Raw genomic sequence first — 144,179 nt, 5'->3', positions numbered from 1 at the left:
CCGAGTTTTTGTATACGCTGTATACACGCACAGTGTACGTCAATTTCTAATTGGGTGCCTGCTCGCGCCGTCGCATCTGGCCACGTCTTAAAAATCGTCAGAGCTTTAAGTTTGGTACGAGAGGAAAGCCCTTGAACATGGCAATCCTGTGGTGGTAAAACTTTGAAGATTGAGCAGGATACTGGGATCGAAATTACCCGTTGTACATTTTGTTTTTCTCTCCGACAGCTCTGTGCGCAAAACTCCCATAGTGGAGGCTGTTGAAATCGTTTCTGAGCAACCCCGCCTACTTGAGCTTTTTCCTATCAAGAAGTGTGCAATTCGCCCTAAACCTTTAAAAAATGGACGCAGGAATATGCCAGCATGACAAAGGTACAAACTGCATCTCCCTAGCATTTTTGGTTCCAGAGTTATTCCAGAGCGTAGCTGAAAGTTTTTAATTGTCCGGCCTATTGTTTCAATGACCCCCTTATTGTTGGGTGGAACCCTGACTGCGCCGTGTCTTTGTATACGCTGTATACACGCACAGTGTACGTCAATTTCTAATGGGTGCCTGCTCGCGCCGTCGCATCTGGCCCCGCCTTAAAAATCGTCAGAGCTTTAAGTTTGGTACGAGAGGAAAGCCCTTGAACATGGCAATCCTGTGGTGGTAAAATTTTGAAGATTGAGCAGGATACTGGGATCGAAATTACCCGTTGTACATTTTGTTTTTCTCTCCGACAGCTCTGTGCGCAAAACTCCCATAGTGGAGGCTGATGAAATCGTTTCTGAGCAACCCCGCCTACTTGAGCTTTTTCCTATCAAGAAGTGTGCAAGTCGCCCTTAACCTTTACAAAATGGACGCAGGAATATGCCAGCATGACTAAGGTACAAACTGCATCTCCCTAGCATTTTTGGTTCCAGAGTTATTCCAGAGCGTAGCTGAAAGTTTTTAATTGTCCGGCCTATTTTTTCAATGAGCCACCTTTCGGATGGTTGGAACCCTGACTGCGCCGTGTCTTTGTATACGCTGTATACACGCACAGTGTACGTCAATTTCTAATGGGTGTCTGCTCGCGCCGTCGCATCTGGCCCCGCCTTAAAAATCGTCAGAGCTTTAATTTTGGTACGAGAGGAAAGCCCTTGTACATGGCAATCCTGTGGTGGTAAAATTTGGAAGATTGAGCAGGATACTGGGATCGAAAGTACCCGTTGTACATTTTGTTTTTCTCTCCGACAGCTCTGTGCGCAAAACTCCCATAGTGGAGGCTGTTGAAATCGTTTCTGAGCAACCCCGCCTACTTGAGGTTTTTCCTATCAAGAAGTGTGCAAGTCGCCATGAACCTTTACAAAATGGACGCAGAAATATGCCAGCATGACTAAGGTACAAACTGCATCTCCCTAGCATTTTTGGTTCAAGAGTTATTCCAGAGCGTAGCTGAAAGTTTTTAAATGTCCGGCCTATTTTTTTAATGACCCCCTTATTGTTGGTTGGAACCCTGACTGCGCCGAGTTTTTGTATACGCTGTATACACGCACAGTGTACGTCAATTTCTAATTGGGTGCCTGCTCGCGCCGTCGCATCTGGCCACGTCTTAAAAATCGTCAGAGCTTTAAGTTTGGTACGAGAGGAAAGCCCTTGAACATGGCAATCCTGTGGTGGTAAAATTTTGAAGATTGAGCAGGATACTGGGATCGAAATTACCCGTTGTACATTTTGTTTTTCTCTCCGACAGCTCTGTGCGCAAAACTCCCATAGTGGAGGCTGTTGAAATCGTTTCTGAGCAACCCCGCCTACTTGAGCTTTTTCCTATCAAGAAGTGTGCAATTCGCCCTAAACCTTTAAAAAATGGACGCAGGAATATGCCAGCATGACAAAGGTACAAACTGCATCTCCCTAGCATTTTTGGTTCCAGAGTTATTCCAGAGCGTAGCTGAAAGTTTTTAATTGTCCGGCCTATTGTTTCAATGACCCCCTTATTGTTGGGTGGAACCCTGACTGCGCCGTGTCTTTGTATACGCTGTATACACGCACAGTGTACGTCAATTTCTAATGGGTGCCTGCTCGCGCCGTCGCATCTGGCCCCGCCTTAAAAATCGTCAGAGCTTTAAGTTTGGTACGAGAGGAAAGCCCTTGAACATGGCAATCCTGTGGTGGTAAAATTTTGAAGATTGAGCAGGATACTGGGATCGAAATTACCCGTTGAACATTTTGTTTTTCTCTCCGACAGCTCTGTGCGCAAAACTCCCATAGTGGAGGCTGATGAAATCGTTTCTGAGCAACCCCGCCTACTTGAGCTTTTTCCTATCAAGAAGTGTGCAAGTCGCCCTAAACCTTTACAAAATGGACGCAGGAATATGCCAGCATGACTAAGGTACAAACTGCATCTCCCTAGCATTTTTGGTTCCAGAGTTATTCCAGAGCGTAGCTGAAAGTTTTTAATTGTCCGGCCTATTTTTTCAATGAGCCACCTTTCGGATGGTTGGAACCCTGACTGCGCCGTGTCTTTGTATACGCTGTATACACGCACAGTGTACGTCAATTTCTAATGGGTGTCTGCTCGCGCCGTCGCATCTGGCCCCGCCTTAAAAATCGTCAGAGCTTTAATTTTGGTACGAGAGGAAAGCCCTTGTACATGGCAATCCTGTGGTGGTAAAATTTTGAAGATTGAGCAGGATACTGGGATCGAAAGTACCCGTTGTACATTTTGTTTTTCTCTCCGACAGCTCTGTGCGCAAAACTCCCATAGTGGAGGCTGTTGAAATCGTTTCTGAGCAACCCCGCCTACTTGAGCTTTTTCCTATCAAGAAGTGTGCAAGTCGCCATGAACCTTTACAAAATGGACGCAGAAATATGCCAGCATGACTAAGGTACAAACTGCATCTCCCTAGCATTTTTGGTTCAAGAGTTATTCCAGAGCGTAGCTGAAAGTTTTTAAATGTCCGGCCTATTTTTTTAATGACCCCCTTATTGTTGGTTGGAACCCTGACTGCGCCGAGTTTTTGTATACGCTGTATACACGCACAGTGTACGTCATTTTCTAATGGGTGCCTGCTCGCGCCGTCGCATCTGGCCACGTCTTAAAAATCGTCAGAGCTTTAAGTTTGGTACGAGAGGAAAGCCCTTGAACATGGCAATCCTGTGGTGGTAAAATTTTGAAGATTGAGCAGGATACTGGGATCGAAATTACCCGTTGTACATTTTGTTTTTCTCTCCGACAGCTCTGTGCGCAAAACTCCCATAGTGGAGGCTGTTGAAATCGTTTCTGAGCAACCCCGCCTACTTGAGCTTTTTCCTATCAAGAAGTGTGCAAGTCGCCATGAACCTTTACAAAATGGACGCAGAAATATGCCAGCATGACTAAGGTACAAACTGCATCTCCCTAGCATTTTTGGTTCAAGAGTTATTCCAGAGCGTAGCTGAAAGTTTTTAAATGTCCGGCCTATTTTTTTAATGACCCCCTTATTGTTGGTTGGAACCCTGACTGCGCCGAGTTTTTGTATACGCTGTATACACGCACAGTGTACGTCAATTTCTAATGGGTGCCTGCTCGCGCCGTCGCATCTGGCCACGTCTTAAAAATCGTCAGAGCTTTAAGTTTGGTACGAGAGGAAAGCCCTTGAACATGGCAATCCTGTGGTGGTAAAATTTTGAAGATTGAGCAGGATACTGGGATCGAAATTACCCGTTGTACATTTTGTTTTTCTCTCCGACAGCTCTGTGCGCAAAACTCCCATAGTGGAGGCTGTTGAAATCGTTTCTGAGCAACCCCGCCTACTTGAGCTTTTTCCTATCAAGAAGTGTGCAATTCGCCCTAAACCTTTAAAAAATGGACGCAGGAATATGCCAGCATGACAAAGGTACAAACTGCATCTCCCTAGCATTTTTGGTTCCAGAGTTATTCCAGAGCGTAGCTGAAAGTTTTTAATTGTCCGGCCTATTGTTTCAATGACCCCCTTATTGTTGGGTGGAACCCTGACTGCGCCGTGTCTTTGTATACGCTGTATACACGCACAGTGTACGTCAATTTCTAATGGGTGCCTGCTCGCGCCGTCGCATCTGGCCCCGCCTTAAAAATCGTCAGAGCTTTAAGTTTGGTACGAGAGGAAAGCCCTTGAACATGGCAATCCTGTGGTGGTAAAATTTTGAAGATTGAGCAGGATACTGGGATCGAAATTACCCGTTGTACATTTTGTTTTTCTCTCCGACAGCTCTGTGCGCAAAACTCCCATAGTGGAGGCTGATGAAATCGTTTCTGAGCAACCCCGCCTACTTGAGCTTTTTCCTATCAAGAAGTGTGCAAGTCGCCCTAAACCTTTACAAAATGGACGCAGGAATATGCCAGCATGACTAAGGTACAAACTGCATCTCCCTAGCATTTTTGGTTCCAGAGTTATTCCAGAGCGTAGCTGAAAGTTTTTAATTGTCCGGCCTATTTTTTCAATGAGCCACCTTTCGGATGGTTGGAACCCTGACTGCGCCGTGTCTTTGTATACGCTGTATACACGCACAGTGTACGTCAATTTCTAATGGGTGTCTGCTCGCGCCGTCGCATCTGGCCCCGCCTTAAAAATCGTCAGAGCTTTAATTTTGGTACGAGAGGAAAGCCCTTGTACATGGCAATCCTGTGGTGGTAAAATTTTGAAGATTGAGCAGGATACTGGGATCGAAAGTACCCGTTGTACATTTTGTTTTTCTCTCCGACAGCTCTGTGCGCAAAACCCCCATAGTGGAGGCTGTTGAAATCGTTTCTGAGCAACCCCGCCTACTTGAGCTTTTTCCTATCAAGAAGTGTGCAAGTCGCCATGAACCTTTACAAAATGGACGCAGAAATATGCCAGCATGACTAAGGTACAAACTGCATCTCCCTAGCATTTTTGGTTCAAGAGTTATTCCAGAGCGTAGCTGAAAGTTTTTAAATGTCCGGCCTATTTTTTTAATGACCCCCTTATTGTTGGTTGGAACCCTGACTGCGCCGAGTTTTTGTATACGCTGTATACACGCACAGTGTACGTCAATTTCTAATGGGTGCCTGCTCGCGCCGTCGCATCTGGCCACGTCTTAAAAATCGTCAGAGCTTTAAGTTTGGTACGAGAGGAAAGCCCTTGAACATGGCAATCCTGTGGTGGTAAAATTTTGAAGATTGAGCAGGATACTGGGATCGAAATTACCCGTTGTACATTTTGTTTTTCTCTCCGACAGCTCTGTGCGCAAAACTCCCATAGTGGAGGCTGTTGAAATCGTTTCTGAGCAACCCCGCCTACTTGAGCTTTTTCCGATCAAGAAGTGTGCAATTCGCCCTAAACCTTTAAAAAATGGACGCAGGAATATGCCAGCATGACAAAGGTACAAACTGCATCTCCCTAGCATTTTTGGTTCCAGAGTTATTCCAGAGCGTAGCTGAAAGTTTTTAATTGTCCGGCCTATTGTTTCAATGACCCCCTTATTGTTGGGTGGAACCCTGACTGCGCCGTGTCTTTGTATACGCTGTATACACGCACAGTGTACGTCAATTTCTAATGGGTGCCTGCTCGCGCCGTCGCATCTGGCCCCGCCTTAAAAATCGTCAGAGCTTTAAGTTTGGTACGAGAGGAAAGCCCTTGAACATGGCAATCCTGTGGTGGTAAAATTTTGAAGATTGAGCAGGATACTGGGATCGAAATTACCCGTTGTACATTTTGTTTTTCTCTCCGACAGCTCTGTGCGCAAAACTCCCATAGTGGAGGCTGATGAAATCGTTTCTGAGCAACCCCGCCTACTTGAGGTTTTTCCTATCAAGAAGTGTGCAAGTCGCCCTAAACCTTTACAAAATGGACGCAGGAATATGCCAGCATGACTAAGGTACAAACTGCATCTCCCTAGCATTTTTGGTTCCAGAGTTATTCCAGAGCGTAGCTGAAAGTTTTTAATTGTCCGGCCTATTTTTTCAATGAGCCACCTTTCGGATGGTTGGAACCCTGACTGCGCCGTGTCTTTGTATACGCTGTATACACGCACAGTGTACGTCAATTTCTAATGGGTGTCTGCTCGCGCCGTCGCATCTGGCCCCGCCTTAAAAATCGTCAGAGCTTTAATTTTGGTACGAGAGGAAAGCCCTTGTACATGGCAATCCTGTGGTGGTAAAATTTTGAAGATTGAGCAGGATACTGGGATCGAAAGTACCCGTTGTACATTTTGTTTTTCTCTCCGACAGCTCTGTGCGCAAAACTCCCATAGTGGAGGCTGTTGAAATCGTTTCTGAGCAACCCCGCCTACTTGAGCTTTTTCCTATCAAGAAGTGTGCAAGTCGCCATGAACTTTTACAAAATGGACGCAGAAATATGCCAGCATGACTAAGGTACAAACTGCATCTCCCTAGCATTTTTGGTTCAAGAGTTATTCCAGAGCGTAGCTGAAAGTTTTTAAATGTCCGGCCTATTTTTTTAATGACCCCCTTATTGTTGGTTGGAACCCTGACTGCGCCGAGTTTTTGTATACGCTGTATACACGCACAGTGTACGTCAATTTCTAATGGGTGCCTGCTCGCGCCGTCGCATCTGGCCACGTCTTAAAAATCGTCAGAGCTTTAAGTTTGGTACGAGAGGAAAGCCCTTGAACATGGCAATCCTGTGGTGGTAAAATTTTGAAGATTGAGCAGGATACTGGGATCGAAATTACCCGTTGTACATTTTGTTTTTCTCTCCGACAGCTCTGTGCGCAAAACTCCCATAGTGGAGGCTGTTGAAATCGTTTCTGAGCAACCCCGCCTACTTGAGCTTTTTCCTATCAAGAAGTGTGCAATTCGCCCTAAACCTTTAAAAAATGGACGCAGGAATATGCCAGCATGACAAAGGTACAAACTGCATCTCCCTAGCATTTTTGGTTCCAGAGTTATTCCAGAGCGTAGCTGAAAGTTTTTAATTGTCCGGCCTATTGTTTCAATGACCCCCTTATTGTTGGTTGGAACCCTGACTGCGCCGTGTCTTTGTATACGCTGTATACACGCACAGTGTACGTCAATTTCTAATGGGTGCCTGCTCGCGCCGTCGCATCTGGCCCCGCCTTAAAAATCGTCAGAGCTTTAAGTTCGGTACGAGAGGAAAGCCCTTGAACATGGCAATCCTGTGGTGGTAAAATTTTGAAGATTGAGCAGGATACTGGGATCGAAATTACCCGTTGTACATTTTGTTTTTCTCTCCGACAGCTCTGTGCGCAAAACTCCCATAGTGGAGGCTGTTGAAATCGTTTCTGAGCAACCCCGCCTACTTGAGCTTTTTCCTATCAAGAAGTGTGCAAGTCGCCCTAAACCTCTCAAAAATGGACGCAGGAATATGCCACCATGACTAAGGTACAAACTGCATCTCCCTAGCATTTTTGGTTCCAGAGTTATTCCAGAGCGTAGCTGAAAGTTTTAAATTGTCCGGCCTATTTTTTTTAATGACCCTCTCAGTATTGGTTGGAACCCTGACTGCGCCGTGTCTTTGTATACGCTGTATACACGCACAGTGTACGTCAATTTCTAATTGGGTGCCTGCTTGCGCCGTCGCACCTGGCCCCGCCTTAAAAATCGTCAGAGCTTTAAGTTTGGTACGAGAGGAAAGCTCTTGAACATGGCAATCCTGTGGTGGTAAAATGTTGAAGATTGAGCATGATACTGGGATCGAAATTACCCGTTGTATATTTTGTTTTTCTCTCCGACAGCTCTGTGCGCAAAACTCCCATAGTGGAGGCTGTTGAAATCGTTTCTGAGCAACCTGCCTCCTTGAGCTTTTTCCTATCAAGAAGTGTGCAAGTCGCCCTAAACCTTTACAAAATGGACGCAGGAATATGCCAGCATGACTAAGGTACAAACTGCATCTCCCTAGCATTTTTGGTTCCAGAGTTATTCCAGAGCGTAGCTGAAAGTTTTTAATTGTCCGGCCTATTTTTTCAATGAGCCACCTTTCGGATGGTTGGAACCCTGACTGCGCCGTGTCTTTGTATACGCTGTATACACGCACAGTGTACGTCAATTTCTAATGGGTGCCTGCTCGCGCCGTCGCATCTGGCCCCGCCTTAAAAATCGTCAGAGCTTTAAGTTTGGTACGAGAGGAAAGCCCTTGAACATGGCAATCCTGTGGTGGTAAAATTTTGATGATTGAGCAGGATACTGGGATCGAAATTACCCGTTGTACACTTTGTTTTTCTCTCCGACAGCTCTGTGCGCAAAACTCCCATAGTGGAGGCTGTTGAAATCGTTTCTGAGCAACCCCGCCTACTTGAGCTTTTTCCTATCAAGAAGTGTGCAAGTCGCCCTCAACCTTTAAAAAATGGACGCAGGAATATGCCACCATGACTAAGGTACAAACTGCATCTCCCTAGCATTTTTGGTTCAAGAGTTATTCCAGAGCGTAGCTGAAAGTTTTTAAATGTCCGGCCTATTTTTTAATGACCCCCTTATTGTTGGTTGGAACCCTGACTGCGCCGAGTTTTTGTATACGCTGTATACACGCACAGTGTACGTCAATTTCTAATGGGTGCCTGCTCGCGCCGTCGCATCTGGCCACGTCTTAAAAATCGTCAGAGCTTTAAGTTTGGTAACGAGAGGAAAGCCCTTGAACATGGCAATCCTGTGGTGGTAAAATTTTGAAGATTGAGCAGGATACTGGGATCGAAATTACCCGTTGTACATTTGTTTTTCTCTCCGACAGCTCTGTGCGCAAAACTCCCATAGTGGAGGCTGTTGAAATCGTTTCTGAGCAACCCCGCCTACTTGAGCTTTTTCCTATCAAGAAGTGTGCAATTCGCCCTAAACCTTTAAAAAATGGACGCAGGAATATGCCAGCATGACAAAGGTACAAACTGCATCTCCCTAGCATTTTTGGTTCCAGAGTTATTCCAGAGCGTAGCTGAAAGTTTTTAATTGTCCGGCCTATTGTTTCAATGACCCCCTTATTGTTGGTTGGAACCCTGACTGCGCCGTGTCTTTGTATACGCTGTATACACGCACAGTGTACGTCAATTTCTAATGGGTGCCTGCTCGCGCCGTCGCATCTGGCCCCGCCTTAAAAATCGTCAGAGCTTTAAGTTTGGTACGAGAGGAAAGCCTTGAACATGGCAATCCTGTGGTGGTAAAATTTTGAAGATTGAGCAGGATACTGGGATCGAAATTACCCGTTGTACATTTTGTTTTTCTCTCCGACAAGCTCTCTGTGCGCAAAACTCCCATAGTGGAGGCTGTTGAAATCGTTTCTGAGCAACCCCGCCTACTTGAGCTTTTTCCTATCAAGAAGTGTGCAAGTCGCCCTAAACCTCTCAAAAATGGACGCAGGAATATGCCACCATGACTAAGGTACAAACTGCATCTCCCTAGCATTTTTGGTTCCAGAGTTATTCCAGAGCGTAGCTGAAAGTTTAAAATTGTCCGGCCTATTTTTTTTAATGACCCTCTCAGTATTGGTTGGAACCCTGACTGCGCCGTGTCTTTGTATACGCTGTATACACGCACAGTGTACGTCAATTTCTAATTGGGTGCCTGCTTGCGCCGTCGCACCTGGCCCCGCCTTAAAAATCGTCAGAGCTTTAAGTTTGGTACGAGAGGAAAGCTCTTGAACATGGCAATCCTGTGGTGGTAAAATGTTGAAGATTGAGCATGATACTGGGATCGAAATTACCCGTTGTATATTTTGTTTTTCTCTCCGACAGCTCTGTGCGCAAAACTCCCATAGTGGAGGCTGTTGAAATCGTTTCTGAGCAACCTGCCTCCTTGAGCTTTTTCCTATCAAGAAGTGTGCAAGTCGCCCTAAACCTTTACAAAATGGACGCAGGAATATGCCAGCATGACTAAGGTACAAACTGCATCTCCCTAGCATTTTTGGTTCCAGAGTTATTCCAGAGCGTAGCTGAAAGTTTTTAATTGTCCGGCCTATTTTTTCAATGAGCCACCTTTCGGATGGTTGGAACCCTGACTGCGCCGTGTCTTTGTATACGCTGTATACACGCACAGTGTACGTCAATTTCTAATGGGTGCCTGCTCGCGCCGTCGCATCTGGCCCCGCCTTAAAAATCGTCAGAGCTTTAAGTTTGGTACGAGAGGAAAGCCCTTGAACATGGCAATCCTGTGGTGGTAAAATTTTGATGATTGAGCAGGATACTGGGATCGAAATTACCCGTTGTACACTTTGTTTTTCTCTCCGACAGCTCTGTGCGCAAAACTCCCATAGTGGAGGCTGTTGAAATCGTTTCTGAGCAACCCCGCCTACTTGAGCTTTTTCCTATCAAGAAGTGTGCAAGTCGCCCTCAACCTTTAAAAAATGGACGCAGGAATATGCCAGCATGACTAAGTACAAACTGCATTTCCCGAGCATTTTTGGTTCCAGAGTTATTCCAGAGCGTAGCTGAAAGTTTTTAAATGTCCGGCCTATTTTTTCAATGACCCCCTTATTGTTGGTTGGAACCCTGACTGCGCCGTGTCTTTGTATACGCTGTATACACGCACAGTGTACGTCAATTTCTAATGGGTGCCTGCTCGCGCCGTCGCATCTGGCCCCGCCTTAAAAATCGTCAGAGCTTTAAGTTTGGTACGAGAGGAAAGCCCTTGAACATGGCAATCCTGTGGTGGTAAAATTTTGAAGATTGAGCAGGATACTGGGATCGAAATTACCCGTTGTACATTTTGTTTTTCTCTCCGACAGCTCTGTGCGCAAAACTCCCATAGTGGAGGCTGATGAAATCGTTTCTGAGCAACCCCGCCTACTTGAGCTTTTTCCTATCAAGAAGTGTGCAAGTCGCCCTAAACCTTTACAAAATGGACGCAGGAATATGCCAGCATGACTAAGGTACAAACTGCATCTCCCTAGCATTTTTGGTTCCAGAGTTATTCCAGAGCGTAGCTGAAAGTTTTTAATTGTCCGGCCTATTTTTTCAATGAGCCACCTTTCGGATGGTTGGAACCCTGACTGCGCCGTGTCTTTGTATACGCTGTATACACGCACAGTGTACGTCAATTTCTAATGGGTGTCTGCTCGCGCCGTCGCATCTGGCCCCGCCTTAAAAATCGTCAGAGCTTTAATTTTGGTACGAGAGGAAAGCCCTTGTACATGGCAATCCTGTGGTGGTAAAATTTTGAAGATTGAGCAGGATACTGGGATCGAAAGTACCCGTTGTACATTTTGTTTTTCTCTCCGACAGCTCTGTGCGCAAAACTCCCATAGTGGAGGCTGTTGAAATCGTTTCTGAGCAACCCCGCCTACTTGAGCTTTTTCCTATCAAGAAGTGTGCAAGTCGCCATGAACCTTTACAAAATGGACGCAGAAATATGCCAGCATGACTAAGGTACAAACTGCATCTCCCTAGCATTTTTGGTTCAAGAGTTATTCCAGAGTGTAGCTGAAAGTTTTTAAATGTCCGGCCTATTTTTTTAATGACCCCCTTATTGTTGGTTGGAACCCTGACTGCGCCGAGTTTTTGTATACGCTGTATACACGCACAGTGTACGTCAATTTCTAATGGGTGCCTGCTCGCGCCGTCGCATCTGGCCACGTCTTAAAAATCGTCAGAGCTTTAAGTTTGGTACGAGAGGAAAGCCCTTGAACATGGCAATCCTGTGGTGGTAAAATTTTGAAGATTGAGCAGGATACTGGGATCGAAATTACCCGTTGTACATTTTGTTTTTCTCTCCGACAGCTCTGTGCGCAAAACTCCCATAGTGGAGGCTGTTGAAATCGTTTCTGAGCAACCCCGCCTACTTGAGCTTTTTCCTATCAAGAAGTGTGCAATTCGCCCTAAACCTTTAAAAAATGGACGCAGGAATATGCCAGCATGACAAAGGTACAAACTGCATCTCCCTAGCATTTTTGGTTCCAGAGTTATTCCAGAGCGTAGCTGAAAGTTTTTAATTGTCCGGCCTATTGTTTCAATGACCCCCTTATTGTTGGTTGGAACCCTGACTGCGCCGTGTCTTTGTATACGCTGTATACACGCACAGTGTACGTCAATTTCTAATGGGTGCCTGCTCGCGCCGTCGCATCTGGCCCCGCCTTAAAAATCGTCAGAGCTTTAAGTTTGGTACGAGAGGAAAGCCCTTGAACATGGCAATCCTGTGGTGGTAAAATTTTGAAGATTGAGCAGGATACTGGGATCGAAATTACCCGTTGTACATTTTGTTTTTCTCTCCGACAGCTCTGTGCGCAAAACTCCCATAGTGGAGGCTGTTGAAATCGTTTCTGAGCAACCCCGCCTACTTGAGCTTTTTCCTATCAAGAAGTGTGCAAGTCGCCCTAAACCTCTCAAAAATGGACGCAGGAATATGCCACCATGACTAAGGTACAAACTGCATCTCCCTAGCATTTTTGGTTCCAGAGTTATTCCAGAGCGTAGCTGAAAGTTTTAAATTGTCCGGCCTATTTTTTTTAATGACCCTCTCAGTATTGGTTGGAACCCTGACTGCGCCGTGTCTTTGTATACGCTGTATACACGCACAGTGTACGTCAATTTCTAATTGGGTGCCTGCTTGCGCCGTCGCACCTGGCCCCGCCTTAAAAATCGTCAGAGCTTTAAGTTTGGTACGAGAGGAAAGCTCTTGAACATGGCAATCCTGTGGTGGTAAAATGTTGAAGATTGAGCATGATACTGGGATCGAAATTACCCGTTGTATATTTTGTTTTTCTCTCCGACAGCTCTGTGCGCAAAACTCCCATAGTGGAGGCTGTTGAAATCGTTTCTGAGCAACCTGCCTACTTGAGCTTTTTCCTATCAAGAAGTGTGCAAGTCGCCCTAAACCTTTACAAAATGGACGCAGGAATATGCCAGCATGACTAAGGTACAAACTGCATCTCCCTAGCATTTTTGGTTCCAGAGTTATTCCAGAGCGTAGCTGAAAGTTTTTAATTGTCCGGCCTATTTTTTCAATGAGCCACCTTTCGGATGGTTGGAACCCTGACTGCGCCGTGTCTTTGTATACGCTGTATACACGCACAGTGTACGTCAATTTCTAATGGGTGCCTGCTCGCGCCGTCGCATCTGGCCCCGCCTTAAAAATCGTCAGAGCTTTAAGTTTGGTACGAGAGGAAAGCCCTTGAACATGGCAATCCTGTGGTGGTAAAATTTTGATGATTGAGCAAGATACTGGGATCGAAATTACCCGTTGTACATTTTGTTTTTCTCTCCGACAGCTCTGTGCGCAAAACTCCCATAGTGGAGGCTGTTGAAATCGTTTCTGAGCAACCCCGCCTACTTGAGCTTTTTCCTATCAAGAAGTGTGCAAGTCGCCCTCAACCTTTAAAAAATGGACGCAGGAATATGCCAGCATGACTAAGTACAAACTGCATTTCCCGAGCATTTTTGGTTCCAGAGTTATTCCAGAGCGTAGCTGAAAGTTTTTAAATGTCCGGCCTATTTTTTCAATGACCCCCTTATTGTTGGTTGGAACCCTGACTGCGCCGTGTCTTTGTATACGCTGTATACACGCACAGTGTACGTCAATTTCTAATGGGTGCCTGCTCGCGCCGTCGCATCTGGCCCCGCCTTAAAAATCGTCAGAGCTTTAAGTTTGGTACGAGAGGAAAGCCCTTGAACATGGCAATCCTGTGGTGGTAAAATTTTGAAGATTGAGCAGGATACTGGGATCGAAATTACCCGTTGTACATTTTGTTTTTCTCTCCGACAGCTCTGTGCGCAAAACTCCCATAGTGGAGGCTGTTGAAATCGTTTCTGAGCAACCTGCCTACTTGAGCTTTTTCCTATCAAGAAGTGTGCAAGTCGCCCTAAACCTTTAAAAAATGGACGCAGGAATATGCCAGCATGACAAAGGTACAAACTGCATCTCCCTAGCATTTTTGGTTCCAGAGTTATTCCAGAGCGTAGCTGAAAGTTTTTAATTGTCCGGCCTATTGTTTCAATGACCCCCTTATTGTTGGTTGGAACCCTGACTGCGCCGTGTCTTTGTATACGCTGTATACACGCACAGTGTACGTCAATTTCTAATGGGTGCCTGCTCGCGCCGTCGCATCTGGCCCCGCCTTAAAAATCGTCAGAGCTTTAAGTTTGGTACGAGAGGAAAGCCCTTGAACATGGCAATCCTGTGGTGGTAAAATTTTGAAGATTGAGCAGGATACTGGGATCGAAATTACCCGTTGTACATTTTGTTTTTCTCTCCGACAGCTCTGTGCGCAAAACTCCCATAGTGGAGGCTGTTGAAATCGTTTCTGAGCAACCCCGCCTACTTGAGCTTTTTCCTATCAAGAAGTGTGCAAGTCGCCCTAAACCTCTCAAAAATGGACGCAGGAATATGCCACCATGACTAAGGTACAAACTGCATCTCCCTAGCATTTTTGGTTCCAGAGTTATTCCAGAGCGTAGCTGAAAGTTTTAAATTGTCCGGCCTATTTTTTTTAATGACCCTCTCAGTATTGGTTGGAACCCTGACTGCGCCGTGTCTTTGTATACGCTGTATACACGCACAGTGTACGTCAATTTCTAATTGGGTGCCTGCTTGCGCCGTCGCACCTGGCCCCGCCTTAAAAATCGTCAGAGCTTTAAGTTTGGTACGAGAGGAAAGCTCTTGAACATGGCAATCCTGTGGTGGTAAAATGTTGAAGATTGAGCATGATACTGGGATCGAAATTACCCGTTGTATATTTTGTTTTTCTCTCCGACAGCTCTGTGCGCAAAACTCCCATAGTGGAGGCTGTTGAAATCGTTTCTGAGCAACCTGCCTACTTGAGCTTTTTCCTATCAAGAAGTGTGCAAGTCGCCCTAAACCTTTACAAAATGGACGCAGGAATATGCCAGCATGACTAAGGTACAAACTGCATCTCCCTAGCATTTTTGGTTCCAGAGTTATTCCAGAGCGTAGCTGAAAGTTTTTAATTGTCCGGCCTATTTTTTCAATGAGCCACCTTTCGGATGGTTGGAACCCTGACTGCGCCGTGTCTTTGTATACGCTGTATACACGCACAGTGTACGTCAATTTCTAATGGGTGCCTGCTCGCGCCGTCGCATCTGGCCCCGCCTTAAAAATCGTCAGAGCTTTAAGTTTGGTACGAGAGGAAAGCCCTTGAACATGGCAATCCTGTGGTGGTAAAATTTTGATGATTGAGCAAGATACTGGGATCGAAATTACCCGTTGTACATTTTGTTTTTCTCTCCGACAGCTCTGTGCGCAAAACTCCCATAGTGGAGGCTGTTGAAATCGTTTCTGAGCAACCCCGCCTACTTGAGCTTTTTCCTATCAAGAAGTGTGCAAGTCGCCCTCAACCTTTAAAAAATGGACGCAGGAATATGCCAGCATGACTAAGTACAAACTGCATTTCCCGAGCATTTTTGGTTCCAGAGTTATTCCAGAGCGTAGCTGAAAGTTTTTAAATGTCCGGCCTATTTTTTCAATGACCCCCTTATTGTTGGTTGGAACCCTGACTGCGCCGTGTCTTTGTATACGCTGTATACACGCACAGTGTACGTCAATTTCTAATGGGTGCCTGCTCGCGCCGTCGCATCTGGCCCCGCCTTAAAAATCGTCAGAGCTTTAAGTTTGGTACGAGAGGAAAGCCCTTGAACATGGCAATCCTGTGGTGGTAAAATTTTGAAGATTGAGCAGGATACTGGGATCGAAATTACCCGTTGTACATTTTGTTTTTCTCTCCGACAGCTCTGTGCGCAAAACTCCCATAGTGGAGGCTGTTGAAATCGTTCCTGAGCAACCCCGCCTACTTGAGCTTTTTCCTATCAAGAAGTGTGCAAGTCGCCCTAAACCTTTACAAAATGGACGCAGGAATATGCCAGCATGACTAAGGTACAAACTGCATCTCCCTAGCATTTTTGGTTCCAGAGTTATTCCAGAGCGTAGCTGAAAGTTTTTAATTGTCCGGCCTATTTTTTCAATGAGCCACCTTTCGGATGGTTGGAACCCTGACTGCGCCGTGTCTTTGTATACGCTGTATACACGCACAGTGTACGTCAATTTCTAATGGGTGTCTGCTCGCGCCGTCGCATCTGGCCCCGCCTTAAAAATCGTCAGAGCTTTAATTTTGGTACGAGAGGAAAGCCCTTGTACATGGCAATCCTGTGGTGGTAAAATTTTGAAGATTGAGCAGGATACTGGGATCGAAAGTACCCGTTGTACATTTTGTTTTTCTCTCCGACAGCTCTGTGCGCAAAACTCCCATAGTGGAGGCTGTTGAAATCGTTTCTGAGCAACCCCGCCTACTTGAGCTTTTTCCTATCAAGAAGTGTGCAAGTCGCCATGAACCTTTACAAAATGGACGCAGAAATATGCCAGCATGACTAAGGTACAAACTGCATCTCCCTAGCATTTTTGGTTCAAGAGTTATTCCAGAGCGTAGCTGAAAGTTTTTAAATGTCCGGCCTATTTTTTTAATGACCCCCTTATTGTTGGTTGGAACCTGACAGCACCGTGTCTTTGTACACGCTGTGTACACGCACAGTGTACGTCAATTTCTAATGGGTGCCTGCTCGCGCCGTCGCATCTGGCCCCGCCTTAAAAATCGTCAGAGCTTTAAGTTTGGTACGAGAGGAAAGCCCTTGAACATGGCAATCCTGTGGTGGTAAAATTTTGAAGATTGAGCAGGATACTGGGATCGAAATTACCCGTTGTACATTTTGTTTTTCTCTCCGACAGCTCTGTGCGCAAAACTCCCATAGTGGAGGCTGTTGAAATCGTTTCTGAGCAACCCCGCCTACTTGAGCTTTTTCCTATCAAGAAGTGTGCAATTCGCCCTAAACCTTTAAAAAATGGACGCAGGAATATGCCAGCATGACAAAGGTACAAACTGCATCTCCCTAGCATTTTTGGTTCCAGAGTTATTCCAGAGCGTAGCTGAAAGTTTTTAATTGTCCGGCCTATTGTTTCAATGACCCCCTTATTGTTGGTTGGAACCCTGACTGCGCCGTGTCTTTGTATACGCTGTATACACGCACAGTGTACGTCAATTTCTAATGGGTGCCTGCTCGCGCCGTCGCATCTGGCCCCGGCTTAAAAATCGTCAGAGCTTTAAGTTTGGTACGAGAGGAAAGCCCTTGAACATGGCAATCCTGTGGTGGTAAAATTCTGAAGATTGAGCAGGATACTGGGATCGAAATTACCCGTTGTACATTTTGTTTTTCTCTCCGACAGCTCTGTGCGCAAAACTCCCATAGTGGAGGCTGTTGAAATCGTTTCTGAGCAACCCCGCCTACTTGAGCGTTTTCCTATCAAGAAGTGTGCAAGTCCCCCTGAACCTTTAAAAAATGGACGCAGAAATATGCCAGCATGACTAAGGTACAAACTGCATCTCCCTAGCATTTTTGGTTCCAGAGTTATTCCAGAGGGTAGCTGAAAGTTTTTAATTGTCCGGCCTATTTTTCCAATGACCCCCTTATTGTTGGTTGGAACCCTGACTGCGCCGAGTTTTTTTATACGCTGTATACACGCACAGTGTACGTCAATTTCTAATGGGTGCCTGCTCGCGCCGTCGCATCTGGCCACGCCTTAAAAATCGTCAGAGCTTTAAGTTTGGTACGAGAGGAAAGCCCTTGAACATGGCAATCCTGTGGTGGTAAAATTTTGAAGATTGAGCAGGATACTGGGATCGAAATTACCCGTTGTACATTTCGTTTTTCTCTCCGACAGCTCTGTGCGCAAAACTCCCATAGTGGAGGCTGTTGAAATCGTTTCTGAGCAACCCCGCCTTCTTGAGCTTTTTCCTATCAAGAAGTGTGCAAGTCGCCCTGAACCTCTCGAAAATGGACGCAGGAATATGCCAGCATGACTAAGGTACAAACTGCATCTCCCTAGCATTTTTGGTTCCAGAGTTATTCCAGAGCGTAGCTGAAAGTTTTAAATTGTCCGAACTATTTTTTTCAATGACCCTCTCAGTATTGGTTGGAACCCTGACTGCGCCGTGTCTTTGTATACGCTGTATACACGCACAGTGTACGTCAATTTCTATTTGGGTGCCTGCTTGCGCCGTCGCACCTGGCCCCGCCTTAAAAATCGTCAGAGCTTTAAGTTTGGTACGAGAGGAAAGCCCTTGAACATGGCAATCCTGTGGTGGTAAAATGTTGAAGATTGAGCAGGATACTGGGATCGAAATTACCCGTTGTATATTTTGTTTTTCTCTCCGACAGCTCTGTGCGCAAAACTCCCATAGTGGAGGCTGTTGAAATCGTTTCTGAGCAACCCCGCCTACTTGAGCTTTTTCCTATCAAGAAGTGTGCAAGTCGCCCTAAGCCTTTACAAAATGGACGCAGGAATATGCCAGCATGACTAAGGTACAAACTGCATCTCCCTAGCATTTTTGGTTCCAGAGTTATTCCAGAGCGTAGCTGAAAGTTTTTAATTGTCCGGCCTATTTTTTCAATGAGCCACCTTTCGGATGGTTGGAACCCTGACTGCGCCGTGTCTTTGTATACGCTGTATACACGCACAGTGTACGTCAATTTCTAATGGGTGCCTGCTTGCGCCGTCGCATCTGGCCCCGCCTTAAAAATCGTCAGAGCTTTAAGTTTGGTACGAGAGGAAAGCCCTTGAACATGGCAATCCTGTGGTGGTAAAATTTTGATGATTGAGCAGGATACTGGGATCGAAATTACCCGTTGTACATTTTGTTTTTCTCTCCGACAGCTCTGTGCGCAAAACTCCCATAGTGGAGGCTGTTGAAATCGTTTCTGAGCAACCCCGCCTACTTGAGCTTTTTCCTGTCAAGAAGTGTGCAAGTCGCCCTCAACCTTTAAAAAATGGACGCAGGAATATGCCAGCATGACTAAGTACAAACTGCATTTCCCGAGCATTTTTGGTTCCAGAGTTATTCCAGAGCGTAGCTGAAAGTTTTTAAATGTCCGGCCTATTTTTTCAATGACCCCCTTATTGTTGGTTGGAACCCTGACTGCGCCGTGTCTTTGTATACGCTGTATACACGCACAGTGTACGTCAATTTCTAATGGGTGCCTGCTCGCGCCGTCGCATCTGGCCCCGCCTTAAAAATCGTCAGAGCTTTAAGTTTGGTACGAGAGGAAAGCCCTTGAACATGGCAATCCTGTGGTGGTAAAATTTTGAAGATTGAGCAGGATACTGGGATCGAAATTACCCGTTGTACATTTTGTTTTTCTCTCCGACAGCTCTGTGCGCAAAACTCCCATAGTGGAGGCTGTTGAAATCGTTCCTGAGCAACCCCGCCTACTTGAGCTTTTTCCTATCAAGAAGTGTGCAAGTCGCCCTAAACCTTTACAAAATGGACGCAGGAATATGCCAGCATGACTAAGGTACAAACTGCATCTCCCTAGCATTTTTGGTTCCAGAGTTATTCCAGAGCGTAGCTGAAAGTTTTTAATTGTCCGGCCTATTTTTTCAATGAGCCACCTTTCGGATGGTTGGAACCCTGACTGCGCCGTGTCTTTGTATACGCTGTATACACGCACAGTGTACGTCAATTTCTAATGGGTGTCTGCTCGCGCCGTCGCATCTGGCCCCGCCTTAAAAATCGTCAGAGCTTTAATTTTGGTACGAGAGGAAAGCCCTTGTACATGGCAATCCTGTGGTGGTAAAATTTTGAAGATTGAGCAGGATACTGGGATCGAAAGTACCCGTTGTACATTTTGTTTTTCTCTCCGACAGCTCTGTGCGCAAAACTCCCATAGTGGAGGCTGTTGAAATCGTTTCTGAGCAACCCCGCCTACTTGAGCTTTTTCCTATCAAGAAGTGTGCAAGTCGCCATGAACCTTTACAAAATGGACGCAGAAATATGCCAGCATGACTAAGGTACAAACTGCATCTCCCTAGCATTTTTGGTTCAAGAGTTATTCCAGAGCGTAGCTGAAAGTTTTTAAATGTCCGGCCTATTTTTTTAATGACCCCCTTATTGTTGGTTGGAACCTGACAGCACCGTGTCTTTGTACACGCTGTGTACACGCACAGTGTACGTCAATTTCTAATGGGTGCCTGCTCGCGCCGTCGCATCTGGCCCCGCCTTAAAAATCGTCAGAGCTTTAAGTTTGGTACGAGAGGAAAGCCCTTGAACATGGCAATCCTGTGGTGGTAAAATTTTGAAGATTGAGCAGGATACTGGGATCGAAATTACCCGTTGTACATTTTGTTTTTCTCTCCGACAGCTCTGTGCGCAAAACTCCCATAGTGGAGGCTGTTGAAATCGTTTCTGAGCAACCCCGCCTACTTGAGCGTTTTCCTATCAAGAAGTGTGCAAGTCCCCCTGAACCTTTAAAAAATGGACGCAGAAATATGCCAGCATGACTAAGGTACAAACTGCATCTCCCTAGCATTTTTGGTTCCAGAGTTATTCCAGAGGGTAGCTGAAAGTTTTTAATTGTCCGGCCTATTTTTCCAATGACCCCCTTATTGTTGGTTGGAACCCTGACTGCGCCGAGTTTTTTTATACGCTGTATACACGCACAGTGTACGTCAATTTTTAATGGGTGCCTGCTCGCGCCGTCGCATGTGGCCCCGCCTTAATAATCGTGATAGCTTTAAGTTTGATACGAGAGGAAAGCCCTTGAACATGGCAATCCTGTGGTGGTAAAATTTTGAAGATTGAGCAGGATACTGGGATCGAAATTACCCGTTGTACATTTTGTTTTTCTCTCCGACAGCTCTGTGCGCAAAACTCCCATAGTGGAGGCTGTTGAAATCGTTTCTGAGCAACCCCGCCTACTTGAGCTTTTTCCTATCAAGAAGTGTGCAATTCGCCCTAAACCTTTAAAAAATGGACGCAGGAATATGCCAGCATGACAAAGGTACAAACTGCATCTCCCTAGCATTTTTGGTTCCAGAGTTATTCCAGAGCGTAGCTGAAAGTTTTTAATTGTCCGGCCTATTGTTTCAATGACCCCCTTATTGTTGGTTGGAACCCTGACTGCGCCGTGTCTTTGTATACGCTGTATACACGCACAGTGTACGTCAATTTCTAATGGGTGCCTGCTCGCGCCGTCGCATCTGGCCCCGGCTTAAAAATCGTCAGAGCTTTAAGTTTGGTACGAGAGGAAAGCCCTTGAACATGGCAATCCTGTGGTGGTAAAATTCTGAAGATTGAGCAGGATACTGGGATCGAAATTACCCGTTGTACATTTTGTTTTTCTCTCCGACAGCTCTGTGCGCAAAACTCCCATAGTGGAGGCTGTTGAAATCGTTTCTGAGCAACCCCGCCTACTTGAGCGTTTTCCTATCAAGAAGTGTGCAAGTCCCCCTGAACCTTTAAAAAATGGACGCAGAAATATGCCAGCATGACTAAGGTACAAACTGCATCTCCCTAGCATTTTTGGTTCCAGAGTTATTCCAGAGGGTAGCTGAAAGTTTTTAATTGTCCGGCCTATTTTTCCAATGACCCCCTTATTGTTGGTTGGAACCCTGACTGCGCCGAGTTTTTTTATACGCTGTATACACGCACAGTGTACGTCAATTTCTAATGGGTGCCTGCTCGCGCCGTCGCATCTGGCCACGCCTTAAAAATCGTCAGAGCTTTAAGTTTGGTACGAGAGGAAAGCCCTTGAACATGGCAATCCTGTGGTGGTAAAATTTTGAAGATTGAGCAGGATACTGGGATCGAAATTACCCGTTGTACATTTCGTTTTTCTCTCCGACAGCTCTGTGCGCAAAACTCCCATAGTGGAGGCTGTTGAAATCGTTTCTGAGCAACCCCGCCTTCTTGAGCTTTTTCCTATCAAGAAGTGTGCAAGTCGCCCTGAACCTCTCGAAAATGGACGCAGGAATATGCCAGCATGACTAAGGTACAAACTGCATCTCCCTAGCATTTTTGGTTCCAGAGTTATTCCAGAGCGTAGCTGAAAGTTTTAAATTGTCCGAACTATTTTTTTCAATGACCCTCTCAGTATTGGTTGGAACCCTGACTGCGCCGTGTCTTTGTATACGCTGTATACACGCACAGTGTACGTCAATTTCTATTTGGGTGCCTGCTTGCGCCGTCGCACCTGGCCCCGCCCTTAAAAATCGTCAGAGCTTTAAGTTTGGTACGAGAGGAAAGCCCTTGAACATGGCAATCCTGTGGTGGTAAAATGTTGAAGATTGAGCAGGATACTGGGATCGAAATTACCCGTTGTATATTTTGTTTTTCTCTCCGACAGCTCTGTGCGCAAAACTCCCATAGTGGAGGCTGTTGAAATCGTTTCTGAGCAACCCCGCCTACTTGAGCTTTTTCCTATCAAGAAGTGTGCAAGTCGCCCTAAGCCTTTACAAACTGGACGCAGGAATATGCCAGCATGACTAAGGTACAAACTGCATCTCCTAGCATTTTTGGTTCCAGAGTTATTCCAGAGCGTAGCTGAAAGTTTTTAATTGTCCGGCCTATTTTTTCAATGAGCCACCTTTCGGATGGTTGGAACCCTGACTGCGCCGTGTCTTTGTATACGCTGTATACACGCACAGTGTACGTCAATTTCTAATGGGTGCCTGCTTGCGCCGTCGCATCTGGCCCCGCCTTAAAAAATCGTCAGAGCTTTAAGTTTGGTACGAGAGGAAAGCCCTTGAACATGGCAATCCTGTGGTGGTAAAATTTTGATGATTGAGCAGGATACTGGGATCGAAATTACCCGTTGTACATTTTGTTTTTCCTCTCCGACAGCTCTGTGCGCAAAACTCCCATAGTGGAGGCTGTTGAAATCGTTTCTAGCAACCCCGCCTACTTGAGCTTTTTCCTGTCAAGAAGTGTGCAAGTCGCCCTCAACCTTTAAAAAATGGACGCAGGAATATGCCAGCATGACTAAGTACAAACTGCATTTCCCGAGCATTTTTGGTTCCAGAGTTATTCCAGAGCGTAGCTGAAAGTTTTTAAATGTCCGGCCTATTTTTTCAATGACCCCCTTATTGTTGGTTGGAACCCTGACTGCGCCGTGTCTTTGTATACGCTGTATACACGCACAGTGTACGTCAATTTCTAATGGGTGCCTGCTCGCGCCGTCGCATCTGGCCCCGCCTTAAAAATCGTCAGAGCTTTAAGTTTGGTACGAGAGGAAAGCCCTTGAACATGGCAATCCTGTGGTGGTAAAATTTTGAAGATTGAGCAGGATACTGGGATCGAAATTACCCGTTGTACATTTTGTTTTTCTCTCCGACAGCTCTGTGCGCAAAACTCCCATAGTGGAGGCTGTTGAAATCGTTCCTGAGCAACCCCGCCTACTTGAGCTTTTTCCTATCAAGAAGTGTGCAAGTCGCCCTAAACCTTTACAAAATGGACGCAGGAATATGCCAGCATGACTAAGGTACAAACTGCATCTCCCTAGCATTTTTGGTTCCAGAGTTATTCCAGAGCGTAGCTGAAAGTTTTTAATTGTCCGGCCTATTTTTTCAATGAGCCACCTTTCGGATGGTTGGAACCCTGACTGCGCCGTGTCTTTGTATACGCTGTATACACGCACAGTGTACGTCAATTTCTAATGGGTGTCTGCTCGCGCCGTCGCATCTGGCCCCGCCTTAAAAATCGTCAGAGCTTTAATTTTGGTACGAGAGGAAAGCCCTTGTACATGGCAATCCTGTGGTGGTAAAATTTTGAAGATTGAGCAGGATACTGGGATCGAAAGTACCCGTTGTACATTTTGTTTTTCTCTCCGACAGCTCTGTGCGCAAAACTCCCATAGTGGAGGCTGTTGAAATCGTTTCTGAGCAACCCCGCCTACTTGAGCTTTTTCCTATCAAGAAGTGTGCAAGTCGCCATGAACCTTTACAAAATGGACGCAGAAATATGCCAGCATGACTAAGGTACAAACTGCATCTCCCTAGCATTTTTGGTTCAAGAGTTATTCCAGAGCGTAGCTGAAAGTTTTTAAATGTCCGGCCTATTTTTTTAATGACCCCCTTATTGTTGGTTGGAACCTGACAGCACCGTGTCTTTGTACACGCTGTGTACACGCACAGTGTACGTCAATTTCTAATGGGTGCCTGCTCGCGCCGTCGCATCTGGCCCCGCCTTAAAAATCGTCAGAGCTTTAAGTTTGGTACGAGAGGAAAGCCCTTGAACATGGCAATCCTGTGGTGGTAAAATTTTGAAGATTGAGCAGGATACTGGGATCGAAATTACCCGTTGTACATTTTGTTTTTCTCTCCGACAGCTCTGTGCGCAAAACTCCCATAGTGGAGGCTGTTGAAATCGTTTCTGAGCAACCCCGCCTACTTGAGCGTTTTCCTATCAAGAAGTGTGCAAGTCCCCCTGAACCTTTAAAAAATGGACGCAGAAATATGCCAGCATGACTAAGGTACAAACTGCATCTCCCTAGCATTTTTGGTTCCAGAGTTATTCCAGAGGGTAGCTGAAAGTTTTTAATTGTCCGGCCTATTTTTCCAATGACCCCCTTATTGTTGGTTGGAACCCTGACTGCGCCGAGTTTTTTTATACGCTGTATACACGCACAGTGTACGTCAATTTCTAATGGGTGCCTGCTCGCGCCGTCGCATCTGGCCACGCCTTAAAAATCGTCAGAGCTTTAAGTTTGGTACGAGAGGAAAGCCCTTGAACATGGCAATCCTGTGGTGGTAAAATTTTGAAGATTGAGCAGGATACTGGGATCGAAATTACCCGTTGTACATTTCGTTTTTCTCTCCGACAGCTCTGTGCGCAAAACTCCCATAGTGGAGGCTGTTGAAATCGTTTCTGAGCAACCCCGCCTACTTGAGCTTTTTCCTATCAAGAAGTGTGCAAGTCGCCCTGAACCTCTCGAAAATGGACGCAGGAATATGCCAGCATGACTAAGGTACAAACTGCATCTCCCTAGCATTTTTGGTTCCAGAGTTATTCCAGAGCGTAGCTGAAAGTTTTAAATTGTCCGAACTATTTTTTTCAATGACCCTCTCAGTATTGGTTGGAACCCTGACTGCGCCGTGTCTTTGTATACGCTGTATACACGCACAGTGTACGTCAATTTCTAATTGGGTGCCTGCTTGCGCCGTCGCACCTGGCCCCGCCTTAAAAATCGTCAGAGCTTTAAGTTTGGTACGAGAGGAAAGCCCTTGAACATGGCAATCCTGTGGTGGTAAAATGTTGAAGATTGAGCAGGATACTGGGATCGAAATTACCCGTTGTATATTTTGTTTTTCTCTCCGACAGCTCTGTGCGCAAAACTCCCATAGTGGAGGCTGTTGAAATCGTTTCTGAGCAACCCCGCCTACTTGAGCTTTTTCCTATCAAGAAGTGTGCAAGTCGCCCTAAGCCTTTACAAAATGGACGCAGGAATATGCCAGCATGACTAAGGTACAAACTGCATCTCCCTAGCATTTTTGGTTCCAGAGTTATTCCAGAGCGTAGCTGAAAGTTTTTAATTGTCCGGCCTATTTTTTCAATGAGCCACCTTTCGGATGGTTGGAACCCTGACTGCGCCGTGTCTTTGTATACGCTGTATACACGCACAGTGTACGTCAATTTCTAATGGGTGCCTGCTTGCGCCGTCGCATCTGGCCCCGCCTTAAAAATCGTCAGAGCTTTAAGTTTGGTACGAGAGGAAAGCCCTTGAACATGGCAATCCTGTGGTGGTAAAATTTTGAAGATTGAGCAGGATACTGGGATCGAAATTACCCGTTGTACATTTTGTTTTTCTCTCCGACAGCTCTGTGCGCAAAACTCCCATAGTGGAGGCTGTTGAAATCGTTTCTGAGCAACCCCGCCTACTTGAGCGTTTTCCTATCAAGAAGTGTGCAAGTCCCCCTGAACCTTTAAAAAATGGACGCAGAAATATGCCAGCATGACTAAGGTACAAACTGCATCTCCCTAGCATTTTTGGTTCCAGAGTTATTCCAGAGCGTAGCTGAAAGTTTTTAATTGTCCGGCCTATTTTTCCAATGACCCCCTTATTGTTGGTTGGAACCCTGACTGCGCCGAGTTTTTGTACACGCTGTATACACGCACAGTGTACGTCAATTTCTAATGGGTGCCTGCTCGCGCCGTCGCATCTGGCCACGCCTTAAAAATCGTCAGAGCTTTAAGTTTGGTACGAGAGGAAAGCCCTTGAACATGGCAATCCTGTGGTGGTAAAATTTTGAAGATTGAGCAGGATACTGGGATCGAAATTACCCGTTGTACATTTTGTTTTTCTCTCCGACAGCTCTGTGCGCAAAACTCCCATAGTGGAGGCTGTTGAAATCGTTTCTGAGCAACCCCGCCTACTTGAGCTTTTTCCTATCAAGAAGTGTGCAAGTCGCCCTAAGCCTTTACAAAATGGACGCAGGAATATGCCAGCATGACTAAGGTACAAACTGCATCTCCCTAGCATTTTTGGTTCCAGAGTTATTCCAGAGCGTAGCTGAAAGTTTTTAATTGTCCGGCCTATTTTTTCAATGAGCCACCTTTCGGATGGTTGGAACCCTGACTGCGCCGTGTCTTTGTATACGCTGTATACACGCACAGTGTACGTCAATTTCTAATGGGTGCCTGCTTGCGCCGTCGCATCTGGCCCCGCCTTAAAAATCGTCAGAGCTTTAAGTTTGGTACGAGAGGAAAGCCCTTGAACATGGCAATCCTGTGGTGGTAAAATTTTGAAGATTGAGCAGGATACTGGGATCGAAATTACCCGTTGTACATTTTGTTTTTCTCTCCGACAGCTCTGTGCGCAAAACTCCCATAGTGGAGGCTGTTGAAATCGTTTCTGAGCAACCCCGCCTACTTGAGCTTTTTCCTATCAAGAAGTGTGCAAGTCGCCCTAAACCTTTAAAAAATGGACGCAGGAATATGCCAGCATGACTAAGTACAAACTGCATTTCCCGAGCATTTTTGGTTCCAGAGTTATTCCAGAGCGTAGCTGAAAGTTTTTAATTGTCCGCCCTATTTTTTCAATGACCCCCTTATTGTTGGTTGGAACCCTGACTGCGCCGTGTCTTTGTATACGCTGTATACACGCACAGTGTACGTCAATTTCTAATGGGTGCCTGCTCGCGCCGTCGCATCTGGCCCCGGCTTAAAAATCGTCAGAGCTTTAAGTTTGGTACGAGAGGAAAGCCCTTGAACATGGCAATCCTGTGGTGGTAAAATTCTGAAGATTGAGCAGGATACTGGGATCGAAATTACCCGTTGTACATTTTGTTTTTCTCTCCGACAGCTCTGTGCGCAAAACTCCCATAGTGGAGGCTGTTGAAATCGTTTCTGAGCAACCCCGCCTACTTGAGCTTTTTCCTATCAAGAAGTGTGCAAGTCGCCGTAAACCTTTAAAAAATTGACGCAGGAATATGCCAGCATGACTAAGGTACAAACTGCATCTCCCTAGCATTTTTGGTTCCAGAGTTATTCCAGAGCGTAGCTGAAAGTTTTTAATTGTCCGGCCTATTTTTTTCAATGACCCCCTTATTGTTGGTTGAAACCCTGACTGCGCCGTGTCTTTGTAAACGCTGTATACACGCACAGTGTACGTCAATTTCTAATGGGTGCCTGCTCGCGCCGTCGCATCTGGCCCCGCCTTAAAAATCGTCAGAGCTTTAAGTTTGGTACGAGAGGAAAGCCCTTGAACATGGCAATCCTGTGGTGGTACAATTTTGAAGATTGAGCAGGATACTTGATCGAAATTACCCGTTGTACATTTTGTTTTTCTCTCCGACAGCTCTGTGCGCAAAACTCCCATAGTGGAGGCTGTTGAAATCGTTTCTGAGCAACCCCGCCTACTTGAGCTTTTTCCTATCAAGAAGTGTGCAATTCGCCCTAAACCTTTAAAAAATGGACGCAGGAATATGCCAGCATGACTAAGGTACAAACTGCATCTCCCTAGCATTTTTGGTTCCAGAGTTATTCCAGAGCGTAGCTGAAAGGTTTTAATTGTCCGTCATGTTTTTTTTAATGACCCCCTTATTGTTGGTTGGAACCCTGACTGCGCCGTGTCTTTGTATACGCTGTATACACGCACAGTGTACGTCAATTTCTAATGGGTGCCTGCTCGCGCCGTCGCATCTGGCCCCGCCTTAAAAATCGTCAGAGCTTTAAGTTTGGTACGAGAGGAAAGCCCTTGAACATGGCAATCCTGTGGTGGTAAAATTTTGAAGATTGAGCAGGATACTGGGATCGAAGTTACCCGTTGTACGTTTTTTTTTTCTCTCCAACAGCTCTGTGCACAAAACTCCCATAGTGGAGGCTGTTGAAATCGTTTCTGAGCAACCCCGCCTACTTGAGCTTTTTCCTATCAAGAAGTGTGCAATTCGCCCTAAACCTTTAAAAAATGGACGCAGGAATATGCCAGCATGACTAAGGTACAAACTGCATCTCCCTAGCATTTTTGGTTCCAGAGTTATTCCAGAGCGTAGCTGAAAGTTTTTAATTGTCCGGCCTATTTTTTCAATGACCCCCTTATTTTTGGTTGGAACCCAGACTGCGCCGAGTCTTTGTATACGCTGTATACACGCACAGTGTACGTCAATTTCTAATGGGTGCCTGCTCGCGCCGTCGCATCTGGCCCTGCTTTAAAAATCGTCAGAGCTTTAGGTTTGGTACGAGAGGAAAGCCCTTGAACATGGCAATCCTTTGGTGGTAAAATTTTGAAGATTGAGCAGGATACTGGGATCGAAATTACCTGTTGTACATTTTGTTTTTCTCTCCGACAGCTCTGTGCGCAAAACTCCCATAGTGGAGGCTGTTGAAATCGTTTCCGAGCAACCCCGCCTACTTGAGCTTTTTCCTATCAAGAAGTGTGCAAGTCGCCCTAAACCTTTAAAAAATGGACGCAGGAATATGCCAGCATGACTAAGATACAAACTGCATCTCCCTAGCATTTTTGGTTCCAGAGTTATTCCAGAGCGTAGCTGAAAGTTTTTAATTGTCCGGCCTATTTTTTCAAAGACCCCCTTTCGGATGGTTGGAACCCTGACTGCGCCGTGTCTTTGTATACGCTGTATACACGCACAGTGTACGTCAATTTCTAATGGGTGCCTGCTCGCGCCGTCGCATCTGGCCCCGCCTTAAAAATCATCAGAGCTTTAAGTTTAGTACGAGAGGAAAGCCCTTGAACATGGCAATCCTGTGGTGGTGAAATTTTGAAGATTGAGCAGGATACTGGGATCGAAATTACCCGTTGTACATTTTGTTTTTCTCTCCGACAACCCTGTGCGCAAAACTCCAATAGTGGAGGTTGTTGAAATCGTTTCTGAGCAACCCCGCTTACTTGAGCGTTTTCCTATCAAGAAGTTTGCAAGTCGCCCTGAACCTTTAAAAAATGGACGCAGGAATATGCCAGAATGACTATAGGTACAAACTGAATCTCCCTAGCATTTTTGGTTCCAGAGTTATTCCAGAGCGTAGCTGAAAGTTTTTAATTGTCCGGCCTATTTTTTTCAATGACCCCCTTATTGTTGGTTGAAACCCTGACTGCGCCGTGTCTTTGTAAACGCTGTATACACGCACAGTGTACGTCAATTTCTAATGGGTGCCTGCTCGCGCCGTCGCATCTGGCCCCGCCTTAAAAATCGTCAGAGCTTTAAGTTTGGTACGAGAGGAAAGCCCTTGAACATGGCAATCCTGTGGTGGTACAATTTTGAAGATTGAGCAGGATACTTGATCGAAATTACCCGTTGTACATTTTGTTTTTCTCTCCGACAGCTCTGTGCGCAAAACTCCCATAGTGGAGGCTGTTGAAATCGTTTCTGAGCAACCCCGCCTACTTGAGCTTTTTCCTATCAAGAAGTGTGCAATTCGCCCTAAACCTTTAAAAAATGGACGCAGGAATATGCCAGCATGACTAAGGTACAAACTGCATCTCCCTAGCATTTTTGGTTCCAGAGTTATTCCAGAGCGTAGCTGAAAGGTTTTAATTGTCCGTCATTTTTTTTTTAATGACCCCCTTATTGTTGGTTGGAACCCTGACTGCGCCGTGTCTTTGTATACGCTGTATACACGCACAGTGTACGTCAATTTCTAATGGGTGCCTGCTCGCGCCGTCGCATCTGGCCCCGCCTTAAAAATCGTCAGAGCTTTAAGTTTGGTACGAGAGGAAAGCCCTTGAACATGGCAATCCTGTGGTGGTAAAATTTTGAAGATTGAGCAGGATACTGGGATCGAAGTTACCCGTTGTACGTTTTTTTTTTCTCTCCAACAGCTCTGTGCACAAAACTCCCATAGTGGAGGCTGTTGAAATCGTTTCTGAGCAACCCCGCCTACTTGAGCTTTTTCCTATCAAGAAGTGTGCAATTCGCCCTAAACCTTTAAAAAATGGACGCAGGAATATGCCAGCATGACTAAGGTACAAACTGCATCTCCCTAGCATTTTTGGTTCCAGAGTTATTCCAGAGCGTAGCTGAAAGTTTTTAATTGTCCGGCCTATTTTTTCAATGACCCCCTTATTTTTGGTTGGAACCCAGACTGCGCCGAGTCTTTGTATACGCTGTATACACGCACAGTGTACGTCAATTTCTAATGGGTGCCTGCTCGCGCCGTCGCATCTGGCCCTGCTTTAAAAATCGTCAGAGCTTTAGGTTTGGTACGAGAGGAAAGCCCTTGAACATGGCAATCCTTTGGTGGTAAAATTTTGAAGATTGAGCAGGATACTGGGATCGAAATTACCTGTTGTACATTTTGTTTTTCTCTCCGACAGCTCTGTGCGCAAAACTCCCATAGTGGAGGCTGTTGAAATCGTTTCCGAGCAACCCCGCCTACTTGAGCTTTTTCCTATCAAGAAGTGTGCAAGTCGCCCTAAACCTTTAAAAAATGGACGCAGGAATATGCCAGCATGACTAAGATACAAACTGCATCTCCCTAGCATTTTTGGTTCCAGAGTTATTCCAGAGCGTAGCTGAAAGTTTTTAATTGTCCGGCCTATTTTTTCAAAGACCCCCTTTCGGATGGTTGGAACCCTGACTGCGCCGTGTCTTTGTATACGCTGTATACACGCACAGTGTACGTCAATTTCTAATGGGTGCCTGCTCGCGCCGTCGCATCTGGCCCCGCCTTAAAAATCATCAGAGCTTTAAGTTTAGTACGAGAGGAAAGCCCTTGAACATGGCAATCCTGTGGTGGTGAAATTTTGAAGATTGAGCAGGATACTGGGATCGAAATTACCCGTTGTACATTTTGTTTTTCTCTCCGACAACCCTGTGCGCAAAACTCCAATAGTGGAGGTTGTTGAAATCGTTTCTGAGCAACCCCGCTTACTTGAGCGTTTTCCTATCAAGAAGTTTGCAAGTCGCCCTGAACCTTTAAAAAATGGACGCAGGAATATGCCAGAATGACTATAGGTACAAACTGAATCTCCCTAGCATTTTTGGTTCCAGAGTTATTCCAGAGCGTAGCTGAAAGTTTTTAATTGTCCGGCCTATTTTTTTCAATGACCCCCTTATTGTTGGTTGGAACCTGACAGCACCGTGTCTTTGTACACGCTGTGTACACGCACAGTGTACGTCAATTTCTAATGGGTGCCTGCTCGCGCCGTCGCATCTGGCCCCGCCTTAAAAATCGTCAGAGCTTTAAGTTTGGTACGAGAGGAAAGCCCTTGAACATGGCAATCCTGTGGTGGTAAAATTTGGAAGATTGAGCAGGATACTGGGATCGAAATTACCCGTTGTACATTTTGTTTTTCTCTCCGACAACAATGTGCGCAAACTCCCATAGTGGAGGCTGTTGAAATCGTTTCTGAGCAACCCCGCCTACTTGAGCGTTTTCCTATCAAGAAGTGTGCAAGTCGCCCTGAACCTTTAAAAAATGGACGCAGGAATATGCCACAATGACTAAGGTACAAACTGCATCTCCCTAGCATTTTTGGTTCCAGAGTTATTCCAGAGCGTAGCTGAAAGTTTTTAATTGTCCGGCCTATTTTTTTCAATGACCCCCTTATTGTTGATTGGAACCTGACAGCACCGTGTCTTTGTATACGCTGTGTACACGCACAGTGTACGTCAATTTCTAATGGGTGCCTGCTCGCGCCGTCGCATCTGGCCCCGCCTTAAAAATCGTCAGAGCTTTAAGTTTGGTACGAGAGGAAAGCCCTTGAACATGGCAGTCCTGTGGTGGTAAAATTTGGAAGATTGAGCAGGATACTGGGATCGAAATTACCCGTTGTACATTTTGTTTTTCTCTCCGACACCTCTGTGCGCAAAACTCCCATAGTGGAGGCTGTTGAAATCGTTTCTGAGCAACCCCGCCTACTTGAGCTTTTTCCTATCAAGAAGTGTGCAAGTCGCCCTAAACCTTTAAAAAATTGACGCAGGAATATGCCAGCATGACTAAGGTACAAACTGCATCTCCCTAGCATTTTTGGTTCCAGAGTTATTCCAGAGCGTAGCTGAAAGTTTGTAATTGTCCGGCCTATTTTTTCAATGACCCCCTTAATGTTGGTTGGAACCCTGACTGCGCCGTGTCTTTGTATACGCTGTATACACGCACAGTGTACGTCAATTTCTAATGGGTGCCTGCTCGCGCCGTCGCATCTGGCCCTGCCTTAAAAATCGTCAGAGCTTTAAGTTTGGTACGAGAGGAAAGCCCTTGAACATGGCAATCCTGTGGTGGTAGAATGTTGAAGATTGAGCAGGATACTGGGATCGAAATTACCCGTTGTACATTTTGTTTTTCTCTCCGACAGCTCTGTGCGCAAAACTCCCATAGTGGAGGCTGTTGAAATCGTTTCTGAGCAACCCCGCCTACTTGAGCTTTTTCCTATCAAGAAGTGAACAAGTCGCCTTAAACATTTACAAAATGGACGCAGGAATATGCCAGCATGACTAAGGTACAAACTGCATCTCCCTAGCATTTTTGGTTCCAGAGTTATTCCAGAGCGTAGCTGAAAGTTTTTAATTGTCCGGCCTATTTTTTCAATGACCCCCTTGTTGTTGGTTGGAGCCCTGACTGCGCCGTGTCTTGGTATACGCTGTATACACGCACAGTGTACGTCAATTTCCAATGGGTGCCTGCTCGCGCCGTCGCATCTGGCCCTGCCTTAAAAATCGTCAGAGCTTTAAGTTTGGTACGAGAGGAAAGCCCTTGAAAATGGCAATCCTGTGGTGGTAAAATTTTGAAGATTGAGCAGGATACTGGGATCGAAGTTACCCGTTGTACGTTTTTTTTTGCTCTCCAACAGCTCTGTGCACAAAACTCCCATAGTGGAGGCTGTTGAAATCGTTTCTGAGCAACCCCGCCTACTTGAGCTTTTTCCTATCAAGAAGTGTGCAATTCGCCCTAAACCTTTAAAAAATGGACGCAGGAATATGCCAGCATGACTAAGGTACAAACTGCATCTCCCTAGCATTTTTGGTTCCAGAGTTATTCCAGAGCGTAGCTGAAAGTTTTTAATTGTCCGGCCTATTTTTTCAATGACCCCCTTATTTTTGGTTGGAACCCAGACTGCGCCGAGTCTTTGTATACGCTGTTTACACGCACAGTGTACGTCAATTTCTAATGGGTGCCTGCTCGCGCCGTCGCATCTGGCCCTGCTTTAAAAATCGTCAGAGCTTTAGGTTTGGTACGAGAGGAAAGCCCTTGAACATGGCAATCCTTTGGTGGTAAAATTTTGAAGATTGAGCAGGATACTGGGATCGAAATTACCTGTTGTACATTTTGTTTTTCTCTCCGACAGCTCTGTGCGCAAAACTCCCATAGTGGAGGCTGTTGAAATCGTTTCTGAGCAACCCCGCCTACTTGAGCTTTTTCCTATCAAGAAGTGTGCAAGTCGCCCTAAACCTTTAAAAAATGGACGCAGGAATATGCCAGCATGACTAAGATACAAACTGCATCTCCCTAGCATTTTTGGTTCCAGAGTTATTCCAGAGCGTAGCTGAAAGTTTTTAATTGTCCGGCCTATTTTTTCAAAGACCCCCTTTCGGATGGTTGGAACCCTGACTGCGCCGTGTCTTTGTATACGCTGTATACACGCACAGTGTACGTCAATTTCTAATGGGTGCCTGCTCGCGCCGTCGCATCTGGCCCCGCCTTAAAAATCATCAGAGCTTTAAGTTTAGTACGAGAGGAAAGCCCTTGAACATGGCAATCCTGTGGTGGTGAAATTTTGAAGATTGAGCAGGATACTGGGATCGAAATTACCCGTTGTACATTTTGTTTTTCTCTCCGACAGCTCTGTGCGCAAAACTCCAATAGTGGAGGTTGTTGAAATCGTTTCTGAGCAACCCCGCTTACTTGAGCGTTTTCCTATCAAGAAGTTTGCAAGTCGCCCTGAACCTTTAAAAAATGGACGCAGGAATATGCCAGAATGACTAAGGTACAAACTGAATCTCCCTAGCATTTTTGGTTCCAGAGTTATTCCAGAGCGTAGCTGAAAGTTTTTAATTGTCCGGCCTATTTTTTTCAATGACCCCCTTATTGTTGGTTGGAACCTGACAGCACCGTGTCTTTGTACACGCTGTGTACACGCACAGTGTACGTCAATTTCTAATGGGTGCCTGCTCGCGCCGTCGCATCTGGCCCCGCCTTAAAAATCGTCAGAGCTTTAAGTTTGGTACGAGAGGAAAGCCCTTGAACATGGCAATCCTGTGGTGGTAAAATTTGGAAGATTGAGCAGGATACTGGGATCGAAATTACCCGTTGTACATTTTGTTTTTCTCTCCGACAACTCTGTGCGCAAACTCCCATAGTGGAGGCTGTTGAAATCGTTTCTGAGCAACCCCGCCTACTTGAGCGTTTTCCTATCAAGAAGTGTGCAAGTCGCCCTGAACCTTTAAAAAATGGACGCAGGAATATGCCACAATGACTAAGGTACAAACTGCATCTCCCTAGCATTTTTGGTTCCAGAGTTATTCCAGAGCGTAGCTGAAAGTTTTTAATTGTCCGGCCTATTTTTTTCAATGACCCCCTTATTGTTGATTGGAACCTGACAGCACCGTGTCTTTGTATACGCTGTGTACACGCACAGTGTACGTCAATTTCTAATGGGTGCCTGCTCGCGCCGTCGCATCTGGCCCCGCCTTAAAAATCGTCAGAGCTTTAAGTTTGGTACGAGAGGAAAGCCCTTGAACATGGCAGTCCTGTGGTGGTAAAATTTGGAAGATTGAGCAGGATACTGGGATCGAAATTACCCGTTGTACATTTTGTTTTTCTCTCCGACACCTCTGTGCGCAAAACTCCCATAGTGGAGGCTGTTGAAATCGTTTCTGAGCAACCCCGCCTACTTGAGCTTTTTCCTATCAAGAAGTGTGCAAGTCGCCCTAAACCTTTAAAAAATTGACGCAGGAATATGCCAGCATGACTAAGGTACAAACTGCATCTCCCTAGCATTTTTGGTTCCAGAGTTATTCCAGAGCGTAGCTGAAAGTTTGTAATTGTCCGGCCTATTTTTTCAATGACCCCCTTAATGTTGGTTGGAACCCTGACTGCGCCGTGTCTTTGTATACGCTGTATACACGCACAGTGTACGTCAATTTCTAATGGGTGCCTGCTCGCGCCGTCGCATCTGGCCCTGCCTTAAAAATCGTCAGAGCTTTAAGTTTGGTACGAGAGGAAAGCCCTTGAACATGGCAATCCTGTGGTGGTAGAATGTTGAAGATTCAGCTGGATACTGGGATCGAAATTACCCGTTGTACATTTTGTTTTTCTCTCCGACAGCTCTGTGCGCAAAACTCCCATAGTGGAGGCTGTTGAAATCGTTTCTGAGCAACCCCGCCTACTTGAGCTTTTTCCTATCAAGAAGTGAACAAGTCGCCCTAAACATTTACAAAATGGACGCAGGAATATGCCAGCATGACTAAGGTACAAACTGCATCTCCCTAGCATTTTTGGTTCCAGAGTTATTCCAGAGCGTAGCTGAAAGTTTTTAATTGTCCGGCCTATTTTTTCAATGACCCCCTTGTTGTTGGTTGGAGCCCTGACTGCGCCGTGTCTTGGTATACGCTGTATACACGCACAGTGTACGTCAATTTCTAATGGGTGCCTGCTCGCGCCGTCGCATCTGGCCCCGCCTTAAAAATCGTCAGAACTTTAAGTTTGGTACGAGAGGAAAGCCCTTGAACATGACAATCCTGTGGTGGTAAAATTTTGAAGATTAAGCAGGATACTGGGATCGAAATTACCCGTTGTACCTTTTGTTTTTCTCTCCGACAGCTCTGTGCGCAAAACTCCCATAGTGGAGGCTGTTGAAATCGTTTCTGAGCAATCCCGCCTGCTCTAGTTTTTTCCTATCAAGAAGTGTGCAAGTCGCCCTGAACCTTTAAAAAATGGACGCAGGAATATGCCAGCATGACTAAGGTACAAACTGCGTCTCCCTAGCATTTTTGGTTCCAGAGTTATTCCAGAGCGTAGCTGAAAGTTTTTAATTGTCCGGCCTATTTTTTTCAATGACCCCCTTATTGTTGATTGGAACCTGACAGCACCGTGTCTTTGTATACGCTGTGTACACGCACAGTGTACGTCAATTTCTAATGGGTGCCTGCTCGCGCCGTCGCATCTGGCCCCGCCTTAAAAATCGTCAGAGCTTTAAGTTTGGTACGAGAGGAAAGCCCTTGAACATGGCAGTCCTGTGGTGGTAAAATTTGGAAGATTGAGCAGGATACTGGGATCGAAATTACCCGTTGTACATTTTGTTTTTCTCTCCGACACCTCTGTGCGCAAAACTCCCATAGTGGAGGCTGTTGAAATCGTTTCTGAGCAACCCCGCCTACTTGAGCTTTTTCCTATCAAGAAGTGTGCAAGTCGCCCTAAACCTTTAAAAAATTGACGCAGGAATATGCCAGCATGACTAAGGTACAAACTGCATCTCCCTAGCATTTTTGGTTCCAGAGTTATTCCAGAGCGTAGCTGAAAGTTTGTAATTGTCCGGCCTATTTTTTCAATGACCCCCTTAATGTTGGTTGGAACCCTGACTGCGCCGTGTCTTTGTATACGCTGTATACACGCACAGTGTACGTCAATTTCTAATGGGTGCCTGCTCGCGCCGTCGCATCTGGCCCTGCCTTAAAAATCGTCAGAGCTTTAAGTTTGGTACGAGAGGAAAGCCCTTGAACATGGCAATCCTGTGGTGGTAGAATGTTGAAGATTCAGCAGGATACTGGGATCGAAATTACCCGTTGTACATTTTGTTTTTCTCTCCGACAGCTCTGTGCGCAAAACTCCCATAGTGGAGGCTGTTGAAATCGTTTCTGAGCAACCCCGCCTACTTGAGCTTTTTCCTATCAAGAAGTGAACAAGTCGCCCTAAACATTTACAAAATGGACGCAGGAATATGCCAGCATGACTAAGGTACAAACTGCATCTCCCTAGCATTTTTGGTTCCAGAGTTATTCCAGAGCGTAGCTGAAAGTTTTTAATTGTCCGGCCTATTTTTTCAATGACCCCCTTGTTGTTGGTTGGAGCCCTGACTGCGCCGTGTCTTGGTATACGCTGTATACACGCACAGTGTACGTCAATTTCTAATGGGTGCCTGCTCGCGCCGTCGCATCTGGCCCCGCCTTAAAAATCGTCAGAACTTTAAGTTTGGTACGAGAGGAAAGCCCTTGAACATGACAATCCTGTGGTGGTAAAATTTTGAAGATTGAGCAGGATACTGGGATCGAAATTACCCGTTGTACCTTTTGTTTTTCTCTCCGACAGCTCTGTGCGCAAAACTCCCATAGTGGAGGCTGTTGAAATCGTTTCTGAGCAATCCCGCCTGCTCTAGTTTTTTCCTATCAAGAAGTGTGCAAGTCGCCCTGAACCTTTAAAAAATGGACGCAGGAATATGCCAGCATGACTAAGGTACAAACTGCGTCTCCCTAGCATTTTTGGTTCCAGAGTTATTCCAGAGCGTAGCTGAAAGTTTTTAATTGTCCGGCCTATTTTTTCAATTTCAATGACCCCCTTATTGTTGGTTGGAACCCTGACTGCGCCGTGTCTTTGTATACGCTGTATACACGCACAGTGTACGTCAATTTCCAATGGGTGCCTGCTCGCGCCGTCGCATCTGGCCCTGCCTTAAAAATCGTCAGAGCTTTAAGTTTGGTACGAGAGGAAAGCCCTTGAAAATGGCAATCCTGTGGTGGTAAAATTTTGAAGATTGAGCAGGATACTGGGATCGAAATTACCAGTTGTACATTTTGTTTTTCTCTCCGACAGCTCTGTGCGCAAAACTCCCATAGTGGAGGATGTTGAAATCGTTTCTGAGCAACCCCGCCTACTTGAGTTTTTTCCTATCAAGAAGTGTGCAAGTCGCCCTAAATCTTTAAAAAATGGACGCAGGAATATGCCAGCATGACTAAGGTACAAACTGCATCTCCCTAGCATTTTTGGTTCCAGAGTTATTCCAGAGCGTAGCTGAAAGTTTTTAATTGTCCGGCCTATTTTTTCAATGACCCCCTTATTGTTGGTTGGAACCCTGACTGCGCCGTTTCTTTGTATACGCTGTATACACGCACAGTGTACGTCAATTTCTAATGGGTGCCTGCTCGCGCCGTCGCATCTGGCCCCGCCTTAAAAATCGTCAGAACTTTAAGTTTGGTACGAGAGGAAAGCCCTTGAACATGGCAATCCTGTGATGGTAAAATTTTGAAGATTGAGCAGGATACTGGGATCGAAATTACCAGTTGTACATTTTGTTTTTCTCTCCGACAGCTCTGTGCGCAAAACTCCCATAGTGGAGGCTGTTGAAATCGTTTCTGAGCAACCCCGCCTACTTGAGCTTTTTCCTATCAAGAAGTGTGCAAGTCGCCCTAAATCTTTAAAAAATGGACGCAGGAATATGCCAGCGTGACTAAGGTACAAACTGCATCTCCCTAGCATTTTTGGTTTCAGAGTTATTCCAGAGCGTAGCTGAAAGTTTTTAATTGTCCGGCCTATTTTTTCAATGACCCCCTTATTGTTGGTTGGAACCCTGACTGCGCCGTGTCTTTGTATATGCTGTATAAACGCACAGTGTACGTCAATTTCTAATGGGTGCCTGCTCGCGCCGTCGCATCTGGCCCCGCCTTAAAAATCGTCGTCGTACACGCACAGGCACAGTGTACGTCAATTTTTTGAATGGGTGCCTGCTCGCGCCGTCGCGTCTGGCCCCGCCTTAAAAATCGTCAGAGCTTTAAGTTTGGTACGAGAGGAAAGCCCTTGAACATGGCAATCCTGTGGTGGTAAAAGTTTGAAGATTGAGCAGGATACTGGGATCGAAATTACCCGTTGTACATTTTGTTTTTCTCTCCGACACCTCTGTGCGCACAACTCCCATAGTGGAGGCTGTTGAAATCGTTTCTGAACATCCCCGCCTACTTGAGCTTTTTCCTATCAAGTAGTGTGCAAGTCGCCCTAAACCTTTAAAAAATGGACGCAGGAATATGCCAGCATGACTAAGGTACAAACTGCATCTCCCTAGCATTTTTGGTTCCAGAGTTATTCCAGAGCGTAGCTGAAAGTTTTTAATTGTCCGGCCTATTTTTTCAATGACCCCCTTATTTTTGGTTGGAACCCAGACTGCGCCGAGTCTTTGTATACGCTGTATACACGCACAGTGTACGTCAATTTCTAATGGGTGCCTGCTCGCGCCGTCGCATCTGGCCCTGCTTTAAAAATCGTCAGAGCTTTAGGTTTGGTACGAGAGGAAAGCCCTTGAACATGGCAATCCTTTGGTGGTAAAATTTTGAAGATTGAGCAGGATACTGGGATCGAAATTACCTGTTGTACATTTTGTTTTTTTCTCCGACAGCTCTGTGCGCAAAACTCCCATAGTGGAGGCTGTTGAAATCGTTTCTGAGCAACCCCGCCTACTTGAGTTTTTTTCTATCAAGAAGTGTACAAGTCGCCCTAAACCTTTAAAAAATGGACGCAGGAATATGCCAGCATGACTAAGATACAAACTGCATCTCCCTAGCATTTTTGGTTCCAGAGTTATTCCAGAGCGTAGCTGAAAGTTTTTAATTGTCCGGCCTATTTTTTCAAAGACCCCCTTTCGGATGGTTGGAACCCTGACTGCGCCGTGTCTTTGTATACGCTGTATACACGCACAGTGTACGTCAATTTCTAATGGGTGCCTGCTCGCGCCGTCGCATCTGGCCCCGCCTTAAGAATCGTCAGAGCTTTAAGTTTGGTACGAGAGGAAAGCCCTTGAACATGGCAATCCTGTGGTGGTAAAATTGTGAAGATTGAGCAGGATACTGGGATCGAAATTACCCGTTGTACGTTTTGTTTTTCTCTCCGACAGCTCTGTGCGCAAAACTCCCATAGTGGAGGCTGTTGAAATCGTTTCTGAGCAACCCCGCCTACTTGAGCTTTTTCCTATCAAGAAGTGTGCAAGTCGCCCTGAACTTTAAAAAAAAGGACGCACGAATATGCCAGCATGACTAAGGTACAAACTGCATCTCCCTAGCATTTTTGGTTTCAGAGTTATTCCAGAGCGTAGCTGAAAGTTTTTAATTGTCCGGCCTATTTTTTCAATGACCCCCTTATTGTTGGTTGGAACCCTGACTGCGCCGTGTCTTTGTATATGCTGTATAAACGCACAGTGTACGTCAATTTCTAATGGGTGCCTGCTCGCGCCGTCGCATCTGGCCCCGCCTTAAAAATCGTCGTCGTACACGCACAGGCACAGTGTACGTCAATTTTTTGAATGGGTGCCTGCTCGCGCCGTCGCGTCTGGCCCCGCCTTAAAAATCGTCAGAGCTTTAAGTTTGGTACGAGAGGAATGCCCTTGAACATGGCAATCCTGTGGTGGTAAAAGTTTGAAGATTGAGCAGGATACTGGGATCGAAATTACCCGTTGTACATTTTGTTTTTCTCTCCGACACCTCTGTGCGCACAACTCCCATAGTGGAGGCTGTTGAAATCGTTTCTGAACATCCCCGCCTACTTGAGCTTTTTCCTATCAAGTAGTGTGCAAGTCGCCCTAAACCTTTAAAAAATGTACGCAGGAATATGCCAGCATGACTAAGGTACAAACTGCATCTCCCTAGCATTTTTGGTTCCAGAGTTATTCCAGAGCGTAGCTGAAAGTTTTTAATTGTCCGGCCTATTTTTTCAATGACCCCCTTATTTTTGGTTGGAACCCAGACTGCGCCGAGTCTTTGTATACGCTGTATACACGCACAGTGTACGTCAATTTCTAATGGGTGCCTGCTCGCGCCGTCGCATCTGGCCCTGCTTTAAAAATCGTCAGAGCTTTAGGTTTGGTACGAGAGGAAAGCCCTTGAACATGGCAATCCTTTGGTGGTAAAATTTTGAAGATTGAGCAGGATACTGGGATCGAAATTACCTGTTGTACATTTTGTTTTTCTCTCCGACAGCTCTGTGCGCAAAACTCCCATAGTGGAGGCTGTTGAAATCGTTTCTGAGCAACCCCGCCTACTTGAGCTTTTTCCTATCAAGAAGTGTGCAAGTCGCCCTAAACCTTTAAAAAATGGACGCAGGAATATGCCAGCATGACTAAGATACAAACTGCATCTCCCTAGCATTTTTGGTTCCAGAGTTATTTCAGAGCTTAGCTGAAAGTTTTTAATTGTCCGGCCTATTTTTTCAAAGACCCCCTTTCGGATGGTTGGAACCCTGACTGCGCCGTGTCTTTGTATACGCTGTATACACGCACAGTGTACGTCAATTTCTAATGGGTGCCTGCTCGCGCCGTCGCATCTGGCCCCGCCTTAAAAATCATCAGAGCTTTAAGTTTGGTACGAGAGGAAAGCCCTTGAACATGGCAATCCTGTGGTGGTGAAATTTTGAAGATTGAGCAGGATACTGGGATCGAAATTACCCGTTGTACATTTTGTTTTTCTCTCCGACAGCTCTGTGCGCAAAACTCCAATAGTGGAGGTTGTTGAAATCGTTTCTGAGCAACCCCGCTTACTTGAGCGTTTTCCTATCAAGAAGTGTGCAAGTCGCCCTGAACCTTTAAAAAATGGACGCAGGAATATGCCAGAATGACTAAGGTACAAACTGAATCTCCCTAGCATTTTTGGTTCCAGAGTTATTCCAGAGCGTAGCTGAAAGTTTTTAATTGTCCGGCCTATTTTTTTCAATGACCCCCTTATTGTTGGTTGGAACCTGACAGCACCGTGTCTTTGTACACGCTGTGTACACGCACAGTGTACGTCAATTTCTAATGGGTGCCTGCTCGCGCCGTCGCATCTGGCCCCGCCTTAAAAATCGTCAGAGCTTTAAGTTTGGTACGAGAGGAAAGCCCTTGAACATGGCAATCCTGTGGTGGTAAAATTTGGAAGATTGAGCAGGATACTGGGATCGAAATTACCCGTTGTACATTTTGTTTTTCTCTCCGACAACTCTGTGCGCAAACTCCCATAGTGGAGGCTGTTGAAATCGTTTCTGAGCAACCCCGCCTACTTGAGCGTTTTCCTATCAAGAAGTGTGCAAGTCGCCCTGAACCTTTAAAAAATGGACGCAGGAATATGCCACAATGACTAAGGTACAAACTGCATCTCCCTAGCATTTTTGGTTCCAGAGTTATTCCAGAGCGTAGCTGAAAGTTTTTAATTGTCCGGCCTATTTTTTTCAATGACCCCCTTACTGTTGATTGGAACCTGACAGCACCGTGTCTTTGTATACGCTGTGTACACGCACAGTGTACGTCAATTTCTAATGGGTGCCTGCTCGCGCCGTCGCATCTGGCCCCGCCTTAAAAATCGTCAGAGCTTTAAGTTTGGTACGAGAGGAAAGCCCTTGAACATGGCAGTCCTGTGGTGGTAAAATTTGGAAGATTGAGCAGGATACTGGGATCGAAATTACCCGTTGTACATTTTGTTTTTCTCTCCGACACCTCTGTGCGCAAAACTCCCATAGTGGAGGCTGTTGAAATCGTTTCTGAGCAATCCCGCCTGCTCTAGTTTTTTCCTATCAAGAAGTGTGCAAGTCGCCCTGAACCTTTAAAAAATGGACGCAGGAATATGCCAGCATGACTAAGGTACAAACTGCATCTCCCTAGCATTTTTGGTTCCAGAGTTATTCCAGAGCGTAGCTGAAAGTTTTTAATTGTCCGGCCTATTTTTTCAATGACCCCCTTATTGTTGGTTGGAACCCTGACTGCGCCGTGTCTTTGTATACGCTGTATACACGCACAGTGTACGTCAATTTCCAATGGGTGCCTGCTCGCGCCGTCGCATCTGGCCCTGCCTTAAAAATCGTCAGAGCTTTAAGTTTGGTACGAGAGGAAAGCCCTTGAAAATGGCAATCCTGTGGTGGTAAAATTTTGAAGATTGAGCAGGATACTGGGATCGAAATTACCAGTTGTACATTTTGTTTTTCTCTCCGACAGCTCTGTGCGCAAAACTCCCATAGTGGAGGCCGTTGAAATCGTTTCTGAGCAACCCCGCCTACTTGAGCTTTTTCCTATCAAGAAGTGTGCAAGTCGCCCTAAATCTTTAAAAAATGGACGCAGGAATATGCCAGCGTGACTAAGGTACAAACTGCATCTCCCTAGCATTTTTGATTCCAGAGTTATTCCAGATCGTGGCTGAAAGTTTTTTATTGTCTGGCCTTTTTTTTTCAATGACCCCCTTATTGTTGGTTGGAACCCTGACAGCACCGTGTCTTTGTATACGCTGTATACACGCACAGTGTACGTCAATTTCTAATGGGTGCCTGCTCGCGCCGTCGCATCTGGCCCCGCCTTAAAAATCGTCAGAGCTTTAAGTTTGGTACGAGAGGAAAGCCCTTGAACATGGCAGTCCTGTGGTGGTAAAATTTGGAAGATTGAGCAGGATACTGGGATCGAAATTACCCGTTGTACATTTTGTTTTTCTCTCCGACACCTCTGTGCGCAAAACTCCCATAGTGGAGGCTGTTGAAATCGTTTCTGAGCAACCCCGCCTACTTGAGCTTTTTCCTATCAAGAAGTGTGCAAGTCGCCCTAAACCTTTAAAAAATTGACGCAGGAATATGCCAGCATGACTAAGGTACAAACTGCATCTCCCTAGCATTTTGGGTTCCAGAGTTATTCCAGAGCGTAGCTGAAAGTTTGTAATTGTCCGGCCTATTTATCAATGACCCCCTTAATGTTGGTTGGAACCCTGACTGCGCCGTGTCTTTGTATACGCTGTATACACGCACAGTGTACGTCAATTTCTAATGGGTGCCTGCTCGCGCCGTCGCATCTGGCCCTGCCTTAAAAATCGTCAGAGCTTTAAGTTTGGTACGAGAGGAAAGCCCTTGAACATGGCAATCCTGTGGTGGTAGAATGTTGAAGATTCAGCAGGATACTGGGATCGAAATTACCCGTTGTACATTTTGTTTTTCTCTCCGACAGCTCTGTGCGCAAAACTCCCATAGTGGAGGCTGTTGAAATCGTTTCTGAGCAACCCCGCCTACTTGAGCTTTTTCCTATCAAGAAGTGTGCAAGTCGCCCTAAACCTTTAAAAAATGGACGCAGGAATATGCCAGCATGACTAAGGTACAAACTGCATCTCCCTAGCATTTTTGGTTCCAGAGTTATTCCAGAGCGTAGCTGAAAGTTTTTAATTGTCCGGCCTATTTTTTCAATGACCCCCTTATTGTTGGTTGAAACCCTGACTGCGCCGTGTCTTTGTATACGCTGTATACACGCACAGTGTACGTCAATTTCTAATGGGTGCCTTTTCGCGTCGTCGCATGTGGCCCCGCCTTAATAATCGTCAGAGCTTTAAGTTTGATACGAGAGGAGAGCCTTGAACATGGCAATCCTGTGGTGGTAAAATGTTGAAGATTGAGCAGGATACTGGGATCGAAATTACCCGTTGTACATTTTGTTTTTCTCTCCGACAGCTCTGTGCGCAAAACTCCCATAGTGGAGGCTGTTGAAATCGTTTCTGAGCAACCCCGCCTACTTGAACTTTTTCCTATCAAGAAGTGAACAAGTCGCCCTAAACATTTAAAAAATGGACGCAAGAATATGCCAGCATGACTAAGGTACAAACTGCATCTCCCTAGCATTTTTGGTTCCAGAGTTATTCCAGAGCGTAGCTGAAAGTTTTTAATTGTCCGGCCTATTTTTTCAATGACCCCCCTTATTGTTGGTTGGAACCCTGACTGCGCCGTGTCTTTGTATAAGCTGTATACACGCACAGTGTACGTCAATTTCTAATGGGTGCCTGCTCGCGCCGTCGCATGTGGCCCCGCCTTAATAATCGTCAGAGCTTTAAGTTTGATACGAGAGGAAAGCCCTTGAACATGGCAATCCTGTGGTGGTAAACTTTTGAAGATTGAGCAGGATACTGGGATCGAAATTACCCGTTGTACATTTTGTTTTTCTCTCCGACAGCTCTGTGCGCAAAAATTCCTTAGTGGAGGCTGTTGAAATCGTTTCTGAGCAACCCCGCCTACTTGAGCTTTTTCCTATCAAGAAGTGTTCAAGTCGCCCTAAACCTTTTCAAAATGGACGCAGGAATATGCCAGTATGACTAAGGTACAAACTGCATCTCCCTAGCATTTTTGGTTCCAGAGTTATTCCAGAGCATAGCTGAAAGTATTTAATTGTCTGGCCTATTTTTTCAATGACCCCTTTATTGTTGGTTGGAACCCTGACTGCGCCGTGTCTTTGTATACGCTGTGTATACGCACAGTGTACGTCAATTTCTGATGGGTGCCTGCTTGCGCCGTCGCATCTGGCCCCGCCTTAAAAATCGTAAGAGCTTTAAGTTTGGTACGAGAGGAAAGCCCTTGAACATGACAATCCTGTGGTGGTAAAACTTTGAAGATTGAGCAGGATACTGGTATCGAAATTACCCGTTGTACATTTTGTTTTTCTCCGACAGCTCTGTGCACAAAACTCCCTTAGTGGAGGCTGTTGAAATCGTTTCTGAGCAACCCCGCCTACTTGAGCTTTTTCCTATCAAGAAGTGTACAAGTCGCCCTAAACCTTTTACAAAATGGACGCAGGAATATGCCAGCATGACTAAGGTACAAACTGCATCTCCCTAGCATTTTTGGTTCCAGAGTTATTCCAGAGCGTAGCTGAAAGTTTTTAATTGTCCGGCCTATTTTTTCAATGACCCCCTTATTGTTGGTTGAAACCCTGACTGCGCCGTGTCTTTGTATACGCTGTATACACGCACAGTGTACGTCAATTTTTAATGGGTGCCTGCCCGCGCCGTCGCATCTGGCCCCGTCTTAAAAATCGTCAGAGCTTTAAGTTTGATACGAGAGGAAAGCCCTTGAACATGGCAATCCTGTGGTGGTAAAATTTTGAAGATTGAGCAGGATACTGGGATCGAAATTACCCGTTGTACATTTTGTTTTTCTCTCCGACAGCTCTGTGCGCAAAAATTCCTTAGTGGAGGCTGTTGAAATCGTTTCTGAGCAACCCCGCCTACTTGAGCTTTTTCCTATCAAGAAGTGTGCAAGTCGCCCTAAACCTTTTCAAAATGGACGCAGGAATATGCCAGCATGACTAAGGTACAAACTGCATCTCCCTAGCATTTTTGGTTCCAGAGTTATTCCAGAGCGTAGCTGAAAGTATTTAATTGTCTGGCCTATTTTTTCAATGACCCCTTTATTGTTGGTTGGAACCCTGACTGCGCCGTGTCTTTGTATACGCTGTATACACGCACAGTGTACGTCAATTTCTGATGGGTGCCTGCTTGCGCCGTCGCATCTGGCCCCGCCTTAAAAATCGTAAGAGCTTTAAGTTTGGTACGAGAGGAAAGCCCTTGAACATGACAATCCTGTGGTGGTAAAACTTTGAAGATTGAGCAGGATACTGGTATTGAAATTACCCGTTGTACATTTTGTTTTTCTCCGACAGCTCTGTGCACAAAACTCCCTTAGTGGAGGCTGTTGAAATCGTTTCTGAGCAACCCCGCCTACTTGAGCTTTTTCCTATCAGAAGTGTTCAAGTCGCCCTAAACCTTTTCAAAATGGACGCAGGAATATGCCAGCATGACTAAGGTACAAACTGCATCTCCCTAGCATTTTTGGTTCCAGAGTTATTCCAGAGCGTAGCTGAAAGTATTTAATTGTCTGGCCTATTTTTTCAATGACCCCTTTATTGTTGGTTGGAACCCTGACTGCGCCGTGTCTTTGTATACGCTGTGTATACGCACAGTGTACGTCAATTTCTGATGGGTGCCTGCTCGCGCCGTCGCATCTGGCCCCGCCTTAAAAATCGTAAGAGCTTTAAGTTTGGTACGAGAGGAAAGCCCTTGAACATGACAATCCTGTGGTGGTAAAACTTTGAAGATTGAGCAGGATACTGGTATCGAAATTACCCGTTGTACATTTTGTTTTTCTCCGACAGCTCTGTGCACAAAACTCCCTTAGTGGAGGCTGTTGAAATCGTTTCTGAGCAACCCCGCCTACTTGAGCTTTTTCCTATCAAGAAGTGTACAAGTCGCCCTAAACCTTTTACAAAATGGACGCAGGAATATGCCAGCATGACTAAGGTACAAACTGCATCTCCCTAGCATTTTTGGTTCCAGAGTTATTCCAGAGCGTAGCTGAAAGTTTTTAATTGTCCGGCCTATTTTTTCAATGACCCCCTTATTGTTGGTTGAAACCCTGACTGCGCCGTGTCTTTGTATACGCTGTATACACGCACAGTGTACGTCAATTTCTAATGGGTGCCTTTTCGCGCCGTCGCATGTGGCCCCGCCTTAATAGTCGTCAGAGCTTTAAGTTTGATACGAGAGGAAAGCCCTTGAACATGGCAATCCTGTGGTGGTAAAATGTTGAAGATTGAGCAGGATACTGGGATCGAAATTACCCGTTGTACATTTTGTTTTTCTCTCCGACAGCTCTGTGCGCAAAACTCCCATAGTGGAGGCTGTTGAAATCGTTTCTGAGCAACCCCGCCTACTTGAACTTTTTCCTATCAAGAAGTGAACAAGTCGCCCTAAACATTTAAAAAATGGACGCAAGAATGTGCCAGCATGACTAAGGTACAAACTGCATCTCCCTAGCATTTTTGGTTCCAGAGTTGTTCCAGAGCGTAGCTGAAAGTTTTTTAATTGTCCGGCCTATTTTTTCAATGACCCCCTTATTGTTGGTTGGAACCCTGACTGCGCCGTGTCTTTGTATACGCTGTATACACGCACAGTGTACGTCAATTTCTAATGGGTGCCTGCTCGCGCCGTCGCATGTGGCCCCGCCTTAATAATCGTCAGAGCTTTAAGTTTGATACGAGAGGAGAGCCTTGAACATGGCAATCCTGTGGTGGTAAAATGTTGAAGATTGAGCAGGATACTGGGATCGAAATTACCCGTTGTACATTTTGTTTTTCTCTCCGACAGCTCTGTGCGCAAAACTCCCATAGTGGAGGCTGTTGAAATCGTTTCTGAGCAACCCCGCCTACTTGAACTTTTTCCTATCAAGAAGTGAACAAGTCGCCCTAAACATTTAAAAAATGGACGCAAGAATATGCCAGCATGACTAAGGTACAAACTGCATCTCCCTAGCATTTTTGGTTCCAGAGTTATTCCAGAGCGTAGCTGAAAGTTTTTAATTGTCCGGCCTATTTTTTCAATGACCCCCCTTATTGTTGGTTGGAACCCTGACTGCGCCGTGTCTTTGTATACGCTGTATACACGCACAGTGTACGTCAATTTCTAATGGGTGCCTGCTCGCGCCGTCGCATGTGGCCCCGCCTTAATAATCGTCAGAGCTTTAAGTTTGATACGAGAGGAAAGCCCTTGAACATGGCAATCCTGTGGTGGTAAAATTTTGAAGATTAAGCAGGATACTGGGATCGAAATTACCCGTTGTACATTTTGTTTTTCTCTCCGACAGCTCTGTGCGCAAAACTCCCATAGTGGAGGCTGTTGAAATCGTTTCTGGGCAACCCCGCCTACTTGAACTTTTTCCTATCAAGAAGTGAACAAGTCGCCCTAAACATTTAAAAAATGGACGCAAGAATGTGCCAGCATGACTAAGGTACAAACTGCATCTCCCTAGCATTTTTGGTTCCAGAGTTATTCCAGAGCGTAGATGAAAGTTTTTAATTGTCCGTCCTATTTTTTCAATGACCCCCTTATTGTTGGTTGGAACCCTGACTGCGCCGTGTCTTTGTATACGCTGTATACACGCACAGTGTACGTCAATTTCTAATGGGTGCCTGCTCGCGCCGTCGCATGTGGCCCCGCCTTAATAATCGTGATAGCTTTAAGTTTGATACGAGAGGAAAGCCCTTGAACATGGCAATCCTGTGGTGGTAAAATTTTGAAGATTGAGCAGGATACTGGGATCGAAATTACCCGTTGTACATTTTGTTTTTCTCTCCGACAGCTCTGTGCGCAAAACTCCCATAGTGGAGGCTGTTGAAATCGTTTCTGAGCAACCCCGCCTACTTGAGCTTTTTCCTATCAAGAAGTGAACAAGTCGCCCTAAACATTTAAAAAATGGACGCAGGAATATGCCAGCATGACTAAGGTACAAACTGCATCTCCCTAGCATTTTTGGTTCCAGAGTTATTCCAGAGCGTAGCTGAAAGTTTTTAATTGTCCGGCCTATTTTTTCAATGACCCCCCTTATTGTTGGTTGGAACCCTGACTGCGCCGTGTCTTTGTATACGCTGTATACACGCACAGTGTACGTCAATTTCTAATGGGTGCCTGCCCGCGCCGTCGCATCTGGCCCCGCCTTAATAATCGTCAGAGATTTAAGTTTGGTACGAGATGAAAGCCCTTGAACATGGCAATCCTGTTGTGGTAAAATTTTGAAGATTGAGCAGGATACTAGGATCGAAATTACCCGTTGTACATTTTGTTTTTCTCTCCGACAGCTCTGTGCGCAAAACTCCCATAGTGGAGGCTGTTGAAATCGTTTCTGAGCAACCCCGCCTACTTGAATTTTTTCCTATCAAGAAGTGTGCATGTCGCCCTAAACCTTTAAGAAATGGACGCAGGAATATGCCAGCATGACTAAGGTACAAACTGCATCTCCCTAGCATTTTTGGTTCCAGAGTTATTCCAGAGCGTAGCTGAAAGTTTTTAAATTGTCCGGCCTATTTTTTCAATGACCCCCTTATTGTTGGTTGGAACCCTGACTGCGCCGTGTCTTTTTACACGCTGTATACACGCACAGTGTACGTCAATTTTTAATGGGTGCCTGCTCGCGCCGTCGCATGTGGCCCCGCCTTAATAATCGTGATAGCTTTAAGTTTGATACGAGAGGAAAGCCCTTGAACATGGCAATCCTGTGGTGGTAAAATTTTGAAGATTGAGCAGGATACTGGGATCGAAATTACCCGTTGTACATTTTGTTTTTCTCTCCGACAGCTCTGTGCGCAAAACTCCCATAGTGGAGGCTGTTGAAATCGTTTCTGAGCAACCCCGCCTACTTGAGCTTTTTCCTATCAAGAAGTGAACAAGTCGCCCTAAACATTTAAAAAATGGACGCAGGAATATGCCAGCATGACTAAGGTACAAACTGCATCTCCCTAGCATTTTTGGTTCCAGAGTTATTCCAGAGCGTAGCTGAAAGTTTTTAATTGTCCGGCCTATTTTTTCAATGACCCCCTTATTGTTGGTTGGAACCCTGACTGCGCCGTGTCTTTGTATACGCTGTATACACGCACAGTGTACGTCAATTTCTAATGGGTGCCTGCCCGCGCCGTCGCATCTGGCCCCGCCTTAATAATCGTCAGAGATTTAAGTTTGGTACGAGATGAAAGCCCTTGAACATGGCAATCCTGTGGTGGTAAAATTTTGAAGATTGAGCAGGATACTAGGATCGAAATTACCCGTTGTACATTTTGTTTTTCTCTCCGACAGCTCTGTGCGCAAAACTCCCATAGTGGAGGCTGTTGAAATCGTTTCTGAGCAACCCCGCCTACTTGAATTTTTTCCTATCAAGAAGTGTGCATGTCGCCCTAAACCTTTAAGAAATGGACGCAGGAATATGCCAGCATGACTAAGGTACAAACTGCATCTCCCTAGCATTTTTGGTTCCAGAGTTATTCCAGAGCGTAGCTGAAAGTTTTCAATTGTCCGGCCTATTTTATCAATGACCCCCTTATTGTTGGTTGGAACCCTGACTGCGCCGTGTCTTTGTATACGCTGTATACACGCACAGTGTACGTCAATTTCTAATGGGTGCCTGCTCGCGCCGTCGCATCTGTCTCCGCCTTAAAAATCGTCAGAGCTTTAAGTTTGGTACGAGAGGAAAGCCCTTGAACATGGCAATCCTGTGGTGGTAAAATTTTGAAGATTGAGCAGGATACTGGGATCGAAATTACCCGTTGTACATTTTGTTTTTCTCTCCGACAGCTCTGTACGCAAAACTCCCATAGTGGAGGCTGTTGAATTCGTTTCTGAGCAACCCCGCCTACTTGAGCTTTTTCCTATCAAGAAGTGTGCAAGTCGCCCTAAACCTTTAAAAAATGGACGCAAGAATATGCCAGCACGACTAAGGTACAAACTGCATCTCCCTAGCATTTTTGGTTTCAGAGTTATTCCAGAGCGTAGCTGAAAGTTTTTAATTGTCCGGCCTATTTTTACAATGACCCCCTTATTGTTGGTTGGAACCCTGACTGCGCCGTGTCTTTGTATACGCTGTATACACGCACAGTGTACGTCAATTTATAATGGGTGCCTGCCCGCGCCGTCGCATCTGGCCCCGCTTTAAACAATCGTCAGAGCTTTAAGTTTGGTACGAGAGGAAAGCCCTTGAACATGGCAATCCTGTGGTGGTAAAATTTTGAAGATTGAGCAGGATACTGGGATCGAAATTACCCGTTGTACATTTTGTTTTTTCTCTCCGACAGCTCTGTGCGCACAACTCCCATAGTGGAGGCTGTTGAAATCGTTTCTGAGCATCCCCGCCTACTTGAGCTTTTTCCTATCAAGTAGTGTGCAAGTCGCCCTAAACCTTTAAAAAATGAACGCAGGAATATGCCAGCATGACTAAGGTACAAACTGCATCTCCCTAGCATTTTTGGTTCCAGAGTTATTCCAGAGCGTAGCTGAAAGTTTTTAATTGTCCGGCCTATTTTTTCAATGACCCCCTTATTGTTGGTTGGAACCCTGACTGCGCCGTGTGTTTGTATATGCTGTATACACGCACAGTGTACGTCAATTTCTAATGGGTGCCTGCTCGCGCCGTCGCATCTGGCCCCGCCTTAAAAATCGTCAGAGCTTTAAGTTTGGTACGAGAGGAAAGCCCTTGAACATGGCAATCCTGTGGTGGTAAAATTTTGAAGATTGAGCAGGATACTGGGATCGAAATTACCCGTTGTACATTTTGTTTTTCTCTCCGACAGCTCTGTGCGCAAAACTCCCATAGTGGAGGCTGTTGAAATCGTTTCTGAGCAACCCCGCCTACTTGAGCTGTTTCCTATCAAGAAGTGTGCAAGTCGCCCTAAACATTTAAAAAATGGACGCAGGAATATGCCAGCATGACTAAGGTACAAACTGCATCTCCCTAGCATTTTTGGTTCCAGAGTTATTCCAGAGCGTAGCTGAAAGTTTTTAATTGTCCGGCCTATTTTTTCAATGACCCCCTTATTGTTGGTTGGAACCCTGACTGCGCCGTGTCTTTGTATACGCTGTATACACGCACAGTGTACGTCAATTTCTAATGGGTGCCTGCCCGCGCCGTCGCATCTGGCCCCGCCTTAATAATCGTCAGAGATTTAAGTTTGGTACGAGATGAAAGCCCTTGAACATGGCAATCCTGTGGTGGTAAAATTTTGAAGATTGAGCAGGATACTAGGATCGAAATTACCCGTTGTACATTTTGTTTTTCTCTCCGACAGCTCTGTGCGCAAAACTCCCATAGTGGAGGCTGTTGAAATCGTTTCTGAGCAACCCCGCCTACTTGAATTTTTTCCTATCAAGAAGTGTGCATGTCGCCCTAAACCTTTAAGAAATGGACGCAGGAATATGCCAGCATGACTAAGGTACAAACTGCATCTCCCTAGCATTTTTGGTTCCAGAGTTATTCCAGAGCGTAGCTGAAAGTTTTCAATTGTCCGGCCTATTTTATCAATGACCCCCTTATTGTTGGTTGGAACCCTGACTGCGCCGTGTCTTTGTATACGCTGTATACACGCACAGTGTACGTCAATTTCTAATGGGTGCCTGCTCGCGCCGTCGCATCTGTCTCCGCCTTAAAAATCGTCAGAGCTTTAAGTTTGGTACGAGAGGAAAGCCCTTGAACATGGCAATCCTGTGGTGGTAAAATTTTGAAGATTGAGCAGGATACTGGGATCGAAATTACCCGTTGTACATTTTGTTTTTCTCTCCGACAGCTCTGTACGCAAAACTCCCATAGTGGAGGCTGCTGAAATCGTTTCTGAGCAACCCCGCCTACTTGAGCTTTTTCCTATCAAGAAGTGTGCAAGTCGCCCTAAACCTTTTCAAAATGGACGCAGGAATATGCCAGCATGACTAAGGTACAAACTGCATCTCCCTAGCATTTTTGGTTTCAGAGTTATTCCAGAGCGTAGCTGAAAGTTTTTAATTGTCCGGCGTATTATTTTAATGACCCCCTTATTGTTGGTTGGAACCCTGACTGCGCCGTGTCTTTGTATACGCTGTAAACACGCACAGTGTACGTCAATTTCTAATGGGTGCCTGCTCGCGCCGTCGCATCTGGCCCCGCCTTAAAAATCGTCGTCGTACACGCACAGGCACAGTGTACGTCAACTTTTTTAATGGGTGCCTGCTCGCGCCGTCGCGTCTGGCCCCGCCTTAAAAATCGTCAGAGCTTTAAGTTTGGTACGAGAGGAAAGCCCTTGAACATGGCAATCCTGTGGTGGTAAAAGTTTGAAGATTGAGCAGGATACTGGGATCGAAATTACCCGTTGTACATTTTGTTTTTCTCTCCGACACCTCTGTGCGCAAAACTCCCATAGTGGAGGCTGCTGAAATCGTTTCTGAGCAACCCCGCCTACTTGAGCTTTTTCCTATCAAGAAGTGTGCAAGTCGCCCTAAACCTTTTCAAAATGGACGCAGGAATATGCCAGCATGACTAAGGTACAAACTGCATCTCCCTAGCATTTTTGGTTCCAGAGTTATTCCAGAGCGTAGCTGAAAGTTTTTAATTGTCCGGCCTATTTTTACAATGACCCCCTTATTGTTGGTTGGAACCCTGACTGCGCTGTGTCTTTGTATACGCTGTATACACGCACAGTGTACGTCAATTTATAATGGGTGCCTGCCCGCGCCGTCGCATCTGGCCCCGCTTTAAACAATCGTCAGAGCTTTAAGTTTGGTACGAGAGGAAAGCCCTTGAACATGGCAATCCTGTGGTGGTAAAATTTTGAAGATTGAGCAGGATACTGGGATCGAAATTACCCGTTGTACATTTTGTTTTTTCTCTCCGACAGCTCTGTGCGCACAACTCCCATAGTGGAGGCTGTTGAAATCGTTTCTGAGCATCCCCGCCTACTTGAGCTTTTTCCTATCAAGTAGTGTGCAAGTCGCCCTAAACCTTTAAAAAATGAACGCAGGAATATGCCAGCATGACTAAGGTACAAACTGCATCTCCCTAGCATTTTTGGTTCCAGAGTTATTCCAGAGCGTAGCTGAAAGTTTTTAATTGTCCGGCCTATTTTTTCAATGACCCCCTTATTGTTGGTTGGAACCCTGACTGCGCCGTGTCTTTGTATATGCTGTATACACGCACAGTGTACGTCAATTTCTAATGGGTGCCTGCTCGCGCCGTCGCATCTGGCCCCGCCTTAAAAATCGTCAGAGCTTTAAGTTTGGTACGAGAGGAAAGCCCTTGAACATGGCAATCCTGTGGTGGTAAAACTTTGAAGATTGAGCAGGATACTGGGATCGAAATTACCCGTTGTACATTTTGTTTTTCTCTCCGACAGCTCTGTGCGCAAAACTCCCATAGTGGAGGCGGTTGAAATCGTTTCTGAGCAACCCCGCCTACTTGAGCTGTTTCCTATCAAGAAGTGTGCAAGTCGCCCTAAACCTTTAACAAATGGACGCAGGAATATGCCAGCATGACTAAGGTACAAACTGCATCTCCCTAGCATTTTTGGTTCCAGAGTTATTCCAGAGCGTAGCTGAAAGTTTTTAATTGTCCGGCCTATTTTTTCAATGACCCCCTTAGTGTTGGTTGGAACCCTGACTGCGCCGTGTCTTTGTACACGCTGTATACACGCACAGTGTACGTCAATTTCTAATGGGTGCCTGCTCGCGCCGTCGCATCTGGCCCGCCTTAAAAATCGTCAGAGCCTTAAGTTTGGTACGAGAGGAAAGCCCTTGAACATGGCAATCCTGTGGTGGTAAAATTCTGAAGATTGAGCAGGATACTGGGATCGAAATTACCCGTTGTACATTTTGTTTTTCTCTCCGACAGCTCTGTGCGCAAAACTCCCATAGTGGAGGCTGTTGAAATCGTTTCTGAGCAACCCCGCCTACTTGAGCTTTTTCCTATCAAGAAGTGTGCAAGTCGCCCTAAACCTTTAAAAAATGGACGCAGGAATATGCCAGCATGACTAAGGTACAAACTGCATCTCCCTAGCATTTTTGGTTCCAGAGTTATTCCAGAGCGTAGCTGAAAGTTTTTAATTGTCCGGCCTATTTTTTCAATGACCCCCTTAGTGTTGGTTGAAACCCTGACTGCGCCGTGTCTTTGTACACGCTGTATACACGCACAGTGTACGTCAATTTCTAATGGGTGCCTGCTCGCGCCGTCGCATCTGGCCCGCCTTAAAAATCGTCAGAGCCTTAAGTTTGGTACGAGAGGAAAGCCCTTGAACATGGCAATCCTGTGGTGGTAAAATTCTGAAGATTGAGCAGGATACTGGGATCGAAATTACCCGTTGTACATTTTGTTTTTCTCTCCGACAGCTGTGTGCGCAAAACTCCCATAGTGGAGGCTGTTGAAATCGTTTCTGAGCAACCCCGCCTACTTGAGCTTTTTCCTATCAAGAAGTGTGCATGTCGCCCTAAACCTTTAAGAAATGGACGCAGGAATATGCCAGCATGACTAAGGTACAAACTGCATCTCCCTAGCATTTTTGGTTCCAGAGTTATTCCAGAGCGTAGCTGAAATTTTCAATTGTCCGGCCTATTTTTTCAATGACCCCCTTATTGTTGGTTGGAACCCTGACTGCGCCGTGTCTTTGTATACGCTGTATACACGCACAGTGTACGTCTATTTCTAATGGGTGCCTGCTCGCGCCGTCGCATCTGGCCCCGCCTTAAAAATCGTCAGAGCTTTAAGTTTGGTACGAGAGGAAAGCCCTTGAACATGGCAATCCTGTGGTGGTAAAAATTTGAAGATTGAGCAGGATACTGGGATCGAAATTACCCGTTGTACATTTTGTTTTTCTCTCCGACAGCTCTGTGCGCAAAACTCCCATAGTGGAGGCTGTTGAAATCGTTTCTGAGCAACCCCGCCTACTTGAGCTTTTTCCTATCAAGAAGTGTGCAAGTCGCCCTAAACCTTTAAAAAATGGACGCAGGAATATGCCAGCATGACTAAGGTACAAACTGCATCTCCCTAGCATTTTTGGTTCCAGAGTTATTCCAGAGCGTAGCTGAAAGTTTTTAATTGTCCGGCCTATTTTTTCAATGACCCCCTTAGTGTTGGTTGAAACCCTGACTGCGCCGTGTCTTTGTACACGCTGTATACACGCACAGTGTACGTCAATTTCTAATGGGTGCCTGCTCGCGCCGTCGCATCTGGCCCGCCTTAAAAATCGTCAGAGCCTTAAGTTTGGTACGAGAGGAAAGCCCTTGAACATGGCAATCCTGTGGTGGTAAAATTCTGAAGATTGAGCAGGATACTGGGATCGAAATTACCCGTTGTACATTTTGTTTTTCTCTCCGACAGCTGTGTGCGCAAAACTCCCATAGTGGAGGCTGTTGAAATCGTTTCTGAGCAACCCCGCCTACTTGAGCTTTTTCCTATCAAGAAGTGTGCAAGTCGCCCTAAACCTTTAAGAAATGGACGCAGGAATATGCCAGCATGACTAAGGTACAAACTGCATCTCCCCAGCATTTTTGGTTCCAGAGTTATTCCAGAGCGTAGCTGAAATTTTCAATTGTCCGGCCTATTTTTTCAATGACCCCCTTATTGTTGGTTGGAACCCTGACTGCGCCGTGTCTTTGTATACGCTGTATACACGCACAGTGTACGTCTATTTCTAATGGGTGCCTGCTCGCGCCGTCGCATCTGGCCCCGCCTTAAAAATCGTCAGAGCTTTAAGTTTGGTACGAGAGGAAAGCCCTTGAACATGGCAATCCTGTGGTGGTAAAAATTTGAAGATTGAGCAGGATACTGGGATCGAAATTACCCGTTGTACATTTTGTTTTTCTCTCCGACAGCTCTGTGCGCAAAACTCCCATAGTGGAGGCTGTTGAAATCGTTTCTGAGCAACCCCGCCTACTTGAGCTTTTTCCTATCAAGAAGTGTGCAAGTCACCCTAAACCTTTTCAAAATTGACGCAGGAACATGCCAGCATGACTAAGGTACAAACTGCATCTCCCTAGCATTTGTGGTTCCAGAGTTATTCCAGAACGTAGCTGAAAGTTTTTAAATGTCCGGCCTATTTTTCCAATGACCCCCTTATTGTTGGTTGGAACCCTGACTGCGCCGTGTCTTTTTACACGCTGTATACACGCACAGTGTACGTCAATTTTTAATGGGTGCCTGCTCGCGCCGTCGCATCTGGCCCCGCCTTAAAAATCGTCAGAGCTTTAAGTTTGGTACGAGAGGAAAGCCCTTGAACATGGCAATCCTGTGGTGGTAAAATTCTGAAGATTGAGCAGGATACTGGGATCGAAATTACCCGTTGTACATTTTGTTTTTCTCTCCGACAGCTGTGTGCGCAAAACTCCAGTAGTGGAGGCTGTTGAAATCGTTTCTGAGCAACCCCGCCTACTTGAGCTTTGTCCTATCAAGTAGTGTGCAAATCGCCCTAAACCTTTAAATAATGGACGCAGGAATATGCCAGCATGACTAAGGTACAAACTGCATCTCCCAAGCATTTTTGGTTCCAGAGTTATTCCAGAGCGTAGCTGAAAGTTTTCAATTGTCCGGCCTATTTTATCAATGACCCCCTTATTGTTGGTTGGAACCCTGACTGCGCCGTGTCTTTGTATACGCTGTGTATACGCACAGTGTTCGTCAATTTCTAATGGGTGCCTGCTCGCGCCGTCGCATCTGGCTCCGCCTTAAAATTCGTCAGAGCTTTAAGTTTGGTACGAGAGGAAAGCCCTTGAACATGGCAATCCTGGGGTGGTAAAATTTTGAAGATTGAGCAGGATACTGGGATCGAAATTACCCGTTGTACATTTTGTTTTTCTCTCCGACAGCTCTGTGCGCAAAACTCCCATAGTGGAGGCTGTTGAAATCGTTTCTGAGCAACCCCGCCTACTTGAGCTTTTTCCTATCAAGAAGTGTGCAAGTCGCCCTAAACCTTTAAGAGATGGACGCAGGAATATGCCAGCATGACTAAGGTACAAACTGCATCTCCCTAGCATTTTTGGTTCCAGAGTTATTCCAGAGCGTAGCTGAAAGTTTTTAATTGTCCGGCCTATTTTTTCAATGACCCCCTGATTGTTGGTTGGAACCCTGACTGCGCCGTGTCTTTGTATACGCTGTATACACGCACAGTGTACGTCAATTTCTAATGGGTGCCTGCTCGCGCCGTCGCATCTGGCCCCGCTTTAAAAATCGTCAGAGCATTAAGTTTGGTACGAGAGGAAAGCCCTTGAACATGGCAATCCTTTGGTGGTAAAACTTTGAAGATTGAGCAGGATACTGGGATCGAAATTACCCGTTGTACCTTTTGTTTTTCTCTCCGTCAGCTCTGTACGCAAAACTCCCATAGTGGAGGCTGTTGAAATCGTTTCTGAGCAACCCCGCCTACTTGAGCTTTTTCCTATCAAGAAGTGTACAAGTCGCCCTAAACTTTTAAAAAATGGACGCAGGAATATGCCAGCATGACTAAGGTACAAACTGCATCTCCCTACCTAGCATTTTTGGTTACAGAGTTATTCCAGAGCGTAGCTGAAAGTTTTTAATTGTCCGGCCTATTTTTTCAATGACCCCTCTTATTGTTGGTTGGAACCCTGACTGCGCCTTGTCTTTGTATACGCTGTATACACGCACAGTGTACGTCAATTTCTAATGGGTGCCTGCCCGCGCCGTCGCATCTGGCCCCGCCTTAAAAATCGTCAGAGCTTTAAGTTTGGTACGAGAGGAAAGCCCTTTAACATGGCAATCCTGTGGTGGTAACATTTTGAAGATTGAGCAGGATACTGGGATCGAAATTACCCGTTGTACATTTTGTTTTTCTCTCCGACAGCTCTGTGCGCAAAACTCCCATAGTGGAGGCTGTTGAAATCGTTTCTGAGCAACCCCGCCTACTTGAGCTTTTTCCTATCAAGAAGTTTGCAAGTCGCCCTTAACCTTTAACAAATGGACGCAGGAATATGCCAGCATGATTAAGGTACAAACTGTATCTCCCTAGCATTTTTGGTTCCAGAGTTATTCCAGAGCGTAGCTGAAAGTTATTAATTTTCCGGCCTATTTTTTCAATGACCCCCTAATTGTTGGTTGGAACCCTGACTGCGCCGTGTCTTTGTATACGCTGTATACACGCACAGTGTACGTCAATTTCTAATGGGTGCCTGCTCGCGCCGTCGCATCTGGCCCCGCTTTAAAAATCGTCAGAGCATTAAGTTTGGTACGAGAGGAAAGCCCTTGAACATGGCAATCCTGTGGTGGTAAAATTTTGAAGATTGAGCAGGATACTGGGATCGAAATTACCCGTTGTACATTTTGTTTTTCTGTCCGACAGCTCTGTGCGCAAAACTCCCATAGTGGAGGCTGTTGAAATCGTTTCTGAGCAACCCCGCCTACTTGAGCTTTTTTCTATCAAGAAGTGTGCAAGTCGCACTAAACCTTTAAAAAATGGACGCAGGAATATGCCAGCATGACTAAGGTACAAACTGCATCTCCCTAGCGTTTTTGGTTCCAGAGGTATTCCAGAGCGAAGCTGTAAGTTTTTAATTGTCCGGCCTATTTTTTCAATGACCCCCTTATTGTTGATTGGAACCCTGACTGCGCCGTGTCGTTGTATACGCTGTATACACGCACAGTGTACGTCAACTTCTAATTGGTGCCTGCTCGCGCCGTCGCATCTGGCCCCGTCTTAAATATCGTCAGAGCTTTAACTTTGGTACGAGAGGAAAGCCCTTTAACATGGCAATCCTGTGGTGGTAACATTTTGAAGATTGAGCAGGATACTGGGATCGAAATTACCCGTTGTACATTTTGTTTTTCTCTCCGACAGCTCTGTGCGCAAAACTCCCATAGTGGAGGCTGTTGAAATCGTTTCTGAGCAACCCCGCCTACTTGAGCTTTTTCCTATCAAGGAGTTTGCAAGTCGCCCTAAACCTTTAACAAATGGACGCAGGAATATGCCAGCATGATTAAGGTACAAACTGTATCTCCCTAGCATTTTTGGTTCCAGAGTTATTCCAGAGCGTAGCTGAAAGTTATTAATTTTCCGGCCTATTTTTTCAATGACCCCCTAATTGTTGGTTGGAACCCTGACTGCGCCGTGTCTTTGTATACGCTGTATACACGCACAGTGTACGTCAATTTCTAATGGGTGCCTGCTCGCGCCGTCGCATCTGGCCCCGCTTTAAAAATCGTCAGAGCATTAAGTTTGGTACGAGAGGAAAGCCCTTGAACATGGCAATCCTTTGGTGGTAAAACTTTGAAGATTGAGCAGGATACTGGGATCGAAATTACCCGTTGTACCTTTTGTTTTTCTCTCCGTCAGCTCTGTGCGCAAAACTCCCATAGTGGAGGCTGTTGAAATCGTTTCTGAGCAACCCCGCCTACTTGAGCTTTTACCCATCAAGAAGTGTGCAAGTCGCCCTAAACCTTTAAAAAATGGACGCAGGAATATGGCAGCATGACTAAGGTACAAACTGCATCTCCCTAGCATTTTTGGTTCCAGAGTTATTCCAGAGCGTAGCTGAAAGTTGTTAATTGTCCGGCCTATTTTTTCAATGACCCCCCTTATTGTTGGTTGGAACCCTGACTGCGCCGTGTCTTTGTATACGCTGTATACACGCACAGTGTACGTCAACTTCTAATTGGTGCCTGCTCGCGCCGTCGCATCTGGCCCCGTCTTAAAAATCGTCAGAGCTTTAAGTTTGGTACGAGAGGAAAGCCCTTTAACATGGCAATCCTGTGGTGGTAACATTTTGAAGATTGAGCAGGATACTGGGATCGAAATTACCCGTTGTACATTTTGTTTTTCTCTCCGACAGCTCTGTGCGCAAAACTCCCATAGTGGAGGCTGTTGAAATCGTTTCTGAGCAACCCCGCCTACTTGAGCTTTTTCCTATCAAGGAGTTTGCAAGTCGCCCTAAACCTTTAACAAATGGACGCAGGAATATGCCAGCATGATTAAGGTACAAACTGTATCTCCCTAGCATTTTTGGTTCCAGAGTTATTCCAGAGCGTAGCTGAAAGTTATTAATTTTCCGGCCTATTTTTTCAATGACCCCCTAATTGTTGGTTGGAACCCTGACTGCGCCGTGTCTTTGTATACGCTGTATACACGCACAGTGTACGTCAATTTCTAATGGGTGCCTGCTCGCGCCGTCGCATCTGGCCCCGCTTTAAAAATCGTCAGAGCATTAAGTTTGGTACGAGAGGAAAGCCCTTGAACATGGCAATCCTTTGGTGGTAAAACTTTGAAGATTGAGCAGGATACTGGGATCGAAATTACCCGTTGTACCTTTTGTTTTTCTCTCCGTCAGCTCTGTGCGCAAAACTCCCATAGTGGAGGCTGTTGAAATCGTTTCTGAGCAACCCCGCCTACTTGAGCTTTTACCCATCAAGAAGTGTGCAAGTCGCCCTAAACCTTTAAAAAATGGACGCAGGAATATGGCAGCATGACTAAGGTACAAACTGCATCTCCCTAGCATTTTTGGTTCCAGAGTTATTCCAGAGCGTAGCTGAAAGTTGTTAATTGTCCGGCCTATTTTTTCAATGACCCCCCTTATTGTTGGTTGGAACCCTGACTGCGCCGTGTCTTTGTATACGCTGTATACACGCACAGTGTACGTCAACTTCTAATTGGTGCCTGCTCGCGCCGTCGCATCTGGCCCCGTCTTAAAAATCGTCAGAGCTTTAAGTTTGGTACGAGAGGAAAGCCCTTGAACATGGCAATCCTGTGGTGGTAAATTTTTGAAGATTGAGCAGGATACTGGGATCGAAATTACCCGTTGTACATTTTGTTTTTCTCTCCGACAGCTCTGTGCGCAAAACTCCCATAGTGGAGGCTGTTGAAATCGTTTCTGAGCAACCCCGCCTACTTGAGCTTTTTTCTATCAAGAAGTGTGCAAGTCGCACTAAACCTTTAAAAAATGGACGCAGGAATATGCCAGCATGACTAAGGTACAAACTGCATCTCCCTAGCGTTTTTGGTTCCAGAGGTATTCCAGAGCGAAGCTGTAAGTTTTTAATTGTCCGGCCTATTTTTTCAATGACCCCCTTATTGTTGATTGGAACCCTGACTGCGCCGTGTCGTTGTATACGCTGTATACACGCACAGTGTACGTCAACTTCTAATTGGTGCCTGCTCGCGCCGTCGCATCTGGCCCCGTCTTAAATATCGTCAGAGCTTTAACTTTGGTACGAGAGGAAAGCCCTTGAACATGGCAATCCTGTGGTGGTAAAATTTTGAAGATTGAGCAGGATACTGGGATCGAAATTACCCGTTGTACATTTTGTTTTTCTCTCCGACAGCTCTGTACGCAAAACTCCCATAGTGGAGGCTGTTGAAATCGTTTCTGAGCAACCCCGCCTACTTGAGCTTTTTCCTATCAAGAAGTGTACAAGTCGCCCTAAACTTTTAAAAAATGGACGCAGGAATATGCCAGCATGACTAAGGTACAAACTGCATCTCCCTACCTAGCATTTTTGGTTACAGAGTTATTCCAGAGCGTAGCTGAAAGTTTTTAATTGTCCGGCCTATTTTTTCAATGACCCCTCTTATTGTTGGTTGGAACCCTGACTGCGCCTTGTCTTTGTATACGCTGTATACACGCACAGTGTACGTCAATTTCTAATGGGTGCCTGCCCGCGCCGTCGCATCTGGCCCCGCCTTAAAAATCGTCAGAGCTTTAAGTTTGGTACGAGAGGAAAGCCCTTTAACATGGCAATCCTGTGGTGGTAACATTTTGAAGATTGAGCAGGATACTGGGATCGAAATTACCCGTTGTACATTTTGTTTTTCTCTCCGACAGCTCTGTGCGCAAAACTCCCATAGTGGAGGCTGTTGAAATCGTTTCTGAGCAACCCCGCCTACTTGAGCTTTTTCCTATCAAGAAGTGTGCAAGTCGCCCTAAACCTTTAAGAGATGGACGCAGGAATATGCCAGCATGACTAAGGTACAAACTGCGTCTCCCTAGCATTTTTGGTTCCAGAGTTATTCCAGAGCGTAGCTGAAAGTTTTTAATTGTCCGGCCTATTTTTTCAATGACCCCCTGATTGTTGGCTGGAACCCTGACTGCGCCGTGTATTTGTATACGCTGTATCCACGCACAGTGTACGTCAATTTCTAATGGGTGCCTGCTCGCGCCGTTGCATCTGGCCCCGCCTTAAAAATTGTCAGAGCTTTTAGTTTGGTACGAGAGGAAAGCCCTTGAACATGGCAATCCTGTGGTGGTAAAATTGTGAAGATTGAGCAGGATACTGGGATCGAAATTACCCGTTGAACATTTTGTTTTTCTCTCCGACAGCTCTGTGCGCAAAACTCCCATAGTGGAGGCTGTTGAAATCGTTTCTGACCAGCCCCGCCTACTTGAGCTTTTTCCTATCAAGAAGTGTACAAGTCGCCCTAAACTTTTGAAAAATGGACGCAGGAATATGCCAGCATGACTAAGGTACAAACTGCATCTCCCTACCATTTTTGGTTCCAGAGTTATTCCAGAGCGTAGCTGAAAGTTTTTAATTGTCCGGCCTATTTTTTCAATGACCCCCCTTATTGTTGGTTGGAACCCTGACTGCGCCGTGTCTTTGTATACGCTGTATACACGCACAGTGTACGTCAATTTCTAATGGGTGCCTGCTCGCGCCGTTGCATCTGGCCCCGCCTTAAAAATTGTCAGAGCTTTTAGTTTGGTACGAGAGGAAAGCCCTTGAACATGGCAATCCTGTGGTGGTAAAATTTTGAAGATTGAGCAGGATACTGGGATCGAAATTACCCGTTGAACATTTTGTTTTTCTCTCCGACAGCTCTGTGCGCAAAACTCCCATAGTGGAGGCTGTTGAAATCGTTTCTGAGCAACCCCGCCTACTTGAGCTTTTTCCTTTCAAGAAGTGTGCAAGTCGCCCTAAACCTTTAAAAAATGGACGCAGGAATATGCAAGCATCACTAAGGTACAAACTGCATCTCCCTAGCATTTTTGGTTCCAGACTAATTCCAGAGCGTAGCTGAAAGTTTTTAATTGTCCGGCCTATTTTTTCAAGGACCCCCTTATTGTTGGCTGGAACCCTGACTGCGCCGTGTCTTTGTATACGCTGTATACACGCACAGTGTACGTCAATTTCTAATGAGTGCCTGCTCGCGCCGTCGCATCTGGCCCCGCCTTAAAAATCGTCAGAGCTTTCAGTTTGGTACGAGAGGAAAGCCCTTGAACATGGCAATCCTGTGGTGGTAAAATTTTGAAGATTGAGCAGGATACTGGGATCGAAATTACCCGTTGTACATTTTGTTTTTCTCTCCGACAGCTCTGTACGCAAAACTCCCATAGTGGAGGCTGTTGAAATCGTTTCTGAGCAACCCTGCCTACTTGAGCTTTTTCCTATCAAGAAGTGTACAAGTCGCCCTAAACCTTTAACAAATGGACGCAGGAATATGCAAGCATCACTAAGGTACAAACTGCATCTCTCTAGCATTTTTGGTTACAGAGTTATTCCAGAGCGTAGCTGAAAGTTTTTAATTGTCCGGCCTATTTTTTCAATGACCCCCTTATTGTTGGCTGGAACCCTGACTGCGCCGTGTATTTGTACACGCTGTATACACGCACAGTGTGCGTCAATTTCTATTGGGTGCCTGCTCGCGCCGTCGCATCTGGCCCCGCCTTAAAAATCGTCAGAGCTTTAAGTATGGTACGAGAGGAAAGCCCTTGAACATGGCAATCCTGTGGTGGTAAAATTTTGAAGATTGAGCAGGATACTGGGATCGAAATTACCCGTTGTACATTTTGTTTTTCTCTCCGACAGCTCTGTGCGCAAAACTCCCATAGTAGAGGCTGTTGAAATCGTTTCTGACCAACCCCGCCTACTTGAGCTTTTTCCTATCAAGAAGTGTACAAGTCGCCCTAAACTTTTGAAAAATGGACGCAGGAATATGCCAGCATGACTAAGGTACAAACTGCATCTCCCTACCATTTTTGGTTCCAGAGTTATTCCAGAGCGTAGCTGAAAGTTTTTAATTGAGCAACCCCGCCTACTTGAGCTTTTTCCTATCAAGAAGTGTGCAAGTCGCCCTAAACCTTTAAAAAATGGACGCAGGAATATGCCAGCATGACTAAGGTACAAACTGTATCTCCCTAGCATTTTTGGTTCCAGAGTTATTCCAGAGCGTAGCTGAAAGTTGTTAATTTTCCGGCCTATTTTTTCAATGACTCCCTTATTGTTGGTTGGAACCCTGACTGCGCCGTGTCTTTGTATACGCTGTATACACGCACAGTGTACGTCAATTTCTAATGGGTGCCTGCTCGCGCCGTCGCATCTGGCCCCGTTTTAAAAATCGTCAGAGCTTTAAGTTTGGTACGAGAGGAAAGCCCTTGAACATGGCAATCCTGTGGTGGTAAAATTTTGAAGATTGAGCAGGATACTGGGATCGAAATTACCCGTTGTACATTTTGTTTTTTTCTCCGACAGCTCTGTGCGCAAAACTCCCATAGTGGAGGCTGTTGAAATCGTTTCTGAGCAACCCCGCCTACTTGAGCTTTTTCCTATCAAGAAGTGTGCAAGTCGCCCTAAACCTTTAAAAAATGGACGCAGGATTATGCCAGCATGACTAAGGTACAAACTGTATCTCCCTAGCATTTTTGGTTCCAGAGTTATTCCAGAGCGTAGCTGAAAGTTATTAATTTTCCGGCCTATTTTTTCAATGACTCCCTTATTGTTGGTTGGAACCCTGACTGCGCCGTGTCTTTGGTTACGCTGTATACACGCACAGTGTACGTCAACTTCTAATTGGTGCCTGCTCGCGCCGTCGCATCTGGTCCCGCCTTAAAAATCATCAGAGCTTTAAGTTTGGTACGAGAGGAAAGCCCTTGAACATGGCAATCCTGTGGTGGTAAAATTGTGAAGATTGAGCAGGATACTGGGATCGAAATTACCCATTGTACATTTTGTTTTTCTCTCCGACAGCTCTGTGCGCAAAACTCCCATAGTGGAGGCTGTTGAAATCGTTTCTGAGCAACCCCGCCTACTTGAGCTTTTTCCTATCAAGAAGTGTGCAAGTCGCTTTAAACCTTTCAAAAATGGACGCAGGAATATGCCACCATGACTAAGGTACAAACTGCATCTCCCTAGCATTTTTGGTTCCAGAGTTATTCCAGAGCGTAGCTGAAAGTTTTTAATTGTCCGGCCTATTTTTTCAATGACCCCCTCATTGTTGGTTGGAACCCTGACTGCGCCGTGTCCTTGTATACGCTGTATACACGCACAGTGTACGTCAATTTCTAATGGGTGCCTGCTCGCGCCGTCGCATCTGGCCCCGCCTTTAAAATCGTCAGAGCTTTAAGTTTGGTACGAGAAGAAAGCCCTTGAACATGGCAATCCTGTGGTGGTAAAATTTTGAAGATTGAGCAGGATACTGGGATCGCAATTACCCGTTGTACATTTTGTTTTTCTCTCCGACAGCTCTGTGCGCAAAACTCCCATAGTGGAGGCTGTTGAAATCGTTTCTGAGCAACCCCGCCTACTTGAGCTTTTTCCTATCAAGAAGTGTGCAAGTCGCCCTAAACCTTTAACAAATGGACGCAGGAATATGCCAGCATGACTAAGGTACAAATTGTATCTCCCTAGCATTTTTGGTTCCAAAGTTATTCCAGAGCGTAGCTGAAAGTTTTTAATTTTCCGGCCTATTTTTTCAATTACCCCCTTATTGTTGGTTGGAACCCTGACTGCGCCGTGTCCTTGTATGCGCTGTATACACGCACAGTGTACGTCAATTTCTAATGGGTGCCTGCTCGCGCCGTCGCATCTGGCCCCGTTTTAAAAATCGTCAGAGCTTTAAGTTTGGTACGAGAGGAAAGCCCTTGAACATGGCAATCCTGTGGTGGTAAAATTTTGAAGATTGAGCAGGATACTGGGATCGAAATTACCCGTTGTACATTTTGTTTTTCTCTCCGACAGCTCTGTGCGCAAAACTCCCATAGTGGAGGCTGTTGAAATCGTTTCTGAGCAACCCCGCCTACTTGGGCTTTTTCCTATCAAGAAGTGTGCAAGTCGCCCTAAACCTTTAAAAAATGGACGCAGGAATATGCAAGCATCACTTAGGTACAAACTGCATCTCCCCAGCTTTTTTGGTTCCAGAGTTATTCCAGAGCGTAGCTGAAAGTTTTTAATTGTCCGGCCTATTTTTTCAATGACCCCCTTATTGTTGGTTGGAACCCTGACTGCGCCGTGTCTTTGTATACGCTGTATCCAGCACAGTGTACGTTAACTCTAAATGGGTGCCTGCTCGCGCCGTCGCACCTGGCCCCGTCTTAAAAATCGTCCGAGCTTTAAGTTTGGTACGAGAGGAAAGCCCTTGAACATGGCAATCCTGTGGTGGTAAAAATTTGAAGATTGAGCAGGATACTGGGATCGAAATTACCCGTTGTACATTTTGTTTTTCTCTCCGACAGCTCTGTGCGCAAAACTCCCATAGTGGAGGCTGTTGAAATCGTTTCTGAGCAACCCCGCCTACTTGAGCTTTTTCCTATCAAGAAGTGTGCAAGTCGCCCTAAACCTTTAAAAAATGGACGCAGGAATATGCCAGCATGACTAAGGTACAAACTGCATCTCCCTAGCATTTTTGGTTCCAGAGTTATTCCAGAGCGTAGCTGAAAGTTTTTAATTGTCCGGCCTATTTTTTCAATGACCCTCTTATTGTTGGTTGGAACCCTGACTGCGCCGTGTCTTTGTATACGCTGTATACACGCACAGTGTACGTCAATTTCTAATGGGTGCCTGCTCGCGCCGTCGCATCTGGCCCCGCCTTAAAAATCGTCAGAGCTTCAAGTTTGGTACGAGAGGAAAGCCCTTGAACATGGCAATCCTGTCGTGGTAAAATTTTGAAGATTGAGCAAGATACTGGGATCGAAATTACCCGTTGTACATTTTGTTTTTCTCTCCGACAGCTCTGTGCGCAAAACTCCCATAGTGGAGGCTGTTGAAATCGTTTCTGAGCAACCCCGCCTACTTGAGCTTTTTCCTATCAAGAAGTGTGCAAGCCGCCCTAAACCTTTAAAAAATGGACGCAGGAATATGCCAGCATGACTAAGGTACAAACTGTATCTCCCTGGCATTTTTGGTTCCAGAGTTATTCCAGAGCGTAGCTGAAAGTTATTAATTTTCCGGCCTATTTTTTCAATGACTCCCTTATTGTTGGTTGGAACCCTGACTGCGCCGTGTCTTTGTATACGCTGTATACACGCACAGTGTACGTCAATTTCTAATGGGTGCCTGCTCGCGCCGTCGCATCTGGCCCCGTTTTAAAAATCGTCAGAGCTTTAAGTTTGGTACGAGAGGAAAGCCCTTGAACATGGCAATCCTGTGGTGGTAAAATTTTGAAGATTGAGCAGGATACTGGGATCGAAATTACCCGTTGTACATTTTGTTTTTTTCTCCGACAGCTCTGTGCGCAAAACTCCCATAGTGGAGGCTGTTGAAATCGTTTCTGAGCAACCCCGCCTACTTGAGCTTTTACCTATCAAGAAGTGTGCAAGTCGCCCTAAACCTTTAAAAAATAGACGCAGGAATATGCCAGCATGACTAAGGTACAAACTGCATCTCCCTAGCATTTTTGGTTTTAGAGTTATTCCAGAGCGTAGCTGAAAGTTGTTAATTGTCCGGCCTATTTTTTCAATGACCCCCCTTATTGTTGGTTGGAACCCTGACTGCGCCGTGTCTTTGGTTACGCTGTATACACGCACAATGTACGTCAACTTCTAATTGGTGCCTGCTCGCGCCGTCGCATCTGGCCCCGCCTTAAAAATCATCAGAGCTTTAAGTTTGGTACGAGAGGAAAGCCCTCGAACGTGGCAATCCTGTGGTGGTAAAATTGTGAAGATTGAGCAAGATACTGGGATCGAAATTACCCATTGTACATTTTGTTTTTCTGTCCGACAGCTCTGTGCGCAAAACTCCCATAGTGGAGGCTGTTGAAATCGTTTCTGAGCAACCCCGCCTACTTGAGCTTTTTCCTATCAAGAAGTGTGCAAGTCGCCCTAAACCTTTAAAAAATGGACGCAGGAATATGCCAGCATGACTAAGGTACAAACTGCATCTCCCTAGCATTTTTGGTTCCAGAGTTATTCCAGAGCGTAGCTGAAAGTTTTTAATTGTCCGGCCTATTTTTTCAATGACCCTCTTATTGTTGGTTGGAACCCTGACTGCGCCGTGTCTTTGTATACGCTGTATACACGCACAGTGTACGTCAATTTCTAATGGGTGCCTGCTCGCGCCGTCGCATCTGGCCCCGCCTTAAAAATCGTCAGAGCTTCAAGTTTGGTACGAGAGGAAAGCCCTTGAACATGGCAATCCTGTCGTGGTAAAATTTTGAAGATTGAGCAAGATACTGGGATCGAAATTACCCGTTGTACATTTTGTTTTTCTCTCCGACAGCTCTGTGCGCAAAACTCCCATAGTGGAGGCTGTTGAAATCGTTTCTGAGCAACCCCGCCTACTTGAGCTTTTTCCTATCAAGAAGTGTGCAAGCCGCCCTAAACCTTTAAAAAATGGACGCAGGAATATGCCAGCATGACTAAGGTACAAACTGTATCTCCCTGGCATTTTTGGTTCCAGAGTTATTCCAGAGCGTAGCTGAAAGTTATTAATTTTCCGGCCTATTTTTTCAATGACTCCCTTATTGTTGGTTGGAACCCTGACTGCGCCGTGTCTTTGTATACGCTGTATACACGCACAGTGTACGTCAATTTCTAATGGGTGCCTGCTCGCGCCGTCGCATCTGGCCCCGTTTTAAAAATCGTCAGAGCTTTAAGTTTGGTACGAGAGGAAAGCCCTTGAACATGGCAATCCTGTGGTGGTAAAATTTTGAAGATTGAGCAGGATACTGGGATCGAAATTACCCGTTGTACATTTTGTTTTTTTCTCCGACAGCTCTGTGCGCAAAACTCCCATAGTGGAGGCTGTTGAAATCGTTTCTGAGCAACCCCGCCTACTTGAGCTTTTACCTATCAAGAAGTGTGCAAGTCGCCCTAAACCTTTAAAAAATAGACGCAGGAATATGCCAGCATGACTAAGGTACAAACTGCATCTCCCTAGCATTTTTGGTTTTAGAGTTATTCCAGAGCGTAGCTGAAAGTTGTTAATTGTCCGGCCTATTTTTTCAATGACCCCCCTTATTGTTGGTTGGAACCCTGACTGCGCCGTGTCTTTGGTTACGCTGTATACACGCACAATGTACGTCAACTTCTAATTGGTGCCTGCTCGCGCCGTCGCATCTGGCCCCGCCTTAAAAATCATCAGAGCTTTAAGTTTGGTACGAGAGGAAAGCCCTCGAACGTGGCAATCCTGTGGTGGTAAAATTGTGAAGATTGAGCAAGATACTGGGATCGAAATTACCCATTGTACATTTTGTTTTTCTGTCCGACAGCTCTGTGCGCAAAACTCCCATAGTGGAGGCTGTTGAAATCGTTTCTGAGCAACCCCGCCTACTTGAGCTTTTTCCTATCAAGAAGTGTGCAAGTCGCCCTAAACCTCTCAAAAATGGACGCAGGAATATGCCAGCATGACTAAGGTACAAACTGCATCTCCCTAGCATTTTTGGTTCCAGAGTTATTCCAGAGCGTAGCTGTAAGTTTTTAATTGTCCGGCCTATTTTTTCAATGACCCCCTTATTGTTGGTTGGAACCCTGACTGCGCCGTGTCCTTGTATACGCTGTATACACGCACAGTGTACGTCAATTTCTAATGGGTGCCTGCTCGCGCCGTCGCATCTGGCCCCGCCTTAAAAATCGTCAGAGCTTTAAGTTTGGTACGAGAGGAAAGCCCTTGAACATGGCAATCCTGTGGTGGTAAAATTTTGAAGATTGAGCAGGATACTGGGATCGAAATTACCCGTTGTACATTTTGTTTTTCTCTCCGACAGCTCTGTGCGCAAAACTCCCATAGTGGAGGCTGTTGAAAACGTTTCTGAGCAACCCCGCCTACTTGAGCTTTTTCCTATCAAGAAGGGTGCAAGTCGCCCTAAACCTTTACAAAATGGACGCAGGAATATGCCAGCATGACTAAGGTACAAACTGCATCTCCCCAGCATTTTTGGTTCCAGAGTTATTCCAGAGCGTAGCTGAAAGTTTTTAATTGTCCGGCCTATTTTTTCAATTACCCCCTTATTGTTGGTTGGAACCCTGACTGCGCCGTGTCTTTGTATACGCTGTATACACGCACAGTGTACGTCAATTTCTAATGGGTGCCTGCTCGCGCCGTCGCATCTGGCCCCGCCTTAAAAATCGTCAGAGCTTTAAGTTTGGTACGAGAGGAAAGCCCTTGAACATGGCAATCCTGTGGTGGTACAATTTTGAAGATTGAGCAAGATACTGGGATCGAAATTACCCGTTGTACATTTTGTTTTTCTCTCCGACAGCTCTGTGCGCAAAACTCCCATAGTGGAGGCTGTTGAAATCGTTTCTGAGCAACCCCGCCTACTTGAGCTTTTTCCTATCAAGAAGTGTGCAAGTCGCCCTAAACCTTTAAGAAATGGACGCAGGAATATGCCAGCATGACTAAGGTACAAACTGCATCTCCCTAGCATTTTTGGTTCCAGAGTTATTCCAGAGCGTAGCTGAAAGTTATTAATTTTCCGGCCTATTTTTTCAATGACTCCCTTATTGTTGGTTGGAACCCTGACTGCGCCGTGTCTTTGTATACGCTGTATACACGCACAGTGTACGTCAATTTCTAATGGGTGCCTGCTCGCGCCGTCGCATCTGGCCCCGTTTTAAAAATCGTCAGAGCTTTAAGTTTGGTACGAGAGGAAAGCCCTTGAACATGGCAATCCTGTGGTGGTAAAATTGTGAAGATTGAGCAGGATACTGGGATCGAAATTACCCGTTGTACATTTTGTTTTTCTCTCCGACAGCTCTGTGCGCAAAACTCCCATAGTGGAGGCTGTTGAAATCGTTTCTGAGCAACCCCGCCTACTTGAGCTTTTACCTATCAAGAAGTGTGCAAGTCGCCCTAAACCTTTAAGAAATGGACGCAGGAATATGCCAGCATGACTAAGGTACAAACTGCATCTCCCTAGCATTTTTGGTTCCAGAGTTATTCCAGAGCGCAGCTGAAAGTTGTTAATTGTCCGGCCTATTTTTTCAATGACCCCCCTTATTGTTGGTTGGAACCCTGACTGCGCCGTGTCTTTGGTTATGCTGTATACACGCACAGTGTACGTCAACTTCTAATTGGTGCCTGCTCGCGCCGTCGCATCTGGCCCCGCCTTAAAAATCATCAGAGCTTTAAGTTTGGTACGAGAGGAAAGCCCTTGAACATGGCAATCCTGTGGTGGTAAAATTTTGAAGATTGAGCAGGATACTGGGATCGAAATTACCCGTTGTACATTTTATTTTTCTCTCCGACAGCTCTGTGCGCAAAACTCCCTTAGTGGAGGCTGTTGAAATCGTTTCTGAGCAACCCCGCCTACTTGAGCTTTTTCCTATCAAGAAGTGTGCAAGTCGCCCTAAACCTTTATAAAATGGACGCAGGAATATGCCAGCATGACTAAGGTACAAACTGCATCTCCCCAGCATTTTTGGTTCCAGAGTTATTCCAGAGCGTAGCTGAAAGTTTTTAATTGTCCGGCCTATTTTTTCAATGACCCCCTTATTGTTGGTTGGAACCCTGACTGCGCCGTGTCTTTGTATACGCTGTATACACGCACAGTGTACGTCAATTTCTAATGGGTGCCTGCTCGCGCCGTCGCATCTGGCCCCGCCTTAAAAATCGTCAGAGCTTTAAGTTTGGTACGAGAGGAAAGCCCTTGAACATGGCAATCCTGTGGTGGTAAAATTGTGAAGATTGTGCAGGATACTGGGATCGAAATTACCCATTGTACATTTTGTTTTTCTCTCTGACAGCTCTGTGCGCAAAACCCCCATAGTGGAGGCTGTTGAAATCGTTTCTGAGCAACCCCGCCTACTTGAGCTTTTTCCGGTCAAGAAGTGTGCAAGTCGCCCTAAACCTCTCAAAAATGGACGCAGGAATATGCCAGCATGACTAAGGTACAAACTGCATCTCCCTAGCATTTTTGGTTCCAGAGTTATTCCAGAGCGTAGCTGAAAGTTTTTAATTGTCCGGCCTATTTTTTCAATGACCCCCTTATTGTTGGTTGGAACCCTGACTGCGCCGTGTCCTTGTATACGCTGTATACACACACAGTGTACGTCAATTTCTAATGGGTGCCTGCTCGCGCCGTCGCATCTGGCCCCGCCTTAAAAATCGTCAGAGCTTTAAGTTTGGTACGAGAGGAAAGCCCTTGAACATGGCAATCCTGTGGTGGTAACATTTTGAAGATTGAGCAGGATACTGGGATCGAAATTACCCGTTGTACATTTTGTTTTTCTCTCCGTCAGCTCTGTGCGCAAAACTCCCATAGTGGAGGCTGTTGAAATCGTTTCTGAGCAACCCCGCCTACTTGAGCTTTTTCCTATCAAGAAGTGTGCAAGTCGCCCTAAACCTTTACAAAATGGACGCAGGAATATGCCAGCATGACTAAGGTACAAACTGCATCTCCCCAGCATTTTTGGTTCCAGAGTTATTCCAGAGCGTAGCTGAAAGTTTTTAATTGTCCGGCCTATGTTTTCAATGACCCCCTTATTGTTGGTTGGAACCCCGACTGCGCCGTGTCTTTGTATACGCTGTATACACGCACAGTGTACGTCAATTTCTAATGGGTGCCTGCTCGCGCCGTCGCATCTGGCCCCGCCTTAAAAATCGTCAGAGCTTTAAGTTTGATACGAGAGGAAAGCCCTTGAACATGGCAATCCTGTGGTGGTAAAATTTTGATGATTGAGCAAGATACTGGGATCGAAATTACCCGTTGTACATTTTGTTTTTCTCTCCGACAGCTCTGTGCACAAAACTCCCATAGTGGAGGCTGTTGAAATCGTTTCTGAGCAACCCCGCCTACTTGAGCTTTTTCCTATCAAGAAGTGTGCAAGTCGCCCTAAACCTTTAACAAATGGACGCAGGAATATGCCAGCATGACTAAGGTACAAACTGTATCTCCCTAGCATTTTTGGTTCCAGAGTTATTCCAGAGCGTAGCTGAAAGTTATTAATTTTCCGGCCTATTTTTTCAATGACCCCCTTATTGTTGGTTGGAACCCTGACTGCGCCGTGTCTTTGGTTATGCTGTATACACGCACAATGTACGTCAACTTCTAATTGGTGCCTGCTCGCGCCGTCGCATCTGGCCCCGCCTTAAAAATCATCAGAGCTTTAAGTTTGGTACGAGAGGAAAGCCCTTGAACATGGCAATCCTGTGGTGGTAAAATTGTGAAGATTGAGCAGGATACTGGGATCGAAATTACCCATTGTACATTTTGTTTTTCTCTCCGACAGCTCTGTGCGCAAAACTCCCATAGTGGAGGCTGTTGAAATCGTTTCTGAGCAACCCCGCCTACTTGAGCTTTTTCCTATCAAGAAGTGTGCAAGTCGCCCTAAACCTTTAACAAATGCACGCAGGAATATGCCAGCATGACTAAGGTACAAACTGTATCTCCCTAGCATTTTTGGTTCCAGAGTTATTCCAGAGCGTAGCTGAAAGTTTTTAATTGTCCGGCCTATTTTTTTCAATGACCCCCTTATTGTTGGTTGGAACCCTGACTGCGCCGTGTCTTTGTAAACGCTGTATACACGCACAGTGTACGTCAATTTCTAATGGGTGCCTGCTCGCGCCGTCGCATCTGGCCCCGCCTTAAAAATCGTCAGAGCTTTAAGATTGGTACGAGAGGAAAGCCCTTGAACATGGCAATCCTGTGGTGGTAAAATTTTGAAGATTGAGCAGGATACTGGGATCGAAATTACCCGTTGTACATTTTGTTTTTCTTTCCGACGACAGCTCTGTGCGCAAAACTCCCATAGTGGAGGCTGTTGAAATCGTTTCTGAGCAACCCCGCCTACTTGAGCTTTTTCCTATCAAGAAGTGTGCAAGTCGCCATAAACCTTTACAAAATGGACACAGGAATATGCCAGCATGACTAAGGTACAAACTGCATCTCCCTATCATTTTTGGTTCCAGAGTTATTCCAGAGCGTAGCTGAAAGTTTTTAATTGTCCGGCCTATTTTTTCCAATGACCCCCTTATTGTTGGTTGGAACCCTGACTGCGCCGTGTCTTTGTATACGCTGTATACACGCACAGTGTACGTCAATTTCTAATGGGTGCCTGCTCGCGCCGTCGCATCTGGCCCCGCCTTAAAAATCGTCAGAGCTTTAAGTTTGGTACGAGAGGAAAGCCCTTGAACATGGCAATCCTGTGGTGGTAAAATTTTGATGATTGAGCAGGATACTGGGATCGAAATTACCCGTTGTACCTTTTGTTTTTCTCTCCGACAGCTCTGTGCGCAAAACTCCCACAGTGGAGGCTGTTGAAATCGTTTCTGAGCAACCCCGCCTACTTGAGCTTTTTCCTATCAAGAAGTGTGCAAGTCGCCATAAACCTTTACAAAATGGACGCAGGAATATGCCAGCATGACTAAGGTACAAACTGCATCTCCCTAGCATTTTTGGTTCCAGAGTTATTCCAGAGCGTAGCTGAAAGTTTTTAATTGTCCGGCCTATTTTTTTCAATGACCCCCTTATTGTTGGTTGGAACCCTGACTGCGCCGTGTCTTTGTATACGCTGTATACACGCACAGTGTACGTCAATTTCTAATGGGTGCCTGCTCGCGCCGTCGCATCTGGCCCCGCCTTAAAAATCGTCAGAGCTTTAAGTTTGGTACGAGAGGAAAGCCCTTGAACATGGCAATCCTGTGGTGGTAAAATTGTGAAGATTGAGCAGGATACTGGGATCGAAATTACCCGTTGTACCTTTTGTTTTTCTCTCCGACAGCTCTGTGCGCAAAACTCCCATAGTGGAGGCTGTTGAAATCGTTTCTGAGCAACCCCGCCTACTTGAGCTTTTTCCTGTCAAGAAGTGTGCAAGTCGCCATAAACCTTTACAAAATGGACGCAGGAATATGCCAGCATGACAAAGGTACAAACTGCATCTCCCTATCATTTTTGGTTCCAGAGTTATTCCAGAGCGTAGCTGAAAGTTTTTAATTGTCCGGCCTATTTTTTCCAATGACCCCCTTATTGTTGGTTGGAACCCTGACTGCGCCGTGTCTTTGTATACGCTGTATACACGCACAGTGTACGTCAATTTCTAATGGGTGCCTGCTCGCGTCGTCGCATCTGGCCCCGCCTTAAAAATCGTCAGAGCTTTAAGTTTGGTACGAGAGGAAAACCCTTGAACATGGCAATCCTGTGGTGGTAAAATTGTGAAGATTGAGCAGGATACTGGGATCGAAATTACCCGTTGTACATTTTGTTTTTCTCTCCGACAGCTCTGTGCGCAAAACTCCCATAGTGGAGGCTATTGAAATCGTTTCTGAGCAACCCCGCCTACTTGAGCTTTTTCCTATCAAGAAGTGTGCAAGTCGCCCTAAACCTCTCAAAAATGGACGCAGGAATATGCCAGCATGATTAAGGTACAAACTGTATCTCCCTAGCATTTTTGGTTCCAGAGTTATTCCAGAGCGTAGCTGAAAGTTTTTAATTGTCCGGCCTATTTTTTTCAATGACCCCCTTATTGTTGGTTGGAACCCTGACTGCGCCGTGTCTTTGTATACGCTGTATACACGCACAGTGTACGTCAATTTCTAATGGGTGCCTGCTCGCGCCGTCGCATCTGGCCCCGCCTGAAAAATCGTCAGAGCTTTAAGTTTGGTACGAGAGGAAAGCCCTTGAACATGGCAATCCTGTGGTGGTAAAATTGTGAAGATTGAGCAGGATACTGGGATCGAAATTACCCGTTGTACCTTTTGTTTTTCTCTCCGACAGCTCTGTGCGCAAAACTCCCATAGTGGAGGCTGTTGAAATCGTTTCTGAGCAACCCCGCCTACTTGAGCTTTTTCCTATCAAGAAGTGTGCAAGTCGCCATAAACCTTTACAAAATGGACGCAGACATATGCCAGCATGACTAAGGTACAAACTGCATCTCCCTATCATTTTTGGTTCCAGAGTTATTCCAGAGCGTAGCTGAAAGTTTTTAATTGTCCGGCCTATTTTTTCCAATGACCCCCTTATTGTTGGTTGGAACCCTGACTGCGCCGTGTCTTTGTATACGCTGTATACACGCACAGTGTACGTCAATTTCTAATGGGTGCCTGCTCGCGCCGTCGCATCTGGCCCCGCCTTAAAAATCGTCAGAGCTTTAAGTTTGGTACGAGAGGAAAGCCCTTGAACATGGCAATCCTGTGGTGGTAAAATTGTGAAGATTGAGCAGGATACTGGGATCGAAATTACCCGTTGTACCTTTTGTTTTTCTCTCCGACAGCTCTGTGCGCAAAACTCCCATAGTGGAGGCTGTTGAAATCGTTTCTGAGCAACCCCGCCTACTTGAGCTTTTTCCTATCAAGAAGTGTGCAAGTCGCCCTAAACCTTTAAAAAATGGACGCAGTAATATGCCAGCATGACTAAGGTACAAACTGCATCTCCCTATCATTTTTGGTTCCAGAGTTATTCCAGAGCGTAGCTGAAAGTTTTTAATTGTCCGGCCTATTTTTTTCAATGACCCCCTTATTGTTGGTTTGAACCCTGACTGCGCCGTGTCTTTGTATACGCTGTATACACGCACAGTGTACGTCAATTTCTAATGGGTGCCTGCTCGCGCCGTCGCATCTGGCCCCGCCTTAAAAATCGTCAGAGCTTTAAGTTTGGTACGAGAGGAAAGCCCTTGAACATGGCAATCCTGTGGTGGTAAAATTTTGAAGATTGAGCAGGATACTGGGATCGAAATTACCCGTTGTACATTTTGTTTTTCTCTCCGACAGCTCTGTGCGCAAAACTCCCATAGTGGAGGCTGTTGAAATCGTTTCTGAGCAACCCCGCCTACTTGAGCTTTTTCCTATCAAGAAGTGTGCAAGTCGCCCTAAACCTTTAAAAAATGGACGCAGTAATATGCCAGCATGACTAAGGTACAAACTGCATCTCCCTAGCATTTCTGGTTCCAGAGTTATTCCAGAGCGTAGCTGAAAGTTTTTAAATGTCCGGCCTATTTTTTCAATGACCCCCTTATTGTTGGTTGGAACCCTGACTGCGCCGTGTCTTTGTATACGCTGTATACATGCACAGTGTACGTCAATTTCTAATGGGTGCCTGCTCGCGCCGTCGCATCTGGCCCCGCCTTAAAAATCGTCAGAGCTTTAAGTTTGGTACGAGAGGAAAGCCCTTGAACATGGCAATCCTGTGGTGGTAAAATTTTGATGATTGAGCAGGATACTGGGATCGAAATTACCCGTTGTACCTTTTGTTTTTCTCTCCGACAGCTCTGTGCGCAAAACTCCCATAGTGGAGGCTGTTGAAATCGTTTCTGAGCAACCCCGCCTACTTGAGCTTTTTCCTATCAAGAAGTGTGCAAGTCGCCATAAACCTTTACAAAATAGACGCAGGAATATGCCAGCATGACTAAGGTACAAACTGCATCTCCCTATCATTTTTGGTTCCAGAGTTATTCCAGAGCGTAGCTGAAAGTTTTTAATTGTCCGGCCTATTTTTTTCAATGACCCCCTTATTTTTGGTTGGAACCCTGACTGCGCCGTGTCTTTGTATACGCTGTATACACGCACAGTGTACGTCAATTTCTAATGGGTGCCTGCTCGCGCCGTCGCATCTGGCCCCGCCTTAAAAATCGTCAGAGCTTTAAGTTTGGTACGAGAGGAAAGCCCTTGAACATGGCAATCCTGTGGTGGTAAAATTGTGAAGATTGAGCAGGATACTGGGATCGAAATTACCCGTTGTACCTTTTGTTTTTCTCTCCGACAGCTCTGTGCGCAAAACTCCCATAGTGGAGGCTGTTGAAATCGTTTCTGAGCAACCCCGCCTACTTGAGCTTTTTCCTGTCAAGAAGTGTGCAAGTCGCCATAAACCTTTACAAAATGGACGCAGGAATATGCCAGCATGACTAAGGTACAAACTGCATCTCCCTATCATTTTTGGTTCCAGAGTTATTCCAGAGCGTAGCTGAAAGTTTTTAATTGTCCGGCCTATTTTTTCCAATGACCCCCTTATTGTTGGTTGGAACCCTGACTGCGCCGTGTCTTTGTATACGCTGTATACACGCACAGTGTACGTCAATTTCTAATGGGTGCCTGCTCGCGTCGTCGCATCTGGCCCCGCCTTAAAAATCGTCAGAGCTTTAAGTTTGGTACGAGAGGAAAACCCTTGAACATGGCAATCCTGTGGTGGTAAAATTGTGAAGATTGAGCCTGATACTGGGATCGAAATTACCCGTTGTACATTTTGTTTTTCTCTCCGACAGCTCTGTGCGCAAAACTCCCATAGTGGAGGCTGTTGAAATCGTTTCTGAGCAACCCCGCCTACTTGAGCTTTTTCCTGTCAAGAAGTGTGCAAGTCGCCATAAACCTTTACAAAATGGACGCAGGAATATGCCAGCATGACTAAGGTACAAACTGCATCTCCCTATCATTTTTGGTTCCAGAGTTATTCCAGAGCGTAGCTGAAAGTTTTTAATTGTCCGGCCTATTTTTTCCAATGACCCCCTTATTGTTGGTTGGAACCCTGACTGCGCCGTGTCTTTGTATACGCTGTATACACGCACAGTGTACGTCAATTTCTAATGGGTGCCTGCTCGCGTCGTCGCATCTGGCCCCGCCTTAAAAATCGTCAGAGCTTTAAGTTTGGTACGAGAGGAAAACCCTTGAACATGGCAATCCTGTGGTGGTAAAATTGTGAAGATTGAGCCTGATACTGGGATCGAAATTACCCGTTGTACATTTTGTTTTTCTCTCCGACAGCTCTGTGCGCAAAACTCCCATAGTGGAGGCTATTGAAATCGTTTCTGAGCAACCCCGCCTACTTGAGCTTTTTCCTATCAAGAAATTTGCAAGTCGCCCTAAACCTTTAAAAAATGGACGCAGGAATATGCCAGCATGATTAAGGTACAAACTGTATCTCCCTAGCATTTTTGGTTCCAGAGTTATTCCAGAGCGTAGCTGAAAGTTTTTAATTGTCCGGCCTATTTTTTCCAATGACCCCCTTATTGTTGGTTGGAACCCTGACTGCGCCGTGTCTTTGTATACGCTGTATACACGCACAGTGTACGTCAATTTCTAATGGGTGCCTGCTCGCGTCGTCGCATCTGGCCCCGCCTTAAAAATCGTCAGAGCTTTAAGTTTGGTACGAGAGGAAAACCCTTGAACATGGCAATCCTGTGGTGGTAAAATTGTGAAGATTGAGCCTGATACTGGGATCGAAATTACCCGTTGTACATTTTGTTTTTCTCTCCGACAGCTCTGTGCGCAAAACTCCCATAGTGGAGGCTATTGAAATCGTTTCTGAGCAACCCCGCCTACTTGAGCTTTTTCCTATCAAGAAGTTTGCAAGTCGCCCTAAACCTTTAAAAAATGGACGCAGGAATATGCCAGCATGATTAAGGTACAAACTGTATCTCCCTAGCATTTTTGGTTCCAGAGTTATTCCAGAGCGTAGCTGAAAGTTTTTAATTGTCCGGCCTATTTTTTTCAATGACCCCCTTATTGTTGGTTGGAACCCTGACTGCGCCGTGTCTTTGTATACGCTGTATACACGCACAGTGTACGTCAATTTCTAATGGGTGCCTGCTCGCGCCGTCGCATCTGGCCCCGCCTTAAAAATCGTCAGAGCTTTAAGTTTGGTACGAGAGGAAAGCCCTTGAACATGGCAATCCTGTGGTGGTAAAATTTGAGCTTTTTCCTGTATTACCTTCATTGTCTCTATCAATATCCATGACTTCAAGATCCAATTTGTGAGAAGTGAGTATTGCTACCCCCCGTGATTGGCGATTCCCGTGATTAAAATACATTTTACCTTCCCACTGAGTACTCCATAATAATTCATCTGCTTCTTCGCTATGAGTTTCTTGTAAAAGAATTACACTATATTTATGACGTAGAAAAAATTCAAAAATAACTTCACGTTTATGATCACTTCTCAGACCGTTAACATTCAATCATGCAATTGACAAAAATGACATACAGAGAATAAGTATAGTAAAAACCACCATTTTAGTCGAGTTAGTTGATGGTTGGCCGACCTCGTCCTCTACCCCTTCGGCTTTGAGTTTTTGTAGTCTCTTGTTGACTTGAGTCCTCATTTTGTGTCTCTGATTTATCACCTCTCTTCCGTGATTCACGTTTTTTCCTGGATCGTTGTACCCCATTACGAGCATAGTCGTGATCAATATGTTCTTGGCCGTGTTCTCCCTCGAAATCAGATTCGTCATTTACAAGCTCCATTGAGTCAGCACTTGAGTTTGCTCGATCTTCCTTTTGTTGCTTGCTTCCGGGTTCTTCTTCACCATCACTTGATTTTCGTTTCCTTGATTCCACAGTTTTCTTGAGCGTCTGCTTTTTGGTTTTAGTTCCGGAGAATCCAGCTTTGCAAGCCTCATCCCAAAATGAGACGGGTGTCGTTGTCTTTCTCTTCTCGCTTGATTGTTCTTTGGGATCCTTTTTGTTTTTAGGTTGTGAGGTGACTTCAGCAAAGGACTTTTTCTTTATGGCTGACTCCTTTGGTTGCGCTTCAGGTTCATGGTGTGATTTGTCGTTACTTGATTCGCCGATCGGCTCCGTATCTTTGGTTGCTGTCGACTTGTTAGGGTTGTCGTGGTCATCGGCATTTTCTTCACTTTCTTTGCTGTCATCGCTGTCATCATCATATTGAGTAGGTGGTTTATCAGTGATATCTTCATTTTGGCTTTCATTTTCATGATCAAAATCATCATCATGATCAGTATCACTGTCATATCTCTGGTTGGTTCTCCTGTCCGTATGTACAAAGACAATAGGGGTTTGGGTCGCTTCCTGTTCTTCGTTGTCATCGTGCCATGATGCTCTATGTTGGTCGCTGTTGCAAATGAAGCATCGGCCCCTTCTTGGGCAATCTCGGGCAAAGTGACCGGGCTCATTGCAAACCTTGCAAGTCTTCTGCTGTCCACGATATCTCACCGGAAGCGTGAATCCACCTATCTTTAAGTAGCTAGGAATGGGTCGCTTAAGGTTCTTTATTAAGCAACTTCTCACCCCAGTTTCGATGTTTTCGTCAAAGTCATGAATCTGCCTGCGAATGTTGGTGACAGTGCCGTAGTATGTCAGGGTCGTGACTATCACGTTATCAGCCATTTCATAGGGAGCCTTGATGTATGCGACAGCAGAATTCTGCACATTCGCCCTCTCACACTGAATCAAAGATTTCTTCAGAAACATACCCTGCACATAACATACCGTGTCTTTGTACACGCTGTGTACACGCACAGTGTACGTCAATTTCTAATGGGTGCCTGCTCGCGCCGTCGCATCTGGCCCCGCCTTAAAAATCGTCAGAGCTTTAAGTTTGATAAGAGAGGAAAGCCCTTGAACATGGCAATCTTGTGGTGGTAAAATTTTGAAGATTGAGCAGGATACTGGGATCGAAATTACCCGTTGTACATTTTGTTTTTCTCTCCGACAGCTCTGTGCGCAAAACTCCCATAGTGGAGGCTGTTGAAATCGTTTCTGAGCAACCCCGCCTACTTGAGCTTTTTCCTATCAAGAAGTGTGCAAGTCGCCCTAAACCTCTCAAAAATGGACGCAGGAATATGCCAGCATGACTAAGGTACAAACTGCATCTCCCTAGCATTTTTGGTTCCAGAGTTATTCCAGAGCGTAGCTGAAAGTTTTTAATTGTCCGGCCTATTTTTTGAAAGACCCCCTTATTGTTGGTTGGAACCCTGACTGCGCCGTGTCTTTGTATACGCTGTATACACGCACAGTGTACGTCAATTTCTAAAGGGTGCCTGCTCGCGCCGTCGCATCTGGCCCCGCCTTAAAAATCGTCAGAGCTTTAAGTTTGGTACGAGAGGAAAGCCCTTGAACATGGCAATCTTGTGGTGGTAAAATTGTGAAGATTGAGCAGGATACTGGGATCGAAATTACCCGTTGTACATTTTGTTTTTCTCTCCGACAGCTCTGTGCGCAAAACTCCCATAGTGGAGGCTGTTGAAATCGTTTCTGAGCAACCCCGCCTACTTGAGCTTTTTCCTATCAAGAAGTGTGCAAGTCGCCCTAAACCTTTAAAAAATGGACGCAGTAATATGCCAGCATGACTAAGGTACAAACTGCATCTCCCTAGCATTTTTGGTTCCAGAGTTATTTCAGAGCGTACCTGAAAGTTTTTGATTGTCCGGCCTATTTTTTCAATGACCCCCTTATTGTTGGTTGGAACCCTGACTGCGCCGTGTCTTTGTACACGCTGTATACACGCACAGTGTACGTCAATTTTTATCGGGTGCCTGCTCGCGCCGTCGCGTCTGGCCCCGCCTTTAAAATCGTCAGAGCTTTAAGTTTGGTACGAGAGGAAAGCCCTTGAACATGGCAATCCTGTGGTGGTAAATTTTTAAAGACTGAGCAGGAAACTGGGATCGAAATTACCCGTTGTACATTTTGTTTTTCTCTCCGACAGCTCTGTGCTCAAAACTCCCATAGTGGAGGCTGTTGAAATCGTTTCTGAGCAACCCCGCCTACTTGAGCTTTTTCCTATCAAGAAGTGTGCAAGTCGCCCTAAACCTTTAAAAAATGGTTGCAAGAATATGCCAGCATGACTAAGGTACAAACTGCATCTCCCTAGCATTTTTGGTTCCAGAGTTATTCCAGAGCGTAGCTGAAAGTTTTTAATTGTCTGGCCTATTTTTTCAATGACCCCCTTATTGTTGGTTGGAACCCTGACTGCGCCGTGTCTTTGTACACGCTGTATACACGCACAGTGTACGTCAATTTCTAATGGGTGCCTGCTCGCGCCGTCGCATCTGGCCCACCTTAAAAATCGTCAGAGCATTAAGTTTGGTAGGTGAGGAAAGCCCTTGAACATGGCAATCCTGTGGTGGTAAAATTTTGAAGATTGAGCTGGTAACTGGGATCGAAATTACCCGTTGTACATTTTGTTTTTCTCTCCGACAGCTCTGTGCGCAAAACTCCCATAGTGGAGGCTGTTGAAATCGTTTCTGAGCAACCCCGCCTACTTGAGCTTTTTTCTATCAAGAAGTGTGCAAGTCGCACTAAACCTTTAAAAAATGGACGCAGGAATATGCCAGCATGTATAAGGTACAAACTGCATCTCCCTAGCATTTTTGGTTCCAGAGTTATTCCAGAGCGTAGCTGTAAGTTTTTAATTGTCCGGCCTATTTTTTCAATGACCCCCTTATTGTTGGTTGGAACCCTGATTGCGCCGTGTCGTTGTATACGCTGTATACACGCACAGTGTACGTCAATTTCTATTGGGTGCCTGCTCGCGCCGTCGCATCTGGCCCCGCCTTAAAAATCGTCAGAGCTTTAAGTTTGGTACGAGAGGAAAGCCCTTGAACATGGCCATCCTGTGGTGGTAAAATTTTGAAGATTGAGCAGGATACTGGGATCGAAATTACCCGTTGTACATTTTGTTTTTCTGTCCGACAGCTCTTTGCGCAAAACTCCCATAGTGGAGGCTGTTGAAATCGTTTCTGAGCAACCCCGCCTACTTGAGCTTTTTTCTATCAAGAAGTGTGCAAGTCGCACTAAACCTTTAAAAAATGGACGCAGGAATATGCCAGCATGACTAAGGTACAAACTGCATCTCCCTAGCATTTTTGGTTCCAGAGTTATTCCAGAGCGTAGCTGTAAGTTTTTAATTGTCCGGCCTATTTTTTCAATGACCCCCTTATTGTTGGTTGGAACCCTGACTGCGCCGCGTCGTTGTATACGCTGTATACACGCACAGTGTACGTCAATTTCTAATGGGTGCCTGCTCGCGCCGTCGCATCTGGCCCCGCCTTAAAAATCGTCAGAGCTTTAAGTTTGGTACGAGAGGAAAGCCCTTGAACATGGCAATCCTGTGGTGGTAAAATTCTGAAGACTGAGCAGGATACTGGGATCGAAATTACCCGTTGTACATTTTGTTTTTCTCTCCGACAGCTCTGTGCGCAAAACTCCCATAGTGGAGGCTGTTGAAATCGTTTCTGAGCAACCCCGCCTACTTGAGCTTTTTCCTATCAAGAAGTGTGCAAGTCGCCCTCAACCTTTAAAAATGGACGCAGGAATATGCCAGCATGACTAAGGTACAAACTGCATCTCCCTAGCATTTTTGGTTCCAGAGTTATTCCAGAGCGTAGCTGAAAGTTTTTAATTGTCCGGCTTATTTTTTCAATGACCCCCTTATTGTTGGTTGGAACCCTGACTGCGCCGTGTCTTTGTATACGCTGTATACACGCACAGTGTACGTCAATTTCTAATGGGTGCCTGCTCGCGCCATCGCATCTGGCCCCGCTTTAAAAATCGTCAGAGCTTTAAGTTTGGTACGAGAGGAAAGCCCTTGAACATGGCAATCCTGTGGTGGTAAAATTTTGAAGATTGAGCAGGATACTGGGATCGAAATTACCCGTTGTACATTTTGTTTTTCTGTCCGACAGCTCTGTGCGCAAAACTCCCATAGTGGAGGCTGTTGAAATCGTTTCTGAGCAACCCCGCCTACTTGAGCTTTTTTCTATCAAGAAGTGTGCAAGTCGCCCTAAACCTTTAAAAAATGGACGCAGGAATATGCCAGCATGACTAAGGTACAAACTGCATCTCCCTAGCGTTTTTGGTTCCAGAGGTATTCCAGAGCGAAGCTGTAAGTTTTTAATTGTCCGGCCTATTTTTTCAATGACCCCCTTATTGTTGATTGGAACCCTGACTGCGCCGTGTCGTTGTATACGCTGTATACACGCACAGTGTACGTCAATTTCTAATGGGTGCCTGCTCGCGCCGTCGCATCTGGCCCCGCCTTAAAAATCGTCAGAGCTTTAAGTTTGGTACGAGAGGAAAGCCCTTGAACATGGCAATCCTGTGGTGGTAAAACTTGGAAGATTGAGCAGGATACTGGGATCGAAATTACCCGTTGTACCTTTTGTTTTTCTCTCCGTCAGCTCTGTGCGCAAAACTCCCATAGTGGAGGCTGTTGAAATCGTTTCTTAGCAACCCCGCCTACTTGAGCTTTTACCTATCAAGAAGTGTGCAAGTCGCCATAAACCTTTACAAAATGGACACAGGAATATGCCAGCATGACTAAGGTACAAACCGCATCTCCCTATCATTTTTGGTTCTAGAGTTATTCCAGAGCGTAGCTGAAAGTTTTTAATTGTCCGGCCTATTTTTTCAATGACCCCCTTATTGTTGGTTGGAACCCTGACTGCGCCGTGTCTTTGTATACGCTGTATACACGCACAGTGTACGTTAACTTCAAATGGGTGCCTCTTCGCGTCGTCGCATCTGGCCCCTCTTAAATATCGTCAGAGCTTTAAGTTTGGTACGAGAGGAAAGCCCTTGAACATGGCAATCCTGTGGTGGTAAAATTGTGAAGATTGAGCAGGATACTGGGATCGAAATTACCCGTTGTACATTTTGTTTTTCTCTCCGACAGCTCTGTGCGCAAAACTCCCATAGTGGAGGCTGTTGAAATCGTTTCTGAGCAACCCCGCCTACTTGAGCTTTTTCCTATCAAGAAGTGTGCAAGTCGCCCTAAACCTTTAAAAAATGGACGCAGGAATATGCCAGCATGATTAAGGTACAAACTGTATCTCCCTAGCATTTTTGGTTCCAGAGTTATTCCAGAGCGTAGCTGAAAGTTATTAATTTTCCGGCCTATTTTTTCAATGACCCCCTAATTGTTGGTTGGAACCCTGACTGCGCCGTGTCTTTGTATACGCTGTATACACGCACAGTGTACGTCAATTTCTAATGGGTGCCTGCTCGCGCCGTCGCATCTGGCCCCGCTTTAAAAATCGTCAGAGCATTAAGTTTGGTACGAGAGGAAAGCCCTTGAACATGGCAATCCTTTGGTGGTAAAACTTTGAAGATTGAGCAGGATACTGGGATCGAAATTACCCGTTGTACCTTTTGTTTTTCTCTCCGTCAGCTCTGTGCGCAAAACTCCCATAGTGGAGGCTGTTGAAATCGTTTCTGAGCAACCCCGCCTACTTGAGCTTTTACCCATCAAGAAGTGTGCAAGTCGCCCTAAACCTTTAAAAAATGGACGCAGGAATATGGCAGCATGACTAAGGTACAAACTGCATCTCCCTAGCATTTTTGGTTCCAGAGTTATTCCAGAGCGTAGCTGAAAGTTGTTAATTGTCCGGCCTATTTTTTCAATGACCCCCCTTATTGTTGGTTGGAACCCTGACTGCGCCGTGTCTTTGTATACGCTGTATACACGCACAGTGTACGTCAATTTTTATCGGGTGCCTGCTCGCGCCGTCGCGTCTGGCCCCGCCTTTAAAATCGTCAGAGCTTTAAGTTTGGTACGAGAGGAAAGCCCTTGAACATGGCAATCCTGTGGTGGTAAATTTTTAAAGACTGAGCAGGAAACTGGGATCGAAATTACCCGTTGTACATTTTGTTTTTCTCTCCGACAGCTCTGTGCTCAAAACTCCCATAGTGGAGGCTGTTGAAATCGTTTCTGAGCAACCCCGCCTACTTGAGCTTTTTTCTATCAAGAAGTGTGCAAGTCGCACTAAACCTTTAAAAAATGGACGCAGGAATATGCCAGCATGTATAAGGTACAAACTGCATCTCCCTAGCATTTTTGGTTCCAGAGTTATTCCAGAGCGTAGCTGTAAGTTTTTAATTGTCCGGCCTATTTTTTCAATGACCCCCTTATTGTTGGTTGGAACCCTGACTGCGCCGTGTCGTTGTATACGCTGTATACACGCACAGTGTACGTCAATTTCTAATGGGTGCCTGCTCGCGCCGTCGCATCTGGCCCCGCCTTAAAAATCGTCAGAGCTTTAAGTTTGGTACGAGAGGAAAGCCCTTGAACATGGCAATCCTGTGGTGGTAAAATTCTGAAGATTGAGCAGGATACTGGGATCGAAATTACCCGTTGTACATTTTGTTTTTCTCTCCGACAGCTCTGTGCGCAAAACTCCCATAGTGGAGGCTGTTGAAATCGTTTCTGAGCAACCCCGCCTACTTGAGCTTTTTCCTATCAAGAAGTGTGCAAGTCGCCCTCAACCTTTAAAAATGGACGCAGGAATATGCCAGCATGACTAAGGTACAAACTGCATCTCCCTAGCATTTTTGGTTCCAGAGTTATTCCAGAGCGTAGCTGAAAGTTTTTAATTGTCCGGCTTATTTTTTCAATGACCCCCTTATTGTTGGTTGGAACCCTGACTGCGCCGTGTCTTTGTATACGCTGTATACACGCACAGTGTACGTCAATTTCTAATGGGTGCCTGCTCGCGCCGTCGCATCTGGCCCCGCTTTAAAAATCGTCAGAGCTTTAAGTTTGGTACGAGAGGAAAGCCCTTGAACATGGCAATCCTGTGGTGGTAAAATTGTGAAGATTGAGCAGGATACTGGGATCGAAATTACCCGTTGTACATTTTGTTTTTCTGTCCGACAGCTCTGTGCGCAAAACTCCCTTAGTGGAGGCTGTTGAAATCGTTTCTGAGCAACCCCGCCTACTTGAGCTTTTTTCTATCAAGAAGTGTGCAAGTCGCACTAAACCTTTAAAAAATGGACGCAGGAATATGCCAGCATGACTAAGGTACAAACTGCATCTCCCTAGCGTTTTTGGTTCCAGAGGTATTCCAGAGCGAAGCTGTAAGTTTTTAATTGTCCGGCCTATTTTTTCAATGACCCCCTTATTGTTGATTGGAACCCTGACTGCGCCGTGTCGTTGTATACGCTGTATACACGCACAGTGTACGTCAATTTCTAATGGGTGCCTGCTCGCGCCGTCGCATCTGGCCCCGCCTTAAAAATCGTCAGAGCTTTAGGTTTGGTACGAGAGGAAAGCCCTTGAACATGGCAATCCTGTGGTGGTAAAACTTGGAAGATTGAGCAGGATACTGGGATCGAAATTACCCGTTGTACCTTTTGTTTTTCTCTCCGTCAGCTCTGTGCGCAAAACTCCCATAGTGGAGGCTGTTGAAATCGTTTCTTAGCAACCCCGCCTACTTGAGCTTTTACCTATCAAGAAGTGTGCAAGTCGCCATAAACCTTTACAAAATGGACACAGGAATATGCCAGCATGACTAAGGTACAAACCGCATCTCCCTATCATTTTTGGTTCCAGAGTTATTCCAGAGCGTAGCTGAAAGTTTTTAATTGTCCGGCCTATTTTTTCAATGACCCCCTTATTGTTGGTTGGAACCCTGACTGCGCCGTGTCTTTGTATACGCTGTATACACGCACAGTGTACGTTAACTTCAAATGGTGCCTCTTCGCGTCGTCGCATCTGGCCCCTCTTAAATATCGTCAGAGCTTTAACTTTGGTACGAGAGGAAAGCCCTTGAACATGGCAATCCTGTGGTGGTAAAATTGTGAAGATTGAGCAGGATACTGGGATCGAAATTACCCGTTGTACATTTTGTTTTTCTCTCCGACAGCTCTGTGCGCAAAACTCCCATAGTGGAGGCTGTTGAAATCGTTTCTGAGCAACCCCGCCTACTTGAGCTTTTTCCTATCAAGAAGTTTGCAAGTCGCCCTAAACCTTTAAAAAATGGACGCAGGAATATGCCAGCATGATTAAGGTACAAACTGTATCTCCCTAGCATTTTTGGTTCCAGAGTTATTCCAGAGCGTAGCTGAAAGTTATTAATTTTCCGGCCTATTTTTTCAATGACCCCCTAATTGTTGGTTGGAACCCTGACTGCGCCGTGTCTTTGTATACGCTGTATACACGCACAGTGTACGTCAATTTCTAATGGGTGCCTGCTCGCGCCGTCGCATCTGGCCCCGCTTTAAAAATCGTCAGAGCATTAAGTTTGGTACGAGAGGAAAGCCCTTGAACATGGCAATCCTTTGGTGGTAAAACTTTGAAGATTGAGCAGGATACTGGGATCGAAATTACCCGTTGTACCTTTTGTTTTTCTCTCCGTCAGCTCTGTGCGCAAAACTCCCATAGTGGAGGCTGTTGAAATCGTTTCTGAGCAACCCCGCCTACTTGAGCTTTTACCCATCAAGAAGTGTGCAAGTCGCCCTAAACCTTTAAAAAATGGACGCAGGAATATGGCAGCATGACTAAGGTACAAACTGCATCTCCCTAGCATTTTTGGTTCCAGAGTTATTCCAGAGCGTAGCTGAAAGTTGTTAATTGTCCGGCCTATTTTTTCAATGACCCCCCTTATTGTTGGTTGGAACCCTGACTGCGCCGTGTCTTTGTATACGCTGTATACACGCACAGTGTACGTCAACTTCTAATTGGTGCCTGCTCGCGCCGTCGCATCTGGCCCCGTCTTAAAAATCGTCAGAGCTTTAAGTTTGGTACGAGAGGAAAGCCCTTGAACATGGCAATCCTGTGGTGGTAAAATTTTGAAGATTGAGCAGGATACTGGGATCGAAATTACCCGTTGTACATTTTGTTTTTCTGTCCGACAGCTCTGTGCGCAAAACTCCCATAGTGGAGGCTGTTGAAATCGTTTCTGAGCAACCCCCGCCTACTTGAGCTTTTTTCTATCAAGAAGTGTGCAAGTCGCACTAAACCTTTAAAAAATGGACGCAGGAATATGCCAGCATGACTTAGGTACAAACTGCATCTCCCTAGCGTTTTTGGTTCCAGAGGTATTCCAGAGCGAAGCTGTAAGTTTTTAATTGTCCGGCCTATTTTTTCAATGACCCCCTTATTGTTGATTGGAACCCTGACTGCGCCGTGTCGTTGTATACGCTGTATACACGCACAGTGTACGTCAATTTCTAATGGGTGCCTGCTCGCGCCGTCGCATCTGGCCCCGCCTTAAAAATCGTCAGAGCTTTAAGTTTGGTACGAGAGGAAAGCCCTTGAACATGGCAATCCTGTGGTGGTAAAATTTTGAAGATTGAGCAGGATACTGGGATCGAAATTACCCGTTGTACATTTTGTTTTTCTGTCCGACAGCTCTGTGCGCAAAACTCCCATAGTGGAGGCTGTTGAAATCGTTTCTGAGCAACCCCGCCTACTTGAGCTTTTTTCTATCAAGAAGTGTGCAAGTCGCACTAAACCTTTAAAAAATGGACGCAGGAATATGCCAGCATGACTTAGGTACAAACTGCATCTCCCTAGCGTTTTTGGTTCCAGAGGTATTCCAGAGCGAAGCTGTAAGTTTTTAATTGTCCGGCCTATTTTTTCAATGACCCCCTTATTGTTGATTGGAACCCTGACTGCGCCGTGTCGTTGTATACGCTGTATACACGCACAGTGTACGTCAATTTCTAATGGGTGCCTGCTCGCGCCGTCGCATCTGGCACCGCCTTAAAAATCGTCAGAGCTTTAAGTTTGGTACGAGAGGAAAGCCCTTGAACATGGCAATCCTGTGGTGGTAAAACTTGGAAGATTGAGCAGGATACTGGGATCGAAATTACCCGTTGTACCTTTTGTTTTTCTCTCCGTCAGCTCTGTGCGCAAAACTCCCATAGTGGAGGCTGTTGAAATCGTTTCTTAGCAACCTCGCCTACTTGAGCTTTTTCCTATCAAGAAGTGTGCAAGTCGCCATAAACCTTTACAAAATGGACACAGGAATATGCCAGCATGACTAAGGTACAAACCGCATCTCCCTATCATTTTTGGTTCCAGAGTTATTCCAGAGCGTAGCTGAAAGTTTTTAATTGTCCGGCCTATTTTTTCAATGACCCCCTTATTGTTGGTTGGAACCCTGACTGCGCCGTGTCTTTGTATACGCTGTATACACGCACAGTGTACGTTAACTTCAAATGGGTGCCTCTTCGCGTCGTCGCATCTAGCCCCTCTTAAATATCGTCAGAGCTTTAACTTTGGTACGAGAGGAAAGCCCTTGAACATGGCAATCCTGTGGTGGTAAAATTGTGAAGATTGAGCAGGATACTGGGATCGAAATTACCCGTTGTACATTTTGTTTTTCTCTCCGACAGCTCTGTGCGCAAAACTCCCATAGTGGAGGCTGTTGAAATCGTTTCTGAGCAACCCCGCCTACTTGAGCTTTTTCCTATCAAGAAGTTTGCAAGTCGCCCTAAACCTTTCAAAAATGGACGCAGGAATATGCCAGAACACATGCTAAGCATGATTAAGGTACAAACTGTATCTCCCTAGCATTTTTGGTTCCAGAGTTATTCCAGAGCGTAGCTGAAAGTTATTAATTTTCCGGCCTATTTTTTCAATGACCCCCTAATTGTTGGTTGGAACCCTGACTGCGCCGTGTCTTTGTATACGCTGTATACACGCACAGTGTACGTCAATTTCTAATGGGTGCCTGCTCGCGCCGTCGCATCTGGCCCCGCTTTAAAAATCGTCAGAGCATTAAGTTTGGTACGAGAGGAAAGCCCTTGAACATGGCAATCCTTTGGTGGTAAAACTTTGAAGATTGAGCAGGATACTGGGATCGAAATTACCCGTTGTACCTTTGTTTTTCTCTCCGTCAGCTCTGTGCGCAAAACTCCCATAGTGGAGGCTGTTGAAAATCGTTTCTGAGCAACCCCGCCTACTTGAGCTTTTACCCATCAAGAAGTGTGCAAGTCGCCCTAAACCTTTAACAAATGGACGCAGGAATATGGCAGCAAGACATTAACACATAGCAGTACAAACTGCATCTCCCTAGCATTTTTGGTTCCAGAGTTATCCAGAGCGTCGCTGAAAGTTGTTAATTGTCCGGCCTATTTTTTCAATGACCCCCCTTATTGTTGGTTGGAACCCTGACTGCGCCGTGTCTTTGTATACGCTGTATACACGCACAGTGTACGTCAACCTTCTAAATGGTGCCTGCTCGCGCCGTCGCATCTGGCCCCGTCTTAAAAATCGTCAGAGCTTTAAGTTTGGTACGAGAGGAAAGCCCTTGAACATGGCAATCCTGTGGTGGTAAAATTTTGAAGATTGAGCAGGATACTGGGATCGAAATTACCCGTTGTACATTTTGTTTTTCTGTCCGACAGCTCTGTGCGCAAAACTCCCATAGTGGAGGCTGTAGAAATCGTTTCTGAGCAACCCCGCCTACTTGAGCTTTTTTCTATCAAGAAGTGTGCAAGTCGCACTAAACCTTTAAAAAATGGACGCAGGAATATGCCAGCATGACTAAGGTACAAACTGCATCTCCCTAGCGTTTTTGGTTCCAGAGGTATTCCAGAGCGAAGCTGTAAGTTTTTAATTGTCCGGCCTATTTTTTCAATGACCCCCTTATTGTTGATTGGAACCCTGACTGCGCCGTGTCGTTGTATACGCTGTATACACGCACAGTGTACGTCAATTTCTAATGGGTGCCTGCTCGCGCCGTCGCATCTGGCCCCGCCTTAAAAATCGTCAGAGCTTTAAGTTTGGTACGAGAGGAAAGCCCTTGAACATGGCAATCCTGTGGTGGTAAAACTTGGAAGATTGAGCAGGATACTGGGATCGAAATTACCCGTTGTACCTTTTGTTTTTCTCTCCGTCAGCTCTGTGCGCAAAACTCCCATAGTGGAGGCTGTTGAAATCGTTTCTTAGCAACCTCGCCTACTTGAGCTTTTTCCTATCAAGAAGTGTGCAAGTCGCCATAAACCTTTACAAAATGGACACAGGAATATGCCAGCATGACTAAGGTACAAACCGCATCTCCCTATCATTTTTGGTTCCAGAGTTATTCCAGAGCGTAGCTGAAAGTTTTTAATTGTCCGGCCTATTTTTTCAGTGACCCCCTTATTGTTGGTTGGAACCCAGACTGCGCCGTGTCTTTGTATACGCTGTATACACGCACAGTGTACGTTAACTTCAAATGGGTGCCTCTTCGCGTCGTCGCATCTAGCCCCTCTTAAATATCGTCAGAGCTTTAACTTTGGTACGAGAGGAAAGCCCTTGAACATGGCAATCCTGTGGTGGTAAAATTGTGAAGATTGAGCAGGATACTGGGATCGAAATTACCCGTTGTACATTTTGTTTTTCTCTCCGACAGCTCTGTGCGCAAAACTCCCATAGTGGAGGCTGTTGAAATCGTTTCTGAGCAACCCCGCCTACTTGAGCTTTTTCCTATCAAGAAGTTTGCAAGTCGCCCTAAACCTTTAAAAAATGGACGCAGGAATATGCCAGCATGATTAAGGTACAAACTGTATCTCCCTAGCATTTTTGGTTCCAGAGTTATTCCAGAGCGTAGCTGAAAGTTATTAATTTTCCGGCCTATTTTTTCAATGACCCCCTAATTGTTGGTTGGAACCCTGACTGCGCCGTGTCTTTGTATACGCTGTATACACGCACAGTGTACGTCAATTTCTAATGGGTGCCTGCTCGCGCCGTCGCATCTGGCCCCGCTTTAAAAATCGTCAGAGCATTAAGTTTGGTACGAGAGGAAAGCCCTTGAACATGGCAATCCTTTGGTGGTAAAACTTTGAAGATTGAGCAGGATACTGGGATCGAAATTACCCGTTGTACCTTTTGTTTTTCTCTCCGTCAGCTCTGTGCGCAAAACTCCCATAGTGGAGGCTGTTGAAATCGTTTCTGAGCAACCCCGCCTACTTGAGCTTTTACCCATCAAGAAGTGTGCAAGTCGCCCTAAACCTTTAAAAAATGGACGCAGGAATATGGCAGCATGACTAAGGTACAAACTGCATCTCCCTAGCATTTTTGGTTCCAGAGTTATTCCAGAGCGTAGCTGAAAGTTGTTAATTGTCCGGCCTATTTTTTCAATGACCCCCCTTATTGTTGGTTGGAACCCTGACTGCGCCGTGTCTTTGTATACGCTGTATACACGCACAGTGTACGTCAACTTCTAATTGGTGCCTGCTCGCGCCGTCGCATCTGGCCCCGTCTTAAAAATCGTCAGAGCTTTAAGTTTGGTACGAGAGGAAAGCCCTTGAACATGGCAATCCTGTGGTGGTAAAATTTTGAACATTGAGCAGGATACTGGGATCGAAATTACCCGTTGTACATTTTGTTTTTCTGTCCGACAGCTCTGTGCGCAAAACTCCCATAGTGGAGGCTGTTGAAATCGTTTCTGAGCAACCCCGCCTACTTGAGCTTTTTTCTATCAAGAAGTGTGCAAGTCGCACTAAACCTTTAAAAAATGGACGCAGGAATATGCCAGCATGACTAAGGTACAAACTGCATCTCCCTAGCGTTTTTGGTTCCAGAGGTATTCCAGAGCGAAGCTGTAAGTTTTTAATTGTCCGGCGTATTTTTTCAATGACCCCCTTATTGTTGATTGGAACCCTGACTGCGCCATGTCGTTGTATACGCTGTATACACGCACAGTGTACGTCAATTTCTAATGGGTGCCTGCTCGCGCCGTCGCATCTGGCCCCGCCTTAAAAATCGTCAGAGCTTTAAGTTTGGTACGAGAGGAAAGCCCTTGAACATGGCAATCCTGTGGTGGTAAAATTTTGAAGATTGAGCAGGATACTGGGATCGAAATTACCCGTTGTACATTTTGTTTTTCTCTCCAACAGCTCTGTGCGCAAAACTCCCATAGTGGAGGCTGTTGAAATCGTTTCTGAGCAACCCCGCCTACTTGAGCTTTTTCCTATCAAGAAGTGTGCAAGTCGCCCTAAACCTCTCAAAAATGGTCGCAGGAATATGCCAGCATGACTAAGGTACAAACTGCATCTCCCTAGCATTTTTGGTTCCAGAGTTATTCCAGAGCGTAGCTGAAAGTTTTTAATTGTCCGGCCTATTTTTTGAAAGACCCCCTTATTTTTGGTTGGAACCCTGACTGCGCCGTGTCTTTGTATACGCTGTATACACGCACAGTGTACGTCAATTTCTAAAGGGTGCCTGCTCGCGCCGTCGCATCTGGCCCCGCCTTAAAAATCGTCAGAGCTTTAAGTTTGGTACGAGAGGAAAGCCCTTGAACATGGCAATCTTGTGGTGGTAAAATTGTGAAGATTGAGCAGGATACTGGAATCGAAATTACCCGTTGTACATTTTGTTTTTCTCTCCGACAGCTCTGTGCGCAAAACTCCCATAGTGGAGGCTGTTGAAATCGTTTCTGAGCAACCCCGCCTACTTGAGCTTTTTCCTATCAAGAAGTGTGCAAGTCGCCCTAAACCTTTAAAAAATGGACGCAGTAATATGCCAGCATGACTAAGGTACAAACTGCATCTCCCTAGCATTTCTGGTTCCAGAGTTATTCCAGAGCGTAGCTGAAAGTTTTTAAATGTCTGGCCTATTTTTTCAATGACCCCCTTATTGTTGGTTGGAACCCTGACTGCGCCGTGTCTTTGTATACGCTGTATACACGCACAGTAGACGTCAATTTCTAATGGGTGCCTGCTCGCGCCGTCGCATCTGGCCATGCCTTAAAAATCGTCAGAGCTTTAAGTTTGGTACGAGAGGAAAGCCCTTGGACATGGCAATCCTGTGGTGGTAAAATATTGAATATTGAGCAGGATACTGGAATCGAAATTACCCGTTGTACATTTTGTTTTCCCCTCCGACAGCTCTGTGCGCAAAACTCCCGTAGTGGAGGCTGTTGAAATCGTTTCTGAGCAACCCCGCCTACTTGAGCTTTTTCCTACCAAGAAGTGTGCAAGTCGCCCTAAACCTTTAAAAAATGGACGCAGGAATATGCCAGCATGACTAAGGTACAAACTGCATCTCCCTAGCATTTTTGGTTCCAGAGTTTGTTCCAGAGCGTAGCTGAAAGTTTTTAATTGTCCGGCCTATTTTTTCAATGACCCCCTTATTGTTGGTTGGAACCCTGACTGCGCCGTGTCTTTGTATACGCTGTATACACGCACAGTGTACGTCAATTTCTAATGGGTGCCTGCTCGCGCCGTCGCATCTGGCCCCGCCTTAAAAATCGTCAGAGCTTTAAGTTTGGTACGAGAGGAAAGCCCTTGAACATGGCAATCCTGTGGTGGTAAAATTTTGAAGATTGAGCAGGATACTGGGATTGAAATTACCCGTTGTACATTTTGTTTTTCTCTCCGACAGACTGTGCGCAAAGCTCCCATAGTGGAAGCTGTTGAAATCGTTTCTGAGCAACCCCGCTTACTTGAGCTTTTTTCTATCAAGAAGTGTGCAAGTCGCCCTGAACCTTTAAAAAATGGACGCAGAAATATGCCAGCATGACTAAGGTACAAACTGAATCTCCCTAGCATTTTTGGTTCCAGAGTTATTCCAGAGCGTAGCTGAAAGTTTTTAATTGTCCGGCCTATTTTTTCAATGACCCCCTTATTGTTGGTTGGAACCCTGACTGCGCCGTGTCTTTGTATACGCTGTATACACGCACAGTGTACGTCAATTTCTAATGGGTGCCTGCTCGCGCCGTCGCATCTGGCCCCGCCTTAAAAATCGTCAGATCTTTAAGTTTGGTACGAGAGGAAAGCCCTTGAACATGGCAATCCTGTGGTGGTAAAACTTTGAAGATTGAGCAGGATACTGGGATCGAAATTACCCGTTGTACATTTTGTTTTTCTCTCCGACAGCTCTGTGCGCAAAACTCCCTTAGTGGAGGCTGTTGAAATCGTTTCTGAGCAACCCCGCCTACTTGAGCTTTTTCCTATCAAGAAGTGTGCAAGTCGCCCTAAACCTCTCAAAAATGGACGCAGGAATATGCCAGCATGACTAAGGTACAAACTGCATCTCCCTAGCATTTTTGGTTCCAGAGTTATTCCAGAGCATAGCTGAAAGTTTTTAATTGTCCGGCCTAATTTTTCAATGACCCCCTTATTGTTGGTTGGAACCCTGACTGCGCCGTGTCTTTGTATACGCTGTATACACGCACAGTGTACGTCAATTTCTAATGGGTGCCTGCTCGCGCCGTCGCATCTGGCCCCGCTTTAAAAATCGTCAGAGCTTTAAGTTTGGTACGAGAGGAAAGCCCTTGAACATGGCAATCCTGTGGTGGTAAAATTTTGAAGATTGAGCAGGATACTGGGATCGAAATTACCCGTTGTACATTTTGTTTTTCTCTCCGACAGCTCTGTGCGCAAAACTCCCATAGTGGAGGCTGTTGAAATCGTTTCTGAGCAACCCCGCCTACTTGAGCTTTTTTCTATCAAGAAGTGTGCAAGTCGCCCTCAACCTTTCAAAAATGGACGCAGGAATATGCCAGCATATCTAAGGTACAAACTGCATCTCCCTAGCATTTTTGGTTCCAGAGTTATTCCAGAGCATAGCTGAAAGTTTTTAATTGTCCGGCCTATTTTTTCAATGACCCCCTTATTGTTGGTTGGAACCCTGACTGCGCCGTGTCTTTGTATACGCTGTATACACGCACAGTGTACGTCAATTTCTAATGGGTGCCTGCTTGCGCCGTCGCACCTGGCCCCGCCTTAAAAATCGTCAGAGCTTTAAGTTTGGTACGAGAGGAAAGCTCTTGAACATGGCAATCCTGTGGTGGTAAAATGTTGAAGATTGAGCATGATACTGGGATCGAAATTACCCGTTGTATATTTTGTTTTTCTCTCCGACAGCTCTGTGCGCAAAACTCCCATAGTGGAGGCTGTTGAAATCGTTTCTGAGCAACCTGCCTACTTGAGCTTTTTCCTATCAAGAAGTGTGCAAGTCGCCCTAAACCTTTACAAAATGGACGCAGGAATATGCCAGCATGACTAAGGTACAAACTGCATCTCCCTAGCATTTTTGGTTCCAGAGTTATTCCAGAGCGTAGCTGAAAGTTTTTAATTGTCCGGCCTATTTTTTCAATGAGCCACCTTTCGGATGGTTGGAACCCTGACTGCGCCGTGTCTTTGTATACGCTGTATACACGCACAGTGTACGTCAATTTCTAATGGGTGCCTGCTCGCGCCGTCGCATCTGGCCCCGCTTTAAAAATCGTCAGAGCTTTAAGTTTGGTACGAGAGGAAAGCCCTTGAACATGGCAATTCTATGGTGGTAAAACTTTGAAGATTGAGCAGGATACTGGGATCGAAATTACCCGTTGTACATTTTGTTTTTCTCTCCGACAGCTCTGTGCGCAAAACTCCCTTAGTGGAGGCTGTTGAAATCGTTTCTGAGCAACCCCGCCTACTTGAGCTTTTTCCTATCAAGAAGTGTGCAAGTCGCCCTAAACCTCTCAAAAATGGACGCAGGAATATGCCAGCATGACTAAGGTACAAACTGCATCTCCCTAGCATTTTGGGTTCCAGAGTTATTCCAGAGCATAGCTGAAAGTTTTTAATTGTCCGGCCTAATTTTTCAATGACCCCCTTATTGTTGGTTGGAACCCTGACTGCGCCGTGTCTTTGTATACGCTGTATACACGCACAGTGTACGTCAATTTCTAATGGGTGCCTGCTCGCGCCGTCGCATCTGGCCCCGCTTTAAAAATCGTCAGAGCTTTAAGTTTGGTACGAGAGGAAAGCCCTTGAACATGGCAATCCTGTGGTGGTAAAATTTTGAAGATTGAGCAGGATACTGGGATCGAAATTACCCGTTGTACATTTTGTTTTTCTCTCCGACAGCTCTGTGCGCAAAACTCCCATAGTGGAGGCTGTTGAAATCGTTTCTGAGCAACCCCGCCTACTTGAGCTTTTTTCTATCAAGAAGTGTGCAAGTCGCCCTCAACCTTTCAAAAATGGACGCAGGAATATGCCAGCATGTCTAAGGTACAAACTGCATCTCCCTAGCATTTTTGGTTCCAGAGTTATTCCAGAGCATAGCTGAAAGTTTTTAATTGTCCGGCCTATTTTTTCAATGACCCCCTTATTGTTGGTTGGAACCCTGACTGCGCCGTGTCTTTGTATACGCTGTATACACGCACAGTGTACGTCAATTTCTAATGGGTGCCTGCTTGCGCCGTCGCACCTGGCCCCGCCTTAAAAATCGTCAGAGCTTTAAGTTTGGTACGAGAGGAAAGCTCTTGAACATGGCAATCCTGTGGTGGTAAAATGTTGAAGATTGAGCATGATACTGGGATCGAAATTACCCGTTGTATATTTTGTTTTTCTCTCCGACAGCTCTGTGCGCAAAACTCCCATAGTGGAGGCTGTTGAAATCGTTTCTGAGCAACCTGCCTACTTGAGCTTTTTCCTATCAAGAAGTGTGCAAGTCGCCCTAAACCTTTACAAAATGGACGCAGGAATATGCCAGCATGACTAAGGTACAAACTGCATCTCCCTAGCATTTTTGGTTCCAGAGTTATTCCAGAGCGTAGCTGAAAGTTTTTAATTGTCCGGCCTATTTTTTCAATGAGCCACCTTTCGGATGGTTGGAACCCTGACTGCGCCGTGTCTTTGTATACGCTGTATACACGCACAGTGTACGTCAATTTCTAATGGGTGCCTGCTCGCGCCGTCGCATCTGGCCCCGCCTTAAAAATCGTCAGAGCTTTAAGTTTGGTACGAGAGGAAAGCCCTTGAACATGGCAATCCTGTGGTGGTAAAATTTTGAAGATTGAGCAGGATACTGGGATTGAAATTACCCGTTGTACATTTTGTTTTTCTCTCCGACAGACTGTGCGCAAAGCTCCCATAGTGGAAGCTGTTGAAATCGTTTCTGAGCAACCCCGCTTACTTGAGCTTTTTTCTATCAAGAAGTGTGCAAGTCGCCCTGAACCTTTAAAAAATGGACGCAGAAATATGCCAGCATGACTAAGGTACAAACTGAATCTCCCTAGCATTTTTGGTTCCAGAGTTATTCCAGAGCGTAGCTGAAAGTTTTTAATTGTCCGGCCTATTTTTTCAATGACCCCCTTATTGTTGGTTGGAACCCTGACTGCGCCGTGTCTTTGTATACGCTGTATACACGCACAGTGTACGTCAATTTCTAATGGGTGCCTGCTCGCGCCGTCGCATCTGGCCCCGCCTTAAAAATCGTCAGATCTTTAAGTTTGGTACGAGAGGAAAGCCCTTGAACATGGCAATCCTGTGGTGGTAAAACTTTGAAGATTGAGCAGGATACTGGGATCGAAATTACCCGTTGTACATTTTGTTTTTCTCTCCGACAGCTCTGTGCGCAAAACTCCCTTAGTGGAGGCTGTTGAAATCGTTTCTGAGCAACCCCGCCTACTTGAGCTTTTTCCTATCAAGAAGTGTGCAAGTCGCCCTAAACCTCTCAAAAATGGACGCAGGAATATGCCAGCATGACTAAGGTACAAACTGCATCTCCCTAGCATTTTTGGTTCCAGAGTTATTCCAGAGCATAGCTGAAAGTTTTTAATTGTCCGGCCTAATTTTTCAATGACCCCCTTATTGTTGGTTGGAACCCTGACTGCGCCGTGTCTTTGTATACGCTGTATACACGCACAGTGTACGTCAATTTCTAATGGGTGCCTGCTCGCGCCGTCGCATCTGGCCCCGCTTTAAAAATCGTCAGAGCTTTAAGTTTGGTACGAGAGGAAAGCCCTTGAACATGGCAATCCTGTGGTGGTAAAATTTTGAAGATTGAGCAGGATACTGGGATCGAAATTACCCGTTGTACATTTTGTTTTTCTCTCCGACAGCTCTGTGCGCAAAACTCCCATAGTGGAGGCTGTTGAAATCGTTTCTGAGCAACCCCGCCTACTTGAGCTTTTTTCTATCAAGAAGTGTGCAAGTCGCCCTCAACCTTTCAAAAATGGACGCAGGAATATGCCAGCATATCTAAGGTACAAACTGCATCTCCCTAGCATTTTTGGTTCCAGAGTTATTCCAGAGCATAGCTGAAAGGTTTTAATTGTCCGGCCTATTTTTTCAATGACCCCCTTATTGTTGGTTGGAACCCTGACTGCGCCGTGTCTTTGTATACGCTGTATACACGCACAGTGTACGTCAATTTCTAATGGGTGCCTGCTTGCGCCGTCGCACCTGGCCCCGCCTTAAAAATCGTCAGAGCTTTAAGTTTGGTACGAGAGGAAAGCTCTTGAACATGGCAATCCTGTGGTGGTAAAATGTTGAAGATTGAGCATGATACTGGGATCGAAATTACCCGTTGTATATTTTGTTTTTCTCTCCGACAGCTCTGTGCGCAAAACTCCCATAGTGGAGGCTGTTGAAATCGTTTCTGAGCAACCTGCCTACTTGAGCTTTTTCCTATCAAGAAGTGTGCAAGTCGCCCTAAACCTTTACAAAATGGACGCAGGAATATGCCAGCATGACTAAGGTACAAACTGCATCTCCCTAGCATTTTTGGTTCCAGAGTTATTCCAGAGCGTAGCTGAAAGTTTTTAATTGTCCGGCCTATTTTTTCAATGAGCCACCTTTCGGATGGTTGGAACCCTGACTGCGCCGTGTCTTTGTATACGCTGTATACACGCACAGTGTACGTCAATTTCTAATGGGTGCCTGCTCGCGCCGTCGCATCTGGCCCCGCCTTAAAAATCGTCAGAGCTTTAAGTTTGGTACGAGAGGAAAGCCCTTGAACATGGCAATCCTATGGTGGTAAAACTTTGAAGATTGAGCAGGATACTGGGATCGAAATTACCCGTTGTACATTTTGTTTTTCTCTCCGACAGCTCTGTGCGCAAAACTCCCTTAGTGGAGGCTGTTGAAATCGTTTCTGAGCAACCCCGCCTACTTGAGCTTTTTCCTATCAAGAAGTGTGCAAGTCGCCCTAAACCTCTCAAAAATGGACGCAGGAATATGCCAGCATGACTAAGGTACAAACTGCATCTCCCTAGCATTTTGGGTTCCAGAGTTATTCCAGAGCATAGCTGAAAGTTTTTAATTGTCCGGCCTAATTTTTCAATGACCCCCTTATTGTTGGTTGGAACCCTGACTGCGCCGTGTCTTTGTATACGCTGTATACACGCACAGTGTACGTCAATTTCTAATGGGTGCCTGCTCGCGCCGTCGCATCTGGCCCCGCTTTAAAAATCGTCAGAGCTTTAAGTTTGGTACGAGAGGAAAGCCCTTGAACATGGCAATCCTGTGGTGGTAAAATTTTGAAGATTGAGCAGGATACTGGGATCGAAATTACCCGTTGTACATTTTGTTTTTCTCTCCGACAGCTCTGTGCGCAAAACTCCCATAGTGGAGGCTGTTGAAATCGTTTCTGAGCAACCCCGCCTACTTGAGCTTTTTTCTATCAAGAAGTGTGCAAGTCGCCCTCAACCTTTCAAAAATGGACGCAGGAATATGCCAGCATGTCTAAGGTACAAACTGCATCTCCCTAGCATTTTTGGTTCCAGAGTTATTCCAGAGCATAGCTGAAAGTTTTTAATTGTCCGGCCTATTTTTTCAATGACCCCCTTATTGTTGGTTGGAACCCTGACTGCGCCGTGTCTTTGTATACGCTGTATACACGCACAGTGTACGTCAATTTCTAATGGGTGCCTGCTTGCGCCGTCGCACCTGGCCCCGCCTTAAAAATCGTCAGAGCTTTAAGTTTGGTACGAGAGGAAAGCTCTTGAACATGGCAATCCTGTGGTGGTAAAATGTTGAAGATTGAGCATGATACTGGGATCGAAATTACCCGTTGTATATTTTGTTTTTCTCTCCGACAGCTCTGTGCGCAAAACTCCCATAGTGGAGGCTGTTGAAATCGTTTCTGAGCAACCTGCCTACTTGAGCTTTTTCCTATCAAGAAGTGTGCAAGTCGCCCTAAACCTTTACAAAATGGACGCAGGAATATGCCAGCATGACTAAGGTACAAACTGCATCTCCCTAGCATTTTTGGTTCCAGAGTTATTCCAGAGCGTAGCTGAAAGTTTTTAATTGTCCGGCCTATTTTTTCAATGAGCCACCTTTCGGATGGTTGGAACCCTGACTGCGCCGTGTCTTTGTATACGCTGTATACACGCACAGTGTACGTCAATTTCTAATGGGTGCCTGCTCGCGCCGTCGCATCTGGCCCCGCCTTAAAAATCGTCAGAGCTTTAAGTTTGGTACGAGAGGAAAGCCCTTGAACATGGCAATCCTGTGGTGGTAAAATTTTGAAGATTGAGCAGGATACTGGAATCGAAATTACCCGTTGTACATTTTGTTTTTCTCTCCGACAGCTCTGTGCGCAAAACTCCCATAGTGGAGGCTGTTGAAATCGTTTCTGAGCAACCCCGCCTACTTGAGCTTTTTCCTATCAAGAAGTGTGCAAGTCGCCCTAAACCTTTAAAAAATGGACGCAGGAATATGCCAGCTTGACTAAGTACAAACTGCATTTCCCGAGCATTTTTGGTTCCAGAGTTATTCCAGAGCGTAGCTGAAAGTTTTTAATTGTCCGGCCTATTTTTCCAATGACCCCCTTATTGTTGGTTGGAACCCTGACTGCGCCGAGTTTTTGTATACGCTGTATACACGCACAGTGTACGTCAATTTCTAATGGGTGCCTGCTCGCGCCGTCGCATCTGGCCACGCCTTAAAAATCGTCAGAGCTTTAAGTTTGGTACGAGAGGAAAGCCCTTGAACATGGCAATCCTGTGGTGGTAAAATTCTGAAGATTGAGCAGGATACTGGGATCGAAATTACCCGTTGTACATTTTGTTTTTCTCTCCGACAGCTCTGTGCGCAAAACTCCCATAGTGGAGGCTGTTGAAATCGTTTCTGAGCAACCCCGCCTACTTGAGCTTTTTCCTATCAAGAAGTGTGCAAGTCGCCCTAAACCTTTACAAAATGGACGCAGGAATATGCCAGCATGACTAAGGTACAAACTGCATCTCCCTAGCATTTTTGGTTCCAGAGTTATTCCAGAGCGTAGCTGAAAGTTTTTAATTGTCCGGCCTATTTTTCCAATGACCCCCTTATTGTTGGTTGGAACCCTGACTGCGCCGTGTCTTTGTATACGCTGTATACACGCACAGTGTACGTCAATTTCTAATGGGTGCCTGCTCGCGCCGTCGCATCTGGCCCCGCCTTAAAAATCGTCAGAGCTTTAAGTTTGGTACGAGAGGAAAGCCCTTGAACATGGCAATCCTGTGGTGGTAAAATTTTGAAGATTGAGCAGGATACTGGAATCGAAATTACCCGTTTTACATTTTGTTTTTCTCTCCGACAGCTCTGTGCGCAAAACTCCCATAGTGGAGGCTGTTGAAATCGTTTCTGAGCAACCCCGCCTACTTGAGCTTTTTCCTATCAAGAAGTGTGCAAGTCGCCCTAAACCTTTAAAAAATGGACGCAGGAATATGCCAGCTTGACTAAGTACAAACTGCATTTCCCGAGCATTTTTGGTTCCAGAGTTATTCCAGAGCGTAGCTGAAAGTTTTTAATTGTCCGGCCTATTTTTCCAATGACCCCCTTATTGTTGGTTGGAACCCTGACTGCGCCGTGTCTTTGTATACGCTGTATACACGCACAGTGTACGTCAATTTCTAATGGGTGCCTGCTCGCGCCGTCGCATCTGGCCCCGCCTTAAAAATCGTCAGAGCTTTAAGTTTGGTACGAGAGGAAAGCCCTTGAACATGGCAATCCTGTGGTGGTAAAATTCTGAAGATTGAGCAGGATACTGGGATCGAAATTACCCGTTGTACATTTTGTTTTTCTCTCCGACAGCTCTGTGCGCAAAACTCCCATAGTGGAGGCTGTTGAAATCGTTTCTGAGCAACCCCGCCTACTTGAGCTTTTTCCTATCAAGAAGTGTGCAAGTCGCCCTAAACCTTTACAAAATGGACGCAGGAATATGCCAGCATGACTAAGGTACAAACTGCATCTCCCTAGCATTTTTGGTTCCAGAGTTATTCCAGAGCGTAGCTGAAAGTTTTTAATTGTCCGGCCTATTTTTTCAATGAGCCACCTTTCGGATGGTTGGAACCCTGACTGCGCCGTGTCTTTGTATACGCTGTATACACGCACAGTGTACGTCAATTTCTAATGGGTGCCTGCTCGCGCCGTCGCATCTGGCCCCGCCTTAAAAATCGTCAGAGCTTTAAGTTTGGTACGAGAGGAAAGCCCTTGAACATGGCAATCCTGTGGTGGTAAAATTTTGAAGATTGAGCAGGATACTGGAATCGAAATTACCCGTTGTACATTTTGTTTTTCTCTCCGACAGCTCTGTGCGCAAAACTCCCATAGTGGAGGCTGTTGAAATCGTTTCTGAGCAACCCCGCCTACTTGAGCTTTTTCCTATCAAGAAGTGTGCAAGTCGCCCTAAACCTTTAAAAAATGGACGCAGGAATATGCCAGCTTGACTAAGTACAAACTGCATTTCCCGAGCATTTTTGGTTCCAGAGTTATTCCAGAGCGTAGCTGAAAGTTTTTAATTGTCCGGCCTATTTTTCCAATGACCCCCTTATTGTTGGTTGGAACCCTGACTGCGCCGAGTTTTTGTATACGCTGTATACACGCACAGTGTACGTCAATTTCTAATGGGTGCCTGCTCGCGCCGTCGCATCTGGCCACGCCTTAAAAATCGTCAGAGCTTTAAGTTTGGTACGAGAGGAAAGCCCTTGAACATGGCAATCCTGTGGTGGTAAAATTTTGAAGATTGAGCAGGATACTGGGATCGAAATTACCCGTTGTACATTTTGTTTTTCTCTCCGACAGCTCTGTGCGCAAAACTCCCATAGTGGAGGCTGTTGAAATCGTTTCTGAGCAACCCCGCCTACTTGAGCTTTTTCCTATCAAGAAGTGTGCAATTCGCCCTAAACCTTTAAAAAATGGACGCAGGAATATGCCAGCATGACAAAGGTACAAACTGCATCTCCCTAGCATTTTTGGTTCCAGAGTTATTCCAGAGCGTAGCTGAAAGTTTTTAATTGTCCGGCCTATTGTTTCAATGACCCCCTTATTGTTGGTTGGAACCCTGACTGCGCCGTGTCTTTGTATACGCTGTATACACGCACAGTGTACGTCAATTTCTAATGGGTGCCTGCTCGCGCCGTCGCATCTGGCCCCGCCTTAAAAATCGTCAGAGCTTTAAGTTTGGTACTAGAGGAAAGCCCTTGAACATGGCAATCCTGTGGTGGTAAAATTTGGAAGATTGAGCAGGATACTGGGATCGAAATTACCCGTTGTACATTTTGTTTTTCTCTCCGACAGCTCTGTGCGCAAAACTCCCATAGTGGAGGCTGTTGAAATCGTTTCTGAGCAACCCCGCCTACTTGAGCTTTTTCCTATCAAGAAGTGTGCAAGTCGCCCTAAACCTCTCAAAAATGGACGCAGGAATATGCCAGCATGACTAAGGTACAAACTGCATCTCCCTAGCATTTTTGGTTCCAGAGTTATTCCAGAGCGTAGCTGAAAGTTTTAAATTGTCCGAACTATTTTTTTCAATGACCCTCTCAGTATTGGTTGGAACCCTGACTGCGCCGTGTCTTTGTATACGCTGTATACACGCACAGTGTACGTCAATTTCTAATTGGGTGCCTGCTTGCGCCGTCGCACCTGGCCCCGCCTTAAAAATCGTCAGAGCTTTAAGTTTGGTACGAGAGGAAAGCTCTTGAACATGGCAATCCTGTGGTGGTAAAATGTTGAAGATTGAGCAGGATACTGGGATCGAAATTACCCGTTGTATATTTTGTTTTTCTCTCCGACAGCTCTGTGCGCAAAACTCCCATAGTGGAGGCTGTTGAAATCGTTTCTGAGCAACCCCGCCTACTTGAGCTTTTTCCTATCAAGAAGTGTGCAAGTCGCCCTAAACCTTTACAAAATGGACGCAGGAATATGCCAGCATGACTAAGGTACAAACTGCATCTCCCTAGCATTTTTGGTTCCAGAGTTATTCCAGAGCGTAGCTGAAAGTTTTTAATTGTCCGGCCTATTTTTTCAATGAGCCACCTTTCGGATGGTTGGAACCCTGACTGCGCCGTGTCTTTGTATACGCTGTATACACGCACAGTGTACGTCAATTTCTAATGGGTGCCTGCTCGCGCCGTCGCATCTGGCCCCGCCTTAAAAATCGTCAGAGCTTTAAGTTTGGTACGAGAGGAAAGCCCTTGAACATGGCAATCCTGTGGTGGTAAAATTTTGAAGATTGAGCAGGATTCTGGGATCGAAATTACCCGTTGTACATTTTGTTTTTCTCTCCGACAGCTCTGTGCGCAAAACTCCCATAGTGGAGGCTGTTGAAATCGTTTCTGAGCAACCCCGCCTACTTGAGCTTTTTCCTATTAAGAAGTGTGCAAGTCGCCCTAAACCTTTAAAAAATGGACGCAGGAATATGCCAGCATGACTAAGTACAAACTGCATTTCCCGAGCATTTTTGGTTCTAGAGTTATTCCAGAGCGTAGCTGAAAGTTTTTAAATGTCCGGCCTATTTTTTCAATGACCCCCTTATTGTTGGTTGGAACCCTGACTGCGCCGTGTCTTTGTATACGCTGTATACACGCACAGTGTACGTCAATTTCTAATGGGTGCCTGCTCGCGCCGTCGCATCTGGCCCCGCCTTAAAAATCGTCAGAGCTTTAAGTTTGGTACGAGAGGAAAGCCCTTGAACATGGCAATCCTGTGGTGGTAAAATTCTGAAGATTGAGCAGGATACTGGGATCGAAATTACCCGTTGTACATTTTGTTTTTCTCTCCGACAGCTCTGTGCGCAAAACTCCCATAGTGGAGGCTGTTGAAATCGTTTCTGAGCAACCCCGCATACTTGAGCTTTTTCCTATCAAGAAGTGTGCAAGTCCCCCTGAACCTTTAAAAAATGGACGCAGAAATATGCCAGCATGACTAAGGTACAAACTGCATTTCCCGAGCATTTTTGGTTCCAGAGTTATTCCAGAGCGTTGCTGAAAGTTTTTAATTGTCCGGCCTATTTTTTCAAAAACCCCTTATTGTTGGTTGGAACCCTGACTGCGCCGTGTCTTTGTATACGCTGTATACACGCACAGTGTACGTCAATTTTTAATGGGTGCCTGCTCGCGCCGTCGCATCTGGCCCCGCCTTAAAAATCGTCAGAGCTTTAAGTTTGGTACTAGAGGAAAGCCCTTGAACATGGCAATCCTGTGGTGGTAAAATTTGGAAGATTGAGCAGGATACTGGGATCGAAATTACCCGTTGTACATTTTGTTTTTCTCTGCGACAGCTCTGTGCGCAAAACTCCCATAGTGGAGGCTGTTGAAATCGTTTGTGAGCAACCCCGCCTACTTGAGCTTTTTCCTATCAAGAAGTGTGCAAGTCGCCCTAAACCTCTCAAAAATGGACGCAGGAATATGCCAGCATGACTAAGGTACAAACTGCATCTCCCTAGCATTTTTGGTTCCAGAGTTATTCCAGAGCGTAGCTGAAAGTTTTAAATTGTCCGAACTATTTTTTTCAATGACCCTCTCAGTATTGGTTGGAACCCTGACTGCGCCGTGTCTTTGTATACGCTGTATACACGCACAGTGTACGTCAATTTCTAATTGGGTGCCTGCTTGCGCCGTCGCACCTGGCCCCGCCTTAAAAATCGTCAGAGCTTTAAGTTTGGTACGAGAGGAAAGCTCTTGAACATGGCAATCCTGTGGTGGTAAAATGTTGAAGATTGAGCAGGATACTGGGATCGAAATTACCCGTTGTATATTTTGTTTTTCTCTCCGACAGCTCTGTGCGCAAAACTCCCGTAGTGGAGGCTGTTGAAATCGTTTCTGAGCAACCCCGCCTACTTGAGCTTTTTCCTATCAAGAAGTGTGCAAGTCGCCCTAAACCTTTACAAAATGGACGCAGGAATATGCCAGCATGACTAAGGTACAAACTGCATCTCCCTAGCATTTTTGGTTCCAGAGTTATTCCAGAGCGTAGCTGAAAGTTTTTAATTGTCCGGCCTATTTTTTCAATGAGCCACCTTTCGGATGGTTGGAACCCTGACTGCGCCGTGTCTTTGTATACGCTGTATACACGCACAGTGTACGTCAATTTCTAATGGGTGCCTGCTCGCGCCGTCGCATCTGGCCCCGCCTTAAAAATCGTCAGAGCTTTAAGTTTGGTACGAGAGGAAAGCCCTTGAACATGGCAATCCTGTGGTGGTAAAATTTTGAAGATTGAGCAGGATACTGGGATCGAAATTACCCGTTGTACATTTTGTTTTTCTCTCCGACAGCTCTGTGCGCAAAACTCCCATAGTGGAGGCTGTTGAAATCGTTTCTGAGCAACCCCGCCTACTTGAGCTTTTTCCTATTAAGAAGTGTGCAAGTCGCCCTAAACCTTTAAAAAATGGACGCAGGAATATGCCAGCATGACTAAGTACAAACTGCATTTCCCGAGCATTTTTGGTTCTAGAGTTATTCCAGAGCGTAGCTGAAAGTTTTTAAATGTCCGGCCTATTTTTTCAATGACCCCCTTATTGTTGGTTGGAACCCTGACTGCGCCGTGTCTTTGTATACGCTGTATACACGCACAGTGTACGTCAATTTCTAATGGGTGCCTGCTCGCGCCGTCGCATCTGGCCCCGCCTTAAAAATCGTCAGAGCTTTAAGTTTGGTACGAGAGGAAAGCCCTTGAACATGGCAATCCTGTGGTGGTAAAATTCTGAAGATTGAGTAGGATACTGGGATCGAAATTACCCGTTGTACATTTTGTTTTTCTCTCCGACAGCTCTGTGCGCAAAACTCCCATAGTGGAGGCTGTTGAAATCGTTTCTGAGCAACCCCGCATACTTGAGCTTTTTCCTATCAAGAAGTGTGCAAGTCCCCCTGAACCTTTAAAAAATGGACGCAGAAATATGCCAGCATGACTAAGGTACAAACTGCATTTCCCTAGCATTTTTGGTTCCAGAGTTATTCCAGAGCGTAGCTGAAAGTTTTTAATTGTCCGGCCTATTTTTTCAAAAACCCCTTATTGTTGGTTGGAACCCTGACTGCGCCGTGTCTTTGTATACGCTGTATACACGCACAGTGTACGTCAATTTCTAATGGGTGCCTGCTCGCGCCGTCGCATCTGGCCCCGCCTTAAAAATCGTCAGAGCTTTAAGTTTGGTACTAGAGGAAAGCCCTTGAACATGGCAATCCTGTGGTGGTAAAATTTGGAAGATTGAGCAGGATACTAAGATCGAAATTACCCGTTGTACATTTTGTTTTTCTCTCCGACAGCTCTGTGCGCAAAACTCCCATAGTGGAGGCTGTTGAAATCGTTTGTGAGCAACCCCGCCTACTTGAGCTTTTTCCTATCAAGAAGTGTGCAACTCGCCCTAAACCTCTCAAAAATGGACGCAGGAATATGCCAGCATGACTAAGGTACAAACTGCATCTCCCTAGCATTTTTGGTTCCAGAGTTATTCCAGAGCGTAGCTGAAAGTTTTAAATTTTCCGAACTATTTTTTTCAATGACCCTCTCAGTATTGGTTGGAACCCTGACTGCGCCGTGTCTTTGTATACGCTGTATACACGCACAGTGTACGTCAATTTCTAATTGGGTGCCTGCTTGCGCCGTCGCACCTGGCCCCGCCTTAAAAATCGTCAGAGCTTTAAGTTTGGTACGAGAGGAAAGCTCTTGAACATGGCAATCCTGTGGTGGTAAAATGTTGAAGATTGAGCAGGATACTGGGATCGAAATTACCCGTTGTATATTTTGTTTTTCTCTCCGACAGCTCTGTGCGCAAAACTCCCATAGTGGAGGCTGTTGAAATCGTTTCTGAGCAACCCCGCCTACTTGAGCTTTTTCCTATCAAGAAGTGTGCAAGTCGCCCTAAACCTTTACAAAATGGACGCAGGAATATGCCAGCATGACTAAGGTACAAACTGCATCTCCCTAGCATTTTTGGTTCCAGAGTTATTCCAGAGCGTAGCTGAAAGTTTTTAATTGTCCGGCCTATTTTTTCAATGAGCCACCTTTCGGATGGTTGGAACCCTGACTCCGCCGTGTCTTTGTATACGCTGTATACACGCACAGTGTAAGTCAATTTCTAATGGGTGCCTGCTCGCGCCGTCGCATCTGGCCCCGCCTTAAAAATCGTCAGAGCTTTAAGTTTGGTACGAGAGGAAAGCCCTTGAACATGGCAATCCTGTGGTGGTAAAATTTGGAAGATTGAGCAAGATACTGGGATCGAAATTACCCGTTGTACATTTTGTTTTTCTCTCCGACAGCTCTGTGCGCAAAACTCCCATAGTGGAGGCTGTAGAAATCGTTTCTGAGCAACCCCGCCTACTTGAGCTTTTTCCTATCAAGAAGTGTGCAATTCGCCCTAAACCTTTAAAAAATGGACGCAGGAATATGCCAGCATGACTAAGGTACAAACTGCATTTCCCGAGCATTTTTGGTTCTAGAGTTATTCCAGAGCGTAGCTGAAAGTTTTTAAATGTCCGGCCTATTTGTTCAATGACCCCCTTATTGTTGGTTGGAACCCTGACTGCGCCGTGTCTTTGTATACGCTGTATACACGCACAGTGTACGTCAATTTCTAATGGGTGCCTGCTCGCGCCGTCGCATCTGGCCCCGCCTTAAAAATCGTCAGAGCTTTAAGTTTGGTACGAGAGGAAAGCCCTTGAACATGGCAATCCTGTGGTGGTAAAATTGTGAAGATTGAGCAGGATACTGGGATCGAAATTACCCGTTGTACATTTTGTTTTTCTCTCCGACAGCTCTGTGCGCAAAACTCCCATAGTGGAGGCTGTTGAAATCGTTTCTGAGCAACCCCGCATACTTGAGCTTTTTCCTATCAAGAAGTGTGCAAGTCCCCCTGAACCTTTAAAAAATGGACGCAGAAATATGCCAGCATGACTAAGGTACAAACTGCATTTCCCTAGCATTTTTGGTTCCAGAGTTATTCCAGAGCGTAGCTGAAAGTTTTTAATTGTCCGGCCTATTTTTTCAAAAACCCCTTATTGTTGGTTGGAACCCTGACTGCGCCGAGTTTTTGTATACGCTGTATACACGCACAGTGTACGTCAATTTCTAATGGGTGCCTGCTCGCGCCGTCGCATCTGGCCACGCCTTAAAAATCGTCAGAGCTTTAAGTTTGGTACGAGAGGAAAGCCCTTGAACATGGCAATCTTGTGGTGGTAAAATTTTGAAGATTGAGCAGGATACTGGGATCGAAATTACCCGTTGTACATTTTGTTTTTCTCTCCGACAGCTCTGTGCGCAAAACTCCCATAGTGGAGGCTGTTGAAATCGTTTCTGAGCAACCCCGCCTACTTGAGCTTTTTCCTATCAAGAAGTGTGCAAGTCGCCCTAAACCTCTCAAAAATGGACGCAGGAATATGCCAGCATGACTAAGGTACAAACTGCATCTCCCTAGCATTTTTGGTTCCAGAGTTATTCCAGAGCGTAGCTGAAAGTTTTAAATTGTCCGAACTATTTTTTTCAATGACCCTCTCATTATTGGTTGGAACCCTGACTGCGCCGTGTCTTTGTATACGCTGTATACACGCACAGTGTACGTCAATTTCTAATTGGGTGCCTGCTTGCGCCGTCGCACCTGGCCTCGCCTTAAAAATCGTCAGAGCTTTAAGTTTGGTACGAGAGGAAAGCTCTTGAACATGGCAATCCTGTGGTGGTAAAATGTTGAAGATTGAGCAGGATACTGGGATCGAAATTACCCGTTGTATATTTTGTTTTTCTCTCCGACAGCTCTGTGCGCAAAACTCCCATAGTGGAGGCTGTTGAAATCGTTTCTGAGCAACCCCGCCTACTTGAGCTTTTTCCTATCAAGAAGTGTGCAAGTCGCCCTAAACCTTTACAAAATGGACGCAGGAATATGCCAGCATGACTAAGGTACAAACTGCATCTCCCTAGCATTTTTGGTTCCAGAGTTATTCCAGAGCGTAGCTGAAAGTTTTTAATTGTCCGGCCTATTTTTTCAATGAGCCACCTTTCGGATGGTTGGAACCCTGACTCCGCCGTGTCTTTGTATACGCTGTATACACGCACAGTGTACGTCAATTTCTAATGGGTGCCTGCTCGCGCCGTCGCATCTGGCCCCGCCTTAAAAATCGTCAGAGCTTTAAGTTTGGTACGAGAGGAAAGCCCTTGAACATGGCAATCCTGTGGTGGTAAAATTTGGAAGATTGAGCAGGATACTGGGATCGAAATTACCCGTTGTACATTTTGTTTTTCTCTCCGACAGCTCTGTGCGCAAAACTCCCATAGTGGAGGCTGTAGAAATCGTTTCTGAGCAACCCCGCCTACTTGAGCTTTTTCCTATCAAGAAGTGTGCAATTCGCCCTAAACCTTTAAAAAATGGACGCAGGAATATGCCAGCATGACTAAGGTACAAACTGCATTTCCCGAGCATTTTTGGTTCTAGAGTTATTCCAGAGCGTAGCTGAAAGTTTTTAAATGTCCGGCCTATTTTTTCAATGACCCCCTTATTGTTGGTTGGAACCCTGACTGCGCCGTGTCTTTGTATACGCTGTATACACGCACAGTGTACGTCAATTTCTAATGGGTGCCTGCTCGCGCCGTCGCATCTGGCCCCGCCTTAAAAATCGTCAGAGCTTTAAGTTTGGTACGAGAGGAAAGCCCTTGAACATGGCAATCCTGTGGTGGTAAAATTCTGAAGATTGAGCAGGATACTGGGATCGAAATTACCCGTTGTACATTTTGTTTTTCTCTCCGACAGCTCTGTGCGCAAAACTCCCATAGTGGAGGCTGTTGAAATCGTTTCTGAGCAACCCCGCCTACTTGAGCTTTTTCCTATCAAGAAGTGTGCAAGTCCCCCTGAACCTTTAAAAAATGGACGCAGAAATATGCCAGCATGACTAAGGTACAAACTGCAATCTCCCTAGCATTTTTGGTTCCAGAGTTATTCCAGAGCGTAGCTGAAAGTTTTTAATTGTCCGGCCTATTTTTTCAAAAACCCCTTATTGTTGGTTGGAACCCTGACTGCGCCGTGTCTTTGTATACGCTGTATACACGCACAGTGTACGTCAATTTCTAATGGGTGCCTGCTCGCGCCGTCGCATCTGGCCCCGCCTTAAAAATCGTCAGAGCTTTAAGTTTGGTACTAGAGGAAAGCCCTTGAACATGGCAATCCTGTGGTGGTAAAATTTGGAAGATTGAGCAGGATACTGGGATCGAAATTACCCGTTGTACATTTTGTTTTTCTCTCCGACAGCTCTGTGCGCAAAACTCCCATAGTGGAGGCTGTTGAAATCGTTTGTGAGCAACCCCGCCTACTTGAGCTTTTTCCTATCAAGAAGTGTGCAAGTCGCCCTAAACCTCTCAAAAATGGACGCAGGAATATGCCAGCATGACTAAGGTACAAACTGCATCTCCCTAGCATTTTTGGTTCCAGAGTTATTCCAGAGCGTAGCTGAAAGTTTTAAATTTTCCGAACTATTTTTTTCAATGACCCTCTCAGTATTGGTTGGAACCCTGACTGCGCCGTGTCTTTGTATACGCTGTATACACGCACAGTGTACGTCAATTTCTAATTGGGTGCCTGCTTGCGCCGTCGCACCTGGCCCCGCCTTAAAAATCGTCAGAGCTTTAAGTTTGGTACGAGAGGAAAGCTCTTGAACATGGCAATCCTGTGGTGGTAAAATGTTGAAGATTGAGCAGGATACTGGGATCGAAATTACCCGTTGTATATTTTGTTTTTCTCTCCGACAGCTCTGTGCGCAAAACTCCCATAGTGGAGGCTGTTGAAATCGTTTCTGAGCAACCCCGCCTACTTGAGCTTTTTCCTATCAAGAAGTGTGCAAGTCGCCCTAAACCTTTACAAAATGGACGCAGGAATATGCCAGCATGACTAAGGTACAAACTGCATCTCCCTAGCTTTTTTGGTTCCAGAGTTATTCCAGAGCGTAGCTGAAAGTTTTTAATTGTCCGGCCTATTTTTTCAATGAGCCACCTTTCGGATGGTTGGAACCCTGACTCCGCCGTGTCTTTGTATACGCTGTATACACGCACAGTGTACGTCAATTTCTAATGGGTGCCTGCTCGCGCCGTCGCATCTGGCCCCGCCTTAAAAATCGTCAGAGCTTTAAGTTTGGTACGAGAGGAAAGCCCTTGAACATGGCAATCCTGTGGTGGTAAAATTTGGAAGATTGAGCAGGATACTGGGATCGAAATTACCCGTTGTACATTTTGTTTTTCTCTCCGACAGCTCTGTGCGCAAAACTCCCATAGTGGAGGCTGTAGAAATCGTTTCTGAGCAACCCCGCCTACTTGAGCTTTTTCCTATCAAGAAGTGTGCAATTCGCCCTAAACCTTTAAAAAATGGACGCAGGAATATGCCAGCATGACTAAGGTACAAACTGCATTTCCCGAGCATTTTTGGTTCTAGAGTTATTCCAGAGCTTAGCTGAAAGTTTTTAAATGTCCGGCCTATTTTTTCAATGACCCCCTTATTGTTGGTTGGAACCCTGACTGCGCCGTGTCTTTGTATACGCTGTATACACGCACAGTGTACGTCAATTTCTAATGGGTGCCTGCTCGCGCCGTCGCATCTGGCCCCGCCTTAAAAATCGTCAGAGCTTTAAGTTTGGTACGAGAGGAAAGCCCTTGAACATGGCAATCCTGTGGTGGTAAAATTCTGAAGATTGAGCAGGATACTGGGATCGAAATTACCCGTTGTACATTTTGTTTTTCTCTCCGACAGCTCTGTGCGCAAAACTCCCATAGTGGAGGCTGTTGAAATCGTTTCTGAGCAACCCCGCCTACTTCAGCTTTTTCCTATCAAGAAGTGTGCAAGTCGCCCTAAACCTCTCAAAAATGGACGCAGGAATATGCCAGCATGACTAAGGTACAAACTGCATCTCCCTAGCATTTTTGGTTCCAGAGTTATTCCAGAGCGTAGCTGAAAGTTTTAAATTGTCCGAACTATTTTTTTCAATGACCCTCTCATTATTGGTTGGAACCCTGACTGCGCCGTGTCTTTGTATACGCTGTATACACGCACAGTGTACGTCAATTTCTAATTGGGTGCCTGCTTGCGCCGTCGCACCTGGCCCCGCCTTAAAAATCGTCAGAGCTTTAAGTTTGGTACGAGAGGAAAGCTCTTGAACATGGCAATCCTGTGGTGGTAAAATGTTGAAGATTGAGCAGGATACTGGGATCGAAATTACCCGTTGTATATTTTGTTTTTCTCTCCGACAGCTCTGTGCGCAAAACTCCCATAGTGGAGGCTGTTGAAATCGTTTCTGAGCAACCCCGCCTACTTGAGCTTTTTCCTATCAAGAAGTGTGCAAGTCGCCCTAAACCTTTACAAAATGGACGCAGGAATATGCCAGCATGACTAAGGTACAAACTGCATCTCCCTAGCATTTTTGGTTCCAGAGTTATTCCAGAGCGTAGCTGAAAGTTTTTAATTGTCCGGCCTATTTTTTCAATGAGCCACCTTTCGGATGGTTGGAACCCTGACTCCGCCGTGTCTTTGTATACGCTGTATACACGCACAGTGTACGTCAATTTCTAATGGGTGCCTGCTCGCGCCGTCGCATCTGGCCCCGCCTTAAAAATCGTCAGAGCTTTAAGTTTGGTACGAGAGGAAAGCCCTTGAACATGGCAATCCTGTGGTGGTAAAATTTGGAAGATTGAGCAGGATACTGGGATCGAAATTACCCGTTGTACATTTTGTTTTTCTCTCCGACAGCTCTGTGCGCAAAACTCCCATAGTGGAGGCTGTAGAAATCGTTTCTGAGCAACCCCGCCTACTTGAGCTTTTTCCTATCAAGAAGTGTGCAATTCGCCCTAAACCTTTAAAAAATGGACGCAGGAATATGCCAGCATGACTAAGGTACAAACTGCATTTCCCGAGCATTTTTGGTTCTAGAGTTATTCCAGAGCGTAGCTGAAAGTTTTTAAATGTCCGGCCTATTTTTTCAATGACCCCCTTATTGTTGGTTGGAACCCTGACTGCGCCGTGTCTTTGTATACGCTGTATACACGCACAGTGTACGTCAATTTCTAATGGGTGCCTGCTCGCGCCGTCGCATCTGGCCCCGCCTTAAAAATCGTCAGAGCTTTAAGTTTGGTACGAGAGGAAAGCCCTTGAACATGGCAATCCTGTGGTGGTAAAATTCTGAAGATTGAGCAGGATACTGGGATCGAAATTACCCGTTGTACATTTTGTTTTTCTCTCCGACAGCTCTGTGCGCAAAACTCCCATAGTGGAGGCTGTTGAAATCGTTTCTGAGCAACCCCGCCTACTTGAGCTTTTTCCTATCAAGAAGTGTGCAAGTCCCCCTGAACCTTTAAAAAATGGACGCAGAAATATGCCAGCATGACTAAGGTACAAACTGCATTTCCCTAGCATTTTTGGTTCCAGAGTTATTCCAGAGCGTAGCTGAAAGTTTTTAATTGTCCGGCCTATTTTTTCAAAAACCCCTTATTGTTGGTTGGAACCCTGACTGCGCCGTGTCTTTGTATACGCTGTATACACGCACAGTGTACGTCAATTTCTAATGGGTGCCTGCTCGCGCCGTCGCATCTGGCCCCGCCTTAAAAATCGTCAGAGCTTTAAGTTTGGTACTAGAGGAAAGCCCTTGAACATGGCAATCCTGTGGTGGTAAAATTTGGAAGATTGAGCAGGATACTGGGATCGAAATTACCCGTTGTACATTTTGTTTTTCTCTCCGACAGCTCTGTGCGCAAAACTCCCATAGTGGAGGCTGTTGAAATCGTTTGTGAGCAACCCCGCCTACTTGAGCTTTTTCCTATCAAGAAGTGTGCAAGTCGCCCTAAACCTCTCAAAAATGGACGCAGGAATATGCCAGCATGACTAAGGTACAAACTGCATCTCCCTAGCATTTTTGGTTCCAGAGTTATTCCAGAGCGTAGCTGAAAGTTTTAAATTTTCCGAACTATTTTTTTCAATGACCCTCTCAGTATTGGTTGGAACCCTGACTGCGCCGTGTCTTTGTATACGCTGTATACACGCACAGTGTACGTCAATTTCTAATTGGGTGCCTGCTTGCGCCGTCGCACCTGGCCCCGCCTTAAAAATCGTCAGAGCTTTAAGTTTGGTACGAGAGGAAAGCTCTTGAACATGGCAATCCTGTGGTGGTAAAATGTTGAAGATTGAGCAGGATACTGGGATCGAAATTACCCGTTGTATATTTTGTTTTTCTCTCCGACAGCTCTGTGCGCAAAACTCCCATAGTGGAGGCTGTTGAAATCGTTTCTGAGCAACCCCGCCTACTTGAGCTTTTTCCTATCAAGAAGTGTGCAAGTCGCCCTAAACCTTTACAAAATGGACGCAGGAATATGCCAGCATGACTAAGGTACAAACTGCATCTCCCTAGCTTTTTTGGTTCCAGAGTTATTCCAGAGCGTAGCTGAAAGTTTTTAATTGTCCGGCCTATTTTTTCAATGAGCCACCTTTCGGATGGTTGGAACCCTGACTCCGCCGTGTCTTTGTATACGCTGTATACACGCACAGTGTACGTCAATTTCTAATGGGTGCCTGCTCGCGCCGTCGCATCTGGCCCCGCCTTAAAAATCGTCAGAGCTTTAAGTTTGGTACGAGAGGAAAGCCCTTGAACATGGCAATCCTGTGGTGGTAAAATTTGGAAGATTGAGCAGGATACTGGGATCGAAATTACCCGTTGTACATTTTGTTTTTCTCTCCGACAGCTCTGTGCGCAAAACTCCCATAGTGGAGGCTGTAGAAATCGTTTCTGAGCAACCCCGCCTACTTGAGCTTTTTCCTATCAAGAAGTGTGCAATTCGCCCTAAACCTTAAAAAAATGGACGCAGGAATATGCCAGCATGACTAAGGTACAAACTGCATTTCCCGAGCATTTTTGGTTCTAGAGTTATTCCAGAGCTTAGCTGAAAGTTTTTAAATGTCCGGCCTATTTTTTCAATGACCCCCTTATTGTTGGTTGGAACCCTGACTGCGCCGTGTCTTTGTATACGCTGTATACACGCACAGTGTACGTCAATTTCTAATGGGTGCCTGCTCGCGCCGTCGCATCTGGCCCCGCCTTAAAAATCGTCAGAGCTTTAAGTTTGGTACGAGAGGAAAGCCCTTGAACATGGCAATCCTGTGGTGGTAAAATTCTGAAGATTGAGCAGGATACTGGGATCGAAATTACCCGTTGTACATTTTGTTTTTCTCTCCGACAGCTCTGTGCGCAAAACTCCCATAGTGGAGGCTGTTGAAATCGTTTCTGAGCAACCCCGCATACTTGAGCTTTTTCCTATCAAGAAGTGTGCAAGTCCCCCTGAACCTTTAAAAAATGGACGCAGAAATATGCCAGCATGACTAAGGTACAAACTGCATTTCCCTAGCATTTTTGGTTCCAGAGTTATTCCAGAGCGTAGCTGAAAGTTTTTAATTGTCCGGCCTATTTTTTCAAAAACCCCTTATTGTTGGTTGGAACCCTGACTGCGCCGAGTTTTTGTATACGCTGTATACACGCACAGTGTACGTCAATTTCTAATGGGTGCCTGCTCGCGCCGTCGCATCTGGCCACGCCTTAAAAATCGTCAGAGCTTTAAGTTTGGTACGAGAGGAAAGCCCTTGAACATGGCAATCTTGTGGTGGTAAAATTTTGAAGATTGAGCAGGATACTGGGATCGAAATTACCCGTTGTACATTTTGTTTTTCTCTCCGACAGCTCTGTGCGCAAAACTCCCATAGTGGAGGCTGTTGAAATCGTTTCTGAGCAACCCCGCCTACTTGAGCTTTTTCCTATCAAGAAGTGTGCAAGTCGCCCTAAACCTCTCAAAAATGGACGCAGGAATATGCCAGCATGACTAAGGTACAAACTGCATCTCCCTAGCATTTTTGGTTCCAGAGTTATTCCAGAGCGTAGCTGAAAGTTTTAAATTGTCCGAACTATTTTTTTCAATGACCCTCTCAGTATTGGTTGGAACCCTGACTGCGCCGTGTCTTTGTATACGCTGTATACACGCACAGTGTACGTCAATTTCTAATTGGGTGCCTGCTTGCGCCGTCACACCTGGCCCCGCCTTAAAAATCGTCAGAGCTTTAAGTTTGGTACGAGAGGAAAGCTCTTGAACATGGCAATCCTGTGGTGGTAAAATGTTGAAGATTGAGCAGGATACTGGGATCGAAATTACCCGTTGTATATTTTGTTTTTCTCTCCGACAGCTCTGTGCGCAAAACTCCCATAGTGGAGGCTGTTGAAATCGTTTCTGAGCAACCCCGCCTACTTGAGCTTTTTCCTATCAAGAAGTGTGCAAGTCGCCCTAAACCTTTACAAAATGGACGCAGGAATATGCCAGCATGACTAAGGTACAAACTGCATCTCCCTAGCATTTTTGGTTCCAGAGTTATTCCAGAGCGTAGCTGAAAGTTTTTAAATGTCCGGCCTATTTTTTCAATGACCCCCTTATTGTTGGTTGGAACCCTGACTGCGCCGTGTCTTTGTATACGCTGTATACACGCACAGTGTACGTCAATTTCTAATGGGTGCCTGCTCGCGCCGTCGCATCTGGCCCCGCCTTAAAAATCGTCAGAGCCTTAAGTTTGGTACGAGAGGAAAGCCCTTGAACATGGCAATCCTGTGGTGGTAAAATTCTGAAGATTGAGCAGGATACTGGGATCGAAATTACCCGTTGTACATTTTGTTTTTCTCTCCGACAGCTCTGTGCGCAAAACTCCCATAGTGGAGGCTGTTGAAATCGTTTCTGAGCAACCCCGCATACTTGAGCTTTTTCCTATCAAGAAGTGTGCAAGTCCCCCTGAACCTTTAAAAAATGGACGCAGAAATATGCCAGCATGACTAAGGTACAAACTGCATTTCCCTGGCATTTTTGGTTCCAGAGTTATTCCAGAGCGTAGCTGAAAGTTTTTAATTGTCCGGCCTATTTTTTCAAAAACCCCTTATTGTTGGTTGGAACCCTGACTGCGCCGAGTTTTTGTATACGCTGTATACACGCACAGTGTACGTCAATTTCTAATGGGTGCCTGCTCGCGCCGTCGCATCTGGCCCCGCTTTAAAAATCGTCAGAGCTTTAAGTTTGGTACGAGAGGAAAGCCCTTGAACATGGCAATCTTGTGGTGGTAAAATTTTGAAGATTGAGCAGGATACTGGGATCGAAATTACCCGTTGTACATTTTGTTTTTCTCTCCGACAGCTCTGTGCGCAAAACTCCCATAGTGGAAGCTGTAGAAATCGTTTCTGAGCAACCCCGCCTACTTGAGCTTTTTCCTATCAAGAAGTGTGCAATTCGCCCTAAACCTTTAAAAAATGGACGCAGGAATATGCCAGCATGACAAAGGTACAAACTGCATCTCCCTAGCATTTTTGGTTCCAGAGTTATTCCAGAGCGTAGCTGAAAGTTTTTAATTGTCCGGCCTATTGTTTCAATGACCCCCCTTATTGTTGGTTGGAACCCTGACTGCGCCGTGTCTTTGTATACGCTGTATACACGCACAGTGTACGTCAATTTCTAATGGGTGCCTGCTCGCGCCGTCGCATCTGGCCCCGCCTTAAAAATCGTCAGAGCTTTAAGTTTGGTACGAGAGGAAAGCCCTTGAACATGGCAATCCTGTGGTGGTAAAATTTTGAAGATTGAGCAGGATACTGGGATCGAAATTACCCGTTGTACATTTTGTTTTTCTCTCCGACAGCTCTGTGCGCAAAACTCCCATAGTGGAGGCTGTTGAAATCGTTTCTGAGCAACCCCGCCTACTTGAGCTTTTTCCTATCAAGAAGTGTGCAAGTCGCCCTAAACCTCTCAAAAATGGACGCAGGAATATGCCACCATGACTAAGGTACAAACTGCATCTCCCTAGCATTTTTGGTTCCAGAGTTATTCCAGAGCGTAGCTGAAAGTTTTAAATTGTCCGGCCTATTTTTTTCAATGACCCTCTCTGTATTGGTTGGAACCGTGACTGCGCCGTGTCTTTGTATACGCTGTATACACGCACAGTGTACGTCAATTTCTAATTGGGTGCCTGCTTGCGCCGTCGCACCTGGCCCCGCCTTAAAAATCGTCAGAGCTTTAAGTTTGGTACGAGAGGAAAGCTCTTGAACATGGCAATCCTGTGGTGGTAAAATGTTGAAGATTGAGCAGGATACTGGGATCGAAATTACCCGTTGTACATTTTGTTTTTCTCTCCGACAGCTCTGTGCGCAAAACTCCCATAGTGGAGGCTGTTGAAATCGTTTCTGAGCAACCCCGCCTACTTGAGCTTTTTCCTATCAAGAAGTGTGCAAGTCGCCCTAAACCTTTAACAAATGGACGCAGGAATATGCCAGCATGACTAAGGTACAAACTGCATCTCCCTAGCATTTTTGGTTCCAGAGTTATTCCAGAGCGTAGCTGAAAGTTTTTAATTGTCCGGCCTACTTTTTCAATGAGCCACCTTTCGGATGGTTGGAACCCTGACTGCGCCGTGTCTTTGTATACGCTGTATACACGCACAGTGTACGTCAATTTCTAATGGGTGCCAGCTCGCGCGGTCGCATCTGGCCCCGCCTTAAAAATCGTCAGAGCTTTAAGTTTGGTACGAGAGGAAAGCCCTTGAACATGGCAATCCTGTGGTGGTAAAATTTTGAAGATTGAGCAGGATACTGGGATCGAAATTACCCGTTGTACATTTTGTTTTTCTCTCCGACAGCTCTGTGCGCAAAACTCCCATAGTGGAGGCTGTTGAAATCGTTTCTGAGCAACCCCGCCTACTTGAGCTTTTTCCTATCAAGAAGTGTGCAAGTCGCCCTAAACCTTTAACAAATGGACGCAGGAATATGCCAGCATGACTAAGGTACAAACTGCATCTCCCTAGCATTTTTGGTTCCAGAGTTATTCCAGAGCGTAGCTGAAAGTTTTTAATTGTCCGGCCTACTTTTTCAATGAGCCACCTTTCGGATGGTTGGAACCCTGACTGCGCCGTGTCTTTGTATACGCTGTATACACGCACAGTGTACGTCAATTTCTAATGGGTGCCTGCTCGCGCGGTCGCATCTGGCCCCGCCTTAAAAATCGTCAGAGCTTTAAGTTTGGTACGAGAGGAAAGCCCTTGAACATGGCAATCCTGTGGTGGTAAAATTTTGAAGATTGAGCAGGATACTGGGATCGAAATTACCCGTTGTACATTTTGTTTTTCTCTCCGACAGCTCTGTGCGCAAAACTCCCATAGTGGAGGCTGTTGAAATCGTTTCTGAGCAACCCCGCCTACTTGAGCTTTTTCCTATCAAGAAGTGTGCAAGTCGCCCTAAACCTTTAAAAAATGGACGCAGGAATATGCCAGCATGACTAAGTACAAACTGCATCTCCCTAGCATTTTTGGTTCCAGAGTTATTCCAGAGCGTAGCTGAAAGTTTTTAATTGTCCGGCCTATTGTTTCAATGACCCCCCTTATTGTTGGTTGGAACCCTGACTGCGCCGTGTCTTTGTATACGCTGTATACACGCACAGTGTACGTCAATTTCTAATGGGTGCCTGCTCGCGCCGTCGCATCTGGCCCCGCCTTAAAAATCGTCAGAGCTTTAAGTTTGGTACGAGAGGAAAGCCCTTGAACATGGCAATCCTGTGGTGGTAAAATTTTGAAGATTGAGCAGGATACTGGGATCGAAATTACCCGTTGTACATTTTGTTTTTCTCTCCGACAGCTCTGTGCGCAAAACTCCCATAGTGGAGGCTGTTGAAATCGTTTCTGAGCAACCCCGCCTACTTGAGCTTTTTCCTATCAAGAAGTGTGCAAGTCGCCCTAAACCTTTAACAAATGGACGCAGGAATATGCCAGCATGACTAAGGTACAAACTGCATCTCCCTAGCATTTTTGGTTCCAGAGTTATTCCAGAGCGTAGCTGAAAGTTTTAAATTGTCCGGCCTATTTTTTTCAATGACCCTCTCTGTATTGGTTGGAACCGTGACTGCGCCGTGTCTTTGTATACGCTGTATACACGCACAGTGTACGTCAATTTCTAATTGGGTGCCTGCTTGCGCCGTCGCACCTGGCCCCGCCTTAAAAATCGTCAGAGCTTTAAGTTTGGTACGAGAGGAAAGCTCTTGAACATGGCAATCCTGTGGTGGTAAAATGTTGAAGATTGAGCAGGATACTGGGATCGAAATTACCCGTTGTACATTTTGTTTTTCTCTCCGACAGCTCTGTGCGCAAAACTCCCATAGTGGAGGCTGTTGAAGTCGTTTCTGAGCAACCCCGCCTACTTGAGCTTTTTCCTATCAAGAAGTGTGCAAGTCGCCCTAAACCTTTAACAAATGGACGCAGGAATATGCCAGCATGACTAAGGTACAAACTGCATCTCCCTAGCATTTTTGGTTCCAGAGTTATTCCAGAGCGTAGCTGAAAGTTTTTAATTGTCCGGCCTACTTTTTCAATGAGCCACCTTTCGGATGGTTGGAACCCTGACTGCGCCGTGTCTTTGTATACGCTGTATACACGCACAGTGTACGTCAATTTCTAATGGGTGCCAGCTCGCGCGGTCGCATCTGGCCCCGCCTTAAAAATCGTCAGAGCTTTAAGTTTGGTACGAGAGGAAAGCCCTTGAACATGGCAATCCTGTGGTGGTAAAATTTTGAAGATTGAGCAGGATACTGGGATCGAAATTACCCGTTGTACATTTTGTTTTTCTCTCCGACAGCTCTGTGCGCAAAACTCCCATAGTGGAGGCTGTTGAAATCGTTTCTGAGCAACCCCGCCTACTTGAGCTTTTTCCTATCAAGAAGTGTGCAAGTCGCCCTAAACCTTTAACAAATGGACGCAGGAATATGCCAGCATGACTAAGGTACAAACTGCATCTCCCTAGCATTTTTGGTTCCAGAGTTATTCCAGAGCGTAGCTGAAAGTTTTTAATTGTCCGGCCTATTTTTTCAATGACCCCCTTATTTTTGGTTGGAACCCAGACTGCGCCGAGTCTTTGTATACGCTGTATACACGCACAGTGTACGTCAATTTCTAATGGGTGCCTGCTCGCGCCGTCGCATCTGGCCCCGCTTTAAAAATCGTCAGAGCTTTAAGTTTGGTACGAGAGGAAAGCCCTTGAACATGGCAGTCCTTTGGTGGTGAAATTTTGAAGATTGAGCAGGATACTGGGATCGAAATTACCCGTTGTACATTTTGTTTTTCTTTCCGACAGCTCTGTGCGCAAAACTCCCATAGTTGAGGCTGTTGAAATCGTTTCTGAGCAACCCCACCTACTTGAGCTTTTTCCTATCAAGAAGTGTGCAAGTCGCCCTAAACCTTTAAAAAATGGACGCAGGAATATGCCAGCATGACTAAGGTACAAACTGCATCTCCCTAGCATTTTTGGTTCCAGAGTTATTCCAGAGCGTAGCTGAAAGTTTTTAATTGTCCGGCCTATTTTTTCAATGACCCCCTTATTTTTGGTTGGAACCCAGACTGCGCCGAGTCTTTGTATACGCTGTATACACGCACAGTGTACGTCAATTTCTAATGGGTGCCTGCTCGCGCCGTCGCATCTGGCCCCGCTTTAAAAATCGTCAGAGCTTTAAGTTTGGTACGAGAGGAAAGCCCTTGAACATGGCAGTCCTTTGGTGGTGAAATTTTGAAGATTGAGCAGGATACTGGGATCGAAATTACCCGTTGTACATTTTGTTTTTCTCTCCGACAGCTCTGTGCGCAAAACTCCCATAGTGGAGGTTGTTGAAATCGTTTCTGAGCAACCCCGCTTACTTGAGCGTTTTCCTATCAAGAAGTGTGCAAGTCGCCCTGAACCTTTAAAAAATGGACGCAGGAATATGCCAGAATGACTAAGGTACAAACTGAATCTCCCTAGCATTTTTGGTTCCAGAGTTATTCCAGAGCGTAGGTGAAAGTTTTTAATTGTCCGGCCTATTTTTTTCAATGACCCCCTTATTGTTGGTTGGAACCTGACAGCACCGTGTCTTTGTACACGCTGTGTACACGCACAGTGTACGTCAATTTCTAATGGGTGCCTGCTCGCGCCGTCGCATCTGGCCCCGCCTTAAAAATCGTCAGAGCTTTAAGTTTGGTACGAGAGGAAAGCCCTTGAACATGGCAGTCCTTTGGTGGTGAAATTTTGAAGATTGAGCAGGATACTGGGATCGAAATTACCCGTTGTACATTTTGTTTTTCTCTCCGACACCTCTGTGCGCAAAACTCCCATAGTGGAGGCTGTTGAAATCGTTTCTGAGCAACCCCGCCTACTTGAGCTTTTTCCTATCAAGAAGTGTGCAAGTCGCCCTAAACCTTTAAAAAATGGACGCAGGAATATTCCAGCATGACTAAGGTACAAACTGCATCTCCCTAGCATTTTTGGTTCCAGAGTTATTCCAGAGCGTAGCTGAAAGTTTTTAATTGTCCGGCCTATTTTTTCAATGACCCCCTTATTTTTGGTTGGAACCCAGACTGCGCCGAGTCTTTGTATACGCTGTATACACGCACAGTGTACGTCAATTTCTAATGGGTGCCTGCTCGCGCCGTCGCATCTGGCCCTGCTTTAAAAATCGTCAGAGCTTTAGGTTTGGTACGAGAGGAAAGCCCTTGAACATGGCAATCCTTTGGTGGTAAAATTTTGAAGATTGAGCAGGATACTGGGATCGAAATTACCTGTTGTACATTTTGTTTTTCTCTCCGACAGCTCTGTGCGCAAAACTCCCATAGTGGAGGCTGTTGAAATCGTTTCTGAGCAACCCCGCCTACTTGAGCTTTTTCCTATCAAGAAGTGTGCAAGTCGCCCTAAACCTTTCAAAAATGGACGCAGGAATATGCCAGCATGACTAAGGTACAAACTGCAACTCCCTAGCATTTTTGGTTCTAGAGTTATTCCAGAGCGTAGCTGAAAGTTTTTAATTGTCCGGCCTATTTTTTCAAAGACCCCCTTTCGGATGGTTGGAACCCTGACTGCGCCGTGTCTTTGTATACGCTGTATACACGCACAGTGTACGTCAATTTCTAATGGGTGCCTGCTCGCGCCGTCGCATCTGGCCCCGCCTTAAAAATCATCAGAGCTTTAAGTTTAGTACGAGAGGAAAGCCCTTGAACATGGCAATCCTGTGGTGGTGAAATTTTGAAGATTGAGCAGGATACTGGGATCGAAATTACCCGTTGTACATTTTGTTTTTCTCTCCGACAGCTCTGTGCGCAAAACTCCCATAGTGGAGGTTGTTGAAATCGTTTCTGAGCAACCCCGCTTACTTGAGCGTTTTCCTATCAAGAAGTGTGCAAGTCGCCCTGAACCTTTAAAAAATGGACGCAGGAATATGCCAGCATGACTAAGGTACAAACTGCAACTCCCTAGCATTTTTGGTTCCAGAGTTATTCCAGAGCGTAGCTGAAAGTTTTTAATTGTCCGGCCTATTTTTTCAAAGACCCCCTTTCGGATGGTTGGAACCCTGACTGCGCCGTGTCTTTGTATACGCTGTATACACGCACAGTGTACGTCAATTTCTAATGGGTGCCTGCTCGCGCCGTCGCATCTGGCCCCGCCTTAAAAATCATCAGAGCTTTAAGTTTAGTACGAGAGGAAAGCCCTTGAACATGGCAATCCTGTGGTGGTGAAATTTTGAAGATTGAGCAGGATACTGGGATCAAAATTACCCGTTGTACATTTTGTTTTTCTCTCCGACAGCTCTGTGCGCAAAACTCCCATAGTGGAGGTTGTTGAAATCGTTTCTGAGCAACCCCGCTTACTTGAGCGTTTTCCTATCAAGAAGTGTGCAAGTCGCCCTGAACCTTTAAAAAATGGACGCAGGAATATGCCAGAATGACTAAGGTACAAACTGAATCTCCCTAGCATTTTTGGTTCCAGAGTTATTCCAGAGCGTAGCTAAAAGTTTTTAATTGTCCGGCCTATTTTTTTCAATGACCCCCTTATTGTTGGTTGGAACCTGACAGCACCGTGTCTTTGTACACGCTGTGTACACGCACAGTGTACGTCAATTTCTAATGGGTGCCTGCTCGCGCCGTCGCATCTGGCCCCGCCTTAAAAATCGTCAGAGCTTTAAGTTTGGTACGAGAGGAAAGCCCTTGAACATGGCAATCCCGTGGTGGTAAAATTTGGAAGATTGAGCAGGATACTGGGATCGAAATTACCCGTTGTACATTTTGTTTTTCTCTCCGACAACTCTGTGCGCAAAACTCCCATAGTGGAGGCTGTTGAAATCGTTTCTGAGCAACCCCGCCTACTTGAGCGTTTTCCTATCAAGAAGTGTGCAAGTCGCCCTGAACCTTTAAAAAATGGACGCAGGAATATGCCACAATGACTAAGGTACAAACTGCATCTCCCTAGCATTTTTGGTTCCAGAGTTATTCCAGAGCGTAGCTGAAAGTTTTTAATTGTCCGGCCTATTTTTTTCAATGACCCCCTTATTGTTGATTGGAACCTGACAGCACCGTGTCTTTGTATACGCTGTATACACGCACAGTATACGTCAATTTCTAATGGGTGCCTGCTCGCGCCGTCGCATCTGGCCCCGCCTTAAAAATCGTCAGAGCTTTAAGTTTGGTACGAGAGGAAAGCCCTTGAACATGGCAATCCTGTGGTGGTAAAATTTTGAAGATTGAGGAGGATACTGGGATCGAAATTACCCGTTGTACATTTTGTTTTTCTCTCCGACAACTCTGTGCGCAAAACTCCCATAGTGGAGGCTGTTGAAATCGTTTCTGAGCAACCCCGCCTACTTGAGCTTTTTCCTATCAAGAAGTGTGCAAGTCGCCCTAAACCTTTAAAAAATTGACGCAGGAATATGCCAGCATGACTAAGGTACAAACTGCATCTCCCTAGCATTTTTGGTTCCAGAGTTATTCCTGAGCGTAGCTGAAAGTTTGTAATTGTCCGGCCTATTTTTTCAATGACCCCCTTAATGTTGGTTGGAACCCTGACTGCGCCGTGTCTTTGTATACGCTGTATACACGCACAGTGTACGTCAATTTCTAATGGGTGCCTGCTCGCGCCGTCGCATCTGGCCCTGCCTTAAAAATCGTCAGAGCTTTAAGTTTGGTACGAGAGGAAAGCCCTTGAACATGGCAATCCTGTGGTGGTAAAATTTTGAAGATTGAGCAGGATACTGGGATCGAAATTACCCGTTGTACATTTTGTTTTTCTCTCCGACAGCTCTGTGCGCAAAACTCCCATAGTGGAGGCTGTTGAAATCGTTTCTGAGCAATCCCGCCTGCTCTAGTTTTTTCCTATCAAGAAGTGTGCAAGTCGCCCTGAACCTTTAAAAAATGGACGCAGGAATATGCCAGCATGACTAAGGTACAAACTGCATCTCCCTAGCATTTTTGGTTCCAGAGTTATTCCAGAGCGTAGCTGAAAGTTTTTAATTGTCCGGCCTATTTTTTCAATGACCCCCTTGTTGTTGGTTGGAGCCCTGACTGCGCCGTGTCTTGGTATACGCTGTATACACGCACAGTGTACGTCAATTTCTAATGGGTGCCTGCTCGCGCCGTCGCATCTGGCCCCGCCTTAAAAATCGTCAGAACTTTAAGTTTGGTACGAGAGGAAAGCCCTTGAACATGGCAATCCTGTGGTGGTAAAATTTTGAAGATTGAGCAGGATACTGGGATCGAAATTACCCGTTGTACATTTTGTTTTTCTCTCCGACAGCTCTGTGCGCAAAACTCCCATAGTGGAGGCTGTTGAAATCGTTTCTGAGCAATCCCGCCTGCTCTAGTTTTTTTTTATCAAGAAGTGTGCAAGTCGCCCTGAACCTTTAAAAAATGGACGCAGGAATATGCCAGCATGACTAAGGTACAAACTGCATCTCCCTAGCATTTTTGGTTCCAGAGTTATTCCAGAGCGTAGCTGAAAGTTTTTAATTGTCCGGCCTATTTTTTCAATGACCCCCTTATTGTTGGTTTGAACCCTGACTGCGCCGTTTCTTTGTATACGCTGTATACACGCACAGTGTACGTCAATTTCTAATGGGTGCCTGCTCGCGCCGTCGCATCTGGCCCCGCCTTAAAAATCGTCAGAACTTTAAGTTTGGTACGAGAGGAAAGCCCTTGAACATGGCTATCCTGTGGTGGTAAAATTTTGAAGATTGAGCAGGATACTGGGATCGAAATTACCAGTTGCACATTTTGTTTTTCTCTCCGACAGCTCTGTGCGCAAAACTCCCATAGTGGAGGCTGTTGAAATCGTTTCTGAGCAACCCCGCCTACTTGAGCTTTTTCCTATCAAGAAGTGTGCAAGTCGCCCTAAACCTTTCAAAAATGGACGCAGGAATATGCCAGCATAACTAAGGTACATACTGCGTCTCCCTAGCATTTTTGGTTCCAGAGTTATTCCAGAGCGTAGCTGAAAGTTTTTAATTGTCCGGCCTATTTTTTCAATGACCCCCTTATTGTTGGTTGGAACCCTGACTGCGCCGTGTCTTTGTATACGCTGTATACACGCACAGTGTACGTCAATTTCCAATGGGTGCCTGCTAGCGCCGTCGCATCTGGCCCTGCCTTAAAAATCGTCAGAGCTTTAAGTTTGGTACGAGAGGAAAGCCCTTGAAAATGGCAATCCTGTGGTGGTAAAATTTTGAAGATTGAGCAGGATACTGGGATCGAAATTACCAGTTGTACATTTTGTTTTTCTCTCCGACAGCTCTGTGCGCAAAACTCCCATAGTGGAGGCTGTTGAAATCGTTTGTGAGCAACCCCGCCTACTTGAGCTTTTTCCTATCAAGAAGTGTGCAAGTCGCCCTAAATCTTTAAAAAATGGACGCAGGAATATGCCAGCGTGACTAAGGTACAAACTGCATCTCCCTAGCATTTTTGATTCCAGAGTTATTCCAGAGCGTGGCTAAAAGTTTTTAATTGTCCGGCCTATTTTTTTCAATGACCCCCTTATTGTTGGTTGGAACCTGACAGCACCATGTCTTTGTACACGCTGTGTACACGCACAGTGTACGTCAATTTCTAATGGGTGCCTGCTCGCGCCGTCGCATCTGGCCCCGCCTTAAAAATCGTCAGAACTTTAAGTTTGGTACGAGAGGAAAGCCCTTGAACATGGCTATCCTGTGGTGGTAAAATTTTGAAGATTGAGCAGGATACTGGGATCGAAATTACCAGTTGCACATTTTGTTTTTCTCTCCGACAGCTCTGTGCGCAAAACTCCCATAGTGGAGGCTGTTGAAATCGTTTGTGAGCAACCCCGCCTACTTGAGCTTTTTCCTATCAAGAAGTGTGCAAGTCGCCCTAAACCTTTCAAAAATGGACGCAGGAATATGCCAGCATAACTAAGGTACATACTGCGTCTCCCTAGCATTTTTGGTTCCAGAGTTATTCCAGAGCGTAGCTGAAAGTTTTTAATTGTCCGGCCTATTTTTTCAATGACCCCCTTATTGTTGGTTGGAACCCTGACTGCGCCGTGTCTTTGTATACGCTGTATACACGCACAGTGTACGTCAATTTCCAATGGGTGCCTGCTAGCGCCGTCGCATCTGGCCCTGCCTTAAAAATCGTCAGAGCTTTAAGTTTGGTACGAGAGGAAAGCCCTTGAAAATGGCAATCCTGTGGTGGTAAAATTTTGAAGATTGAGCAGGATACTGGGATCGAAATTACCAGTTGTACATTTTGTTTTTCTCTCCGACAGCTCTGTGCGCAAAACTCCCATAGTGGAGGCTGTTGAAATCGTTTGTGAGCAACCCCGCCTACTTGAGCTTTTTCCTATCAAGAAGTGTGCAAGTCGCCCTAAATCTTTAAAAAATGGACGCAGGAATATGCCAGCGTGACTAAGGTACAAACTGCATCTCCCTAGCATTTTTGATTCCAGAGTTATTCCAGAGCGTGGCTAAAAGTTTTTAATTGTCCGGCCTATTTTTTTCAATGACCCCCTTATTGTTGGTTGGAACCTGACAGCACCGTGTCTTTGTACACGCTGTGTACACGCACAGTGTACGTCAATTTCTAATGGGTGCCTGCTCGCGCCGTCGCATCTGGCCCCGCCTTAAAAATCGTCAGAGCTTTAAGTTTGGTACGAGAGGAAAGCCCTTGAACATGGCAATCCTGTGGTGGTAAAATGTTGAAGATTGAGCAGGATACTGGGATCGAAATTACCCGTTGTACATTTTGTTTTTCTCTCCGACAACTCTGTGCGCAAAACTCCCATAGTGGAGGCTGTTGAAATCGTTTCTGAGCAACCCCGCCTACTTGAGCGTTTTCCTATCAAGAAGTGTGCAAGTCGCCCTGAACCTTTAAAAAATGGACGCAGGAATATGCCACAATGACTAAGGTACAAACTGCATCTCCCTAGCATTTTTGGTTCCAGAGTTATTCCAGAGCGTAGCTGAAAGTTTTTAATTGTCCGGCCTATTTTTTTCAATGACCCCCTTATTGTTGATTGGAACCTGACAGCACCGTGTCTTTGTATACGCTGTATACACGCACAGTGTACGTCAATTTCTAATGGGTGCCTGCTCGCGCCGTCGCATCTGGCCCCGCCTTAAAAATCGTCAGAGCTTTAAGTTTGGTACGAGAGGAAAGCCCTTGAACATGGCAATCCTGTGGTGGTAAAATTTGGAAGATTGAGGAGGATACTGGGATCGAAATTACCCGTTGTACATTTTGTTTTTCTCTCCGACAACTCTGTGCGCAAAACTCCCATAGTGGAGGCTGTTGAAATCGTTTCTGAGCAACCCCGCCTACTTGAGCTTTTTCCTATCAAGAAGTGTGCAAGTCGCCCTAAACCTTTAAAAAATTGACGCAGGAATATGCCAGCATGACTAAGGTACAAACTGCATCTCCCTAGCATTTTTGGTTCCAGAGTTATTCCAGAGCGTAGCTGAAAGTTTGTAATTGTCCGGCCTATTTTTTCAATGACCCCCTTAATGTTGGTTGGAACCCTGACTGCGCCGTGTCTTTGTATACGCTGTATACACGCACAGTGTACGTCAATTTCTAATGGGTGCCTGCTCGCGCCGTCGCATCTGGCCCTGCCTTAAAAATCGTCAGAGCTTTAAGTTTGGTACGAGAGGAAAGCCCTTGAACATGGCAATCCTGTGGTGGTAAAATTTTGAAGATTGAGCAGGATACTGGGATCGAAATTACCCGTTGTACATTTTGTTTTTCTCTCCGACAGCTCTGTGCGCAAAACTCCCATAGTGGAGGCTGTTGAAATCGTTTCTGAGCAACCCCGCCTACTTGAGCTTTTTCCTATCAAGAAGTGTGCAAGTCGCCCTAAACCTTTAAAAAATGGACGCCGGAATATGCCAGCATGACTAAGGTACAAACTGCATCTCCCTAGCATTTTTGGTTCCAGAGTTATTCCAGAGCGTAGCTGAAAGTTTTTAATTGTCCGGCCTATTTTTTCAATGACCCCCTTGTTGTTGGTTGGAGCCATGACTGCGCCGTGTCTTGGTATACGCTGTATACACGCACAGTGTACGTCAATTTCTAATGGGTGCCTGCTCGCGCCGTCGCATCTGGCCCCGCCTTAAAAATCGTCAGAACTTTAAGTTTGGTACGAGAGGAAAGCCCTTGAACATGGCAATCCTGTGGTGGTAAAATTTGGAAGATTGAGCAGGATACTGGGATCGAAATTACCCGTTGTACATTTTGTTTTTCTCTCCGACAGCTTTGTGCGCAAAACTCCCATAGTGGAGGCTGTTGAAATCGTTTCTGAGCAATCCCGCCTTCTCTACTTTTTTCCTATCAAGAAGTGTGCAAGTCGCCCTGAACCTTTAAAAAATGGACGCAGGAATATGCCAGCATGACTAAGGTACAAACTGCATCTCCCTAGCATTTTTGGTTCCAGAGTTATTCCAGAGCGTAGCTGAAAGTTTTTAATTGTCCGGCCTATTTTTTCAATGACCCCCTTATTGTTGGTTTGAACCCTGACTGCGCCGTTTCTTTGTATACGCTGTATACACGCACAGTGTACGTCAATTTCTAATGGGTGCCTGCTCGCGCCGTCGCATCTGGCCCCGCCTTAAAAATCGTCAGAACTTTAAGTTTGGTACGAGAGGAAAGCCCTTGAACATGGCTATCCTGTGGTGGTAAAATTTTGAAGATTGAGCAGGATACTGGGATCGAAATTACCAGTTGCACATTTTGTTTTTCTCTCCGACAGCTCTGTGCGCAAAACTCCCATAGTGGAGGCTGTTGAAATCGTTTCTGAGCAACCCCGCCTACTTGAGCTTTTTCCTATCAAGAAGTGTGCAAGTCGCCCTAAACCTTTCAAAAATGGACGCAGGAATATGCCAGCATAACTAAGGTACATACTGCGTCTCCCTAGCATTTTTGGTTCCAGAGTTATTCCAGAGCGTAGCTGAAAGTTTTTAATTGTCCGGCCTATTTTTTCAATGACCCCCTTATTGTTGGTTGGAACCCTGACTGCGCCGTGTCTTTGTATACGCTGTATACACGCACAGTGTACGTCATTTTCCAATGGGTGCCTGCTAGCGCCGTCGCATCTGGCCCTGCCTTAAAAATCGTCAGAGCTTTAAGTTTGGTACGAGAGGAAAGCCCTTGAAAATGGCAATCCTGTGGTGGTAAAATTTTGAAGATTGAGCAGGATACTGGGATCGAAATTACCAGTTGTACATTTTGTTTTTCTCTCCGACAGCTCTGTGCGCAAAACTCCCATAGTGGAGGCTGTTGAAATCGTTTGTGAGCAACCCCGCCTACTTGAGCTTTTTCCTATCAAGAAGTGTGCAAGTCGCCCTAAATCTTTAAAAAATGGACGCAGGAATATGCCAGCGTGACTAAGGTACAAACTGCATCTCCCTAGCATTTTTGATTCCAGAGTTATTCCAGAGCGTGGCTGAAAGTTTTTTATTGTCTGGCCTTTTTTTTTCAATGACCCCCTTATTGTTGGTTGGAACCCTGACAGCACCGTGTCTTTGTATACGCTGTATACGCGCACAGTGTACGTCAATTTCTAATGGGTGCCTGCTCGCGCCGTCGCATCTGGCCCCGCCTTAAGAATCGTCAGAGCTTTAAGTTTGGTACGAGAGGAAAGCCCTTGAACATGGCAATCCTGTGGTGGTAAAATTGTGAAGATTGAGCAGGATACTGGGATCGAAATTACCCGTTGTACGTTTTGTTTTTCTCTCCGACAGCTCTGTGCGCAAAACTCCATAGTGGAGGCTGTTGAAATCGTTTCTGAGCAACCCCGCCTACTTGAGGTTTTTCCTATCAAGAAGTGTGCAAGTCGCCCTAAACTTTAAAAAAAAGGACGCACGAATATGCCAGCATGACTAAGGTACAAACTGCATCTCCCTAGCATTTTTGGTTTCAGAGTTATTCCAGAGCGTAGCTGAAAGTTTTTAATTGTCCGGCCTATTTTTTCAATGACCCCCTTATTGTTGGTTGGAACCCTGACTGCGCCGTGTCTTTGTATATGCTGTATAAACGCACAGTGTACGTCAATTTCTAATGGGTGCCTGCTCGCGCCGTCGCATCTGGCCCCGCCTTAAAAATCGTCGTCGTACACGCACAGGCACAGTGTACGTCAATTTTTTGAATGGGTGCCTGCTCGCTCCGTCGCGTCTGGCCCCGCCTTAAAAATCGTCAGAGCTTTAAGTTTGGTACGAGAGGAAAGCCCTTGAACATGGCAATCCTGTGGTGGTAAAAGTTTGAAGATTGAGCAGGATACTGGGATCGAAATTACCCGTTGTACATTTTGTTTTTCTCTCCGACAACTCTGTGCGCAAAACTCCCATAGTGGAGGCTGTTGAAATCGTTTCTGAGCAACCCCGCCTACTTGAGCTTTTTCCTATCAAGAAGTGTGCAAGTCGCCCTGAACCTTTAAAAAATGGACGCAGGAATATGCCAGCATGACTAAGGTACAAACTGCATCTCCCTAGCATTTTTGGTTCCAGAGTTATTCCAGAGCGTAGCTGAAAGTTTTTAATTGTCCGGCCTATTTTTACAATGACCCCCTTATTGTTGGTTGGAACCCTGACTGCGCCGTGTCTTTGTATACGCTGTATACACGCACAGTGTACGTCAATTTATAATGGGTGTCTGCCCGCGCCGTCGCATCTGGCCCCGCTTTAAAAAATCGTCAGAGCTTTAAGTTTGGTACGAGAGGAAAGCCCTTGAACATGGCAATCCTGTGGTGGTAAAATTTTGAAGATTGAGCAGGATACTGGGATCAAAACTACCCGTTGTACATTTTGTTTTTTTCTCTCCGACAGCTCTGTGCGCACAACTCCCATAGTGGAGGCTGTTGAAATCGTTTCTGAACATCCCCGCCTACTTGAGCTTTTTCCTATCAAGTAGTGTGCAAGTCGCCCTAAACCTTTAAAAAATGGACGCAGGAATATGCCAGCATGACTAAGGTACAAACTGCATCTCCCTAGCATTTTTGGTTTCAGAGTTATTCCAGAGCGTAGCTGAAAAATTTTAATTGTCCGGCCTATTATTTCAATGACCCCCTTATTGTTGGTTGGAACCCTGACTGCGCCGTGTCTTTGTATACGCTGTATACACGCACAGTGTACGTCAATTTCTAATGGGTGCCTGCTCGCGCCGTCGCATCTGGCCCAGCCTTAAAAATCGTCGTCGTACACGCACAGGCACAGTGTACGTCAATTTTTTTAATGGGTGCCTGCTCGCGCCGTCGCGTCTGGCCCCGTCTTAAAAATCGTCAGAGCTTTAAGTGTGGTACGAGAGGAAAGCCCTTGAACATGGCAATCCTGTGGTGGTAAAAGTTTGAAGATTGAGCAGGATACTGGGATCGAAATTACCCGTTGTACATTTTGTTTTTCTCTCCGACACCTCTGTGCGCAAAACTCCCATAGTGGAGGATGTTGAAATCGTTTCTGAGCAACCCCGCCTACTTGAGCTTTTTCCTGTCAAGAAGTGTGCAAGTCGCCCTAAACCTTTTCAAAATGGACGCAGGAATATGCCAGCATGACTAAGGTACAAACTGCATCTCCCTAGCATTTTTGGTTCCAGAGTTATTCCAGAGCGTAGCTGAAAGTTTTTAATTGTCCGGCCTATTTTTACAATGACCCCCTTATTGTTGGTTGGAACCCTGACTGCGCCGTGTCTTTGTATACGCTGTGTACACGCACAGTGTACGTCAATTTATAATGGGTGTCTGCCCGCGCGGTCGCATCTGGCCCCGCTTTAAAAAATCGTCAGAGCTTTAAGTTTGGTACGAGAGGAAAGCCCTTGAACATGGCAATCCTGTGGTGGTAAAATTTTGAAGATTGAGCAGGATACTGGGATCAAAACTACCCGTTGTACATTTTGTTTTTTTCTCTCCGACAGCTCTGTGCGCACAACTCCCATAGTGGAGGCTGTTGAAATCGTTTCTGAACATCCCCGCCTACTTGAGCTTTTTCCTATCAAGTAGTGTGCAAGTCGCCCTAAACATTTAAAAAATGGACGCAGGAATATGCCAGCATGACTAAGGTACAAACTGCATCTCCCTAGCATTTTTGGTTTCAGAGTTATTCCAGAGCGTAGCTGAAAGTTTTTAATTGTCCGGCCTATTATTTCAATGACCCCCTTATTGTTGGTTGGAACCCTGACTGAGCCGTGTCTTTGTATACGCTGTATACACGCACAGTGTACGTCAATTTCTAATGGGTGCCTGCTCGCGCCGTCGCATCTGGCCCCGCCTTAAAAATCGTCGTCGTACACGCACAGGCACAGTGTACGTCAATTTTTTTAATGGGTGCCTGCTCGCGCCGTCGCGTCTGGCCCCGTCTTAAAAATCGTCAGAGCTTTAAGTGTGGTACGAGAGGAAAGCCCTTGAACATGGCAATCCTGTGGTGGTAAGAGTTTGAAGATTGAGCAGGATACTGGGATCGAAATTACCCGTTGTACATTTTGTTTTTCTCTCCGACACCTCTGTGCGCAAAACTCCCATAGTGTAGGCTGTTGAAATCGTTTCTGAGCAACCCCGCCTACTTGAGCTTTTTCCTATCAAGAAGTGTGCAAGTCGCCCTAAACCTTTTCAAAATGGACGCAGGAATATGCCAGCATGACTAAGGTACAAACTGCATCTCCCTAGCATTTTTGGTTCCAGAGTTATTCCAGAGCGTAGCTGAAAGTTTTTAATTGTCCGGCCTATTTTTTCAATGACCCCTTATTGTTGGTTGGAACCCTGACTGCGCCGTGTCTTTGTATACGCTGTATACACGCACAGTGTACGTCAATTTTTAATGGGTGCCTGCCCGCGCCGTCGCATCTGGCCCCGTCTTAAAAATCGTCAGAGCTTTAAGTTTGGTACGAGAGGAAAGCCCTTGAACATGGCAATCCTGTGGTGGTAAAATTTTGAAGATTAAGCAGGATACTGGGATCGAAATTACCCGTTGTACATTTTGTTTTTCTCTCCGACAGCTCTGTGCGCAAAAATTCCTTAGTGGAGGCTGTTGAAATCGTTTCTGAGCAACCCCGCCTACTTGAGCTTTTTCCTATCAAGAAGTGTTCAAGTCGCCCTAAACCTTTTCAAAATGGACGCAGGAATATGCCAGCATGACTAAGGTACAAACTGCATCTCCCTAGTATTTTTGGTTCCAGAGTTATTTCAGAGCGTAGCTGAAAGTATTTAATTGTCTGGCCTATTTTTTCAATGACCCCTTTATTGTTGGTTGGAACCCTGACTGCGCCGTGTCTTTGTATACGCTGTATACACGCACAGTGTACGTCAATTTCTGATGGGTGCCTGCTTGCGCCGTCGCATCTGGCCCCGCCTTAAAAATCGTAAGAGCTTTAAGTTTGGTACGAGAGGAAAGCCCTTGAACATGACAATCCTGTGGTGGTAAAACTTTGAAGATTGAGCAGGATACTGGTATCGAAATTACCCGTTGTACATTTTGTTTTTCTCCGACAGCTCTGTGCACAAAACTCCCTCAGTGGAGGCTGTTGAAATCGTTTCTGAGCAATCCCGCCTACTTGAGCTTTTTCCTATCAAGAAGTGTACAAGTCGCCCTAAACCTTTTACAAAATGGACGCAGGAATATGCCAGCATGACTAAGGTACAAACTGCATCTCCCTAGCATTTTTGGTTCCAGAGTTATTCCAGAGCGTAGCTGAAAGTTTTTAATTGTCCGGCCTATTTTTTCAATGACCCCCTTATTGTTGGTTGAAACCCTGACTGCGCCGTGTCTTTGTATACGCTGTATACACGCACAGTGTACGTCAATTTTTAATGGGTGCCTGCCCGCGCCGTCGCATCTGGCCCCGTCTTAAAAATCGTCAGAGCTTTAAGTTTGGTACGAGAGGAAAGCCCTTGAACATGGCAATCCTGTGGTGGTAAAATTTTGAAGATTGAGCAGGATACTGGGATCGAAATTACCCGTTGTACATTTTGTTTTTCTCTCCGACAGCTCTGTGCGCAAAACTCCCATAGTGGAGGCTGTTGAAATCGTTTGTGAGCAACCCCGCCTACTTGAACTTTTTCCTATCAAGAAGTGAACAAGTCGCCCTAAACATTTAAAAAATGGACGCAAGAATGTGCCAGCATGACTAAGGTACAAACTGCATCTCCCTAGCATTTTTGGTTCCAGAGTTATTCCAGAGCGTAGCTGAAAGTTTTTAAATTGTCCGGCCTATTTTTTCAATGACCCCCTTATTGTTGGTTGGAACCCTGACTGCGCCGTGTCTTTGTATACGCTGTATACACGCACAGTGTACGTCAATTTCTAATGGGTGCCTGCTCGCGCCGTCGCATGTGGCCCCGCCTTAATAATCGTCAGAGCTTTAAGTTTGATACGAGAGGAGAGCCTTGAACATGGCAATCCTGTGGTGGTAAAATGTTGAAGATTGAGCAGGATACTGGGATCGAAATTACCCGTTGTACATTTTGTTTTTCTCTCCGACAGCTCTGTGCGCAAAACTCCCATAGTGGAGGCTGTTGAAATCGTTTCTGAGCAACCCCGCCTACTTGAGCTTTTTCCTATCAAGAAGTGTTCAAGTCGCCCTAAACCTTTTCAAAATGGACGCAGGAATATGCCAGCATGACTAAGGTACAAACTGCATCTCCCTAGTATTTTTGGTTCCAGAGTTATTTCAGAGCGTAGCTGAAAGTATTTAATTGTCTGGCCTATTTTTTCAATGACCCCTTTATTGTTGGTTGGAACCCTGACTGCGCCGTGTCTTTGTATACGCTGTATACACGCACAGTGTACGTCAATTTCTGATGGGTGCCTGCTTGCGCCGTCGCATCTGGCCCCGCCTTAAAAATCGTAAGAGCTTTAAGTTTGGTACGAGAGGAAAGCCCTTGAACATGACAATCCTGTGGTGGTAAAACTTTGAAGATTGAGCAGGATACTGGTATCGAAATTACCCGTTGTACATTTTGTTTTTCTCCGACAGCTCTGTGCACAAAACTCCCTCAGTGGAGGCTGTTGAAATCGTTTCTGAGCAATCCCGCCTACTTGAGCTTTTTCCTATCAAGAAGTGTACAAGTCGCCCTAAACCTTTTACAAAATGGACGCAGGAATATGCCAGCATGACTAAGGTACAAACTGCATCTCCCTAGCATTTTTGGTTCCAGAGTTATTCCAGAGCGTAGCTGAAAGTTTTTAAATTGTCCGGCCTATTTTTTCAATGACCCCCTTATTGTTGGTTGGAACCCTGACTGCGCCGTGTCTTTGTATACGCTGTATACACGCACAGTGTACGTCAATTTCTAATGGGTGCCTGCTCGCGCCGTCGCATGTGGCCCCGCCTTAATAATCGTCAGAGCTTTAAGTTTGATACGAGAGGAGAGCCTTGAACATGGCAATCCTGTGGTGGTAAAATGTTGAAGATTGAGCAGGATACTGGGATCGAAATTACCCGTTGTACATTTTGTTTTTCTCTCCGACAGCTCTGTGCGCAAAACTCCCATAGTGGAGGCTGTTGAAATCGTTTCTGAGCAACCCCGCCTACTTGAACTTTTTCCTATCAAGAAGTGAACAAGTCGCCCTAAACATTTAAAAAATGGACGCAAGAATATGGCAGCATGACTAAGGTACAAACTGCATCTCCCTAGCATTTTTGGTTCCAGAGTTATTCCAGAGCGTAGCTGAAAGTTTTTAATTGTCCGGCCTATTTTTTCAATGACCCCCCTTATTGTTGGTTGGAACCCTGACTGCGCCGTGTCTTTGTATACGCTGTATACACGCACAGTGTACGTCAATTTCTAATGGGTGCCTGCTCGCGCCGTCGCATGTGGCCCCGCCTTAATAATCGTCAGAGCTTTAAGTTTGATACGAGAGGAAAGCCCTTGAACATGGCAATCCTGTGGTGGTAAAATTTTGAAGATTAAGCAGGATACTGGGATCGAAATTACCCGTTGTACATTTTGTTTTTCTCTCCGACAGCTCTGTGCGCAAAAATTCCTTAGTGGAGGCTGTTGAAATCGTTTCTGACCAACCCCGCCTACTTGAGCTTTTTCCTATCAAGAAGTGTTCAAGTCGCCCTAAACCTTTTCAAAATGGACGCAGGAATATGCCAGCATGACTAAGGTACAAACTGCATCTCCCTAGCATTTTTGGTTCCAGAGTTATTCCAGAGCGTAGCTGAAAGTATTTAATTGTCTGGCCTATTTTTTCAATGACCCCTTTATTGTTGGTTGGAACCCTGACTGCGCCGTGTCTTTGTATACGCTGTATACACGCACAGTGTACGTCAATTTCTGATGGGTGCCTGCTTGCGCCGTCGCATCTGGCCCCGCCTTAAAAATCGTAAGAGCTTTAAGTTTGGTACGAGAGGAAAGCCCTTGAACATGACAATCCTGTGGTGGTAAAACTTTGAAGATTGAGCAGGATACTGGTATCGAAATTACCCGTTGTACATTTTGTTTTTCTCCGACAGCTCTGTGCACAAAACTCCCTTAGTGGAGGCTGTTGAAATCGTTTCTGAGCAACCCCGCCTACTTGAGCTTTTTCCTATCAAGAAGTGTACAAGTCGCCCTAAACCTTTTACAAAATGGACGCAGGAATATGCCAGCATGACTAAGGTACAAACTGCATCTCCCTAGCATTTTTGGTTCCAGAGTTATTCCAGAGCGTAGCTGAAAGTTTTTAATTGTCCGGCCTATTTTTTCAATGACCCCCTTATTGTTGGTTGAAACCCTGACTGCGCCGTGTCTTTGTATACGCTGTATACACGCACAGTGTACGTCAATTTCTAATGGGTGCCTGCCCGCGCCGTCGCATCTGGCCCCGTCTTAAAAATCGTCAGAGCTTTAAGTTTGGTACGAGAGGAAAGCCCTTGAACATGGCAATCCTGTGGTGGTAAAATTTTGAAGATTGAGCAGGATACTGGGATCGAAATTACCCGTTGTACATTTTGTTTTTCTCTCCGACAGCTCTGTGCGCAAAAATTCCTTAGTGGAGGCTGTTGAAATCGTTTCTGAGCAACCCCGCCTACTTGAGCTTTTTCCTATCAAGAAGTGTGCAAGTCGCCCTAAACCTTTTCAAAATGGACGCAGGAATATGCCAGCATGACTAAGGTACAAACTGCATCTCCCTAGCATTTTTGGTTCCAGAGTTATTCCAGAGCGTAGCTGAAAGTATTTTATTGTCTGGCCTATTTTTTCAATGACCCCTTTATTGTTGGTTGGAACCCTGACTGCGCCGTGTCTTTGTATACGCTGTATACACGCACAGTGTACGTCAATTTCTGATGGGTGCCTGCTTGCGCCGTCGCATCTGGCCCCGCCTTAAAAATCGTAAGAGCTTTAAGTTTGGTACGAGAGGAAAGCCCTTGAACATGACAATCCTGTGGTGGTAAAACTTTGAAGATTGAGCAGGATACTGGTATCGAAATTACCCGTTGTACATTTTGTTTTTCTCCGACAGCTCTGTGCACAAAACTCCCTTAGTGGAGGCTGTTGAAATCGTTTCTGAGCAACCCCGCCTACTTGAGCTTTTTCCTATCAAGAAGTGTACAAGTCGCCCTAAACCTTTTACAAAATGGACGCAGGAATATGCCAGCATGACTAAGGTACAAACTGCATCTCCCTAGCATTTTTGGTTCCAGAGTTATTCCAGAGCGTAGCTGAAAGTTTTTAATTGTCCGGCCTATTTTTTCAATGACCCCCTTATTGTTGGTTGGAACCCTGACTGCGCCGTGTCTTTGTATACGCTGTATACACGCACAGTGTACGTCAATTTCTAATGGGTGCCTGCTCGCGCCGTCGCATCTGGCCCCGTCTTAAAAATCGTCAGAGCTTTAAGTTTGGTACGAGAGGAAAGCCCTTGAACATGGCAATCCTGTGGTGGTAAAATTTTGAAGATTGAGCAGGATACTGGGATCGAAATTACCTGTTGTACATTTTGTTTTTCTCTCCGACAGCTCTGTGCGCAAAACTCCCATAGTGGAGGCTGTTGAAATCGTTTCTGAGCAACCCCGCCTACTTGAACTTTTTCCTATCAAGAAGTGAACAAGTCGCCCTAAACATTTAAAAAATGGACGCAAGAATGTGCCAGCATGACTAAGGTACAAACTGCATCTCCCTAGCATTTTTGGTTCCAGAGTTATTCCAGAGCGTAGCTGAAAGTTTTTAAATTGTCCGGCCTATTTTTTCAATGACCCCCTGATTGTTGGTTGGAACCCTGACTGCGCCGTGTCTTTGTATACGCTGTATACACGCACAGTGTACGTCAATTTCTAATGGGTGCCTGCTCGCGCCGTCGCATGTGGCCCCGCCTTAATAATCGTCAGAGCTTTAAGTTTGATA

The sequence above is a fragment of the Asterias amurensis genome, chromosome 5 (genome assembly GCF_032118995.1).
Source record: "Asterias amurensis chromosome 5, ASM3211899v1".
Classification (NCBI taxonomy): domain Eukaryota; kingdom Metazoa; phylum Echinodermata; class Asteroidea; order Forcipulatida; family Asteriidae; genus Asterias; species Asterias amurensis.
This window is presented reverse-complemented; position numbering follows the sequence as displayed.